Source organism: Rhyacophila brunnea, unplaced genomic scaffold (genome assembly GCF_057557595.1).
Source record: "Rhyacophila brunnea isolate RB1 unplaced genomic scaffold, BYU_Rbru_1.0 scaffold_19, whole genome shotgun sequence".
Taxonomy (NCBI): domain Eukaryota; kingdom Metazoa; phylum Arthropoda; class Insecta; order Trichoptera; family Rhyacophilidae; genus Rhyacophila; species Rhyacophila brunnea.
The window spans coordinates 35,034,776-35,157,865 of record NW_028232848.1 but is presented as its reverse complement, the minus strand read 5'-3'; the positions used below and the strand labels follow the sequence as shown (position 1 = coordinate 35,157,865).

The window sequence follows — 123,090 nt, the reverse complement described above, 5'->3', positions numbered from 1 at the left end:
AAAAAAGTAAGCCACCCCACCCCGGCAGGGAATCGAACCCTGCATCTCCAGGGTTTACGCCCCATCCGTGCATTACCTCTATGCTACGCGGTGACATACTAATTGCGACAAATTTTAACTATTGGCCACTTTTAATACCCACTCATCAGTGCTCTTCCAAATCAAGCTACTCTGGCAATCGATTTTTGTTTATTAAATCAAAGTAGATACCCATTACTTCAATTACTAACTGACGTCGTGGATTTCTCCAATACTTTTTATGATGTTAATTACTTGAACTTGCTAATAATTTATAATTAACTATTTCTTTTATTCAACGAATAATTCACAAGATTTAAGAATGCACCGTTCTAATTATTGAACATACATAATTTTGAAAAACACTTTCTGAGAAAATATATTATAACCAATAGAAAAAATCTTTTTTGAAAAAAGTAAGCCACCCCAACCCCGGCAGGGAATCGAACCCTGCATCTCCTGGGTTTACGACCCATCCGTTTTTCTATTGGTTATAATATGTTTTCTAAGAAAGTGTTTTTCAAAATTATGTATGTTCAATAATTAGAATGGTACATTCTTAAATCTTGTGAATTATTCGTTGAATAAAAGAAATAGTTAATATTGTTTTTCAATTTGTGTATGAGTCAGAGTATGGACCTAATAGGTTAAACAAGTGGCTGACATCCATGACCACCTTTGACACTTTTCGATCCTATCAAAATACGTTGATCGGTGGTTACTCAGTGGAAAACATTCGGCCATAGACTCATAACACTAATGAAAGGAATTGAGACAATTTGCCAGACGAGAATTGGACTGAACTCTGGAAACCACCATTGCCACCACAAAGGGGGGAGGGCTCTAGCCTGGGGGATCGACTAGATAAGTGAGATAAACGCACATCACAAATTTGCTCTAATCGAAAAAAAATCGCCTGCGGCACTAATTTCCATCAAGCGTATTAACATTTTAAAATATGTGGTTGTGTAATTGCATTTTTGACTAATGATTGTTAATACACTGAATACCCTTAATTTTACCTCGAACACCATTTGAAAAACACTACTATATAGCGTCACACTGCCTTTAACCTTGGTGATAGGTAGGGGAGGCGCCAAAGATCCTGGACTGGGGGACCGTTACCATGGCCATGGAAATCACTATATACTTTTATTCAAATAGGTATATGTTTTTACAATTTTATTTTTTTATAACTTTAGTATTTTATTTGTATTAATGTTTGTTTAATTTTTCGTGCCCTTCCTGGCATCATAGGAAAAGTTATTTTAAATGATATTTGAACATAATTTTCTTTAGTAGATAAGAAGTTTGGCAATAAGTGAGTTCCAGCACCTTTATTTTTCAAAAAAAAGCCCTGACGAGGCATATTAGCAATCAGGTGTTTTCTATATAAACTTGTCAAGAAATAGTTGAATTCCACCCTTTTTTCTTTGTGGAGAGAGGGGAGACTGCATGGAAAACACACAGTTTTTGTATTATCAACAAAAAATCGAAATTTTAAGAAACAGGTAAGTCAAGGGCCGCCTGTATTTTACCACGTTTTTCTTAGCTCATATTCATGTTTGTCCGGTGGTTGTTTATCCAGTACAAGTCTTGCAATGGATTTTTAACTAACTTCCCAACTAGCTAGACATTTGAAACTCTTAGAATATATCAGAACATGATGCCAATGCATTCTTTTAATACTTTCAGCCATCTTTAAGTAGAATTGAATTCATTTTCAGTTAATTCTATTTTGTATAAAAAGTTATTTCGGAAGAAATCCGTAACCCAATCTACTATTATTGGTTGCTAAGGGGGTGGTAAGTTAGCAACTAAATTATTAATATATACGTGCGTTACTATGGAAATCAAAATGACATTTCAGTATTCTATATTTGTTTGTTGCAAAATAGCAAAAAAATGATTTGTTGACAATTGCCTTATTTGTCCTAAATTATTAATAAATAGAATTGTCAAGTTTATATGATTCAACAGAAAATTTAAAAACGTGGTATATAAAAAAGTTCTTTTTATCTTGTAATTATTTACAATGTAGGTAAATTTGATAGTTATCACGTTTATTTCTTGAAATTTCAACGGAAACGTATGGCATTTTATTTCCAAGGTTTATAAAAGAACTTATCTTTACAAAAATATATCTATAAGTATATAAAAATACTCAAAATTCAAACAACCAATAATTATTACTTATCTATCTTTTGAAAAAATCATTTATTTTGTTTTATTAATAAGCTGTTTGTTATGAAAATACGTTTCATTGCATTTTTTTGTGTTTCTAGAAGAAAGAAGTAAGTCAATAAAGGTAAGAGTAAAAAACATATTCATGTTTTTCAATATCCCATCATTTCATCAAAGAAATCAAAGTTCATGTTTAAGTAGAACCGATAAATGTGTAAATCAATCGTCTGAATAGATTGATATTTTTAGATGTCTACCCACACGAAAATAATAAAATATTACATGTAGTGATGCCAAACATTTTATTAACTACCCATGTAAGCATTTAATTATCTATACAAATGTATCATACTGCTTTACCATAAACTTACATACTATAAACATATTAATATGTTGGTGAAAAACAATGGATCAATATTCATTGATGACAATGGGTGCATGTATCTATGATCTGTATGGTCTGCTTACAATACAAGTTTCGGTAAAACTGTGACTATGCAGACTAATTACGGAGAAAGACTTAAGAAGAGTAAGCGAGATGCGATGTTATCATTTTATGGTACTATTTGACAGGTAGTAAAAATCGGTTAACCTCAAAATGAGTATCCGCGGAGTAGTTCGTTTTTTTTGCCAGCAGGTTCGCCACTATCGTTCTACTGCGCAGGCGCAGATCAAAGAAATCCCAACTGTTGTATGAAAATTTAGAAACTTCTGAACTTTTTTGATACATTCTTGCAACTTGCATGACAATACGTGTTTACACATGCATTTTCTTGCTATGGCCGCGATATTACGTACTGTCAGCAGTAAATCCATACACGTGTAAACGGAGTATTTGTTAATGTTGTTATGGAATGGCGGGATCATTTTCATATAAACACCTTTTCTATTTAAACTAATTTTATTGGAAGTTAATAATTAATATAATATATAAGTACCTATAGCAGATTACATTTTAGATAATAACTTCGCACCGTGAGTGTAAAACCAAGGCATCTGCAAAAGACATATTTTGAATATATTAGGATTTGAAGTCTTTGTTTTGTTAGGAAAAATAGAATTTTGGTTTATATCTACATTATATTGCATGTTCTTTCAGTTACTTCACTTTTACATTATCAAGTTCACGACTTTTACAATTGTTTTGCATTTAATCTCGAAATTGAAAATTTTGCAGATGCCTTGGTTTTACACTCACAGTGCGACTTGTTACAGTATGGTTTGATACAGTGAATGCAGTCGATGCATTTTTCTCTAAGGTTGAATTTCAACTGAATTGTAAAAGTTTTTGATTAAGTATATTATAAAACAAATATTTATATGAATTCCCAGAGACAATTGAGCGATAAATCAAATCTTTATCAAATGCATTTCCAGGCATTCACTATACTGCTTACTAACACTTGATAAGAATAATAAAGATAAGTTCAAATTGCGGGGCTATAACAATGTAGTCAAGCCCTCCGCATGAGCCGATTTTAGTGAGTAATGTTTTACCAAGTGCATAGCCAACACGCCAGTGTTGCCATAATGTAATTTACAAAAACATCGCTTGTAAAATCGTAGTATTGGAATAAATATTCAATATCTGGCAACACTACGACACGCACACTGTCACACATATTTTCGAATAACCCAGGAAAGGGTCACGGAGGAAGCGTGAAGGGGGCGAGGCAAGTGCGTGAAAAAGTTCGTCATGTTTTGAAGGACAAACACTTGCAATAGCTCTATCTATATTTTTCTATAATCTAAGAATGTAGTACTTATGCCACTCTTGTCCGCCGCCAAAATCCCACTCGTAATTTGGTTGAGAACCACTGGATTAATAGGCGGTAAATTCAAACTGATCTACAATATTATTTTTAAACATCACGACCTCATTAAATAAGATAAGATCCATTTGAACTGATAAACTGTGGCTGAAGAGTAGCTACTACGGAAAAATATTATGATATAAAATGTATATTATTGATTGCATTAGTTATGCAAAAATATGTATGGTAAATAAATGAGATAATGTTAATTGTTTTCATATTCAGTGACCTTGTTCAAAGTTAACAAGATTTACTCAGTGAACACGGTTAGTTAGATAAGTGTCCATTCTGGATACTCATGTAGAACAGCTTAGTGCCCAATTTTGATTAAACTCACAAGTGATAATAATAAATTTATTCACAATGACGTAAGTGTGTGTGTTTTTTATTGTTATTTTGACATTATTTTTTACACATTTGGACAGCATGTATGTATTTTTTATTAAACAGTTTTATTTCACTAACCTTTATTATGATTTTGACATTTAACAATTCAATAATATTTAAACTCACTAACAGTATTTAGGCACCTAACTATACCATAGATCCTAGGTAATTATAGAATAAAACAATACCTAAATACTGCTTTTTGATAACATATTTTTTTCTCAATAAGACAACAAATAGGTAATGCAATTAGACATTTACCTAACCTAACATGTTTTACCTTCCCATGGATAATTATTTAGCTTTATATATTGCATGTTCGGTTGGTTTAGATTATGTTAGGTTACTATTATGATAGTGATACCACGTTTATACGTGCATGGATTTACTGCTGACAGTAAGTATTATCGCAGCCGTAACAAAAAAATGTACGTGTAAACATGTATAATACCCCGTTTACACGTGCATGGATTTACTGTGCACAGTAAGAAAATGTATGGGGAAACATGTATTATCCTGCAGTTGGCAAGATTGCATGCACGAATTAAACAAGTTTGGAAGCTTCTGAATTGTTCTGATGTTTTATGCATAAGTAAGATCTGCGCCTGCGCAGTAGAACGATAATGGCGAACCTGCCGGTAAAAAAACGAACTACTCATTTTGAGGTTAACCGATTTTCAATACGTCCTGTCAAAATAGTACTATAAAATGACAACATCGCGTCTCGCTTACTCTTGAAGAATGAGATTGGAGAGTGTCGACACTTTTACGTGTAAACAGTAAGTTATTGTCACAATAGTAATAAAATACACACTATTGCTGCCAGTAAATCCATGCACGTGTACAGGCGCTATTAGACATACCAAAATGTGATAAATTCATTGCTAAATATATACCTAGGTATGTACTAAAAATTAAATAATATATTATGTTTCTCTGATTAGATTTAGGTAGTAGGTACCTACCTACAGGGAATTTTTTTTTTTAAATATATTTATCTCGGTCAAGACAACCCACACCAGCATGCCAAGCTACGCAGGTTTGCCAACTGAACAGTCTTGTTTAAATATGCTGGTTAGATCCATCAATACGTAAGTGCTTCGCCTTTATTTGCTGTTAATGCACGGTCACTTGTATTTTGCCGCGTTAAATGCATACAAATAACACTATAATAGTAGTAAAACCCGCCGAAAACCAGCCACGCATGTTATTTATGTTTTTGTATATATTCGTGAAATTAGTAGGTTAAACAGTAAAAATAGTTTTACAATTTTCTCCTATGAACATTTTTTGACAATGTGCCAGATAATAAATTAACAAGTCTTTGGCTAAAAAAATCTCAAATGAAATTTTTAAATCGATTCTACAACATTACATTTATTGGAAACAAGAAACAGTGTGTTTTTTTTAATTCGCCAATCGTGAAGTTTTAATAGTAATCAATCTAAAAATTTTGATTTCTCTTTTTAATAAAATGTCAGTGTATTAGGAAGACTTACCATATATACTTCTCCTTACAGACTTGTTTATTGACAACGATACATTAAAAATAATAGTCCCTTTATTAAAATAAAGTGAATTTTGTTGAAAGTGCCAAATATTACAACGTAGAATAAGCTCGCCATATGTCCAGAATTTTGCCGGACTGTCCTGGATTTCAATATGTAATAATTTTCTGGAAATTTGTAATGACTTGGATTTGAAATTTTATCTGTCAACAAATGAGTTGTATAAAAGCAAAAACACCACTGTTCAGAAAAAATCGAAACATACAAATATTTTTCATATTCTTGTGTATGTGTACAACTTAACAGATGAAAAATGCAATATCCCCAGAAAACCATGTAACAAGGATTTATAAATTTGGGTGTACATTAGAGATGGGAAAACTGGTCGATTTTGAAGACTAAGTATACTTACTACCAGCATAAAAAAATACTTAGTATAGAAACTTGTTCCAAAATACTTACTAGTATTTGGAATACTATATAGAGCGTTTGGCGTGCGTATGCGACAAAAGTTTCATACTCAACTGAAACTAAAACCAACTCCATATTAGTATTTGAAATACGTATCGGCTCAGGGAACTCAGACTGTGTATCGGCTTCAATAGAATCGCTAAAAATACGCTTCAAGCACTTGTCGAAAAGTGCCATTAATTATAAAATTTTAAACACATTTTAAATTTATGAGTTATTTTTCTGTTAGGTTACAGATTTTTTTTTATTGTAAACTGCATCACCTCACCACATTTCCGAGGGAATAATATGCTGCTACAGAAAATTTATGACCTATTTGTTCATACATAAGATGATGTCATTTGCATACATAGACTAATAAATTAAAATATAATTGTATTCAAGTGCTACCTCGCTCGCGCGCATTTAATGTCAATGGTATTGAAAGTTTACCAACTAGACAGCGACTCGCGATGATATCATCACAAGTTTATTGGAATAAATTTATTGGGCTACACATACTGAGTATGGGTAGTTTCATCCGAAACTTGAGTACACAAACTGGTGACAGTATTTCCAACTCACCTCTAGTGTACATGCAGTCACCGCTGTCCACACGTAGTGACGTCATTCAAATCGACCATTGTTTAAACCAGCCGATTAGGAGACAGCATAAGAAATTAGCAAAATGGCCACCCTATATTACTTACGAACGTCGAGATGCAAACAACTGTTCGAAAGTAACAAGCAAATTGACCACTGTCCATTACCAAATTATTAAATTTAGCTTACTTGGATTATATTAATTTTAAAAATATTTGGTTCTGCACCATTTAATATCTATAATATAATTATTCACTTAAAACTCACATGTTCATATTATGAAGTATTAGAATTACCCCAGCATCGATTTTTGCTTTTATACGAGTCATATATTTCCAATATATGCCAGTGGCCAAGGGTGGAGAAGGTGTTAAGATCCGACATAAATAGTGGACACTAAACTTTGTCAGTCAAACGTATTTGTTTTCATTGAACTAAAACTATAATGTTTAGATAGTGTTTGTTAGTTTTTAAAATTCAATTAAACCCTGCCTTATCCAAGCCATAGTAAATAATATAGTCAAAAAATATTCATTTATCTATAAAATGCCATTATCATCATCAGGGGCGCGACAACCCGGTGTGGGTCCTGCCCTCCTCCAACAGCTCCCTCCACCTGTCCCTATCCAGTGTGGCCGCTTTCCAATTTGGTAACCCCAGAATACGGCAGTCACTGGCAGCTCCATCCAACCAGCGAATCTTTGGCCTGCCTCTTCTTCTACGCCCTATTGGATTGCTGGACATCACTCTCTTTGCCGGTTCATTGTCATTCATACGGTGCACATAACCTAACCATCGCAGTCTCCCAATCTTAAGTGATTGAACTGCGCTGCAATCTTCATACAGCCCGTAGAGCTCATCATTATATATTCTCCTCCAATTGGTGCCGTCCCTGATCGGTCCATATATACAGCGGAGAATTTTTCTTTCAAAGATGTTCAGGGCTCGTTCATTTCGCAGAGTTAATATCCAGGTTGCGTAGGTGAGCACTGGCTTTACAAGTGTCTTGTAAAGAGTGCTTTTAGTTCGGCGAAATAGTATGCGGGACTTAAAATGTCTTAACAGGCCAAAGTAGCATTTATTCGCAGACATGATTCTCTTGTTGATTTCTTCTGTAGTATCATTATGTCGAGTTACAAGAGATCCGAGGTATATGAAACTGTCGACCGTATCAAACCTGTATGCACCAATGCCATTGAACCATACATAATATTAGATATAAGAATATTTTTTTATCGATTATGGTTTGGTAAGGCAGGTTTTAATGAATTTAAAAAAATAAACCAACACGATCTATAATGTTATGTATTCTTATGTCAATGAAAACAAATAAGTATGACAAAAACTGTTTTTGTTGGATCGCCCATAGCATACCTAAGCTATTATGATTTGGTTTAGACAGGTTATAATTGAATTTTAAAAACTTACCAGCAATAATGCAGCAGCTGGTAATATATTAATAAACTAATAATGTTCTTCTGCAGGCAAGTGTACGATGTGATAGTGGTGGGATGCGGGGCGGCAGGAGTTGCCGCCATGAGCCGCCTGCTGGAACAGGACAGCAACAGACGAGTCCTGGGGCTGGAGGCTAACGATAGACTCGGCGGACGGATACACACCGTCGCGTTTGGAGACAATGTTGTGGATTTGGGAGGTCAATGGTTAGTTAAATACTCTTTTCAATGACTCCTCAATCCAAAAGTCTAGTCGCTAATATACAAGTTAACGCCGGTGCTTTCCAATTGCTAATATACAAACCGATGGCCTAATGTTAATATCCCGTAAGTGACTTTTTACAAATTGTGCACGAAGCAAAAAAAAACAAAATATTTAATATCCCGTATCTATCTGTTAATAAGTAGTTCACACATATTGTAACTACATAGCATGCCAATAACCCGTAACATAAAAAGTGATAAAGCAGTTGATGGGTAGTATTTTTGTTGTTTTTAATACGTAAAAAAGTCATTTTCGTCATATAGATCAGATACGGGGTATTGACATTAGATCATCGATACACGCTTATGTATTTTACTCAACTGAATTTTTGTTTATTGAATATTTGTTTCATCATCATCATCAGCCGGGATTGATCCTTAGCTCCCTCCAATCTTCTCGGTACCTAGTTGTTTTGCCTAGTTCTTGCCACCGAACTTTATGACTTCGTTTATCCAGCGGGTTTTAGGGCTCGAGTTCGGTTATTACGATCACGGATATAGCGAGATCTCGGATGTAACGAGGAAAAATTCGTTCACATTTTAGTTTATGATTTTCTCCATACATTTATTCACTTTTATAACGAGCTACTTATCGGATATACCGAGCTAAAATATTGTCAAAAATTTTCTTAAAAATGTTAATATGTCGATCGTTTAAAAATATTTCACCCTAAGCAATAAAATCCGACCGGACAGGATGCCGCCGGGATCGGATTACGTTTATGACACTAGTTAAGTGTCTAAGTACCTACCTAATTGGTGTTTTCGCCGACAATATTCAAAAAAGTTTCCACGCATATGGTTGAAATTGCATGTTAAAAATCCTAGGTTTGTTTATGTGTTATGTGTCCGCTCATTTAAAAATACATATTCTCTGATAAAACGAGTAACGCTTATAACAAGCAAATTCAGTCGGTCCCATCTTCCTCGTAATAACCAATTTCGACTGTAGATATATCAGAAAATATTTGAATGATTTGAATTATAAATTTCTTTCAGGTGTCACGGAGAAAAAAATAATGCTGTGTTTGCTTTGGCGAAAGATTTTAACATCATCGGTCAGCCTTCAAAGCAAACCATTGTCTTTACAAACGGAGAAGTACTGAATGGCGATGAGACTCATAAATATCACCACATATTGACCACCATTTTAAGAAACGCCAATGACATTGAAGAAAAGAGCGCAAGACCCATTGGCGAATTCATCACAACTAAGTATGTCATAAGATTTGGTTAATGGTTCTTTTAAAACAGGCATGTCCAATGCGTGAATCGCGTGATGGATTTTGGTTGACCTCACCATAAACCTGTAGGATTTGATTCATTAAAAATTACAAAGCGTGTACATTCAATTGTAATATAAGTTGAAGCGTCGACCTAAGTCCTAAGTGTCCTGGGTCCCAGGTTCGAATTCTGGGTCTGGGAAGTACACATATTGTTTTTCAATTTGTGTGTGAGTCAGAGTATGGACCTAGTAGGTTGAGCAAATGGCTGACATCCATTTCTCGTAAAAACAAAATTTGTTAACACAAACTCCCACTCTGTGAAGGCCCATATGATCTTATTAGGATCGGATATGGTCGGGATTTTTCTTTAACGATTTTCGATAACTTTCCAAGTATATTGCAAATAGCACATTTATTATATACAAAATATCAAATTAAAATAATGCGAAACTTTCAAATGTGACTTATTCCATAATTAATTACTTTCAAAGACGGCTTGTTTTACATTAGCCAATAGGAGCTCAACTTTTGGGTCATGTGACTAAAAGTTTAGTGGTATTATCACCGGCCTTCTGCGCGCTCTGAAGCGGAGATGGCAGGCCGTGATAACGTCAAGGTCAAAGCGGGGGTGGGGGACAGAAACGCACGGGGTATTTGGTCAAGGCTGGTTTATTTCATCGTATTGCAGGGTAGTCGTTACAGATACAGGTTATTGTCGTCGTTGGCGGTCGGTTGGTAATTGGCGGGCTGCAACGTGGTGTCGCGGGCTTGGCTGCTGGGGCTTCGCATCCGAGGCGATGCTCGCTGTCCGATGGGAGGTAGGGTCGGGGCTTGCGGCTTGGCGTGCTGCCGATGTCAGATGTGGTCTTTTTGGCGGGCTGTCCGGAATGCTGGCTTGGCTTCGCGTCCGAGGCGAGCGAAGGCGAGAAGAGATTTTGCGGTTGATGCTGTTGGTTCGGCGGTTGATGTAAGAGAGATGCTGGCTGGTCGACGTATCAGGCAAGAGAGAGCTTTCGCGCCCATCCAGATCCAACTGACAGATTCGCGGCGTCCTGTTTTATCCGTCGGTCGGGAAGCTCCCTGTTTTACCGACGGATTGACTAGTGGCGGCGCGAGCGGCCGTTTTTGATAGACCGCGTCTGTTTTGGCGGGAATTTGACGAATTTGAATTTCAAGGAGACGGGTTCCGCTCGGCCGAGGGTTGCGATCACCGCGAAGAGTGGACGTAGGCTGTGGTATTTTGGGAAATATGATGGTTCGGTCCGCCCTTTGAGGTAGTCTCCTGTGGGAGATTTCCATCTGGTATCAGTATGTGATTGGATGCATACTTGCATAGACGGATTAATTCAAATTGTTAAGTTACAGAAACGCTTCAATCCAACTTTTACTTTCAAACCTGGCATGATACAAACATTAAATTGAAATAGATTCTTTATTATTATTAAGTTTATGTTTCCCTTTGTTTTTTTGTTTTAAATATACTACACTACATACACATGAATAAAAAAATCATACAAATCGGTCTTTTTATTAGTCTGTAAAACAGTTATTGCATTTTGACGCAAAATATGCTTTTGGGAACGAGCCATGTTTGCATATAGTACCCATAGTTTCGCCTTTGATTTCCAATTGATTCGAAAACATACTACATCTGGCCAGGTTAGGTTACCACCAAACGATACACCAATGTGTTTCAAATTCATACTTTTCTGAGTATGACAATGCACAAACATACCTTTAAGATTATCAATTGGGCTGCATTTACAAATTTTAAGTTCAAATTATTTTTTTGTATAACAAAACCAACCTTGATCATTATTAAAATTACCAGCAAATATTACCAGGTGGTAGTACCATTTGTCAACATTCTCATGTCTTTTTCCTGTCTCCTTCTCTCTCATACGTTTACGTGTACGTTCTGTCTTTACTCTGGTGTTGTAGACTCAATGTCTATGAACTGCTGCATCAGTCTGGCAGAGTCTTTGTAGAGTCTCCTGAGTTTGCCGAGCAATCTCTGATATTGTTCATCTGACAACTGGCGACGTTTAGCTGATGGTTCTTCCTCATCCGTAATGTTTCTATATTTTGATTGATTGTGTATGTTGCCTAAGGTAACAGTAGGTTACAGCACTCTCTCCCTATTATAAATATTACTGTTAAATCTCTTGGATAATAACACATTAATTTATCGATACCCTAATCACTTGATATACTATTACCACACTGTAAGCATCTGTCAAACTATTATGAGAGTATCATTTATATTCTTTCACATCCTGATTAAAATAAATGATTCCTCCGATTTCTCAAATTTTTAAATTGCATTTCTACTGTCCAACAAAAAGATTTAGGCACAAGCCAAAGGCGCTGTCGTCAACTAAATGGGAGGAGCTTGTTAGTTTATAATAGAAGTGCGGTTAAAAATGGGAGGAGCTTGTTTGTTCACAGTTTTAACACATAGCCAAGAAGTTCTTGCTGGATAATACATGTAGATATGTTTAATACAATATCTTCTCCCTACCTCCCTCTCTCTTAAGGCTTAATTACATTGGCAGACGCGGAGATCCAACCAGATCTAACGATCTACGCCGACCATCGCGACCAACGGCTTTACACTATAAGCAATTACACGCAACGATTCAATCGCGTTGGTCCTTGCTTTTGATTGGTTTAAAATAAACAGTGTTGCTATTATTAAAAATATAGGTTGACCGAAAACTATTTCTTCGTTAGATTGGTGGCTGAACCATTTTCCCTCGCAATTTTACGTCAAAACTCAGCAGTCAAACCTAACCTCGCAAGCGGGTGGTAGCTTCGGATATTTTCGTATGTTCAAGGCAATCTTCGCTTGAATCTTCGTGAACCGTGGCAGACGGAAATAGGATTGGTTCAAATTTGCTCAGGATCGTTCACGATCCCAGAAAACCACAGATAATAGATTTTGGTTATCGTAGTAGACGATCGGGCCAGACGCAATCTGCCAATGTAATTTGAGCTTTACACATTTTCATATGTTTTCTCTCATATTATATTATAAGGTAATATGGAACAGTTTTAATTTTATTTTGATTAATATTGTATATTTTTATTTTTCAGATATAGAGAAGCGTTGAAATTAGCTGATTTCACCGTCAATTCTGATATAGCCGAGCTTATTTTGCAGTGGTTTTTGAAAAACATTCAAGCGAAACTAACCTCGAATGCCCTCCTGGAAAAGTCTCTGAACAGTGTCAAAGAATCTTGGGATAATGAAGGTGAAACATGGCTTAACTGGAAAGATAGAGGATACAAGACTATTATTGACATTCTCCTGGTTAGTAAAGTAGATACATTAAATATAGTTATACACAAAGCAGCCAAGCCACAATTTTGAAAAAAAATGAGTTATTGTGATTTCCATAATCTCACACGTTTGTTTTACGTTCTGCACAAATCAGCCAAGCTGCTGTCATACAAAAATCTCATATAAGTGCGTTTTAAAGATTTTGCAAATCGCAGAATATGACATTTTCGATTTGCATAAAGCAACCAAGCTGATGTCATACAAAAATGTCATATAAATGCGTTCTAAAAATATGCCATATTCCTTCTGCAAAAAGCAGCCACATGATAATATAATGTGCTTACCTAATTATTAAAATCCTAACTGTAAGGTGTGTTTTTCTACATTCAATTAATAAACATTATTTTCTCAATTACATTATATGTTTTTCATTTTATTATATATAATATAATAAACAGATTTTTCATATAAAAATTAGTGCCAGGCAGCTAAATATTAATGTATAATTTACAAGTTTTTCGAATTATTTTCAGAACTTTGAAATTCTCATAGTACTTGAATAACTTAATAACTTTAATAAAATAGATGCAAAAATAACGATTTTTCTTACAAAAATAAGAGTTGGTTGCATTCAAGAATGAACATTCTAAAAAACCCGTTTTGCACAAAACAGCCTGGACTGCTAAAACACCAAAATTTCATAGATTTTATGCTTTTATCTCTTTATAAGTTACACAAAATCATATCTATATATAATATCTATCATTCAAAAGGTATAAACAGTATAGAGAGGCTTTGTGGATTTAAAGAAACACACTTTACATAAAAGTGCTTCTATCTCTGTTTGAGGTTTGTGTGGCTTGGCTGCTTTGCGTATAACTAAATTTTAGTCCTGGCATATGAGAATTTTTGGCAATATACAATTTTCGGCTTCGGCAGATGATTACTCCTAATCAGTTTGTCTCACCTACCTGCATTATAATGTATTTTAATGATAGTTCTGATAAAATCGACAGCTGGTGGTCAAACACTCACCACTCAATCACCCGGATTCCGCAAATAATCATACTACCTATTGAATCAATTTTCATTTTTTTTAACCACGTTCAATCCTAAGAAGATAAGATAGGTTTCCACATAGTGGAGGTTGTGTTAATAGATTTTGGTTTTTACGAGAAATACACATTGAAAAAAATAACATGTAAACTTTTTTGCCTGACCCGGGATTCGACCTGGGACCCACAACATTATAGGCCGATACGTTACCGCTCAGCCATGATGGGCGTTGATTGGGGTTTAATCAACTACCAATATATTACTATAAACATACACATTACTGTGTGGTTCGATAGTTTTGGTACAAAACATGAAATTCGAAGCACGAGAAAAGATGCAATAGGCTTAAGGCGATACTTCAGTGAAACGGCAAATAATTTTCAACTATAGGCGCGACGAAATTTTGGACTCGCTGGCAGTCTGAGAGCGAACGTCGAGGTGTCAATACGTCATTTTGTTTCGTGATGACGACGGGGGTATTAATTCTTAAATCGTGTAAAGATGACTAAAAATGTTACCCATTTACTTGAAAAAGAAAGCATGTCAATGAATATATCGTCACTGTTCTGGCAGAAGACACTAATTCGAAAAAATGACATATTGAGTTAGTTATACCAAAATGTTCCTTATTTCAAACTTTACCGTCTGGTAACCTTCTTAATAAATAAACAGTCTTTATTTTAAAGTCATTCTTTTTACGATTACTTAATAAACTCACATGATAGACCATTTCAAACATTTTAACAACTTCAAAGTCATATTACTCAAAACTAGTATTCTCCAGTTAGTGTGTTCTGACAGAACAGAGACGATATTATTATTGTTACTAATAGAACAATAAACAGAACATTAAATGGACGCATGTTGGATTTACATGACAAATTATATTTCGGTCGGCATGCGTCATTTGCACCCGCGACCCGCAATCCGCGCATCGCCTAGCCACGATCTTTTTAGACCATGCCTCAACTGAGGTACAGCCTTAATGTAAGTACAGTCGACAATAACATTAATCACATTCTTCTTTTAATTGTACCAACCCCTACCGGAGATAGGCCTCCATCAGGGCGATCTGTACCTTGTCATCTGCTATCCAGAACACTTCGGACAGAGGTTCTTAAACCATGAATTGCGGCGTTGTCCTCTGCCACACTTACCTGCTCATTTCTTAGATAACAATCACATTAACCTTGCCTAAGTCCTATGAACATGAAGAAATTGTATTTGTGCATATTCATAGTTAAATGGTTTTTACTTTTGTGGCGCAACTGCCCGGAATTGACCTAGGTTGCCTCAAGCAGATTATACCATTCTGACAAGTCTTCCGATCTTCTTATGCAGTTGATAACTCCCAGCATTCACAAGTTTTTGTGTATGCGATCAAGCCACTGATTTCGTGGTCCGATTTAGTAAACGTAAGGTTTATATCACATGCCCGACTCATCGCAAGAGTTGGGTTTTGATAAATCTCACGACGTTATTCTCATCAAAAACCATACAGAGCTCATGATTTTAACTTAATGTCAATTAATAAAAATATTTTCAGAAAAAGTTCCCAGATCCAACAAAAACGCTGCCGGTTGAAGTAATTTTAAACAAAGAAGTAACAAACATGAAGTGGAACGCCACGCAAAAAGGATCCGCAAGTCCAAACTCTCTGGTACAGATTACTTGCAGAGACGGCAGCATGTTCACTTGCCGTCACGCCATTGTCACATTCCCACTTGGAGTTTTGAAAGAAAGGTTTGTCAACCAATGTATTATATTGCAGCTAACTTCACTTGAGATATTTTTGTTTTACTATATGTTAGCATATCAATACCAATGGCCTTCGATCCTTCACACGATCCAATAGAAAATATTTATCAGTAATAAGACTTATAGACGTTGGATCTGGTGTTTTAGGTTGTAGGATCCAACATCTATTATTTGTATGTAGAAGGTTGCTTCGTGTATGTGATAATATAATGTTCGGAGGCACAATTGAAATGATACACAGAATTGATATGGATTGTTTTATATTGTCATAAAAACATTTAAGATTTACACGGCACTAAAATAAGACTGTCACATTGTTTTTATACTTTGGTACTGAAGGTTAAATTATGATTTTGAATTTTATATTAAAAAGAGGAACGGAAATGCGGCGCCAGTAGACTACATTTGCAGAGCGCGCGATGACGACCGTCTTTCGTTTCATTATTATTGTCTATGGTCGATCAATGACCATAGACAACAACTTGACATTATTTGTAGAGTTAAAATATAAAACCTCTACAGACTCGTTAACCTCACCACTGCACCGCTGCTATTTGCCATCTTAACCTACTGATGATTAATTATTGCAAGTGCATTGTTTTCAAGAAGTTTTGTCTACAATACTGTAGTCTACAAACTGTGCAAGTTTTATGTATCATTATTGGCATGGCCCCCACAAGGGTGGCTTGACCAGTTAAGTGAGATAAAAATTCACCACAAATTTGCTCTAATAGCAAAAAAAGTCGCCTGCGTATTTCACGGGCAATATTTTATTCTATAATTATTTTTAATGTATTTCCTGACTAATAAAAATGACAATCCAATATGGCGAAGGGTTGTATGTAACTAGGATATCATAAAAGGGGGTTCAGTGCTGCATAATACGATGCCGAGTGCCAACAGCTCAATAATTCAAGTGGATTTATTTAGAAATACAAAAAATCACTAAAAATACAAGGAATACCCTTAAGTTTACGGAATACCATTTGGAGAACACTAATGTAGAATATTAGCGATAAGTTGGGGGGAGGCCCGCCAAACATCGTGGCCTGGGGGCTCGCTTTAGGATATGGGGGCCACGAATATTGGTGTAGTCGTTGTTGAGTTAACGGAACAAACACGCTGTTTTGTGCTTAGATATCATGAAAATAGTCCAAACGTTAATTAGAAGACAAATATTTTGAAATCAGCAAAAATATGCAAAGTTCGGAAATACTATGCATAAAAAAATTGAATATGTAAATCGTGCCAGCTAAACTTTCATACGTACCACCTCTGGTATGCGTGCCATTAGTTCGCCAACCCAGCGCATCTATTATATACACAAGGCTACTATCGGCGGCTATCGAGGGTAGTTTATCATATTTATTAATTGTTACAATAAGTTAACCGTCTGAATTGTCAAAAAGTGCTATGTTTTAATAGGTGCTGTTAAAACTCTTGGCTGTGTTAACTTTAAGAGCGAGATAGATAGTTTTGACAGTTTAAACGGCTAACTTATTGTAACAATTATAATACCTCAATACATAAATATGATAAACTACACTCGATAGACGCCGGTAGCAGTCTTGTATATAGAATAGACCTGCTGGTATAGATAATGCAGTCCAATTTTAATAATTATAATCTTATGATGATAATGTTGTTGTGGAACACACGCAATATTCCATATAATTTGGAGGATATTTCAATTTGCTGTCATAGCTTAATCGGGATAAGTAACGATGGTCCACATGGGGAAAATAAAGGGATAAGTCTAGTAATCTCTTCATTACATATTTTGTTTTTATGTCTACAGGTACGAGTCTCTATTCACACCGTCTTTACCAGACGCAAAAATACTTGCGATACGAGGCGTGGCGGTCTGCACCATGAACAAAATCTACATCCGTTTCCCTAAAAGCTGGTGGCCCGACAGAGGCATGCAGTTCAGACTCCTTTGGAATGCCATTCACAAAAAGAAGTTCTTGGATGAGGACAGTTGGCTGACGGAGATCTACGCCTTCACCACGGTGGAGATGCAACCCAATCTCCTGTGCGGGTGGATCACGGGAACTGCGGCTGAAGACATGGAGCTCTACTCCACCGCTGACCTTCTTTCTGGAGTGCATCGCATACTCAGATATTTTCTTGGTAGCACTTATGAAATCACTAACCCCACTGAAATATTGCGGTAAGCATCATGAATTATAACTTTTTTCAGTACAGGTCAAACAAACGAAAATCGTATATTTATCACTAGGGCCCGGATTTATAAATGCTAGTGCATGTTTTGTTAGGGTGTATGCACAGCTATGAGAGTTGCACAGAAATCTGTTTTGAAAGACGCAGAATCCAAAAATAAAATTTTATTCTGCATATAAATGCATAATTGAGACATTAGTGCATATTTCATAAATAAATGCATATTTTAGGGCTTTTGCATTTATAAATTTAGTTTTTTTAAATTATTTTATCAAAATATTACTAAATTAGGTAGGTAGATAGTTTAGATGCACTTGCATTTTTAATGGCATCCCCGAGCTGTGGATTTATCAGAAAAAGTGAAGTCAACCCGGGCACCTTTATTTACATTTTGCCCAATTGCCTCTGTCAACGTTGAGAGGTCGTTTTCCGCATATGAACAAAATACTGACAGATACGCGGAAAATTTTAATGCCAGAGCACAATATTGAAATTTTTTTTGGAGAAAAAAACAGTAAATTAATATGTAGTGTTTAGGAATAGTACCTAGTTAAGTGTGTCGTTTTTGTTTTTTAAAGTTGTGTATAGTTTACATTGCATTTCTTATTCAATTATTTGTACTTGTAAACAAACTATTTTTAAAATTGTAATTGATTAACTTTATATTGAATATTTATATTTTTGTTATTGTATTATATTGATTGAGATTATTAATTTGTTATTCGATTTTTTATCAGTAATATTGGGTGAAGTGGGTATTTACAATTTTTTTCCATAAAAATGTAAATTTTTAACTGCATATTTCTTTGGTTTTAGTGCATATTTTAATGATTTTAAGTGCATATGTGCTCTGCTATAATCTACTATAAATCTGCTCCTTCAGTCAGGCTCACCTACATCATAGCGATGTAAAATCTTATTGGCTTAAACACACTAATCAATTGAATACTCAGTGTCTGTATACTGTTTAACACCAATACACCGACCAATGAATGACCCCAAATGTTTTATGAACTGTCAGAAATTATGTATGCATCAAATTTATGTGATTTTTTCTAAAAGCCTATCCTATATGGTAAATCAATGGTGCAGGCCAAAGATGTTGCATGTAGGTGATGGGGCTTTCTGTGGTTTCCAATTTGCCATTATTGCCAATTTTCTATGTAGCAAACAATGAGTTTCTTTTGTATTTCAGAGTTTGTATGAAAATTAGTAAAGCAGCGTACAACGTTCCATTGTACGCACCGCAAGTGGAATATATCGTCATGGAATTATTCAGTTGATATTATCTCGGTTACGATAGGCTGCATAGAGTAACCAAGGTAATAACAACTCAATAATCCTGGTGAGTACAATGTAATAAAGGGTCTAGGACGATTTGGCACCGCGAACTGGCCTCCGCCGATTGGCCTCCGGTAATTGGCCGCCGGTACAATCGGACGCCGGCCCAATTGGACGCCGACCCAATTCGACGCCGACCCAATTGGCCTCCGGGAGATTGGACGCCGCACAGTTGAATTAAATGCGCAAAGGAATAGACGTACGTTACGATTTGTTGGAGTAAATAAGCAAGTCGGTTTAATATGCTTCTATCTTCTCAGTAGTTGTACCCTATACATTTCGCGCTTGACACATTGTTAATATAGATTGAGAATAATTATTATGCCTTATGATGTTTATTAAAAGAAAATAATTCTTCACTCGCTAAAACTTAAAGATGTGCATAATCAATTAATTTATAGTCTATACATGGGTACTTATTTATATTTACAAAAAATATTAAAAATAATGTTAGATGTTAGAATGAAAATAACATTATATTTCAGCGTTTTATCGACTTAATATTATAATAAAGCTTAAACATTTATATTATTATGCATAAATGCGTATTTTAAGATAGTATGATTGATAAACTACTTAGGTACTGGGTGCCGGACGAAATCCCGAAGGCCGAAATCCCGAATGCTGAAATCCCGAATGGCCGAAATCCCGAAAAATAAAAAAATACAAACATCAATAATTGCGCAATTTTTGCAAGAGAGACAAAAACCCATTTTTTGTGGAAATATAAAAAAATGTAAAATACAGACATCAATAATTGCGCAATCGTGCAATTATTGATGAGAGACACAAAAGACACGCAAGAGACACAAAAAATGGGTTTTTGTGTCTCTTGCAAAAATTGCGCAATTATTGATATTTGTATTTTTTTTATTTTTCGGGATTTTGGCCTTCGGGATTTCGTCCGGCACCCAGTACCTAAGTAGTTTATCAATCAAACTACTGAAACATTTATACTTAGCAGATAACTTACTTAATATTTTGTTTGTAATTTCATACTATCTTAAAATACGCATTTATGCATAATAATATACATGTTTAAGCTTTATTATAATATTAAGTCGATAAAACGCTGAAATATAATGTAATTTTCATTCTAACATCTAACATTATTTTTAATATTTGTTGTAAATATAAATAAGTACCCATGTATAGACAATAAATTAATTGATTATGCACATCTTTAAGTTTTATCGAGGGCAGAATTATTTTCTTTTAATAAACATCATAAGGCATAATAATTATTCTCAATCTATATTAAAAATGTGTCAAGCGCGAAATGTATAAGGTACAACTACTGAGAAGATAGAAGCATATTAAACTGACTTGCTTATTTACTCCAACAAATCGTAACGTACGTCTATTCCTTTGCGCATTTAATTCAACTGTGCGGCGTCCAATCTCCCGGAGGCCAATTGGGTCGGCGTCGAATCGGGTCGGCGTCCAATTGGGCCGGCGTCCGATTGTACCGGCGGCCAATTACCGGAGGCCAATCGGCGGAGGCCAGTTCGCGGTGCCAAATCGTCCCATTCCCGTAATAAAGGTGCAGGAGTGCTTATTTTGCCCCAAATTTATATGTTTCGGCTCTATCTCTATAGAAGAAGGTTTTCTTCAACATCTTTGATTTAAGAATATGAATGTTCTTGTATCAATAGTAAAACATGCAGTTCCAAAGTTTCCAAGATTTAGTTCCGGTTTCATTTCCAGCCGTGTTACCTAGTAATACAATGCTTAACAAAGTAAATGCATTCAGGGACTTTATTTTGTTAATAAAGCATTTATTATAAGAGGTTGAAAATCAATTCCAACAGGCCTTCGCCACTGTTCTACAGACATGATCAAGTAACAAAATTATTATATTTTTTATTACAGATCTACGTGGTTCACTAATTCGCTTGCGCGAGGTTCATTTTCGTATCGAAGTGTAGAAACAGAGGGTCTCGACGGGGGCGCAGAGCTCCTCAGTACACCGTTAGAGGGAAGCAGTGGAGCACCCATTATTTGTTTCGCTGGAGAGGCCACATCTCTACATCATCATTCCACCGTTCATGGGGCTGTGGAAAGTGGTTTCCGAGAGGCTGATAGACTGATCTCGTTCCTTAAATAAGAATTTATATTTTGATATGTTTCATATGACTTTATTTGATCAATACTAAAACTGAATAAATTAATGTAAATAATATACACACCATTATTGTTAGGCAAAGTTACCCAATGTTTTGCAATACTATCTACAATATCATATGATGTAAGTCAAAAGCATAATATATTAACCTCCTTTTGCCAATGTTATTGCGATAGGCAGAAAGCAACGAAGTTTGATGTCAATTTGAGGGGGTCGGTATACTAGAACAACAACAAAACACTTCTGCATGTTTAGCAACCCGAGATTGTGGAGAGGTTTGTACCATTAAAACAAAAACACATACGATTTGACACAATTAGATACGAGGGTGGGTCAATAAGTCCTTAGAAAAGCCGACAGGTGGCGCGACTAGTACTGTAAGCGGTTTGTTTTCATGCAGCGGCACTACCGATTCAGTATGCTGCGAAGTTTCAATCAGATTGGTCGGGTTGTTGTGTGTTTCTCGTACATTTTAAAAAAAAATTTGCTTGTGGAAAATGGAAAAATGGAAAATGGAGAAAATTGAGTTTTGAGCTGTTATTAAACATTTTAATATAAAAGGGTTAACAGCAAAGGAAATAAAAAATGAGTTGGATTTAGTTCACGGCATATCTGCTCCTTCACTTGCAACTATTTATAACTGGTTAAATGAATTTAAACGTGGTCGTACATCAACAAAGGATGAACCACGCTCAGGACGTCCTGTAGAGGTGACTACACCAGAAATGATCAATAAAATCCACGATATGGTGTTAAGTGACCGAAGATTAAAGTTGAGTGAGATAATTGAGGTTACAGGGATCTCAAAAGGTAGCGTCATTTCTATTTTACATGACAAATTGGGCATGAAAAATATTTCTGCAAGATGGGTGCCGCGTTTGCTCACAGTCGACAATAAACGCAATAGGGTGGTGGCCTCTAAAGCCCTGTTGTCGCTCATGCAACGCAATCCGGATGAATTTTTTCGTCGCTTTTTGACTGTAGATGAAACATGGATACACCACTATACTCCCGAGACGAAAGAACAGTCAAAGCAGTGGATTGCGAAGGCAAACCATGTCCAAAGAAGGCGAAAACCGTAAAATCAGCTGGTAAGGTTATGGCTACTGTATTTTGGGATGCACGTGAAATTATTTTCGTTGACTATTTGGAAAAAGGAAAAAAAATAACAGGGGATTATTATGCATCTTTATTGGACCAGCTAAAAAACAAAATTGAAGAAAAACGGCCTCATTTAAACAGGAAAAAAATCCTCTTTCATCAGGACAATGCCCGTGTTCACACATGTTTACGATCAATGGCTAAAATTGAAGAATTGAAGTTCGAATTGGTCGACCACCCACCGTATTCGCCAGATTTAGCCCCCAGTGACTTTTTCCTTTTCCCAAACTTAAAAAAATGGCTAAGTGGACAACGTTTTTTTTTCAAATGAAGAAGTCATCGATCGGACAAATGCTTATTTTGAGGACCTTCCGAAAACTTATTTTTCTGACGGTTTAAAAAATATTGAGAAACGTCTAACCAAGTGTATTGAGCTCCAAGGAGATTATGTTGAGAAATAAAAAAAAAATACAAAAATAAAAACTGTTTTAATGCTTTTTTCTAAGGAATTATTGACCCACCCTCGTACATTTATTTAAATATTGAATTTAAGCCAGTGACGTCTTGTGGGGGTAGGCAGATTGAGCGTCGCTTGGGGGCGGCAGTTACTCGAAGGGTGGCAAATCGAGAAGAATCTTAGGTATATAAAGAAATAGGTACCTAAACTTAGTAATCACGAAAATATCTCTCCATTAAAAAATTCAGCTCACTGGTTGGAAACAAAATGTACCTATTAATTAACATAGAATGCTTAACAGGATTGTATTTTTTTTGTCGGGTTTGTTTATTGTTTATTTCCATTGTCCTTGGACGTTACATCCTTGACGTGCAGATTTGAGAATCATATTTGAATTATAGGTAGGTACATAGTTAGCTAATTAATTTATCCAAATATTTTTGCCAGTCACTCGCGAGTTTTGAAAGTTGTCATGTGTAAATGTATCTGAAAACCGTGGACCCGCAATATTGTTTATTGAAGTAGAGATGGTATTTAATTTAGATTTAGTAGTATATATGTCATGGAAAGATGATAAAATTTGTATGAAAAATAGAATGGCATTTTGGCGCTGCCTAGGGGCGGCATTTTGTCTAGGGAGGTGACTGACTGAGGCTAACGCCTGTTTCATCTCATCACCAAAAACAATGGTGGGATGATTTCACGTGTCAAAAATATTTCTAATACAAATGATATAATACTCAGGGTATGTAGATGTCGAAAGAAAGGGATGGTGATCATTTTTTTATGTTTCAAGACTCATTTTACTTTTCCGACTATGTACGGAGTCTCTGATTCTTTTTAAGGTTTTACTACATTTTTTCTAATACAAAATCAAAAGAGATATGAATAAAAAAATCATGTTTTGTCAAATTAAAACTGTATAATATATTTTAAGAAAATCTTTTTGGATGGAAGGTTTTAATGGGTTCGAAGGACTGATGTGCTTGGAACTCCATAGTAAGCTTCAACACCATATGTGGACACACCTGATACACATATAACATGCATGGTTATTTGCATACATACAGCGCCTGTACACGTGCATGGATTTACTGCCAGCGTGTAAATTAAACTATAACAACAGTAAGCTTACACACAAAAGTGCTGACTGTCTTGCACAATCTCATTCTTCAACCGTAAGCGAAACACGTTTGTTGTCATTGTGCCATGCTATTTGAAAGGTTGTGAAAATCGGTAAACATCAAAATGCTCTGTGCTGTGTATTTCTTATTGTTTCCGGCAGGTTCGCCACTATCGCTATACTTGCGCATGAAAATTCAAAAGCCGCTAAACTTTTTTGACCCATGCATGCAGTGTTGTAACTTGCACGACAATAAGTGTTTACATTTGCATTTTATTGTTACGGTCGCGACAATACGTTACTGCCTGCAGTAAATCTAAGGGCTATTATTTCACCATATCACATATCACTTTCCAGCAATGGAGCATAGGACAAGAACAAGGTCTCACCGTTTCCCTCAGTCCATCGATTAACTGATAGCATACATAAGTGAGGATTAAATATATCTCCTTTATGTGCGTGTGCAAACCGAGGATGTCAATGAAAGTGCATCATATATGCCGTCCATGAGACCCTGTCTGATCCACAGAAAATCGCTGGCACAGATTGAGACTGTACCGATGCCTCTAGCTAGAATAATTTCTGACATGGGGATTTTGAGAGTACATAGTGGTTTTGTTTTCCCTACAATTTGTATGTTGTCATATTCAGCCTTCTGCCATAGAAAAGAATAAATAATGAGTGTGAAACAATGATGACCATAATGTCAGTCAAAATATGAAAACAATATTTGTTTTACAATTGATTAAATGTGGTAGATTGTTTATTTTAACACTGCAAAACATTATTCAAAGAATCTGGTTGAGTTTTTTAAGTGGACTGTAATTATTTTGTGGGAAGATGAGGAGGTCGGATATAGGGGTGGGGGCGATGGAACAGAATGCCAGACACTGACCTTTGTGATGATGTATGATGGTGTGGTCTGGTTTCAACTTTCGCTCGCGCGGTGTTGTTGTTTTGGGTCACCCGGTTCGTACACTCACGCACTTTGTGACATAGTTTTATGGATTATAAATGTGAGGGTGTATGAATGATGATGATAGATTCTGAATGAGTCTGTATCTATTGAGTCAATTACTTAAGCGACGGAAAGCTATTAGAAGCTCACTCACGCCCGCTATCGAGATGCAACTGAATGTTCTTTGTAACACCGTCTCTCATCACCCGTAATTGCTTATTGATTGTCTGGTGACAATAACACTGGGGATTAGGAGGTGGGTGAGGAGATAAAGAGTGGAATGGGAATATAAATGGCCCAACCATAGTCCTATTATTAGTTTACTAATTATTTAATATTATTATTATTATTATAATAATCTTTTTCTTCAATGAATACTCATATTTTTTGTTATTACTTACATAAAATTCATAGAAATAAATATTTTAAGATAAACAGTTATTGTTTCATCATTTTGTACTTTTAACAATTGAATTTGTGGCATAATTTTCCTGCTATGAGTGTACTCTTGAGATAAAAAAAAATGAGACAGCGAAATGGAATATTATAAGAATAAAAAATACATAATATAGGTCTTAATTAAATATTTTATTTTTATGAGATAAGACAGCTGTGGTATAAATATTAATTACATCATTTAGGTCATTTAAAACAATTAAGTGAAACCTCAATTATCTGGACCAATTGAGGATGACAATGGGTCATGTAATGATAAGTAATAGCGCCTGTACATAGATTTACTGGCACCAATAATGTGCATTTTAACCTATCGCGATAATAACTGTTTACACGTAAAAGTGCTGACTAATTTTTCAAGCGTAAGCGAAACGCGATGTTCTCATTATATGATGCTATTTGACAGGTTCGTAGATAATTGATAAACGTCGAAATGTTCTACGCAGTGTAGTCCATATTTCTTCCGGCAGGTTCGCCACTATCGTTCTACTGCGCATGCGTATCCGCCATGCAAGTACTAATTATTGTGTTAAAATTCAGAAGTTTCTGAACTTTTTTGATCCATGCATGCGCGATAATACGTGTTTACACATGCAATTTCTTGTTATGGCCGCGATAATACGTACTGTCAGCTGTAAATCCATGCACGTGTAAACGGGGTATAAGTAATAGAAAAACCAAACTTTCCAAAAATTAATTAAACCCTGCCTTTTGACACCCACGGTGGTCGCGCGGCTTGAGCGTTGGACTATCACGCCGTGGGTCTCAGGTTCGAATCCTGGGTCTGGCAAGTACACATATTGTTTTTCAATTTGTGTGTGAGTCAGGGTATGGACCTAATAGGTTGAGCAAGTGGCTGACATCCATTTCTCGTAAAAAACAAAATCTGTTAATACAAACCTCTACTCTGTGGAGGCCCATATGATCCTATTAGGATCGGACATGGTCGGAAAAAAAAAAAAAAAAAAACTAAACCATAATAGATAAAAGATAGAAAATATCCTTCTATCTATAAAATATTTTTTTATCCATCATGGTTTAGGTTAGGCAGGGTTTAATTGAATTTTAAAAACTAACCAACACCATCTGCAATTTGTATTCAGTTCAATGAAAACAAATAAGTATGACTGACAAAGTTTAGTATGCACTATTTATGTCAGATCTCCAAAGCCTACCTCCACCTTTCAACATTACTTTCTTTCTTCCATTGTAGGTATTACATTTTTAAATTAGAACAATATGCACAATTTAATTAATAAAACATTTTTGCAACCCAATGGTTCTTCGGTCTAGCTAAATCAATCACACATTGAAAAATCAGTATAATATTTTTGCCAGATGCGGTATTCGAACCTGCATCTGCGGCTTCAAAAACGAGTGGTCTGCCGCTACAACACCATCGTCTTGTTCACCATTAACTATAATAATAAATGATTTGTCATTGCTTACACTGTTTTGGTTTTTTTTTTACAAAAAGTATTCTTTGGTATGTCAATGAAGTTCAAGTATCAATGTCATTTTATTTTACATACATTTAATTAATATCAAAAACTAAATAGTAGGTAGGTGTCAACACTAATTTTTCAAGATATCACTAGATGGACCACTTAGACACCACAATTTGTGAGAATTCAAACTACATTAGTAAAAACAACTGGTTTGTAGTCTCCTTTGAAGAGAAATGAGCGCTGATACTGAGGCTAAGAACAGGACACACAATGGGTAAAAGATTTGATGTCCTCACGGGAAGAAGCGATTCGCAACTCTGCGATGAATGTGCTATTTTGGAGGACAATGTACATATAGCAGTACAATGCCCTAAATATGAACGACACAGAGTACAGCTGCGAATTGCGGATATCTTTGAGAATGTCGACGAATTGAAACGTGCCCTGGCGGTGGGTAAGACGGAAGAACTTGGCAAAATTGTAAAGTTCTTTAACAGAATTGAAGTGAGGCGATATGACAGCGAGTCACAGTCAAAGCCTCGGTAAAATCATAAAAAGAAAACATTATGTAGGTAATATAATATATTCATTAATATTATTTTGGAATAACTATCTCCGCTATAAGTAATAGAATAAATAAATTACAATATTAAAACATAAAAAATCAATGGAAGCCAAACGTTTTGAACCCATTAACATGCTATTAAGGCGTGAAATATTCGGGTTTTAGGATCACATAACTACAAAAATGCATGTTTTGAATGCCGTAATTATATTTATTGGTGACACAAAACTCTATGTCGTACATATATCTGTTTAGTTGAGTAAAGCGTGGTTTATTTAATGAAATTCTATGAAAATCTTTATTTGCGTTTTTCTCAAAACTTGTAGATAGGCCCATGTGATCCTAAACCTCCAATATGTAGCAGTGAAATACAATTTAAGAGTACATTTCGAAAGTATGTGTCCGGGTCTGGTTCCATTTCCAGCTCTGGTTAGAATATAGACATATCGTCGTTGAAACTAGAAAATTGTGTAACTCCAAAAACACTACTTTACAGGAGAGACAAAAAACATTATGGTTTCCTATACAAATGTATGGTTTTGGAGTGAAATCATCCATGATTTAACAATGATACAATTTTTCTGGAATTACAAAATTTGCAAGACGGATAGATATTATCAACGGCCACTAGATGGCATTCAAAGTCAATTTTCGATTAAAACGGAGTTACACAATTTTCTAGTTTCAACGACGAATATACTTTAGTCCTATCTTAGTTCTAAAATGTATTACATTAATGTTGTCAACTGGCAAAAATGTAAATAGTATTTAAAAAAAAAAAAAAACAATTATTTACAACTTCTAAGCAAATAGGTACCTACTTAAATATTATATAAATTTAATATTTTAATATAATAATTATTATATCGTATTATATTGATTATAAGACATATTTTTAGTTATTTTGGTGTCTCTGAGTTTTGGGTACGTCTTATAAATACTGTCAACAAAAATATTTTATGGAAACACACAGAGATGTACAACTTTGAGTCGAAATGTGATACATAAAAATTGGAAACTGAATCTGACGAAGTTTCAGACTCTGATAGTACGATTACAGACGAAATTACATAAATAATAACATCATCATCATCAGCCTGAATCTATCCACTGCTGGATGAAGGCCTCTCCAAGCTGAGTCCACTTCTCTCGGTCCTGTGCGTTGCGTTGCCACGTACTTCCGCAGAACTTTATCATTTCATTGATCCAGCGGCCTCTAGGTCTACCTTGCGGACGTTTTGTACCTCTTGGCTACCACTGGATAATATACTATACTACTTCTTATTGTCACATTACTATTCTACATATTTGTGTACGGTATCGGAAGGCAATTGATGCCTTCGAGATGTGGTGTTGGTGCCGAATGCTTTGTATTTCTCGGAAAGAGCACAGAACAAATCATCCAGAGACTACAGATAAAAGAACGACTCTCGACAATATACATTTTGCGATTTTTTTAACATATTGTTCGGCATGGACCAATAACCTGGAGAGACAAGTGATTTTGGGTAGCTTCCAAAAAAGGCGAGGCAGAAGAAGAACGTTAGCATACTGGAGCGACCGAGTGAAGGAGCTTATTGAGGGCACCCTTCACTCTGCCTTGAGAGAAGCAGATGACATGTCAGTCATGAGGGAACGATCAAGAAAATTGTCATAGTATGACTTTTATCTTCATAATAAGGTTTTTTTGACCTGTTTAAAAATAGGGATGTCTTATAATCAATGTGATACGGTATTAAACAATGATATAGCCATATCTAGTCTATATTATTATAACCTTATAAGTAGAATGAGTTCTATAATAATGCTGATATGATTTTCGATACATTTTATAAAATATTAATTATATTTCTAATATCAATAATTCTTAGTTAAACAGGTCCAGTATGCTCTGCATCTATAAGAGTAAAAATATCACATGATAATTTTAAATATTGTAATCATTAGAGAAATGATTTGCCACAAATTTATCTGAAGAATTGATGGGGGAACCACAGTCGAAAACTATCCAATCAAAACTGGACAGAATCTGACAGTGGAATGACGTATTCAATATGGTGTCATAGTAGTACATTTTTGTCCGTTCTACAGATAACTTTGTGGGACTAAAACTGGTATTTGGCACTCTTTTCATCGTAACACTAAAAAAAACTTATCCAAACAATAACTCTCATATTCAACTAATAACACAGTTAAAAAATTGGGTGCTTTTGTTCAAACTAAAATGTCGCATTCGAGCAATATGCAAAGGTACATTAGGTTACATGTATTTTGTGAATATCAGTAAAATTTGTTACTCTAAAGTCTAAATAGGTACAGTAGAACTTCCATTATCCGTATTATCGGAGTTAAGAAATTCCGAATAAGAATACGTCCTAATAATTGAAAAATTTATAATCCTCTTTTTTTTTTATTAACCTTAATCACTCACCTAAGTATTTATTGACAAGGAAAATGAGTACGAAGCCAGTTGTGGTGGCTAAGAACTGTTTGAGACCTGCCAACCCCGGCGTCCGGTGCCATTTTGCCCTTTCTCTCGGCAGCACCTCACTAACCGCTACGTACACCAAGGTGCCGGCTGCCAGGGACTGAAACCAAAAATTATCCATTGAGAATTAGACATTTTTTTGATTACTAATATTATTTTCATGCCGGCAACGGAGCCTAATATTTTATTATTGTTCACTAGTTCGCTTAGAGTGCAACATAATGTTCGTCTGTAGAAAAGTAAAATTGTTTCAATCCTTTGGATTCGGTTAATTTCACAAATAAATTATCTTTCGAATTTGGAAAACCAGCATTCAAAGATTCAGTTGGTAGAAAATCAGATATTCGGCAGCCAACACGCTAAAGCATGTTCCATGTTTAATAATTTTAGTCAGGGTTTAAGTATTTGTTTTTTTTCTAAAATAAAGTTTATTTTTCTTAGAATCTTGGAATGCATAATAATCTGAGAGAGCTAATACCAAACTGTAGTTTGGGTAATTTAGCTGCTAAAATCCACTTCTTCGGATGCAGCTTACACCGTCGTAGACTATGTGAAACAGTGCTTGAAGGGTATGTGGAAGAACCATCACGCCTAAAGCATCACACTGTCATTTTGTGAACATAACTTTATCCTATTAAGGTTGTCTGTGGCATGAACTACTCTAGAAACAAAAGTCTTTTGACTATAGACAGTTGCCATAACCTTACTATGTAAACAATATATCGTCACTGTTCTGGCAGAAGACACTAATTCGAAAAAATGACATATTGAGTTAGTTATACCAAAATGTTCCTTATTTCAAACTTTACCGTCTGGAAACCTTCCTAATAAATAAACAGTCTTTATTTTAAAGTCATCCTTTTTACGATTACTTAATAAACTCACATGATAGACCATTTCAAACATTTTAACAATTTCAAAGTCAAATTACTCAAAACTAGTATTCTCCAGTTAGTGTGTTCTGCCAGAACAGAGACGATATTTCATGGACGTAAAAAATAGGATAATAATATGTCATCTGAAATAACATATAGTATTTTATTATTTATACATACTCTCATTGTGAACAAGAGATAGAACATTCGTCTCAGCACGTGACATGCTATAAAAATTTGACTATAGCCGACTTTCACATACCTGTAAAACTCCTAATGTTGTTTCGGTCCAGATTTGGTGGGAAACTTCTAATCCCATTCCGGCCCCAATTCCAAATACAGAACCGAGACTGAATATCAAGATGTAGAGAATGTGAGCGCAGATGTTACTTTTGTTTGAGGCGGCTATTTCGACTCCAAGGCAGAAGCCCACCACAAGCTTGTGTGAGGCAACTGCTCCCACCAATAACAGGACCTGCAAAAATAATCAAGACATAATTGAATACGTGTATTAATTAAGGCGCTAAGTACCAAAAAAATAAAAACTGACATTTCTATAAAAAAATGTTCTACATACCAACGCCAATAACTTCAACTATAGTCTAAGTGCCTCAAGCAAGCCAAAAAAATACAGCAAAATAATTAAACCTGTCGATGTTGTAAGTCCGTTGGCGTGTTTTATTTATAATGGTGTAAGTAGCACTGCAGTGGTCAATGGCATTCAATATAAAATAGCTGACGATGGTGTGTTGACACATGCGAGTTCTTAATACCTAAAATTATAGAAGCTGCCGTGATTGCTTCATACTGTAAAACTACATTTTTCAAAAGGTCTGCTTCATGAAATTTTACTGCAATGACTCGGTATTTTGTAACTACAGGCAATACTACTTTTTGGTACTTAGAGCCTTATTTAATACACGTATTCATATTACCTACTAAACGTGGTGAATTTATTAATAATAATTAAAATATCACACTAAATCTGATATTTAATCCACATAGCCAATTAATTGAATGAAAAATGATTGTTACTTTTGAGATATATCAGTGTCGAAAGGTGGAGGTAGGCTGTTAAGATCTGACATAAATAGTGCACACTAAACTTTGTCGGTCATACGTATTTATTTTCATTGAACTATGACTACAAATTGCAGATAATATTAGTTAGTTTTATTAAATTCAATTAAACCCTTATATAGGTACTACGGTTTGATTTAGGCAGGGCCCAACACTATTCTTTGTATTCTTAATTCAACGAAAACAAATAAATATGACTGAGAAGTGTGCACTATTTTTGTCCGATCGCTCATAGCATACCTAAACAATTATGTTTTGGTTTAGGCAGGGTTTGATTGATTTTTAAAAACTAACCAGCACCACCTGCAATTTGTACCTATACTTAATTCAATGAAAACTAAACAAGTATGACTGATAAAGGTTAGTGTGCACTATTTATGTTGGATCTTAACAGCCTACCTCCACACTTCGCCACTGGCCTACCCCCACGGGATGTCACTGACAATATCAATAAATACAGATTTTAAAATGTGGTTGTTCTACAAACATTTTCCATCAAGATTAACATTAATTCGATTCGCATACCTTTGATGTGACATTCTGAAGCCCAATGGCGAGTCCTTCAAGAAGAGAATGGAGCAACAACGCCAGAAGTAAACCAGCTCGTCCTGCGGCACTGCTATTACATGGCTCCGTATGGTTCACGTGACATTCTTCCGAACCACGCGCATCATGATGATGGTCATGATCATTCATCGGATCCAACAAACCCGACGATTCTATTGCGCCATACGAATGACTGTGGTTATGATTATGCGCCACCTGTTGACTATAACTACTGGTGCTGTTCAGGGTATTGTTCTCGTGGTTACCGGGGTAACAAGAGTGTACCAGTTCATCTGTTAGGTAAACGAGGAAAAACCCTCCGCATAGGGCGAGCTCTGCGTAATCGGGAAGGGTTTCTCTGGCTTCTGGCAGCATGTGAAGGAAGGCAGTGGCAAGCAGGACTCCTCCGCCGAAACAGAGGAGTGTAGAGAGAAAGAGGGGCCACTGCTGTCGGCCTAACCGGCTGAACCAGGCGGGCAGCATGCCAGCGATGAAACTGCCGACGCCCAGGGACACCATGCCCAGTATCTTTGCTTCGTCTGGCGTCATTTTGACCTGTAACAAGAATTTACCAATTATAGAGTCATTTATTACTATAACGTAAAGTTTTTCATTCTACAGACAAATGGTAATTTTTGTGATGTTAAGAATCCAACCTGTCAAAAATGTAAACATACTGCTGAAAATATATATGTTGCGAATCAAAGTGTGGATGAAAATCCAGAACAATCAATCGTTCTCGAGAACATGGACTTCCTTATGGCACTATATGGAATATTCTTCATAATGATTTGGATTTGAAAGCGTATAAAATACAGTTAACACGAGAATTTAAACCGAATGACCATTTGGTGCGTTGAAATTTTGCTAATTGGGCTTTAGAGCAACCTGAAACAACCCATTATTTCATGAAAAAACATCTTTAGCTTCAACTCATTTTTGGTTGAATGGCTTTGTAAGCACACTTGTCACATTTGGTGTAGGTAACTAAAACCCATATGCTATTCCTGAAACACTTTGACATCCACAAAAATTAGCAGTTTGTTGCGGCGGGAATGGGACAACTGGACGCCAGGACAATTGGACGCCGCACTGTCGTAGACACAAATACAGAACGTAGACGAGGAATTGTAGTCAGTTTGTATCTACTACTTAGTAGTTTTAATTCATTTTACTATTAACGTAATGTTTTTTTTATTGCGGATTGAGAATTACCATGCCTAAGGCTTTATATGAAATAAAAAACTCTTTTTTCGTTGGAACTTAAACATATGCACGAATGCACGATTAAACCATTACTTACGTGTGCATATTTAAATTCTCACCAACTATTAAATCATAATATAATAATTTAAATATACATAATAATATTAAATTTTTTTTAAAGTACCTATAAGTACCTAACGTCTATTTAATTTCGAATTGCGTGGCGTCCAGTTGTTCCGGCGCTAAATCGTCCTAGACCCGTTGCGGCTTATGGTCTGGAGGAAAAATGCCAATGCAGCTACTGTCAAACAGTTACTACAGAAACATGATTACTGATTTTTTCTGGCATGAATTAGATGATTTTGATCTGGACGATATGTGGTTCCAACAAGATGGTGCAACATGCCATACAGCTCGTGACACAATCAACTTATTGAGAGTTAAATTAAAAATATATACCTATCTCTTATTTGATAAACCTTTATTTAGAGTTTTTTTACGAGAAATGAATTGTATCCACTTGCTCAACCTACTGGGTCTATAAAACATGTAGGTAATTTTGTCACACCGGATTCGAACCCGGTACACACTACATGCCCGTTCGGCCATTGTGGGTAATTTTATTAATTAGGTACTTACGACAAAATTAAATTATTTCCATTTGCATTTTTGCAATAGCGATAATACCTAATAATTAATGAATCATTAGTGAGTGTAAACAGAATTTCGTTGGCAAACTTTCCCAGCATTGCAATGTGATACCAACACGATAAACCATTCACAATCTAACACAGGGGAAGGCAAACTGCGGCCCGCGGGCCGCATGTGGCCCACCGTGTATTTTTTTGCGGCCCGCCATCATTAATTGTACTTGTGATTACGAATAATACTTTTTTATAATTTTTTAAAAAATATTGACAATAGATCAAAATTTGAAGAATTTGTTGTTTCGTAAATGTATTTTCTCAGTACGTCTTCCTTGCGTCTCGTCTCACACTATGTAACCACTATTTTCTACGTTGAACATCGATTTCAATAGATATTGATAGTGTGCCGACAGAGCTACAACTTGAGATTATTGATCTGCAGTGTGACACTGATTTAAGAGAATTGCATGGTCGTGAAGAAATCTCCAAATTTTACAATGCCCTTAATTCAGACAAATTCGACCAACTTAAAGAGTATGCAAGAAAAATGTTCGTTATTTTTGGATCAACCTATATATTATGTGAACAAACATTTTCGATCATGAACCTCAATAAAAATTCTTTACGATCAAATATCTCCGATGCCCATTTACAAGCAGTTTTGAGAATATCAACTACAAAATTATCACCTAAATTTAAAAAAATGTACAACAGTTTCATTCTTCTCATTAATTTTTTTGTAATGTTTACTTTTCGTGATAATAGATAGTGTATATCTAAAAATTATATTTTACTTGCGGCCCGCCGCTCATATTGAATTCTTGAATTTGGCCCTCCATCCAAAAAGTTTGCCCCCCCCCTGATCTAACATGATCATGTTTCTCTATAAGATTGTTAACAGAATTTGCGCAAGATATTGGCTCCACAATGTGTAGGACCTGTAGGTGAATCAGAAGACATTAATCCTAATAAGATCACATGGGCCACCACAGAGTGGAGGTTTGTATTAACAGATTTTGTTTTTGCGAGAAATGGATGTCAGCCACTTGCTTAACCTATTAGGACTATACTCTGACTCATACACACATTGAAAAACAATATATTATTATGTACCTACTTGCCAGACCCAGGATTCGAGCCTGGGACCCACGACGCTATAGGCCGACGCGCGGCCATCGTGGGTGCTTAATAACGGGAAAAGGAATCGGAGTATCTATATCACAAGACCTAGATCCAAGGTGTTTCCCAGATTTGGAATTAATATCACTTTACCCCGTTTACACGTGCATGGATTTACTGCTGACCATGGCCCCCACATCCTAAAACGGGCCCCCCGGCCAGGATCTTTGGCGCCCCCCCTACCTACCGCTAAGTTTAGTGGAATGTGTGACGCACAACAGAAGCGTTTTCAAAATTGTGTTAGAGGTAAAAGTAAGGGCCTTCGGTTTATTTTTTAGGGATTTTTATAGTTTTAATACATCTACTTGAATTATGTAGTTGTCAAGTATCAACACAAAACAATCAAAATGCATCTTACGACCTCATTTTTAAACATGTAAAATTCTTTCTCGTGAAATAGTGCCGCAATCGACTTTTTTTACCTACTATTAGAGCAAATTTGTGATGTGTGTTTATCTTAAATATCTGATTGACCTGTCATGCCGGGCCCCCCTGAGCCCGGGCCCCTAAGCTAGAGCCCTGTTAGCCCCCCCTTGTGGGGGCCATGCTGCTGACAGTACGTATTATCGTGGCCATAACAAGAAAATGCACGTGTAAACACGTATTATCTTGCAAGTTGCAAGATTGCATCCATGAATCAAAAAAGTTCGGAAACTTCTGAATTTTCATGCGACAGTTGGTATTTTTTCGATCTGCGCCTGCGCAGTAGAACGATAGTGGCGAACCTGCCGGCAAAATACGAATTACACCGCGGAGAGACTCATTTTAAGGTTAACCGATTTTTACGACCTGTCAAATAGTACCATTCAATGACAACATCGCGTCTCGTTTACCCTTGAAGAATGAGATTGGAAAGACGGTCAGCACTTTTACGTGTAAACAGTTATTGTCACGATAGTTTAAAATACACACTATTGCTGCCAGTAAATCCCACGGCTTACGCGTCGGTCTATAACGTCGTGGGTCCCAGGTTCGAATCCTGGGTCTGGCAAATACACATATTGTGTTTGAGTCAGAGTATGGACCTAATAGATTGGGCAAGTGGCTAACATCCACTTCTCGTAAAAACAAATCTGTTAATCCAAACCCCCACTCTTTGGAGGTTCATAATATGATCTTCTTAGATCGGACATGGTCAAATAAAATCCATCCACGTGTACAGGCGCTATAACTTTACATTTCATACTAATAATAGAACTTAACACACTGTGTATAATAAATTTCCAATTAGTTTAAATCGATTTACTTACTATAGATAATTCAACACTCATTATGGAACCATCAGACGAACAAATTACACTCGTAAATTTTTATTTTATACAATAAAATTATTTAAAGAATAATCAAACACTAAAGAAACATGTTTAATAATAAATTTATCAATTTGTTTACATTTAGTAAATACCTACCTAGTGATTAATCAATTGAATAAATAATTAAATCATTTGATTTATACAATATACATAATATTCCTTTGTTATTGAAAATTATTCTAGAATGGAAATGCAATAAAATGATTAGAAGTAGGTTATCTTATAAAATATTTATAAACCAAACACCCACCTGCGGCGATATGTATAAAATTACTAATTAAAATAACAAATCTTACAGTCGATAATATAGGTTAAAAATTAGGGTTTGTAATCCGGGAATTGCGGAATTAGTATTTTTTCAATCCCGGGATCCCGAGAATGGACGAAAACAAGTATAATATGAATTTAAATTAACAAGATAAGCAAAATGTAACATTAATTTATGAGTAGTATTCTCATGGTGATTGATTTCGATTAAGCGAAGTTTTATAATAATACATATTGTTATTATTTCCGATCCCTTATCTCATGATTGAAAACTGGAGAGGATTTATCTATATACAAATGTCTGTACTAAAACGCGTACCTAGTATTGGACAGTAAAACTGTTGAGATAATATTATATAATATACCTAGCCACACTTTATGGTGAAAATAAACTTAATGACGATCGGGCATATATATGCTGAAAAACCCGTTTCTTATGTTGGCGTCCTGTGTAAATACGATGTCATAGACTGTCATATATATATATCAAACGATCTATGACAGCCTTCAATGTCATAGTTTTTCGGCTAATTCACTCATCTGCCATACATTTATTTTATTATCTATGGTAAATTAAATAAAGTGTATTGTCACCATTCTCTTATGGCACACGAAGCTAACCACTACACATTGTTGTACTTATGACTTGATCATAACAAAAACCGTGGGTGTTAAGGTAAACAATTCCAAAACTAAAACCATGATCGAAGCAGTCGATAACGACACATTTCAAAAGCTATGAATTGTTGATGATTTTATTAATCCTGCCTCTTGCATTACAAACATCGGTTGCAAAAATGAGATGTATTACCTACATACTAAAAGGAGAGTCCTCGGAACCGGACTCTTGCCAAACCCTAAATCAGAAAGCATGACAGAAGCAATTTACACGCCTATATCGATGTAGCCTTTGGCGACCACATTTCGACATCTTCTTCTTATTGTGCCATCCCTTAGCGGAGGTCGGCCACCATAAAGGCGATCTTCGATTTGTCATCTGCTACTCGGAACAGTTCAGTGGAGCTGCACTCGTACCAATCACGGAGGTTCTCAAGCCACAAAATGCGGCGCCGTCTTCTGCTACGCTTGCCATTGATCTTTCCTTGAATGACAAGTTGGGGAATACTGTAATTTTGTCCTCTCATAATGTGGCCGAGATACTGTAGTTTCCTGGTTTTGATACTACGTAGAACTTCTCGGTCCTTCCCCAATCGATTGAGAACTTCAACATTTGTCACCCGGTCAGACCAAGAAAATTTGATGATGCGTCTATACAGCCACATCTCGAAAGCTTCAAGTCTCCGTGACATCTCTTGGTTTAGCGTCCATACTTCCATACCATAGAAAAGAATTGAGAGAACATAACAACGTACCTTACGCAGTCTCAGACCTAGTATGTTAAGGTCTCGATTGCTAAGGAGGCGTCTCATTTTGAGAAAGGTACTCCTTGCGATCTCAATTCTGGTTTTTATCATCGTCCATAGACAAATGAGAGGAAATTAACCAGTAGTAATACAACTGAAGCGCTTCTCAAATTACATTAATATTGTCAATCGGCATTTGTGGTTTAAATCAAGGTCCCAATGATATATACTTGCCGTGAATCCTAGCCAACGTCAGGACCATTCCAAATTTTAGTTGTAACGTACGCGCACTTGCCAATAATTTAATAAACGTATTATTATTGTTCAACGAACATTACTTTAGAATGTAAAGCCGGGTACTCATTAGCGAGCCGGAACTGTGGCCGTTGCAGATACAGTAACTACCTAATATGGACGCCAAGTAATAATTAGTTCGCAAACCTAACAAAATTATTATTTCGCATCTTGAGTTGGTTAGAGTATCTGGAACGGTTACATTTACGACTCTCTAATGAGTACCCGGCTTAACGTTGTCAATTCTTCTAATGTATTCGTTGAATACAATGTTTATTCAATCATATAATCCCGATATCCGGGAATATTAATAGCGTGAAACCGAACGGGATCCCGGCGTTTCAAACCCTAATCCGTCTCTGTGTTCTACTACATACATATGCTGATAATCTGTACAATAATATAAACATGTGCATATAGCAGTGGCGAAGACTTTATACTGGGCGATTATTTAAACTACCTACCTTCTTAAGAAAAATATTTTTTAATTGCATATTGACATATTTATATACTTAATCACTTTATTATATTTTTATGTTATATAAAAATAATTTATTTTGCCAACGAGAGATGTCGTATATGTAGGAATGTATTACAGTATAACACAGTTTACAAAACAACTGCAAAGGTATTAAAAAATATACCACAGCGCACCGTAAATAAATAATAAACGCCGCGACGTCTCGACTTAAATAAATCTCCGATTATATGTGAAATAATTCTGATTTTTTTTCGTATGGAGTAACTATAGATTGTTTTTATAAATAAAAATAAATTTTATGTAATGATTTTTGATGGGTATACATGTTTTGAAAAATACGTAATTTAAGCATATCGCTCATTTTTATGTCGTCAATGAGTTTTTGAAGTTTCATTGAATTAGTGTGTGGTTGTCATTTACTAGTGTGTACCTATTTATTAGTAGTAAATATCGTACTATTCTCGTAAGTATACCTGACAAGTGTGCTCTTTTTATCAGATCTCCACAGCCTACCTCTTTCCAAAAGTCACCCTTCGCCACTGGCATATATGTACCTAAATATTATAGGTACCTAGCAGTGGCGAAGGGTGAAGGTAGACTGCTAAGATCCGACATAAAATAGTGCATACTAAACTTTGTCAGTCATACGTATTTGTTTTCATTGAATTAATACTAGGTAAGTACAGTGTGTAGATAGTGTTTGCTAGTTTTTTTTAAATTAAATTAAACCCTGCCTAATCCAAGCCACAATAGTTTGGGTATGCTAGGTGTCGTGGGTCTTAGGTTCGAATCCTGGGTCTGGCAAATACTTACACATCATGTTTTTCAATTTGTGTTTGGACTCAGAATATGGACCTAATATGTTGAGCAAATGACTAACATCCATTTCTCGTTAAAAAATCTGTACAACATTCACCATGGCCCCCACAAAGGGGGGCTGACAGGGCCCTGCGTGGCCAGTCGACCAGATAAGTAACACACATCACAAATTTGCTTTAATAATTAAATAAATTCTCCTTCGATAGTGTTATTATTTAAAATTATCTGGTTGTACGATACAATTTTAATTGTAAATCGATGCTCGACAACTCCATAATTGAAATGGATGTAAGTATAAAATATACAAAAAACACTAAATAAATATAGGTACACATTAATTTTACCGTGTACACCATTAGGAAAACACTACTGTAGAGCGTCACTTTGCCTTTAGCCTTAGCGATAGGTAGGGGGGCGCAAAAGATACTAGCCTGGGGGCCTGCTTCAGGATGTGGGGCCCATGACCTTCACTCTGTGGAGGCCCATATGATCCTCTCAAGATCGAACATGGTGAAGTTAGTATGGGTGATCCGACAAAAATAGTGTACCTACCACAGAACAGATAATAAATAGAATACCGATAGGCAATATTCAATACGCCGCATGGTGAAGCAGGCTTTTGAATGTGTGAGTGTCCTACGAAAATGAAGCACGCATTATGCACGTGCAATAGTGTGTGTAATACACCAGCATTAAATGAGCGTAAATGCATAAACCGAAAGCAGTTTTTAGTATCCAACGTAAAACGTATTCTTAACATGTGTGAAAGTTTAACCCGGATTCTTCCTTACTCGAGTCGGTTACCTGCTATCGCCTTACCCGTTGTGTATTTCAGTTCCCATTATTTCTGAGTTCCCTGGTACCTACACTTTTTTCAGTTACACTTAGGTATTTGTTTCGTTGAATTAAGAATAGATATTATTAGAGATGGTGTTGGTTAGTTAGTAATAATAGTAATAGTAAAAAAAATATTCGTTTATCTATAAAATATCTAAAAAATGCATTACACCATACATAATTTTAGATATTTTAAGTAGATAGAAGAATATTTTTTATCGATTATGGTTTGATATAGGCAGGACTTAGAAAACTAACCAACACCATCTGTAATAATATTATGTATTCATAATTCAACGAAAACAAATAAGTATGACTAAAAAAGTGTGCACTATTTTTGTCGGATCGCCCATAGCACACCTAAACTATTAATTGTGGTTTGATTAGGCAGGGTTTAATTGAAATATAAAAACTAACCATTGCAAAATGAAAACAAGACAGGTATGACTGAGAGAATGTAGTGTTCACTATTTTGTCGAATCTCCAGTCTACCTCCACCCTCCGTCACTGATGTGCATATAGGTACCTACCTAAATATTATAGGTAGGTAATAATAATAATAATATTCAAGATGCAAGATGCACACCTGAAAATATCGTATTATTTGACCCAAATTTCAAACCAAAACAGTGGATTGATATGACATTATATTTGGATTAAAAATTTCATATCTAATCACTAAAAATGAAATATATTTGTACGTATCTACTTAATACCTACCGTTGTTATCAATACTAATAATATAACGTATTATATCTACAAAAAGAAACCAAGATCTTATTTTTTATCATACAAATAGATAATGTATCTAGTTCCTTTTTGGAATGTTTTAATGATATTAATTGTATGTATAGTAATTATTTCTGTGTTTACTTACGAGCAGAAAAATCCTTTGGCGACTGACACAGTTTGTAAACTTTTACGAATGATTTAAATTGTAAAGCATCCTCTTCAAACAAATATTTCGAAGTGATTCATTGGCACACATCATGTGAGTGTAAGTACGTACATATAATTCAGTTTTAAAAGTCTACATATCTATGCTATTGATCTTCATTATGATAACAAAACAGGGCCGAATTCTGGAATTATATCAGGAGGTATATTATACGAGCTATCTAGAGGTGGGAAAACTGGTCGATTTTGAAGACTAAGTATACTTACTACCAGTATAAAAAAATACTTGTATAGAAACTTGTTCCAAAATACTTACTAGTATTTGGAATACTATAAATATAGAGCGTTTGACGTGCGTATGCGACAAAAGTTTCATACTCAACTGAAACTAAAACCAACTCCATATTAGTATTTGAAATACGTATCGGCTCAGGGAACTCAGACTGTGTATCGGCTTCAATAGAATCGCTAAAAATACACTGAGCTCCGCTTTCGAAAAGTCCCATTTATTATAAAATTTTAAACACATTTTAAATTTATGAGTTGTTTTTCTGTTAGGTTACAATATTCTTCTTAACAAAAATGATTAACAGTGATTTTTTTTAAATTTAAACATGTTTTGAGCGGTCGTATAACAAGACTAAGCCTGTAAGTCATCTCACCACTGTACTGCGACACAAAATTTATGACCTATTATTCAAACATTCGAACGCAATAGACTAATAAATTAAAATATACCTATATTCAGGTGCTATCTCGTTCGCGCGCATTTAATGTCAATAGTGTTGAAAGTCTACCAACTAGCGAGTGCACAGAACAGCGACTCGCGATAACATCATCAAAAGTTTTTTGGAATAAGTTTATTGGGCCACACATACTGAGTATGGGTAGTTTCATCCGAAACTTGAGTATACAAACTGATGACAGTATTTCCAACTCACCTCTAAGCTATACACAAGGCTGCTTTCGGTAGCCACTACAGTGACGTCCCGTAGGGGTAGGCAGATTGAGCGTCGCTTGGGGGTGGCAGTTATTCGAAGGGCGGCAAATTGAGGAAAATCATTTGGAATATATAGAAATAGCTACTTTAACATAGTAATAACGAACATATTATCTTTCCATTAAAATATTCAGCTCACTGTTTTTGTCGGATTCGCGATATGTAGTTTACTTCCATTGCCCTTCGACGTCCTTGGTAACCAGAAATGACACGTGCAGATTTGCGAATAATTATTCTGATATTTTGTTAGTAATGTATCTACACAACACATTTCTTGTATATTGTACTCATGAAAGGATGATAAAAATAATGTATAAAAAAATAAGGCGGCATTTTGGACTGCCTAGGGGCGGCATTTTATCTAGGGACGTCACTGACGCTACAACAGGTAACTAGGGTAGGTTTTTATCGAAGTATTAGCACTTGTTGTAATAATTACAATAAGTTGGTTGTAATTGTTGAAATAAGTGCTATGTTTTAACAGCACCTCTTTTAGCTGTGGTAAATTTTAGAGCGACATAGACAGTTTAGACGGCTAACTTATTGTAACAATTATAATACCTCAATACATAATATGTAATAAATAGTATCACTTTAGCGGTCAATAGTCGCCTTCTGTATAGAATAGACCCGCAGGAGGTATTTGTCGAAATTGGTCAAATTTACTTTTTGGCAACATATTGTGAAAATGCGATATTGTCACCCTTCCTTCCTAAATGGTTTGTGTTTATAAGCAAAAACAATAAACACGTCGTCTCTTTGGCCAGATTCAAAATGCGGTGCTTTATGATTACAGGGGCCTAACTACAAAAATGTATGTTTTGAGTTAGCCCCGGTTTTGATAATGCAGTATTAATGGGAACTGACTTACAATACCAGGTTTGGTAGCACTTTTAAACTAGGGTTCGCTTTATTTTCTTAGGGACTCAAAGCGTGCCGACTGTCTCCAAACATTAAATGCGCGTTATATCTACGTGACAATACATATTATGAGATAGACGTAACCATTGAAAATAACGTATTCTTTAACACGCGTTTAAGTTTATCCCATATTTTTCCACACTCGAGATCTGAATATACCACACCCAGTAGGGTAGGCCATTTCCCATTAATTTTGTGTTCCCTGGCCGTAATCATATTTATTGGTGACACAAAGCTCTAGGTATGTCATACATATATGTATATCCATTTTCAAGATATATTTGAGTAAAGTGTGCTTTATTTAATGATTTCATAATAGCAAAATCTTTATTTGCGTTTATCTCAAAACTGTGCTATTGTAGATAGGCCCATAATGATCATAAGCCTCCGAATGTACCTATGGTATTTACCAAAATGACGTCTTCTTTTGCGATGACGTGATTGGCTAAAAAGAAATGGATTCGACGCTGTTTGAAAATAACCCTGCTGGATTATTCCCATATTTAGTAGACTTCTGAAATTCACATAATGTCAAGCACTCTTTAAATTGCATTACAATGTTCACTTGATTTCGATTAGGGGCCGTCCACATAATACGACGTCACACGATGTTGGCTATTTCTAATTTTTAATATTATTTATCCTTAAATCCCCAATCCCCAATATTGTGTTATCAGATCCTATTATATTTTATGTTTACTATGTGACGTCACATTTTCTCTGACCCCCCTGCGCCTTCGACACAAATCATCACATTATATCAGACCCCCTCCCTAGAGCGTGACGTCATTATATGACGGCCCCTAGGCGTAAGAAACAAATGAATTCTATTGTTGAGCATAAACATTGAATGGTTTTTACAATGTTACACGAATTTCAGCACTGTAAAAAAGCATTATATTGCTACCTATCAATTAATAATTGAATAAATAATAATATTCTAAAATGTGACCATTTATGAATGGGCACAGAAATAGCTTAATTCAACCCTGATGATAAGGATAACGATGAGTGCTAATTATTAATATTAGTACGAAAATTCACACACAAAGGCCATACCACAAGTGGCAACATGATTTTATTGGTCATCATTGTTGCATGAATGATGTAATATATTTTTAATCAAATGTAAAAATGACATTATTTTTAGTAATAATTATTGTTTGATAACAAAAATATGCAAGTAACACGCACGCGATCAAAATCATTTGTTTTACATTTTAAAATAGTTAAACCTTATTCAACTGTTTATGGGTACCTAACAGATTTGAGTACCTAACAGATTTGATGTCTTCGTGAAAAGAAGCGATTCGAAGCTCTGTTTTGGAGGACATTGTACATAATATATAGCTGTACAGCTGCGAATTGCGGATATCTTTGAGAATGTCGACGAATTATTGAAAGGTGCTCTGGCGGTAGCGACGTCCCTAGACAAAATGCACCCCTAGGCAGCGCCAAAATGCCACCCCATTTTTATACAGTATTTTTTTATCATTCTTTCATGATATCTAACAATATCTAAGAAATGTGTTGTATGGATAGATACATTCATAATGATATTACAGAAGAAATCAACAAAAAAATCATGTCTGCGAATAAATGCTACTTTGGCCTGTTAAGACATTTTAAGTCCCGCTTACTATCTCGCCGAACTAAAAGCACTCTTTACAAGACACTTGTAAAGCCAGTGCTCACCTACGCATCGGAAACCTGGACATTAACTTTGCGAAATGAATGAGCCCTGAACATATTTGAAAGAAAAATTCTAAGCCATATATATGGACCGATCAGGGACGGCACCAATTGGAGGAGAAGATATAATGCTGAGCTCTACGGGCTGTACGAAGATTGCAGCGCAGTTCAATCAATTAAGATTGGGAGACTGCGATGGCTAGGTCATGTGCACTGTATGAATGACAATGAACCGGCAAAGAGAGTGATGTTCAGCAATCCAGGAAGAGGCAGGCCAAAGATTCGCTGGTTGGATGGAGCTGCCAGTGACTGCCGTATTCTGAGGGTACTGAATTGGAAAGCGGCCACACTGGATAGGGACAAGTGGAGGAAGCTGTTGGAGGAGGCCAGGACCCACACCGGATTGTCGCACCCCTGATGATGATGATGTATGGATACATTATTAACAAAATATACCCATACCTCAAAATCTTATTTAAATGCCATCTCTACTTCAACAGACAATATTGCGAGTCCACGGTTTCAGATACATTTGACAACAACAACTTTCAAAACTCGCGAATCACTGGCAAAATATTTGGATAAATTAATTAGGTAAGTATGTACCTGCGTTGTATTAATACTTATAAAAGAATTTAAATTTTGTGAATTCGCAGTGATATAATATATACCTACCTATAACAGTTATAATTATAGTGGTATCAAACGTTATTAATTGATTCTGTTTCTGGTGAACATAATATACAACAAACTGATAGGTAACTGTTGAGATATCTTTGGAAATATGGGATGCATCTATAAATTTAATTTCACACCACAAGTGCTGACACATTTTAAGTTTGTTTATTGACTCTATTCATGTATTCAATAGATATATTGTATCAATTCTTCTTCTTCTTCTTTGGCCATATCCGCCCCTTAAGCCTCAATTACATTGAGCTTCTTTACGAGCTGTGTGTTGGCGAATTTATAATCTGCCTGTAAAGTCGCCCAGTGTAATCATCGAACAAGCTAACGTGTTCGATGATTACACTGGGCGACTTTACAGGCAGATTATAAATTCGCCAACAAACAGCTCGTAAAGAAGCTCAATGTAATTGAGGCTTTTAAGCGCGTTGACACGGTCCAAGTACACTTGGACCGCGTCCTACTCATCCAAGTTAGCTTGGAAAGGAATAATTAGTATGAAGCTGTCTCATACGAGTGCGCTTGGATGGCACTCGGTCCAAGTGTACTTGGATCGTACTTGGACCGTGTCAACGCGGCTTTAATTGAAGCATATGGACACCACGCGGCGTTTCCAAGAATCCCTGTCGCTCGCCAGTCTTCTTACTTCGTTCCAGGTCAAACCGGCTCCGCCGTATACATTCTGTATATAGTATTTAGCGACCTTCCAGGACGCTGGAATCCAGTCGGCTTGAAGAACAGGCGAGCCAGGTTGATGCCAGAAGAGAACCTCAACCTGGCTCAACCTGGATCAATACAAGGAAGCAAAAAATAAAACAAGACAAGTGGTAGGTCGTGTTTCCTACTACTGAAAAATAAATTTAATGGTAAACGGCTACATTCGTTTAAACTTAAATAGAATTTCGTTGGGTTTTAAAAAAAATGTTTGTTTATGGAAAAAAAATGTCAATGGTGTTCTATATTCAAATAAATTTGTCGTTTTGTTTTCCGCGTCAAAAGTCAATTATTATTAATTGACATTGCATTATTTTGTAAAAATATAAACATATTATAAAATGTTCTTGAACGGGATCAATGATTTTGTTTCACTTCCTCAAGGAATAGACGAACTTTTGACGGACATTACTAGAGAGGTACGATCCTATCTGAGTCTAGTTGGAATCCAATTAGAAATCTATGTGTAATAAATAATATCTACTTATGTATAAACAACACAACCTTAAAATTATTTTTTGTTATGTCCTAGGTCCTGAGAGAGCAGCCGACGGAATTATATCAATTTATTTCATCATATTTAGACAATTTATTGCACTCAAGGGAAAATATAAAAACTGCCTACAAACTCGTTCAAAAATTGAAAACTCAACTCAATGCCGGTGGGTACCTACTTATTTGAGATTACATGTAAATTTCACGATATCACAGCTTTCCGTGAGCAGTCGGGCCGGAGAAAGATGGCTGTATTGCTGTATAGCATTGAGATTTAAAAAAAATGAAGCGTTGTTCGTGGAACATTGCAGACAGTAATGTTCCAATCTTATTAGATTCAATAAGAACATTAATTTGATATTTGATAGGTAGGTACGACTTGATACTTCTGAGCACCTACTTTTAAATCACTTACCTACATATTTTCTTCTGTATTTCCTTTGTATTCCGGTGGTTTTTTATCACCTACGTATCTTTTAAAGTGTTTTATTTAGACATGAATTTAATCTCATTGCTATACGGCCATCGATTTCTGATACAACAGCTCACGGTGAACTGGGGTACGTACAATTTCTGGACACGGCTATTTGAAGGCACTTAACGGAAAAGTACGAGGCTTGCAATTTGACGCATTTTTTTGATAATTAAGGGCGGGCATGCTCAGCGTAGGTCAAAATGGAGCTTTTATTGCATTTTCAAAGCATGATCCTGGACATTCTTTAAACGTTGTAGATAATCTATTTATATAATTTTGAAGCCTTATTATCCTTTATATTTATTTTAGTCATCAAATGACTGCATAAAGTATTTTTATTACATACAATAGTATTCTTTTAAACCTCTCGCACTAATGTTTTAGAATATAGTCATATTTCAGAACATGCATGTGCACTGGTGTTAAGATTTTTTACATTTATCAATTTTTGAACGCATTTATAAAACCATTAGTATAATTTATGTCGACATTATTATAGTGAAATATTTACGATAAAAAAATATATTGATAATCTCTGTGATCCCAAATTTGACAAGAATTAGGCATTTTATTATTCAAAAAAATGGGCAAGATTAACACATTTGAAGATAATTCTAAAGATACTAATTATAAGCTATGTCTTTGACCATTGACCAGATAGATGTAGTTTTTCACCTGTTCGAGCTGAGTGCCATTGACGAGGATTTCTTTTTGGCCCGCAAAGCAGTTGAACATGACTTTCGTCTTTGTTACATTTATTTTCAAACCTACTTTGTTGCTTACTTCAGCGAGTTCCTGCATTCTGCTTTGGAGGTCTTCTGATTCTTGCGAGAAAATTACTAAGTCATCGGCAAAACGCAGATGACTCAGGTATTCTCCATTTGTCATTCCAGTCAAGTTGCCTGAATTAAGTCTTCAAGGGTAGCTGTCTATTTAGGGATTATGACAAAACAATCCAATAATTTACATAATATAAGAGAAAGGGTAATTTAAAACTTGGGTTCTCATTTCACTAAAACCAATAACACTGTCGTTTTACTTAGCAGGGCAGTATTGATATTGATACCAGATGAAGATCTCCCACAGGAGACCACCTCAAAGGGCGGACCGAACCATCAACTTTCCCAAAACACCACAGCCTACGTCCACTCTTCGCGGTTCTCGCAACCCTCGGCCGAGCAGAGTTTGCCCCTCTGAAAACACAGAGACGCGGTCTGTCGAAAACGGCCACGTTCAGACCACCATGCCACCATCAGACCAACATGAGCGCCATGACGCCGCGGATCCGACACTTGGTTGCGCGCGGAAAGCTCTCTCCTCTCTCTCTTGCCTCGGACGACGAAGAACAAGCATCTCCAACCAAAAAGACCGCGTCTACAACCCACCGCCAACGACAATACCCTGGATAACGATATAATAAACTCCTGCCAGCATCGACAACGTGCGTTTCTCTCAATTCCACCCCGCTTCTGGCCTGCTAGTGATACGGCCTTCACCATTCTCCTCGACACAGAAAGACCGGTATCAATATTAATGGTTGTAATTATCGCATTCATTTCATCATTTGCCGCCCCTAAGCAATGCATGGCCTGCCTATCCCCACGTGACGTCACTGACAACTTCGAATGGCTTTTGTCGTACCCATGGTGCCAGGGCAGAATGATTCCAATACCCACGCCAACTCTATATCAGCAACAGTCGTACAATAGTTTTAATTATAATATATTTCAATTTTCAGATGAAATGGATGCACTTATGATGCAAATTAAAGCAGATTTTGGAGAGAGGATCAGTGAGAATTTAAAGCTCATAATATCGTCAAATTCAGATCCTCAAATACTTTTCAAGATGGTAAATTTTGTAACATAATAATATCTATTATCCAATTCAATAGAACCACATCTGCATTTTTACAGTTTCGAGAAAATCGCATTTGAAGTTTTTTCAAGTACAGTCGAACTTGGTTATTACGAGGAAGATGGGACCGACTAAATTTGCTCGTTATAAGCATCACTCGTTATATCAGAGAATAGGTATTTTTAAATGAGCGGTCACATAACACAAAGTCGCATATCAAACAAAAATACACAATACAATTAAAATTTTTCCCCGAAACAAGCATGGCATTCATAAACTACAAAAGAAGTTGTTTATTGTAATGAATGCTGGTAAGTACCTACTGACTTCAGCTTGGATTTTTTACATGCAATTTCAACCATATGCGTGGATACTTTTTCAATGTTGTCGGTGAAAACACCAATTAGGTAGTTAGACACCTAGCTAGTGTCATATAAACGTAATCCGATCCCGGTCAGATTTTATTGCTTAAGCCTCAATTACATTGAGCTTCTTTACGAGCTGTTTATTGGCGAATTTAAAAGCGGGCGATTCAGCTACTGCGATTTGATGATTACACACAAAACTTTCCATTCGCTGAGAAGCCACAAGCCAGCGACTATATTGACGGACCGTAGTTCGTTTTTTTACCGGGAGGTTGGTACTGCGCTCTAATGCGCAGACGCAGTAGGCCCACACGCCGGCGTGTAGCGTGTAAAGTTGACCGGCTTTCAACTTTTCTCGGTAGAGTGTTTACAACCTGCTTATTAGCTTAATCGATGATTACACTGGGCAACTTTACAGGCAGATTGTAAATTCGCCAATAAACAGCTCGTAAAGAAGCTCAATGTAATTGAGGCTTTAGGGTGGAAAATGTTTGCTCAGTATACCCGAGAAGTAGCTCGTTATAAAAGTGAATAAATGTATGGAGAAAATCATAAACTAAAATGTTAACGAATGTTTCCTCGTTACATCCGAGATCTCGCTATTTCCGTGATTGTAATAACCAAGTTCGACTGTATCATATTTTTTTAGATACTGAAAAATATCCCGCATACGGGAAAGCTAGAGGGATTATCAGCCGCAATCCGTACCATGAAATTGTATGAAGAAAAAGTTAATACTACCCAGTGACGTCTTCATAATCCAATTGCAAAAAAAATAAAGAACCTGCTGTGGGTGTAACTTTTTAGCAGGTAATGCTTAACGAAAATTATATTAATTTCAAATTGTATAAACAATAAAAAAAAAATGTTAAACTGTTTTAAAAGTGTTTTTGTCTACTTACCCTATCCACACCACAGCCACAAAGCATACTACAAAGTATTGTCAACAAGAAGTCTTCTAGTGACGTACCTGTCATGGCGGCAATGCGTGCTAGAGGCGTGTTTAGCTCTTCTTTTAGATGCGACCCCTTTTCTTCTCCACAATAAACCAAAAGTTAACTATTAATAATTCTAGCATCACTCCTGATCATTATAAGCAGAGCGTTGCGAGCGGACCCTTTTTTGAGTTGCTCCGCTCCAGCTCCGCTTTGGGACCTAATACTCTAATACTAATCCGCTCCTCTCCGGGTAATAAGTATTATATGTATAGAAATGTTTAAAAAATAAAAAAATAAGTAGTTTTAAAATAATCATCATTTTCATTAATTCTATCAAACATAATTCCGGCAGCAAATCGTCTTTCATTATTTGCCTCTTCTGTCAAAAAAGTGAGGTTATTTATCACTCGGCAGTGTTGCCATATTTCAAATAATTCCAGTGTTGCAAAGTATCAAAATATACTATTTTCATTGGATTTTAGGACGAAAATTTAATAATAAAAAAAAAACACCCAGAGCAGTGGAGTACTACAAATTTTCGGTGCTCCGGGTAAAATCTCATTGCTCCAGTACTCTGTGCTCCTGCTACGAGCTCCGCAACAACGCTCTGGTTAAAAGACATATTTTTATTATAAAAAGCTTCAAATTATGTAAATTGACAGATCCGTATGGGGACAGTGGGTCGATTGTTTGGGCTCTGCATCAGTTGAAATATGACTTTATGGTGGAGAGAGTTCAAAAGAAACTTTCGAGACTCCTTTATTTGAGGTTATATGGATACTATCCGTGGTTTTATCCAACTGGCTTTCTCTTAGGTATGCTTACATACTGTAGTTTATATACTAGAAAATATCAATATTTAGCCACGTATTTTTTTCGATTTATACGTGTAAATGAGAATTCTGCCATTCTTGGCAGTATTGACTTGTGTTCCTGATAACTATCTTAGAAATCGGGAGCATCAGTTGTTAATTCTCCCGAGGAGCAGAACTAACCTGCCATTGGTGATGCCCATTGGGATCAACAAAATCGCTTTGGATGTTGATATATTCCACTTAAGAGGATAAGCATAGGTGGACGTTGTTTTATAAATTCTTAAAATAGGGTCCACTTAGCTCATTCGGTGTCCTTCCATACTTTATATTTTTTTAATTATTTTTGTACCTTTTACTTTACTTTTCATAATGTTTTTATGATACTGCATATATTTATTTTTTCTTTACTGTTTCTTTGTTTTGAAACGTCATGTTGTGAACGTCGAAATTTATAATTATTTGTAATGTTCACGGCGTGTAAAAATAAATAAATTTGAATTTGAATATGAAATGATATCTGCCATCATTCCTCATTTGAAAAGGGAAGTGCGATTAGCGGCACTGTAGGGGATTGTTAGTTCACAGTTTTAACACATGTGGGTCTATTCTATGCTTATCGACCGCTAAAGTGATAAAGTGATAAATATTATCAAACTTAGGGTAGGTTTGTATCAAAATATTAGCACTTATTGTAACAATTACACGAAGTTGATTTTTATTGTTGCAATAAGTGCTATATTTTAACAGCACCTATCTTGCTGCTGTTAAAATATTGCACTTATTGCAACAATAAAAACCAGCTTCGTGTAATTGTTACAATAAGTGCTAATATTTTGATACAAACCTACCCTAAGTTTGATACTATTTATCAATTTAGTGTTCGATAAGTATAGAATAGACCCACTGGACAAGAAGTCTTGTTCGACAATATAAATAGAATACTTACGAAATTGGAAATGTTTAGAAATAAAAAGATTTATTTTCTTTTATTTATTTATTAACTAAATATAATAAAATATAAGCATCAATGATCAAAAAGTTTCTCAGTTGAACAATCACAACTGACACTGTACAAATTATGTTATTAAATTTTTAATTACCTTTATTAGTGATTAATTATTACTCCAATGTACAGAACAAAAATTTGACAGTAAAAATTTTGCAACAATATTATTATTTTTGGCCTTAGGTATAAAGTTATTACACTGCCAATAAAATTACTCTTATTAAAGTACATTGTGAGACGATCGATCAATATTAGTAACAGGTTTAAACTTCCATAGCATCGACGGGAGCTAATCTTATGCAGTAAGCAACCTTTGAACCAATTTACCATTAATGTTTACATATATATATATCACAATTATCAATAGATTTTTTAAATTATAATAAACAAAATGAAAGGTTCTTTGAAATTATATGTAGATGCTTAAAACAATTGCAACACCACAGTAACTGTCAATGATAACATAATACAATTGTATTTAAAAGAATATACCATCAAACGACTGGATACTACCAAGAAGATTTGCCGGGTTGATGATATTATCAATGAGTAGGTTTTAGACGAGCCAAAAAGCCAACAGAACCTATTGAATGCAAAAAACCTGCATACTTTGAACATATTTTCAATGTTGAAAAGTATGATTGATTCTCTCAAGAACATAAACAGTAAATGTATGTGGAAGGAAAAGTGGTTCAATGTCCAAGGCATTGGTGATCTGCTACACATAGCAATTGGTGGGCAGTCTTTGTGTATTTTTTTATCATTCTCCGTTTTGGCTCGATTGTTTTCCTAGCATTAATGACTTACAAAACAAAAGTCGGGGTACACTGAATACAAAAATTTTAAATTATCTTTTAAACTACTATTAACATGCTTCTCCGCAATATCTTTTTCATGACAGTTCTCGTGGTGTTGAAATTTTTTTCAACTTGAATAAAACTTATCCCTTAAATTACAAAGAAAAGAAAAAGAACAGCATTAACTCATTATTATTAAATCCATTAAAATTAACTGATTTTTCATTGATTATTATCTCTTCTCTAATTGCCCTACATTAAGTATTACAGAATAATTTTTAATCCACAACAAAATTTTAATGGAACTATTCGTAATTCAACAAAACATAATGTTCTTGAGTATTTAAAAATATTTTTATGTACAAAATGTGCGTATATCTAGCATTAAACATTTTTTCATAAAATTTTCTTGGCATATATATTTTATAAAGTGGAGAAAATTTCTGCTGCGCTTTTTGATAATGATTGTTTATTATATATTACAAAAATCATAAACTTACCAAGTTAATATCATTCTAACTATGTTAAAAAATTAACTTCTTAAAATAATTGGCATTAAATATTATATAAACGCCGTTTAAAAAAAAAAGATTTATTATTGAATAACTACGCAGCTAATCGGAAATCTTGTTTCTGTTTAGCAAAATACAACAGTTAGTTATGTAGTAACAATTGATTTCGTTTTTTAATAAAAAAAAAACGGCTCATTCTTTTATCAACAGACAAAATAATTATATGATTTGTTTAAAAATAATACGCTAATAAAAGCATGCAACTTAACAATAATTATATATCATAATGATAATATAAAAAAAAAACAGTTATCTAAATATGCAAGCATATTAAAGGGCTTAAAAATTAAATAAATAATATCATTTATGTATAAAAAAATTAAAAATATGAAGGTAAATCCAGCCAAATACAGTATAAAATTTATTAGCCTTCATAAAAAATGTAATATGAAAAATCACCAAGCACCCTCAGTCAACAACGTTTGACGAATCAAGAATGACTTTTAAGTGATGTTTATATCGAACAAAAGGCAACATTTTATAAAATTGAAATAATATACCTTACAGGCAAAAAGAACAGAATTCATTAAAAAATGTGATTGAAGTCATTTGCATACATAAGAATCATTTGTATATTTTTGAAGGTTGATTTAATTGTTGAAAAAAATGATTGGTAAGGGGCATATGGGCCTCCACAGAGTGAAGGTATATGAACGCTTTACCTACAGCTTTCGCCAACGTAGCGTAATAGAGTAGCCATGCGTTATAAGCCGCACACGCCACATGCAACTTTTGCATCACCAAATGTTTGAATTTTTAAGTTGGGTCTTCTTTGAAGGTCAATCATAATGGAATCATAAAAATGACATTCTTTCAATGAATGAGCATTTGTTTTGAAACATCTGGGGTTTTTTTTAATGTCATTAATGAAGAATTCATCACAATAAACAATCTGTTGTAGATAAGTGGATAAAAACCTTTTGAAATAGGTATTTAAATTTAAATCACAAAATACATTTATTCAACTCCAGAGTGATAAACATTGTAATGCTGTTTTATTTGAAACATTGACGTATTTTAAATATTTCCTGAAAAATTTGGTAAATTCAATGTTTATATATTTTTTAATTTTTATTATGCGTTAGCGTACTTTACACAGTTTTTGCGTTAGGTATAGCAGCGGTGAAGGGTGGAGGTAGGCTGTGGACATCCGACATAAATAGTGCACACCAAACTTTATCAGTCATACCTATTTGTTTTCATTGAACTAATAATACAAATTGCAGGTGTTAGTAACCATAATAGATAGGAGAATATTTTTTAAATGAATCTTAAAAACTAACCAAAACCATTTACAATTTGTATTCTTAGTTCAATGAAAACGAATGAGTATGACTGACAAAGTTTTGTGTGCATTATCTATGTTGGATCACCACAGCCTATCTCCACCCTTCGTCTCTGAGGTATATTGTTAATTATTATTAAACCATCCATCTAAATATAGTTACAATGACAGCTGGTTCATTAGACGCATAATCTTAATTCACATTATTTTACGTAATCCGTTCCTCACATGTCACCGATACAATGAAAACTATGAAAACAATAGAATCTTATACATACTTAAACGGACAGTGCATTCCATATCAAAGTAGATTAACCCTAAAAAAAATAAGGATTCATTTAAGGTGTACGTCTTAGACAAGACAACACATCTTTGTCTATGACCCACTCACAATGGCACTTTGCAGATTCAATGCGAGGACACATTTGAACAAATGACACGATATCTCACATTATAATATATAGCGTAAAAAATAGTACAGTTGAAAAGTTTATGCAGTGGACTGAGAAAGGACACGGCGGAAACAATGATAACTTAGAACAAACACGTCTTAAAAATGTACAATGTGTAATAGCTTTGTCAACGTCAACAAAGCCTCCTTTGATTCAAAAACTCGTGTCCGGAAACTTGTACGTATGCAGTTCGCCGTAGCAAACTTCACCGTGAAATGTTGTATCGGAAATATAATATGGCTGTATCACTGCCAGCTACGAGATATCTCATCAAATGATCCAAGTTCGCTACGCCAGATACGAGATATCTCGGTAGTATCAATAATTTGGTCAAATCAAATAATTCCAAAATAGGACACATTCTGACATCTATCGGAATGTTCCTAAAACATTTTAACATATTAGTGAATAATTTTACCATCAATTTACCTTGAATTTTGTCAAGTGTTACAACTGAGATTTTTGAGATGTCGTAGTTTTATCATATTTTTTTCGCAAATCATATTTGGCCTGTTAGGTACTGCCAAGACCTTTTTTACAGCAGCCAAAAGGAGACCGTCCAACCTCTTTGGGTCGTATAGTACAGACATAAAATTCATGTCTAAATAAAACACGGTTTTTGTCGGTATACACTTTACAGGAAACCAGCAGCAAACCAATTTTGAAAATACCCGATATACTGGATTATTTGTTTGGTTTTCATTCTTGAATTCATGAATTTTGCCAAAATCAACTATGAAAATTGAATTAATGTTCATATTGAATCAAAGAAAATTGGAGACCGTATAGTATACGGTCATCTCTTTCCGATAAGAAAGCTCACGGCGAACTGTGCCACGGTGAATGTTTTACGTACAAGTTACATGCAACCTCAAAAACTAGATACAACGAAGCCACGCATTTTTTAAATATAATTGTCAGAAATTTATTGCTAGCACGAAAGTACATAAAAACATTGATGGTCATTGATGGGTCAGCCACGTGACATGTATGAATGTCCAACCACTGACAATGAACATATATGCCTCACCAGCTGGAGGAAAGCGGAGGAGTCTACCGCGGGCTATAGCGCTAGAAAAGAAGAAGCAAGCAAGTGGTGGAATTTTACAATGCAGTCTACTAGTTCTTTAGTAAAATTCGCAAACGGGACACATTCCTCACAATGAAAATATTAAATGATATTGGACATGTTTGTTGCAAACCGAGGCCGACTATATTCAGGTACTGCGAATTACGATGGCAGTGCTAGTTATTGATCATCTTAGAATGCAATGCGTTAACCTGTTGGCAATAAATGAAGAGAAATTTTCAATTGCATATATATCAATATGCGACAATGATCATTTTCTACAACATTTTACCATATTGCATTCGAAGTATGAGCAATAACTAGCACTAAGGCCCGACTACAGAGGGCCTTGTTATAAACACGAATCCCAAATAGATATTGACATGTTATAAAAATATATTGTAATATAAAACAGTACTTTTTTTTTATACACCTAGCTTTTTCGTAGTACAAGAATGTATCCCAATTCCTATTGTTACTTTTGCCTCTAACAACAAAGTAAAATTCTCAAACACATCCTACTTCATTAAGTGAAACATTACTGTACCCAAAATATTTGGATTATGAAATCCAATTCCAGTATTCACATATTGCAAGCGGTATAAGTCAAACTCATCTGTATTTGTGGCTTTTATGGTCTCAGTGTTTTAAATGTTAGGTTTATTTACCAAATAATCCATATCATAGATTTACACTTCAAAGCCAGAAATTAATGAAAAAAAATACAACATTAATTAACCTTCAAATAAATTATCATCACGTTATGTGCGGTCACAAAACGGGAAAAAAGTGTGTTATGTCGTTTTTCTTGGTGTTTAAAATGTTATCATACTGATGCTCCCATCCCGTAGCACATTTTAAACCTTTAAATTAACATTGTCAGTTCTGAACAACAATGAGGTCACCTCACGCATATCGCGCTAGTCAGTGAACGTTTTTTCTATTATCTGCAGGCCTACACACTTTCGACTCACATCATTCTTTGTTTTTAGTGGTTTTCTCTATGGTATTTTCTATTAAATTATTATGGATTTCTGCTGTTTACGTCTATTATCTATGGTTTGCAGGTCGGCTTCCGTTCAAAATATTATCTATGAATGCAATATTGCAAGTTATTTTAACGTACGCACACGTAGAAACTGTTAAGATTAATTGAAATTAGCATGGATAATAATTCAGAATACTAATACATTAGAGTTGGCACTCTACATCAATGAATTTATAGAGATAGTGATCATTCAAAATATTCTGCGGAATGATGAAACCATAAGACTAAATTTGTCGCAGTGACAACACATAACATGATGATAATATTATATTTGAAGCATTAAGGTCAGTATATACTGAGTTTTATTTGTTTGTTCTATAATCTATGGTATGAATGTAACGTAACCTTAATGATGCAAAATCACCTAAAGCCATTTTGTCTCTTGAAATATTTTTTTATTTTAGTTCAGCAATAAATTGAAGATTTAACTAAACAGTAACGGGTTGGTTATTGCCGTGAAATCAGGCAGGTCAGATATATTATAATATAGTATATAATTGAAATTCAAAATAAAACCATTACAATAGACAATTTTCAAACATTCAATTATTCACATCGCTAAAAAAATATCTATGACAAATTATGACCATCATGAGACGCGTAAGAAATACATTAAAAATTAAACTAATACACTTGTAAAGTAGTATACAATAGTATATCGTAGTATTTAAGTGGGGATCTCATATCTTATCTACACTGCGTATTTATAACTTGATTGCCCATGATTGCTTGCATTGAATATTAGTAATAATTACCGATATATACAAAAGATTTCAAAATTTATGATTACAAGCATAGAAATTGGTAGGTTTGATATGATTTAAAACTAAATGTAATCGTATCAGGTAAAACTCATTAAATACAGTAATAATCTATTGTACTAGAGTTTTATCTCCGATACGAAAACGTTTTGTGAGTGTAAAATATGTATAATAGATGTTTACAGTCAGATAATTTGCACAAATTGACTGAGTTAGCAGATTATCATTGCGTCTGAACAGAAATCTGCGGCCTACAGTTTGGCTTGTACGTAATCTGCGCTTGTTTGAAAATAAACAGAGGTCGGTGGTGATGACTGACGATAACTGAAGACATAAACGCTGGGCGTATGCGTATTTTCCGAAAGTAATTGGAACTTGACCACGACTTGTTCATCGTTATAATGCAAGGTGCAATTTTATTTAATTAAATATACATTTTTTTTTACGAAACCACAGAAATTAAAATTTCAATGTATTATTAAAACTCTAATGCCGAATGACTGATGCAGGCAGCGTGGTGAGGTGTGGAATTTACAGTAAGCTTACGTGACATTGCTCGACACACACGAAAAGATGACTCAAAGGAGTGTTTGCTTTTCATTATCTCGGAAAATAGATTGACAACATATTTTTTAACATTACTATTTGGGAACCGTCCACAAAAAATTGATTGGACAAAAATTAACAACAGTGACAGGCGAGAGGTGTGAGGGGGCGTCTGCCGTGCAACTCTTTTGACACGTCACACTTAGTGATTTCTACTGTATTAGATTACATTTCGATTGAGCAGTCAGGCCACTCGCAAAATTGATACCCGCACCGTTGACCTGATGCCTACTGTAGGTTTTACCCCGACAATCGTTTCCGTGACTTCGGAGGATAAAATGCAAAATCTCAAGCAGCGTTTTCAGTGCAGCAGCTGACAGTAATTCACATCAGTTTTCATTGAAAAAAAAACCATAACATAACACGGTTTCTTAAAAAATACCTCCAACCAAACTGAGCATATGAACAGAAGTCTGTGCAAATTATCTTCACTGTCTGATCTTCTCAATTATCTTCTCATGCAAACCCACCATTACTTACAAAACGATCGCAATTAACAAAGTATATCTACTGATCCATCCCAGACTTGTCCAGTTCTTCTTTATTCTTATGTACAAAGTCAGAAGAAAGATTTGTGTTTGGCAGATATGGGGGGCAAATGATATTTGCGCTAATACTAATCTAACCTAAAATACATACGTAATAATAAATGATTGCTATGAAGCTGTATGCGAATAAACTCAAAAGGCATGCGTTCGAAACATATTTCGTGAACAGCGATAGTAAATAAAATTATCGTCAGGGGTTATACAAACAATGAACATAATATACAGTAAAACCTTGATACCTCGATTATACAGATTAACTGGGCATGAAAGTACTTTGTATAATGATCAATTCAGATAATCAAAAAAATATGTTTTCTATAAATTTGACTATTCTACCGTCCTTAGGAAGAAAGTGGCATCTCAATTTTTATCAATAAAATGAGTTATCTGTGTTTTATGTATCCCATGTGCAGGATCTATCATCACACACAATTAAAAGGTGGTATTTCTTTGTATTTTTTTTAAATAACCTAAAAAATTCAATACATATCTCCATAGTTTTATTTAATACAATAAAAAGTGGCATATCCCTTGCAGTTGCCATCTTTTAGGCAATAAGTTTACAGCAGTTTTGCCAACATTTCATTTATGAAAGAATCGACTTCCTTATCGATGACGGCAGTATTCATCCATGCAGTTTACTGATGATCACACAAAACTGATAATCATTGTGAAATTCAGATAATCGAGGTTCTACTGTAAAACAACTATTTCTCGCCCGGCATATGAACAGAAAAATATATTCCAAATATTACAGAAAGTTTATAAAACTATTTACACGTGTGCAAATGAAAAGGGAGATAAGTCAGAAAAAATAGTTGCATATTAACCATAATAATGATAAAACCGATAAATTAATAAATGTCAAACATAAACATTGACTCTCCGGAGGAGTAGTTATTTTAGACATATCTCGCTTTTCCATTTGCAGACACATATCTATATGTTTTAATGCAAATATTTTCTCTGACCCTATTATATTAGAATTGGAATCTAAGCTTTAATAATAATTAGATACATATTATTCTAGCCTAGTTCAACTAATGACAGATGGAACACTGCATGACGACGATCAGAACAGCGGATAAAACAGTAATCTGCATTGAAACGATATTTACAATCTTCATAATACATTGATAATAATTTTTCTATACACAAAGAAAAACAAGACGCGTGAAAGATATTGCTTTAAATGTGTCACATGTACAACACCACAAAATTACGCTTAGAGAAATGGCATATTCGTAATACATTTGTCATTAAAGGATTCAGTAATATAGTCGACACTTCTGTGTGCGAAAGAAAAAGGAAAGAAGTCTTAAAATTTTTAAATTGCACTAAGTATGCTAAAGTAATCGAAATGCATTATTATACGCATAAATACAAAAGCGATGCCGTATTAAGTTGTCAAAAACTCTAAATAGTAATTTGTGACTTATCACCTTTTTCTTCTCGCACGCAGATGCGTCTGTTCATGCTAGAATACTTTACAGTAGAACCTCGATTATCCGGAAAACCATTTTTTCCACGACTTCTGATTGTCATACGAAACTGACATATCATAATCAAAACAGAATAATCAAGGTATTACAATTATTGAATTCACTATTCAACACAACACTTCAAACATACAGACTATGGACCCTCGTATTTGATTTACATTGACTCCCATCCACCACCGTTTAGCATGTGTCTTTGTGAAGAATTGACATACCCATGTTGCGATGGATAATCCAGACACTCGGATACTTTGATCTATTTAGTTCAAATGAAACCTGTATTGTAGAGATACATATAAAACGATTCGATATACTCCCGTATCCTCTTTAACGTAGCATAAAATAATTACTTTAAAGAAAATATATTCACAATTAGAACTTCAAGGCTTTCTCAAATCATTATCATACTCACTCAAGTTAACGGTTCAAAAAGCAGATGGCAGTCATGACTTTTTTCCTGGATATGTAACAATAACGCATAAGGCAGTTCAACTGATCGAGTCTATTCAATTGATATTTTTAAAGCATTAATATATTATTTAATCCATCAGTAATGACCTAGGGAAAAAGAGCTATTGTTTTTAATAGAATTGGCAAGCCAGTTGACAATAATTAATATGTTATGCAAGCTTTAGATACAAAAGCTAATCTATCTACAACTGGTTTCAACACGCATCGACCGTTCCAAATACGTACAAACAATGCATAAACCAATTTAGACAACATTATTAATTTTTAAATAATATAGACATCTATCATTTGAACTTTGAACTCGTCTGTAAGCCTAGTTTAGTATCACATAGATGGACTCACTTTACCAATCATGTGTTTTGTTCATTGGCATATTATACATTGCTCGTATTTGGCGCAGCCGTGATATTCGCGAGTCAAGTTTATTGCATTACTGTGCCGAAAATAATAATATAATTTTTAATGCTATCACGATTTTTATATAACCTTCACCAACCCAGCTGTAACATTTATTGCATACAATGGTGCTTTGTTTTTCTAAGATGAACGGGGTGCTGAGGATTAAACAAGTACAAGTGACTTAATGGAGCAATTTTCACATATGCTTGAAACAGTATTTAAACATTATAACTGCTTTGAAAATATATTGTAAACATCTTATTCCCAACATTGTAGTAAATCACATGGACATGATGTATAAAACGTGACTTATATTTTCATAGCACCCATAATACATAGGTAATTTAAACGTTTTCGCTTGACTTTCCGCTTTCAAACACTAAAAATATTAATACACATAGAATATGTTTATCAACATTTTTCAGTGCAATGGCAATAAAGGATCATTCGTGAACAAAACCTCATTTACAGAATGTTAAAAATAGTTACACAGAATTTACAATTGCATAATTAACTTTGAAGTCGATATACTCAAATCGGTCACCGGTGCACTTGTATCGGTTCAATCTTCAGCGGCTCAAATATAATAATTTCTGCATTGCAATATTTTTTCGAATCAATAAATGTCGTGACGAATACGACATTACCATCTCGTCGTCGAATATAGGTTTGTTCCCGCATGCACGGTAAATATGTTCGGTGTACGTGTAGTACACGATTCTGGCTTGAAAACCCTCACTAAACTGTGTTTTGTGGGGTAGACTAGAACGTTGTGAAACAATCGCCTCTCGGAGCTTTCGTGTTTGAACTAATATCAAATGACTTAAAATGCCTCCAACCAATGTCTCAAAAAATGACAGATTACATAACAAAAAGTAAACTTAACTGTATCAATGTGACAATGTTAAATTAACGTTATTTTTTTAGTAAAGTTAATAATTACATGTTCCGGCTAGTATTCATCAAACTGTTTAGTTTTGGGCGTGGGCACAAAAAAATGCCAAAGTTAGTTTGAAGTATAACTAGAGGAAATCATTAAAACAGATTTCATAACATTTTTACTGTGATTGAATTGGTAGTCATAGAAATATTTAAGTATATTTGACATACTTTGGTTTGCGATCTAAATAATATAAGTTTATATTGGCAACATTTAAAAACTTATGGAATTGATTAACTGAGTGTAGGTATATAAAATTATGTTGAAATACTTGCGGTTTAACAACGTGATGTTCAATACAAATCAATCTGCAATGCAGATAATTTAATCAATAGTATATATATTTGTTTAAAAATCAGTGCATGCGGGAACAAACCTTACGTCAGCTAGGTGTCCTTTATTCTGCAGTATCTTAGTGATGAAAAATCAATAGATAGGAGAAAAAATAATTTTCGCTTCCGAGAACGGATTCCATGTGAGTTGTTAAATGAACCTCGGGTGAATGTGAACCAACCGGCGGCGGTTGAAAGGAGAAAGACGCGTTTGACGCACGGCCACTTATAGGATGTGGCACTTGAAGCGGGAGTGTGATCCGATCTTGTTGAACTTGCGGATCTTCTTGCCGCCGCGGGAGTCTTTGTCTTTGCGGATCTCTCTGACCAGTGTGTAGAAGGCGTCGTCTACTCCCATTCTCGTCTTGGCGGACGTCTCCACGAAGGGGACAGCGTATTGCCTGGCGATCTGAAATAATTACCAAATATTATGTAAGTAGTCGATCATGAAAAACAAATATTATAATCTTTGTATTTTTGCTGCCCATGACACACTACTACAAAACGTCTAAGGTGAAATGCGCATTAAATTCGACATGACACCCACATGACCTTAAATCATAACTGCCCGTGATGTGACCGAGCGGAGCTGTTTGCCAGGGTCCGTCCACACACAGGCCCGATTGGCCATGCCGACTTGATATCAATCAAGGCCAACTTTGAGGCATTCGAAAAATTTGCTGCGTCATATGGAGGACGGAATAATTCCGATCCCTCCTTAGATTCATCACTTTCAACTCCTGACTCCTCTGTTTCGGCAGAGTTTCAGTACACGGGTACAGAGGACACTTCATGTCATTAAAGATAAATGACGGCAGAGCAAGTCAAGATTCTTTTTATTTTCTGAAACTCTTTCTTTAAGCACTAACGTGCATGATTGCTACATCAGTCCCATGCAGCATCGCTTCGCAAGGATGTGTGGAACTAAAATCTTTTCATTCTGACACGTTTATAATGTTATGGAAGGCGGCCGTGCACAAACCGCGGCTGCATATACATGACGGGTGGAGATGGGGAAACTCAAATCATTGCCCCTAATGTCTCTCCATCGACACAACGAAATGGGTAAACATCAATGTACATCCGACAAAAAAAATTTATATTGGTGTACACAAATGCACGGTATTCCAATTTATTGTTGGAAGGTTATTTCGCAACCTGAAATGTTATCACATTATGATCTCCACCGCCATGCTCTCTCGTGATCCGTCAGGGTGGCAGCGTAGCAATTGTGTGCACTATGTTTTAAAAGTGACTTGCGCACTGTAAAATACTATGGAATAAACAGTGACTTTTTAAACTGAACACAGGCGACATTCATGCTATGTGCTTTCAAATTTGTTGTAGATGTTTTTTTCAACCAAAAATGTTGCATGGACCCGTGTTGCAGTCGAAATGAGTTTGTATGTGCGACCCAACTAAGGATGAAATGCAAAGATGTCAACGTTACGGAAAACTACCTAATTATAAATCCTATGCATAGTTGACAGCTCGGCAAAACAAATGAATAACACGGTAATGTCGCTTTTGACATTCAAGAATGCTGCCATTTTTGAAATTCCGAAAAAATAAATTAATCGATATACAATGGTAAAAGTATTAAAACTGCACAATATTAATAGTTTTAATATCATAAGCCTTCAATAATTTGATGGTTGCTGTATCATTGGTTTAACTGTGGATTAAGTATTCCTGGAATTATTGAAATAATAATCTGTAATCATTAATATTATTCTTCCTTTTTTATTTATCCAAAAGTCAGCTGACTAATGCATCCACTGTCTCTGCTGCATGCTCATCTCATGAGCATTTATCGCCAAATCTCTCCGTAGTTACTGATGGGACTTCTGCATTTCTGCCGTATGGCAATTCTGCAAATCCACAGCTAATGTGTGTGGTAATCTACAGAAAGGGGAAAGAATTTATAGCTAAATTCTAATCCGCACCGCATTGTGACCCGACCAAAGGTGTAAAAGAAACATGTCTTCTCGCAGATGGAACGTTCTGTGGATTCTTCATCAAAGTCGGTGAAGCAAGTTCCAATTTGACATAAGAGCAATTGAGCGTAGTTATACACAAAGCAGCCAAGCCACAATTTTGAAAAAAATGAGTTATTGTGATTTCCATAATCTCAGACGTTTGTTTTACGTTCTGCACAAATCAGCCAAGATGCTGTCATACAAAAATGTCATATAAATGAGTTTTAAAGATTTTGCAAATCACAGAATATGACATTTTCGATTTGCATAAAGCAACCAAGCTGCTGTCATACAAAAATGTCATAAATGCGTTCTAAAAATATGCCATATTCGTTCTGCAAAAAGCAGCCACAGGATAATATTATGTACTTTCCGACCATGTCCGATCCTGATAGGATCATATGGGCCTCCATAGAGTGGAGGTTTGTATTGACAGATTTTGTTTTTACGAGAAATGGATGTCAGCCACTTGCTCAACCTATTAGGTCCATACCCTGACACATACAAATTGAAAAACAATATGTGTACTTGCCAGACCCAGGATTCGAACCTGGGACCCACGGCTTTATAGTCCAACGCTTAAGCCGCGCGGCCACCGTAGGTGTTATGTACTTACCTAATTATTAAAATCCTGACTATAAGGTGTGTTTTTCTACATTCAATTAATAAACATTATTTTCTCAATTACATTATATGTTTTTCATTTTATTATATATTATATATATATAATATACAGATTTTTCATATAAAAATTAGTGCCAGGCAGCTAAATATTAATGTATAATTTACAAGTGTTTCGAATTATTTTCAGAACTTTGAAATTCCCATAATACTTGAATAACTTAGAAGGTTTTTTTAAGAAAATAGATGCAAAAATAACGATTTTTCTTACAAAAATAAGAGTTGGCTGCATTCAAGAATGAACATTCTAAAAAACCCGTTTTGCACAAAACAGCCTCGAGTGCTAAAACACCAAAATTTCATAGATTTTATGCTTTTATCTCTTTATAAGTTACACAAAATCATATCTATATATAATATCTATCATTCAAAAGGTATAAACAGTATACAGAGGCTTTGTGGATTTAAAGTAACACACTTTACATAAAAGTGCTTCTATCTCTGTTTGAGGTTTGTGTGGCTTGGCTGCTTTGCGTATAACTACGCTCAATTATTATGCAACATCAATCATAAACCTTTCAAGATTTCTATAAAATTTAGTACTTAGTGAGTGAGAGAACCTCTTTCTGTAAATTGAGAACTTATTGTGAACTTACTGAAAGCAATGATCATGTCACATAGAACATAGGTCATTGCCGTGACCGCCCAAATTCCTCCTTAGGAAACTGTATGATAAAGCATCTAAATTCCATTCGTCAATTCAATGCGAAGAGCACCTTACAGAGGCCCAGACAAACCGTATGCTGAACTTCAAGAACAGATGTGTGCGACAGATACTGGGTGTGCGGTGATATGACTTGAGGAGTAACGAGGAGATAAGAAAGCGAACCAAGCCGCCTCTCATAACGCCAACAGTGAAAAGGCGACGTTGCCACATTGCTGCAGACACTTAAGAGAACTTCAACCCGGCTTGCCTGTTCTTCAATCAACTGATTCTCCAGCATCCTGAAAGACCACTAAATTCTACAGAGCATATACAGCGTAACTACGGGATGCCGGTATGACCTGGAATGATGCAAGAAGACTGACGAGCAACTTCTTGGAGGGGCCGTGTGGTGTCCACATGCTCCAGCTAAGGGGCGGAACATCGCCGAATAAGAAAAAATTCCACTACACATCGCAGGGCAGTGGCGAAGGGAGAAGGTAGGCTGTTAAGATCTGACATAAATAATGCATACTTAACTTTGTCAGCCATACATATTTGTTTCCATTGAACTAAGACTACAATTTGCAGATAGTTTTTAAAAATGCAATAAAACCCTGCGTAAACCAAGCCATAATAGATGATAGTCAGAAAATATTCGTGTATCCATAAAATATCTGGAATTATGCCAGATAACATAATTTTTTTATCTATAATGATTTGAACATACATAATTTACATAAAACTGAGAAAATATATTATAACCAATAGAAAAAATCTTTTTGAAAAAAGTAAGACACCCCACCCGCAGGAATCGAACTTGCATCTCTCGGGTATTGTGCCCACGCACATAATGCACATGCACATGTGAATTATTTGTTGAATGGAAAAAATTATTAGCAAGTTCAAGCTACAACAAAAAATCTTGAGTGAAAGTAATACGTACTTTGATTTAAAATACAAAAGCCGATCGCCAATAGTAGCTCAATTTGGAAAACGCTTCAGAGAGTATTAAAAGCCATTAGTTAAAATTTCTCACAATTAAGTATGACGCCTATAGCATAGTGGTCCATGTGCATGGGCGCGAAACCCGAGAGATGCAGGTTCGATTCCTGCCAATTCTTGCGTCTTACTTTTTTCAAAAAGATTTGTTCTATTGGTTTATAATATATTTTCTCAGAAGTGTTTTCAAAATTATGTATGTTCAATAATTGGAATGTTACATTCTTAAATCTTGTGAATTATTCGTTGAATAAAAAAAAATAGTTAATTATAATGTTGGGCGTATAAGGGTTGTAAATAACACGAATTTTAAAAATTTAACCATTACCATCTGCAATTTGTACTCTTAATTCAATGAAAACAAATACATATGACTGACAAAGTTTAGTGTGCAATATTTATGTCGGATCTACGTCCACCTTTCGCCACTGGCGCAGGGTGACCAAACCCAAGCACAAACATTTTGTACGATAACACTTATGATGATACATCAGTGAAACGGCAAATAATTTTCAACTATAGGTGTGACGAAATTTTGGACTCGCTGGCATTCGGAGAGAGAACGTCGACCTGGGAACACGTCAGTTTGTTTCGTGATGGCGATGGGGGTATTAATTCTTAAATCGTGGAAAGATGACTAAAAACATTACCCATTTACTTGAAAAAGAAAACATGTCAATGAATATATCGTCACCGTTCAGGCAAAAGTCACCAACCCTAAAAACACAGTTTTGAGATATCGCAATTTGAAAGTTTGAAAATGCAGGAAAAATCAGATTTTAATGTTTAGGTAATTTTACTTTTTGATGCTAATTAAAACATCTGGAAGGTTTTGAAGGAGGCAAGGTAGCTCAATTATGGTTTGGTGACTTTTGCTTGTTAATAATCTGAACAATGTTAGCCAAAAGAAGGATCAGTAAAACTCACCATCCATAGTATAGTGACTTTTGCTTGTATATTTATAACGAAGGATTTATTTTTTTTATATAGTCAATAATGTCTATTCACCTATAATGACTTTTGCTTGTTAAGATTTTATCGAAAGTCATTTAGTGAAAAACAAATAATTCGGATTTAAGCAAAATTTTACTAACTAATGTACCGTGGTGAGTTTTGCATCTTAAAGAACATAACTTTACGCTTCGGGTGACATACTCAACTCAAAATTGCCATTTTCAGGGTTGGTGACTTTTGCCTGAACGGTGACGATATTATTATTGTTACTAATAGAACAATAAACAAAACATTAAATGGACGCATGTTGGATTTATATGACAAATTATATTTCGTTTGGCATGCGTCATTTGCAACCGCGACCCGCAATCCGCGCATCGCCTAGCCACGATCTTTTTAGACCGTGCCTCAACTGAAGTATAGCCTTAATAGATAATCCAGAACTTTTTCAGAGCACGTTTCGGTATAGACGTACATACTCCATATCGTCAAAAAAATACTTGAAAAATGGCCCGTAATTTAAATCTTTCAACGTAAAAAAGGTGTGACAATTAAAAATTATTATAGGTACAATTGTATTTCATGAAAACTAAACTCAGTCAATATTTGACGTTCTTGTAAAGTTTTTAAATAAATAATTATCAATAACTACTAAAGTAACAACTTAGAGGTTTATATTATTCATTGTTTCACATTTGCTCAAGTAGGACAGGATCCAAATCCTTCTTTTATTTTTGATTTATATATGTAATTATTTAGGACGATATATCGTCTCTGTTCTGGCAGAACACACTAACTGGAGAATACTAGTTTTGAGTAATTTGACTTTGAAGTTGTTAAAATGTTTGAAATGGTCTATCATGTGAGTTTATTAAGTAATAGTAAAAAGGATGACTTTAAATTATTTATTAAGAAGGTTTCCAGACGGTAAAGTTATAAATAAGGAACATTTTGGTATTATAACTAACTCAATATGTCATTTTTTCGAATTAGTGTCTTCTGTCAGAACAGTAGCGATATTATGCTGCAGAAACTTCGTTGGCGGCCATTGTTGCTTTATAGCGCCGGTACAAGTGCATGGATTTACTTGCAGCGTTAGTGAGTATTTTAAACTATCGCGATTTTAACTGTCTACACGTAAAAGTGCTGACTGTCTCGCCAGTCTCATTCTTCAAGAGTAAGCGAGACGCGATGTTGTCATTTCATGGTACCTATTTGAGTCGTAAAAATCGGTTAATCTCATAATGAGTCTGCGCGGTATAGTTCATTTTTTTACCGGCGGGTTCACCACTATAATAGATATCGAACAAACCAACTGTTGCATGCATGCAATCTTGCAAATTGCATGATAATACATGTTTACACGTGCATTTTCTTGTTATGGCCGCGATACTATGTACTGTCAACAGTAAATTCATGCACGTGTAAACGGAGTATTACGAGGATAGTCCCAGAAGTACCTGACCTGACGTATTATAGATGGCAGTTGTTGTTTGAAAATAATGACTATGCTACCTTATAAATCTTATGTTTGAAGTTTGAAGACGCTACATTGTTCAGTATTTGTTTGATAACAGTCATCAATAATGAACGCTCTCAGTGAATCTGTAAACATGAAAAAATTGGTCATCGTTATGTGATACAATACTTTCATTTGAAAGGCTTCAGTCCAACTAATATCAAAGCGGAGCTGGATTCTACTCTGGGGGTGTCTGCTGGGGGTGCGGCATAGTTTAAACGAGGCCGTACAAGCTGCCAAGACGAACATCGTAGTGGGTCGACCAAATGAGGTGACCACACCAGAAATGGTGAAGAAAATCCATAAAATGGTATTGGATGACCGTCGAGTGAAAGTGCGCGAGCTAGCAGACATGGTAGGCATTTCAAAAAGTGCTGTACATCGCATATTGACTGAAAATTTGGACATGAGAAAGCTGTGCGCAAGATGGGTGCCGCGATTACTCACAATGGAACAAAAACAGTGTCGATGTATCAATCGAGTGTTTTGCGAAGTTTCACAGCGACAAAGCAGAGTTTTTGAGTCAATTCATAACCATGGATGAAACATGGGTCCATCACTTCACACCTGAGACGAAGGAACAGTCAAAACAATGGACTGAAAGGGGAGAATCGGCTCCAAAGAAGGTGAAGACAGTTCTATTTGCAGGCAAGGTCATGGCGTCAGTTTATTGGGATGTATGTGGGGTAATTTTCATTGATTATCTTCAGAAAGGAATAACAATCAACGGTATGTATTATGCGAACTTATTGCAGCGTTTGAGTGATGAAATCAAGAAAAAACGGCCATATTTAGGGTAAAAGAAAGTTTTGTTTCATCAAGACAATGCACCAGTTCACACATCGTGATGGCCAAAATCAATGAGTTAAACTTCGAATTGCTTCCTCACGCACCCTATTCGCCAGATTTAGCTCCCTCGGACTATTTTCTGTTTCCAAACTAGAAAAAATGGCTCGGTGGTAAAAGATTTGCCAACAATGGAGAGGTGAAGTCTGCGGTTGATGGCTATTTTGAGGAGCTCGATGATTCTCACTATAAACAGGTATCGAAGCTATTGAACATCGCTGGGAAAAGTGTATCGAACTAAAAGGAGACTATGTAGATAAATAAAGATATTTTTTCCCAAATTTTTTGTGTTTTCTTTGTTAGGTCGGATACTTCTGAGACTACCCTCGTATCTCAAGTCACGTGTACGCACAAAATACATCGGCCTCACTTACCCGGCACTGATGTCGGGTCATATATTGCCCAGTAACCGGGCAACATTTTTTTGGCAATAGCGCCGGCAATCTCCAATGTCTGATGTTCGTTTACGGGCCCCTTAACACAACCTACCGAAGAACCCCAGAAACAAATGAAAACCTAGGCACAAAGCCCACTGCAACGTCTGTTTCTGGGTTACGATAAATTGTGTTAAGTTTTAGATCTCAAATAGAAAATGGTAACAAATAAATTTTGATGACAGCGATTGTCTCATATGGTTCCGTCATCGATGACTCGAATTGAATCGCGTTTATTGTTGCTAATGAAACATTTGTTGGTTCTATACGTTTATCCTGGATACAGCGGCAAACACATTTTGAAAATAGCCGATATACTGGATTATTTGTTAGTTTGGGTTAGGTTATGTTAGGTTAGGTTATCCTAACAAATAATCCAGTATATCGGCTATTTTCAAAATATGTTTGCCGCTGTATGCAGGATAACCGACTAGTACTTTATTTGTTTATTGTTTTATATCGCATGTATGCAATGACATATTAAATGGACGACTCACTTCATACCCGGCGCGCACGAGAAATTGAGCATGAAAGTCATTCACAGATGTATAGGTAGATGTCACGTGACCATTGATGTATCCGTTTCCATTATGCGATACAAGCTTCGAGAATTTATAGTAATATAACCTTTATTGTAATGGCGTATTAGTGTCATGACTCATTGCGTTAGAAACAGATTCTCGGTTACTTACGACTTCTCGGAGATTAGACGCAAGTGAGCTCAGCGAATCACAGGCGGCTGACTGTCCAATGGTTTCTGTCATTCAATTGCATTGAATAAACATTCATCAATATCTTAAAATGGCATTTTATAAATAATAAATAATACTAATACATTCTTGGAGTGTCTAGTAGATTTTTTTACAATTTTTAACTAGGCACATTGGCATTTTGTAACACAATAATAACGGTGGAGTCGAAACCTGACAGTCAGAAATTTTGTATGGGCAGACCCAGCGGTGTCGCCAGACCGCTTGCAAGCAGAATGTTCATTTGAGCGTAGGATACCGATATTAAAATATGAATTTCGCCATCCGGCAGACCCGACACAAAGTGAGTGTCATTTTATTTTCTAGATGCTTCGTCCATATTAATGTCATTGCATGTATGCGTTATATATTAATTATGTTCATTGTTATTTCTACATTAAAAAATGCGAATTACAGGTAGGTAGTTTTTCAAGTATTTCTTTGACGACATGGAGTACTGTATCTTTACCTGTGTTTCTTCTTCTTCTTTAAGTAGCTATATGATTGTGTAAAGGAAAGAAAAGATTTTTAAATACCTCTCGAGCCTGAGTCATATCAACAGCCCACGCCTGCAGATCGCACTTGTTGCCCACCAAAACCATGGGCACTTCTTCGGCGTCCTTCACCCTTTTGATTTGCTCCCGATACGAAGATATATCTTCGAAACTTTTGGCACTATTCACGGCAAACACTAACAGAAACCCTTCCCCCGTACGCATGTACTGGTCCCGCATAGCCGAGTATTCCTCTTGGCCGGCTGTATCGAGGATGTCTAGCAAACACGTCTCACCGTCTATCACCACTTGTTTCCTATATGAATCTTCTATCGTGGGGTCGTACTCGTCGACAAAATGGTTCTGTATAAGCTGAATTGTCAGCGCAGATTTCCCTACACCACCAGCACCGACGACTACCAATTTGTATTCAGTCATTTTTACACAAATAATAAACACGTAAACAAGCGTCAAACCTATACGATGCTAAACAAAAATCGTCGGTACACTGTATGTGCAGTTTTTACGCAGGCATGGTTGAGTGAATTGAAAATTAATCAACAAAAGAACAATCGCCAAATATTATGAATTATCTCCGATGGGAGGATACGAGTACTTGTCATACCATACGCAAATCTATCTATGTATGAGCAATCAGTTTACATTATCTATGGTGCTTGAAAAACTCACTGAATCAAGGATACTTGAACATGACAAGACAAAAGCTATGCTCTTACCTACGCTGATTCGTCGACAAGCAAACATCATCGGTATTTTTTTTCCAGTGGATCACCTTAATTATGCGCAATAAAATATCAACGACTTAATTCAATTTTACAGATTTCAAACATGTATAATTTTACTTGCCGAGCCTTTTAATAAACCACTATTGTATGCTCGGGCTACCAATAATGTAAGTAACACTTTTAATTTATTGTTTCTTAATAATTACATATTAATTACATCGCAAACCCTTGTCTGCTTAGAGTTTATTAAAAGCCTTAAATGGAGATGGGCTGGAGTCACATCACAGCAAGAGACAATTGTTGGACAAATCTAGTCATCCAGTGGTATCCAAGAAGTATAAAACGTCCGCAAGATAGACCTAGAGGCCGCTGGATCGATGAAATGGTAAAGTTCTGCCGGAGTACGTTGCAACGCAATGCACAGGACCGAGAGAAGTGGAAGCAGCTTGAAGAGGCCTTCATCCAGCAGTAGATAGATTCAGGCTGATGATGATGATGACATATTAATAATTTTGATTATTTTACAAATAAAATAACTACAATGAAAGTTTTAAGAATAGGTATTTAAAAAAAAAATAAGTGGTAATAGAACCTAAAAATTGTTTCCAATTTTTATCCAATATTCGCGTACCTACCTAATTTAACTCGTTTGTTGATCGTCCGTTCGTTCGAAACAGAACCCCTGTTTCACACATGGCAATGGTGTACGTGACCTAAGGCACGCTTTCACTTATATCGGTAACGGCGGCCCTCAACTTTCGAACGTTCGACTTTCGCTATTTTTCGTACATTTCTTAAAATATAGATTTTAGTTTAATGCAAAAACTGTGCGCTTCCATGCAGTAGTTCCTCTCTCCTCCGCTCCCCACCACCTTCACAAATCCGTAAAAGGAAGGTATCAACTACCTATCTCTTGACAAATGTATAAAGAAAACACCTGATTGCTAATATGCCTCGTTAACTTTATTATACCTCAATTTATCAATATAAATAAATATTTTAAAGTGGGTACACTTTTTGATGTTTTTTTACATCCCTCTACTTTCGAACATTCAACATTCGAATACGTTTTCAGGAATCAATTAATTCCTATCCAAGCTTCTTGGACCGCGTCCTACTCATCCAAGTTAACTTGTATAGGAATAAATAGTATGGAGCTTTCACTTGGATGAGACATCTTCATACTAATTATTCCTATCCAAGTCTACTTGGATCGTACTTGGACCGTGTCAACGCGGCTTTACGTGCGAAAGTCTAGAGCCGCCTTCTTATCGTATAGTACCTTCCTAGTACATATTGATTTATTTGTGGTTATTCCTCTCTTGCTTTTTTATTTATTGTACCCAGATAAGTACATACCTACCGTGATTGTTACCTTGCCGAACAATCGAAACAAATATCTCGACGTAGTAAGATTGATCACTTACCTACTTAGTGTTAACATTACAATCAATCCATGAGGAAATAGATATTAAAATAATTAAAATAAAATGCCATGTGGTATAGTTTAATGAACATCAGTGCCGGTTTCGTCGGCTCAGACGAAGATTATAGGTAGACTGATTACAATAATTAATACTGCAATACCCATCTTGGTATCGTTGATTATCACCACCTACCTATATTATACTATTATCAGTTGACAATGACCCCATAGCTAAGAAACGAGTCCTGATTGTTATTAAATTACTGCAATAATTATGTCGTGTTTATGTGTAATAATAAAACCTTTTCGTTCGTACTGATTCATGATTTTGACTGCGAAAATAATGTCCATAGACAAGAGGCTATTACCTTGCTTCTTGCTATCTATCATAAAATGTTTTTATTCTATGAAATCATGGCCGATCTAAATAACATTGTAATTTATTGCAAAGCATTACAATAATATTGAAGTAATTAGTGAAAACCTAGATAAATCTTACCATCCATTGACTAATTAGTAAGTCATTTCATTTGAAATCATTAGATGTTGAAGTTATCTTTTATCGTCTATTTATATCGTGCATCTACTTTCATCGATGTGGTTTTTATGGTCAATTTAGATATAAACATACTTGTAAATATTTGCATACCATCTAAATCGTTTGTCAATTCGTACTGAACACAAGATAACACTGACTCTGACTGCTGTACGCAGATACTTTTGCGAAGGTTTCAAATTCCTTGTCACATTTTCCCACCAAAATAAGCGAATGTTGTACTGGTGAATCTGTCGATATTTTCGCTGTCACATCGATAATATCGCCGTGTTGTTTGTTACTTTTCCAGATATCAGGTTGCGAAGAATACTGACGCAGCCGGCCGCTAAAAATGTCAGTCAAAGTGAATTTTGAGATTGGACACGAAGCATCCATCAGAACCAAAAGAACTCTCGAAGGATTTACACACGACTGGGAAGTGTTTGTGAGAGGAATTGACTCGGCTGAGATAAGCCACTTCGTCGACAGAGTTGTGTTCCAGCTTCACGACACATTCCCTAGGCCAAAACGAGGTTTGTTATTATTTTACTAACGGTGTATAATAATATACATGGTGGATGTTTGTGACAGTTGCCGCATACACACTAGGTGGGGTTCTCAGCTCCAGACTCCCAAAGAACAAATCACAAATCATTTAAGTACAGTGATAAGTACGATGACCGCGTGGATTAAGCGCCGGTCTATAGTGTCGAGGGTCCCAGGTTCGAATCCTGGGTCTGGCAAGTTCACATATTGTTTTTCAATTTGTGCATGAGTCAGAGTATGGTCCTAATAGGTTGAGCAAGTGGCTGACATCCATTTCTCGTAAAAATAAAATCTGTTAATACAAACCTCCACTCTGCGGAGGCCCATATGATCCTAATAGGATCGGACATGGTCAAAAGAAAAGATGTACCCATACAACTGTTTATTTGGTTATAACATCTGTTCTGTCCATGCAAAAGATCCGCCTAGACTCTTACCAACCACGCCTTGATGGCCGCGTCGTCAGCTTTAAACAAGCAGGCATAGCATTACGTGTTCCACAGTTTCTATACCGCCACATTCGCCGTTTGAAGGATCATCGAAAAATCTCCACTTCAAATTATTTTTAGTTCTAGTTACTCCGGTAACTCGCAAACTTCTAGACCAATACAATATTGATGAAACTTAGATGGTTTATAGGAAAAATTGTTGGTACAGTACTCTCTCAGTAATCCACCGTTCGATTATCCAACAACTACTATAATCCGCCGTTATTTTTACCAGTTAAAATCACAAAATCAAGCTCTATAATTCGCCAGTTCGTATGTAAAATTCAGTAGTCCGCTGCATGCCTATATCAACTGTCCGCTGTCGTATTTAACATAGACTTAGTTCCATTAGGAGAATTGATTTAGAGGGCGACTGAAAACTCAGAGCCAACGTATACGCTACTTCCAACTGAAGACGAGCTTATAAATATATCAAAAGGCTTGGATTCTGAGGATGAAGGCAATAATTATTGTCAACCGACCCCAGCTCGTACAGTCAAATCAGAAGATGCCCTGGCTGGAACTGACACGTTACCATTCATTATTGGGCAAAGGAAAATAATGCAACTGGCAACACATTCATCATGTTGCATAAATTACATGATGACACAATTTTCCAGCATTCAGACATATAATTTAATACTTAATTGATTTTGATCATAAAAAAACCATGAGTTGCTAGTACAAAATTTCTCAATAATACCAGTCTTAATTTTTACAATATTTTGTATGTAGGTATGCACTATAATCCGCCGTTTTCACTAATTGGACACTTGTCTGATTTTTGGGATGACGGATTACTGAGAGAGTACTGTACAAACTTAGCGGAGTTTCACCTTCTTCTGGTGCTTCGAACATGGGAGCATTGATCCAACCTTGTCTATCTTGTCGGTGTGATAAATATCTAATAGAATTACTTAACGTAATTACTAACGGGATATCGCTAGTTTTAAAATATAAATCTATGGATAGTTGATGACGCAACAAAGATCAATGATAAATTACAGTACATTGTATTTCTTGTTATTATTTTTTTAGACTATTAGTTGCGAATCAATTGCCGCCGATCTTATCTAGGTCACAGGGTCAATCCACAAGTCAGGGTCCACCTTATCAATTCATTGTGATTAAAATGCTGCATCTCTGCTACAAACAACTAATCTATGTGAAGTCTTGCAACAATTTCGTATTGGGGTATTTATTTTCCCACTACATACTCTTACCATTGTGTCCATTATATAAATAGATGTAAATGGTATGTTCCCGTTTTTATAGAATATTTTACGTCAACGAAGAGAATGGCTAATGATGTTTTCTTGCAGTTTTAAAGGAACCTCCGTACTCGGTGAAAGAGACTGGCTATGCGGGCTTCAATCTACCCATAGAAATCCACCTGAAAAACCGAGACGAGCCCAAATTCATCCGCTTCAACTACGACCTTCACTTGCAGCCCTCCGGCCCCGCTATCATCAAAGTTCAGAAGGAGAAGTATGTGTTTCCGAATCCCGCCGATGACTTCAAGCGCAAGCTGCTCAAGGGGGGTGGCATGATCACCGGAAATCCTTTTCCCGCTCACCCTGCACCCGAGCGCGATAGGAACGGTCGGGATTCGCCAGCCGACGACAAGGCCCCGCCCGCGCAGCTGATTGGCAAGCCTAAGCTGGGCGGGGACCGCGGGAAGAAGCGTAAGTCCAAGGAACGCCGTCCCGACGATCTCCCGCGACCGTCCTCCAACTTCACTGATCTCTTCGGCACGCCCATCCAAAAGACCACCCGCGTGCCCTCCCCGGAGCCAGAGAGACCGCCGCCCGCTCTGAAGCCTGATAAAAAGGACAAAGAGAAGGCCCACGCGGAGCGAGAGCGTTCCAAGGCGGCCAGGGACCCCAAGGAGAAGGAGGGGAGGGAGGATAAGGCCAAACCGCTCAAGGAGGAAAAGGACAAGGGCAAGGAGGAGAAGCGTCCCCGCCCACCAAAGGAACGCGACCCAGACAGGGAGAAGGGCGCTAAAAGACCTGCCGAGCGCCCTCCCTCTCCCGCTCCCGGCCCCAAGCGCCACGCCGCTGAACCCCCGCCTCCCGTCAGACCCAAGGAAGAAATCAAACCCGTCAAGCCGCCGGAACTGGCCGAAGTCAAGACCAAGCCCTCTTCCCGTCCGCCTGCGCCGCAGCCTTCCCCCGTCAAGAGTGATAAGAAAGTCAAAAAGGAGAAGAAGGCCCACGACCGGGATCGCGACGCCAAGAGGGAGCACAAAAAAGAACGGGAAGCTAAGCCTCCCGCCCCCGAAGTCAAAGAGACCAAACCGATCAAGGAACCCCCCAAGGAGCCCGCAAAGGAGCGTGATAAGCCTGTCAAGCCAGAAAAGCCCCTCAACAAGTTCTCCATTGAGAACATGCTCAAGGATCCTGCCGACGCTGTCAAACCCGGTGGCAAGAGCAAAGAGCGTGGTGATAAAGAACGTCGACATAAGCACAAGAAGAAGGACAAAAGACGAGACGACTCCAGGGACAAGAGCAAGGATCCGACCCCGAAGGATAAGAAGCATAGACACGACAGGCACTCGGGCAGAGAAAGACCGCCGCCCCAGCCTGCTGATGCTCATGACTCTTCCGACCACCCTGAGCCCGACGCCGCCCCAATTCGTCCCGACCCTTCGCCATCTACTGTCAAACCCGCCAAGGAGAAAGAGAGGGGTCGGCCAATTGCTTCCCCCGTCCCGGCAGATCCTCCCATCCGCCCCACCAGACCTGTTAGAGTCACCGAGGAGGTTTCGGCAACCGAAGCTCTTACCAGCTCGGGTGCCGAATCGGAAGCATCCGCCGCATCGGAGGATGAGAGTGTCTCGCTGCACTCCGAGTCCAACTCGAGGAGTTCCAAACCTTCCAAGAGACCTGCCCCACCACCCCTCGAGACGTCTAAGAGTCGTCCACCCAAAATTCCAGCTGCAGAACCTTCAAAAATCGTCAAACAGCAACCGGAAAAAGAAGAAAAACCCCCCCAACCGTCCTCCGCTCCCAAGCCTCAGAAGAATAAAGAGAAGAGCTCCAAGCATGAGAGTAAAGAGGAGAAGAAGCAAAGAAAACGGAACAGCGGCAGCCTCAAATCAGACGATTCTGAGAAAGTCGCCAAACCGGACGATGATGTTGAACACATCCCAAAGAAAAGGTCTGAATCGGCAGACGCGGGGCGCTCCCGGCCTGCCCCATCCCCCTCTCCGCGCTCCAAGACCGACACCAAGGTGCAAGATGACGGCGTGTCGAGTAGCCTGAGCGACCACCCCTCCCTCAAGTGTGAGTCACCCCTCGGAGAAGAAGTGTCGCAGACAGTCCACCTGAAGCAGATGCAGATCTCCCCCGAGTACATCGTCCAGCTGAAGGAGCTTCAGCAGCGGATCATGACCATCCAGAGCAGCGACGAGCTCGAGAGGGTGGTCAACCTCATCGCTGAAACAGGCAAGTATGAGATCAATAAGAAGACCTTCGACTTTGACCTCTGCCTGCTGGACCGAACCACCGTGCAGCAGCTGCAGGAGCTCATCGGGTGTGCCTCCAGAGCCTAATCTCATCCATCAGCCGTTATCTGACATGCTAACTGCTGTCTCTCCGCAGTCGACTGAAAGTGTTTGAACAATATTCATATCTAGTGATAAATTCAATCCGGTGATCACGGATGGTGAAATCTTTGTACTGCTATTATAGTGATAAGTGACTGTAGGATATAGATCTTTAATCGTGTCAACCGTAGCGTTATTGAATAATTAAATTTCTATATACCAAATTAGCCAATGCGGTAAAGGCGCGAGGCCTGTTTCCCTGCGGTTTTGTGTACCCTGAGAACAGTGGTGTAGTAACGTCAATGCTCCGGAACTTTTTTTTTATCAAACATTCTAGATACACTATCGAATGCTTAAAATTATTAATGTCATTAGTGCAAAATATTTTTTCTTTTAGCTATAATTGGCATTTTCAATTACGAAGGAAACGATTAGTGAGTTGTTTCCATAAAGGTGCATTTAGACCAAACGAACAAGAACGTAGAGCCAGAGCATTCTGTTCATGCTCGGCTGGTGTAAACGCCTAGTGATCAATATCCACAAAACAAGTTTAAACTAATAGAGCTAGAACATAGAACATAATCTATTTAGTAATTGTATATGTATGTTCGGCAGCGAGCAAAAGAAACCGCTCCTCCAACGAGCGCGACCGAACACGAAAGAATGCTCAACGCAACTGTGCTCTCACTCTAGCATGCGTTTAGATCAAACGAACAAGCATTCTAGCTAAATGCAGCGAATCTCAGTAGAATCCAAAAGAATGCTCGCTCGCTTGACAAAAAGCGTTTAGAGAATTTCGCTGGAGTGGGGGAAAAACGAACATTCGCTCGCTTGGTCTAAATACTCTAAATGCTGCTTAAAGCCGTGTCCATATTGGCAACCTCATTAAATTTCGATTACAATAATTTTTAGTCAAACAAATTTTGATAATCATCGTAAAATTTATTATTATCACATCGCGAGTGGAGAACTACAAGGTTCTAAGTGTTTGTCCTTGGAGAAACAAAAGTAACAATGAGGCAGCTTAGAATACTACTTCATTGTTGGGTTTGTTTTTTCAAGGACGAACACTTAGAACCTTGTAGTATTCGGCTCGCGACATGTCTTTTAATTACCAGAATATTATTTTCAATCGATTTGGCATTTCTTTTCGTTCAATCCTCGGTAGCAATTGATATAAGTTGAACTGTGTATTTAAGTGGGTGGGTACTGAAAACATTAAATTTAATTAGCGCTCCGTGACTTTTTTTATTTAGCGCGCTACACCACTGTCCGAACATCACAGAAAATTTGTAATGTACATATTTCACTGAATCTAAAGAATATGATTATCTTATTTATATTGTTTGCGCGTTGTCTTATTCTCTCGTTACAGCTTTTTACAATACAATACTGTAAAAATCAAACGTATATTATATTGGTTACATGTAAATTGTACATAAAACATTTCACTGTGGCACAGTTCGCCGTGAGCTTTCAATCGAAAAGAGATGACCGTATCCTATACGGACGGATTTTATTAGATTCAATATTATGAACATTATTTATTCAATGTTCATAGTTGATTTTGGCAAAATTCATGAATTCAAGAATGAAAACCTAACCTGTTGATCATCCAATATATCGGCTATTTTAAAAATTTGTTTACTGCTGACTTCCTGTAAACTGTAAACCGACAAGAACCGTGTTTTATTTAGACATGAATTTTATGTCTGTGCTATACGACCCAAAGAGGTTGGACAGTCTTTAATATACGACCATATATTTCCGATACAACATTTCACGGTGAAGTGTGATACGGTGAACTGCATACGTACAAGTTTCCAGACACGTATTATATTACGTAACATTACATTTATTTTAACAAAACAAAATTTCGACGCACATACACATACTACATTTTACTACAAGTTTATTTATTCAAAAAGAATATAAAATTTTGGACTGGCTTTATTATCGTTCACACGAAAGCAAAAACTATTTTGATGTTGCATGTTTTGGTTATACATCAAGCAGTGGCGAAGGGTGGAGGTAGGCTGTTAAGATCCGCCATAAACAGTGCACATTAAACTTTGTCAGTCATACGTATTTGTCTTCATTGAATTAAGATTACAATTATTTACAGATGGTGTTGGTTAGTTTTTAAAATTCAATTAAACCCTGCGAAAACAAAACCATAATAGATAATTGTAAGAAAATACCCGTCTATCTATTAAAAATCTTTAATTACTCCATTAAATCATACATAATTTTGGATAATATATAGATAGAATAATATTTTTTTATCTATTATAGTTAGGTTTCGGCGGAGCTTAATGAATTTAAAAAAATTAACCAACAACGTGTGTAATATGTATTTCTAATTCAACGAAGAAAGTGTGCACAATTTTGTCGGATCGTCCAAAATATACTAAAACTACTATGGTTTGGTTTAGGCAGGTTTTAATTGATTTACCTGATTTATGCCGGAAGGTTTTGTATGGCGGCCGCCTTATAGAGACCACGAATTTTTTAGCAAAAATAAACCTTATTATTTTTAAATATATTGAAAGTTTATCATAAACACTTACCAATCATAATATGCTAAATGTCTCATTATTGGACCAGTATTCTTCTGAATTTTAAATTATTCAAAACAAACACCTGAGACTGGCATTTTGTCTTCAAAGACGCGAATAAGTTCGTGTTTTTTGTATGGCCGGACGTACAGTGCCGTTCTAGTTCACTTTGGCACAGAACCGGTATTAAAAGCTAACCAACACCATCTCTAAATTGTGGTTTTAGTTCAATAAAAACAAATACGTGTGACTAACAAAGTTTAATGTGCACTATTTATGTTGGATCTTAACAGTCTGCCTCCACCCTTCGCCACTGATATCGGGTAGTGGGGCTCACAAAAAGTCCATGCCTAGGGGTTTCAGTGTCGTAATCTCACTGGATGAAGCCAATCATTTGTTTTATTGAAAACGATAATATTTTACACATTGATTTCCAAATCAGTTTTACAGATTAAGGAATTACAGTATTTCAACAACAAAAAAATCAAAGCAAAACTGTCTTTGTTTATTTTCCTGAAAATATTTTTAATAAAATGAAATCTTTCAGCGAATTTGATAAAAATTCCATTTGTATAGTTTCACTGTAATTTAGTTACGGACTTAAGCCACATGCATAAGTATAATATGGACATAAAGAAAATAAAACAAGATGAAAAAATAGACCTAAAAAAATGAGACATAAAATTCCCACCGATTGAAACCATAAATTAACTATTACTTCAGAGATTATTGTGAAGTATTTTCTAAACATTTTTTTTATTTTAAATTAAATTTGGCAACAGCCCTGGATCAAAATTAATTGGAATCAAATTGTACAGGGTTTATTTTGTAAGTTTAAATAGAAAATTACACAATTATATTGAGGACATCAACGAACAAATTTTACACATTGTAATTTCAATTGATTTTCTCTTTTTGTTACAATGTTGCACGTCTGCAATAAAGGCATATAATTTTATGAAATCTGTATATTCAAGATCAAAGGAGTGTATTATTAAAATGAATACAATGTATTAGTTTATTTATTGAATTGGAGTGTACGGTTTTGTTTCTTTCTTCTACAGAAAATAATACACACAGAGATGTGTATCTGATGTATTCTCTATTAATATTGTAAATACAATAAAATCTCGAATATCTGGACTTATTTATATTGATATAACTACCTGGCATTGTAGGACCCAATTTACAAATAATAATATACTCAAAGCTAGTATATTCTAGCATAATTTGTACAGCGCACAAAAAAAACAAGATAATTTTTATGTAGATAGCCAATATGAACCATGTAAATTTAGTTAGTTAATTGAGCTCTGACTTTCTAATTTATTTATTTTTTTGGCAACTCATACCAATTTGATATTTGTATTTGTGTGCAGTGATTGTTCTTAACTGGTTCTATGACTTCGGCGAGTTTTCTCGCTCTATGAGGCCGCATATCGATGATCTAATGTTAATACCCCGTATCTGACCTATTAGACGATTTTTGATGCACTAAAAACAGCAAAAATACTGCCCATCGACTGCGAAATTCCTGTATCTATAGTTATTTTAACAAAAATGATACAGCCATTTTAGTAATTTCTTGTATATGAACATTGCAGGAATAAACTTGTAATTGCCCGTATCTTGCCTCTAAGCTGTCAAGCGTGTTACATGTCTTGAATTCAGTTTCAAAGTGTCACTTTCGAATTATTTAATAGATAAAACAGTAAGTAATATAACAAATTTGAATGTTTATCTTTATATTAGGCGTTATGTGCTTTGCTTTACCACTTTTTACGTTACGGGTTATTGGCATGCTATGTAGTTACAATATGTGTGAACTACTTATTAACAGATAGATACGGGATATTAAATATATTGTTTTTTTTGCTTTGTGGACAATTTGTAAAAAGTCACTTACGGGATATTAACATTAGGCCATCGATATACAAATTTTGCAAGTTATCTCGTCCGACTTTAAACTCAAATTGCTAGCCACTGTCTATTGATTTGTATTATCTAAAAAATTAAACACACAATTTAAATAATTATGAAATATTAAACCACAAATTATCGGTATTACACCGATTTTAGTAAGAGCTTTGCTTTACTTTTAACGTGTGTTGTTAAAAATCTGCGGCCTGTCCGATACTGCCATAGTAATATCATGAGCCATAGAAAAGGTTAAACTCGTTTGGTTCAGCAAACAAACGCCATTGCGTGACACAAATCAATCATAAAAATGTAACCGACGCCTACCCCAAAATGGGAATTTTTCATTGAGAATACTGTGAATTTATAACAGGCGAATTTATTTTTCTTGGAAGCTAACGATGTTATATAGAAACACCTTATTGTATCATTTGTGTACAATGGCAGTAATCTTATTTTGTTATGCTCCAAGGGAAAAAAATCCTTTAAGTATATTTTTTTATAATAATGAGTAACTATCAACTATCCCCATGTCAGATATTGCCAGTGTGGTAACTTATTCTCTAATAACAGTCTGTCCAAAGTTAGTGACATTTCTAAAATTAGAATAAATGTCTTGAAACAAAAAATTGCAGCATTTCGGCAGCATCAACACTTTTAAATTAAAATGTTTCATGTGAAGATAGATGTCGTAGCCTTCCCATACGATTTAATGCGTTTACGAACTAATGTTTCATTTATTTTACTATCACCTGATTTAGCAAAGTATGCACATTCTTCATGAAAACCAATTCATTTGGCAGATAAACAGTTGCCGCATATTCTTTTCGGTCTCATTTTTATTTTTCCTATGCGGGCCTTTTTCTAGCCTCCATCCGGGTCTGTCCTAAGTCGCTTCCCTTCAGTTTTGGACGCCCAAAGTATTTAAATCCAACTTGATCAACTATCCCTCCGTCTTCTATAAGTTTGCCTTCTAACTTCCCAAATGTTATATGTTGTTTACATACACTTACAAAAAATGCATGTTTAACACATATTATCGAGCAAGTTAGAAGATTGCATGCATGAATCAAAAAATTTCAGAAACTATTGAATTTTCACGTGACAATTGGACTGTGCGATATCTGCGCCTGCGCATTAGAACGATAATAGCGAACCTGCCGGTAAAAAAACCAACTACGCCGACTCATTTTGAGGTTAACCGGTTTTCATGACATCTCAAATAGTACCATAAAATAACAACATCGCGTCTCGCTTACTCTTTAAAGAATGAGATTGGCGAGACAGTCAGCACTTTTACGTGTAAACAGTTATGATCGCGTTAGTTTAAAATACACACTAATGGTGCAAGTAAATACATGTGCAGGCGCTATTTGTTTCTTTGTCATGTGTTCATTACCTAGCCACCTAGGCAGTTCAATTTGATCCGCCGTACAATGTGCAGACACATGTACAAAGCATATTTCGACACCTCTTACGTATAAGGTCCGAACTGCAAAATGGTAATTTTTTAGTTATGCCTCCTATATTACGTAGAAGGTGTCCATTTCCTATATCTATCTTCACCCTGACTGCGCCATTGATGGGTCTGACGATACTGTGTATCAAATCCCAGTTTTTGACCATTCACCGAGTTTCCGAGTCATATGTGACAACTGGTCTTATTAGCATTTTATGCAAGATGCATTTGAAGTGTCGATTCAATGTTTTGAAACATAGCACCTTTGTTGGACGGAAATGACATTTATCACCTAGCACGTCGATAATGATAATCTTAAAAATTACAAAACTGACGAAGAAAGCGACTTCATCAAAAAACCGCATTGATCGAAGCCAGAGCCTGTGCGAGGCACTACTGTATTACATTTGGAAGATACTAATAGAGAAGGACAGATGAAATTATTATGGAATCGCCTCCATAATCCACTCGAGGAAGATTATGTAAAATATAGACATAGTTATTAATGTAATTTATTATAGATATAATCATTAATATACTTGTATTACCTTGTTAGAATTTATACTAATTCACTAGCCAATGTAAGAATGATTCAGGTGCTGAGGATTGAACGAATGCAAGTGACATATTAAAAAATAAGATGAATATTTTTTATATTATCACATTCTTACACACTGGATTATAATATTCTATGAACATGCGTGGAGTGGGGGAAGAACAAACATTCGCTCGCTTGGTCTAAATGCGGCTTTAGAATAATAATTTAGGATCATTTGTTAATGAGATCTCATTTTTTTCTTTATGGTCATTACTGTAAAATCTTGGTGGAAATACAATGTATTAATAAAATTAAAATAAAACACAATAAATTGTAGTAATTGAGGACCGGTTTCGTCCAGTTTGACAATGTCCCTTTGAAGCGGACGAAACCGATTTTGACTAATATTAAAATAATTCAAACTAGTACTACGTATTGTGTTTTATTTTAATTAAAACGATATCTCATTTACAGAATATCGAAACTACAATAATTGCATAGTTAACTTTGTAGTCGATTTATTCCAATTAATCAAAAGTGCACATGTATTCGTTCAATTCTCAGCATCTCAATTGTTAATGTAATATAATTTCTTTTAGCTTGGAGATATTATATATTGTATTTTCTATTTTTATTTTTTTTCTTTGTATTGTAGGTAACTATCTCGGACAGAGTTTGCACTATAAAACTTAATGGCGATTCCTCAATATTGTTAGTATGGCCGTATTGGTATCCATTGAAAAAAAATTATTCCATTTATTACAAACAAACGGTTACAACTGCCATCTTTAGTTACAAGCTTAAGTGAATGATTTAATGTAACTTCATTGTAATATTGTATTTTCATATTAAGTCGTTATGTTTTTAAACTTTTGCTTGTATCGTCACCTCAATACTACAACTAGATAACTTGATTTTCACTGTTTTTGAGATCAGTAGCGCACCCAGGGGGAGGGCCAAGGGGCCCTGGCACCCCCCAAATATGAAAATTATCAGAATGATTTTAAACATTGAAATTGAAAGCCAATGAACTATACCTTTGGGCTTAGACTAATAAAAACATGCCAAAAAAATGATTTGTAATTCTCCAACACCCCTTTTAGAAAAATTTCTTAGATTTTAATTTCTAACACAAAAATTTCGAAACACTAAAATGTCAGGTTTTATAATTTAGGTTAATTTGAACTAAAACACAATTTGAAAAACGTTAATGTTTATATCCTAGCCTGAGGTCCCGTTTCAGGATGTGGGGACCATGGTGTAGGTACACTGAGTGCAATAGACAAAAGACCGATAAATGAGAAATTAGGCTGTGAAGAAGAAAAAGAGCTTATTGGACTAATTTACATTCTCCTCCTTGGGCCCCCCCCCAATATTAAATCCTGGGTGCGCCACTGTTTGAGATAGCTATAGGGTATGATTCTACATTTCCTTCTCTACAAAATTATAATACTAGGTAAGTCAGTAGTTAATGGGAATTGTATTAATTTTGTATTTGAAAATATTAGATAGCTTTAAAACCATAAATGCATTAAATAAATAAAATAATATATCTACTATATTTTTTCATACAATTGAACATTATTTAATAGTTCCCAATTAGACGAGCACAATTTTCCATTTTTATTTTAAATAATAATTATAGCCTAGATTTATGTTTCATCAAGTAAAGTTTAAATTTCATTTTCCCAACAACAACGACCAAATCAGAGTTATCTAGTATTGAGGTGACGATATGCTTTTGACTGTATTGTTAAATATTGTGTGAAATTACATTTAAAATGTCTTTTGCAAGACAGCGCGGACGACACAAACGGACACTACCGATCCTAGTAATTATGACCATTAAACCGCGCGTATTCGATAACCACAGCTCGCAATAACTTATAGGAGAACACCCTTAGTTATACCAGCAGCGCATCTATTCTATACACAAGGCTATAATCGGCGGTTACCGAGGGTATTGAGGTATTATAATTGTTACAATATGTTAGCCGTCTGAACAGTCAAAACTGTCTATCTCACTCTTAAAGTTAGCACAGTCAAGAAAGATGCTGTCTAACTTATTGTAACAATTATAATACTTCAATACAAAGATAGCAGTCTTGTGTATAGAATAGATCTGCAGGTCAGGTATTTATCGCTAAACTCAAAGTGCAGTGTCTGGGTAATGTTTAAAAAGAAGCGCGGTATTCCGCAGATGAACACCCACGGTGGTCGCGCGGCTTGAGCGTTGGACTATCACGCCGTGGGTCTCGGGTTCGAATCCTGGGTCTGGCAAGTACACATATTGTTTTTCAATTTGTGTGTGAGTCAGGGTATGGACCTAATAGGTTGAGCAAGTGGCTGACATCCATTTCTCGTAAAAAACAAAACTTGTCAATACAAACCTCTACTCTGTGGAGGCCCATATGATCCTATTAGGATCGGACATGGTCGGAAATGAAAAATTCCGCAGATGGGGTAAATGTGGAAGTCAGCAACACCTGCTAGATTTTGTTAACCCTCCGAATGGACCATAAACAATTTTTCAAAATCAATAGTTCGACCATACTGAAAGCATTCTGGATTCACTATTTAATAAAAAAAAATTAATAAACACTCTGTCTCCATTAGTCCAAATTTTTTTTATCATTAATATTACTGACTGCGATATGTTACATTTATAAGATGAATTTAATCCATAATAATATGTCTCATTATTTGTAATATTATTTTATCCATGTTTATATATTCAAGCGTGAAGCATAAACGTTAATTGAAATTTTTTGCTTACACCTTTTTGCTACAAAATTATGTTAGTTTTGTAAATACTAGAGTTTATTTTATAAAACGTATTATTATCAACGTAGCATAATAATTATAATTTAGAGTATTTATTGAAGGAAGGAATTATTTGATAAGATAAGGGTACCGTATATTACTATGTGAGTGGATTTAAAATAATTTGCAATACTAGTTTTAGTTATGTTTTTTGATCCGCTTGAAAAAAATCAATAATTTTTTTGAATACCTACCTTATTACCTCAATAATTATTATATCATTTATTTATAATTGATGGGGGGGGGAGAACAACAGGTGCGAGTACACTGATGACTGTTTTGAATTAATTGATTTAAAAGTTAAAATGGATTTAAAATATTCATAGAGTAGAAATTATCTTGCGTCCATTAATCGAATTGAAACTGACCTCATACTGAATTCGCCATGTTTCGTAATACGCATGTCTTTCATGTTTTATTTATCGTCGCTGTATTTTAAATACCTCCTATGTGATGATTTTGACAAAAACGAATTATTGATACCACGTGATGCGCATTTTTTTTCTCTACCATATCGTCACCTCAATACTACAACTAGATAGATTTTTATTGTTTTTGAGATAGCTATTGAATATGATAGTACATTTTCTTTCTCTACAAAATGTTAAAACTAGTTAAGTCAGAAGTTAGTGAGAACTGTATTAATTTTGTCTTTGAAAATATTAGATAGGTTTATGTATTGTGCATATATTTAATAAATAAAATAATATATCTACAATATTTTTTCATAACAATTGAACATTATTTAATCGTTCCCAATTAGACGAGCACAATTTTCCATTTTTATTTTAAATAATAATTATAGCCTAGATTTATGTCAATCGAGTAAAGTTTAAATTTCATTTTCCCAACAATGACCAAATCATATTTAGTTGTGGTATTGAGGTGACGATGTATTATGCCCCGGGTCCACACTGGCAACATGTCGCGCGACAACCTCGTTAAATTTTACGATAATTATCATACTTATCGTAAAATTTAACGAGGTTGTCGCGCGACATGTTGCCAGTGTGGACCCGGCATTATATCACTTGTGGAAATAGAAGAAATTAAATAACCAAATAAAATCGATATTAAATCAATACTATGCGAGAGCATCCAAAATCATGCACCGTAATTAATCCTATGTGAGCGTCCGCCGCAATATTAAAATAATCTTATGTGAACAAACGTATTCAACACGGTGCATATAGAATTAATCCTATGTGATAAAAACGTGGAAAAACTATGATTTTTCCATTAAATATTAAATATATTATAAAAAAAATATGATTATCCAATTTTAATTTATGATTACGATCAACAAAAAATGTTAAAACATTTATGTCATTTAGGATTATTTTTTAAAACATTTTTTTCGATTATCTCAGAATATGACTCAAACCACATAGGAGATATTTAAAATACAGCGATGATACGTCATTATGTCCATAAAAAGTATTTTAAATGATGGACAATCTGCAGGGCTATTCTAACATATCACTTAACTCCAAAATCAATAAAAAAGTGATAAATATGTTGTATCGGCATTCAGACAGTTAAATATTATCCAGGATCTGAACTATCAGTTGTGATGTTTTTTAACACGGCCATTCATGACTGTCTTTTAGAGAGAAATAGAGTACGACAAATACAAATTGAGACGCAGCGATTTTTTAAAATAAAACTAACATTGCAACACTAGCGTCTCCTCAACTTATATTTACCGCAGGCTGTCAAGTGTCATTCGCAACATCTTTTTAAATATGTCATACTTGATTCCAATCACATCCGATTAGAATTTACAATTGGATAAAAAATCCACAAATGCATTCGGAATCAAGTATGACACAATGCCGTGTGTTACCAATTATTGTAGATAACCGCCTTGCATACGGAATTGCCCCAAGTAATATCCGTGTTATTTTGGATCAAGAAAAATAATGGAAACGTGTTGACTAATTAGAATAGCCCTGCTTATTAAGCAATTATAGTTTAAAAAATATATTTATATAATATTATAAATAGTAAATTTTCGCCATTTCCTGCAACTTATCATTGCGAAAACAGCCTAACTGGGTTGCGGTTGTTTATACGTGTGCATAGTGTGAATTACAATCAAAATGAAGATTGCAATGCGGCAATTTTAGCAGTTATAACCAACACACTGATGCGCACATTTTTTTAACAACACTAAGCAATATTTTTTCAACAAGACAATGTTTTGGTGACTGAGGTAGTTGATTAAGTTCACGAGTATTTTGTGGACGTTAACTTAATTACAAAATAAAATCAGATGTTCCTGTTGGGTCCGTGACCCTCAATTTATTTATTTATTCGATCGGTTCCCCTCGAATTTCAGCAAATACCCCACCATCTTCACAATGCAGTATAATACATACTATGTTTTGACGGACGCATTTTCATTATCTACTTGTAAATTAAGCGACTAACTTATACCAGTAACCAATGGATCTAATTATTTAAGATATATCTTATTATTAATCATTTTCATCATCGGAGTAATTAATATTTGCGCAAAATAATTTTAAGTTTTTGCTTATTAGTGGCATTATTAAATCTAATTTAATATACATTATAATTATATTTTTGAAAAGATAACATGTGTGATTGATTATTAGTTGTATGAGTACTTAACTGATTATTTTTTGTATTATATTATATTGGTAATCCATTGTCAAAAATTTTGTATTTTTTTTATATATTTGGATTATCGAATCATCGTACTATTAATTATTTATTAAAATTCATTTATTATTTAATTTCCTATAATTTTATATTAATATTTATTTGTGATGTGTTTTCTTATTTTTAAGAATATTTAATACTGCAATGCCATGTTTAGACCAAGAAACATATGCCCGTAAATAACTAATACCCCGTTTACACGTGCATGGATTTACTGCTGACAATACGCATTATCGCGGCCATAACAAGAAAATGCACGTGTAAACATGTATTATCGTGCAAGTTGCAAGATTGGATGCTTGATTTAAAAAAGTTTGGAAGCTTCTGAATTTTTACGCGACAGTTAGATTTGTTCGATAACTGTGCTTGCGCAGTAGAACGATAGTGGCGAACCTGCCAGTAAAAAAATTAACTACACCACGCAGGGACTTATTTTGTCTCAGTTACTCTTGACGAATGAGATTGGCGAGACATTCAGCACTTTTACGTGTAAACAGTTTTTAAAATACACAATATTGTTTCAAGTAAATCCGTACACGTGTACAGGCGCTGTAACTTTTACTTTGTTTGCGCCCACTACTTATTTAAATACTATGGACACTGCGGTGCCACCGACAATTCTTGCAATTCTTCACCGTATCCTTCCTGTGGATCGTATTTAGGAGCCTTCTGGTAATTCGGAAATTGATTAGTTTAAAGAAAGGACAGGCCAGGTTGAGACATCCGTAGCACGTTGTTGAACCAGGTCCAATATCACATCTTCACCTTAGATCAGACGGGAGGCTGCAAGATCCGTTTTATTATTTTCTCGGTATTTTTAGTACAGTTACTTTGAGCCTTCGTAAGGTGCCATGACTCTATACCTTAATTTGCTTTAAATTTAGATGGCAAGCCCTCTTTGTAAAGTGCCCCTCCATATATTTGAAGCTGTCAACATTCAGTCTTTTGCCCATCACTACGGAGAAATTTGAATCTCGACACTTGCACAAATAAACATATTCAAAACAGTTTTTAAATTGCTTAAAAATTATTTAGAAATATTAAATAAATGACTGACAAACCACCAGATGTGGCATCGGAAGTTTGCGACGTGTGGTTTTGTGAAATATCGCTTTGATTAACGCACGCTATTTTATATGATGTGGACTGTCCAAATTATATTTAATTTAATTCTAATGTCGGCATGCGTGTAAGTACGTTGAATTTCAAACAAACTAATCTGCATGTGCATATTATGTATATTGGTCTCGACTATGCTCCTCTAAATTATATTTTATATTTCTTTTTGACTTATGTATGTGATGTCAAAAGTACAGATATACGATACTTCAAAAGCTTAGTAGCACCCCTCAATTAAAATTCAATAAACACGGCATACCAGTGGTAAAGAATGCCTGTAGGAGACACATTTAAAAAAAGACAACTTTTATTTGGTATCGATCCCGTGACCCACAGCTTCATAGACAACCGTTCAACCAATTCAACCACTGGGTGCTGTAAAAAGAATAAACTTATTCAAATGAAACTAAACACGAATGCCACAGTAAAATAGCAGAAAGATAAAACCGCCGTCGATAAATTTCTTTTCAAACACACAGTATTTTTGGTCATAGTAGGCTGGTTGCAATCTGCTTACCTGTGTATTTCTAACTTGTCAAATAGACTGCAATACTTCATTAGTTCAGTGGAAATAGATGTACCTATGTCACTGTGCGTAACTTCAAATTGATAATAAATTAATATTGTCATCTTTGAGTTATATTATCGCGTATTTGAGTGAACGTATGTTGAATAATCATATGCTATAGTCTTCGCCACTAGTATCTTTTAAGGAAAGCACTAAATAATCGCCTAGTAAAGAGTCTTTGCCACTGATGCATATTAGAATAGTGTATGTATACATACACAACTAGACAAAACTTTGTCAAGACTGTTTGAATCCCACTAGTTCTTAAAATTTTTGCTTGCAATTTTCCAATATGTATGTTTCTGAGATCTTCCCAGTTATGTATATTCAATGAAGAATTTTGCATTCTTAAAACTTTTATATTATTCGGTATTGAAAAATAATAATAGGATAGTATATTTTTAACACAATGATCTGACATGGCTTACTGTCAATAACGAATAGTAAAAAAGACATACTAGTGTGTTTTAAATATTGACTTGTAATTGCTGGGTGTTACTAAACTGTACTGACAGTCAAGCAGTTGTGCTAACTGTTAACACGAAATTTAACACCTGCACACGCACAATATCGCCATTAACCCATTAAATCCGGGATGTATTAGCGTACAAGCGGCGAATTTCTATGAAAAAATAAAACCTAATCAACACATCTTTTTCAGAAATATATTAATTAAAAATGAATCATGAAGACTTACACAAATAAATACAATGTCATTTACACCGCCATTTATCAAAAAAAACAAAAAAAAAATGTTTCACAAAACGTCAAGGTTGTCACTTATATAACTTGGTTGAAAATACGCAAACTTGATTATATTATGCGAAAAGTATTTTTGTATCTAAGTTTAATATTAAAAGTATATAACAATAAAACGAAATTTAAAAAATCAAGTCTTCTACCGTGTCGTATATCTCAAAACAAGGTTCTATGTAGCACTGATAAGCGCAACATGCATGGTACAACCCTGCATAGCGACATGCTTTGCCTGAGGAAGCTATTTTTAAAATCATGTACGATTATATTTTATCATAATATGTCACGTCTAAGTACTTCACCTTGATTCCAAGAGATGTCAGTGTGTACAATAATATATTAAATTAATTAAAACAATCGACCGGGGCTAGTATAATGAGTGTAAATTACAGCGTGTATACATGCTCATTTTCTATGTGCCGACCCTGCACACACGGTATCGTATGCTTGTAGCATACATCCGTTGAATAATAAATAATGATTATGCACTTTTAACCGCATATGTGGGTGATAAATTTCGTGTTATTAAAAATCCCCTAGAATAGGACTACTTGTAGTGGTAAAATAATATTAAAATTACCTCTCTATACTTATATAAACCAAACTCTTTATTACTCATTGGGCATATTATAGTTGTGTTTAACTTTCACTGTATAGTTCCTGTCACTTTCGTAAAGTAATTTATATTTCTCAGGGTTGACATCCCATCTGTGCCAAAAAGATATATCCATATTACCTTTTTTTTCTTTCTTGTATAGTAACGTTCGGTGCACAGGTGGTCCACTGGTTGGATTTACAACTATAACTATACAAAAATCGAAAAAGTAAGTGGACGAGGGGTGTAAATGTTACATTATAGTTTTGAGAAAAATATGTTCAGTTTAAAGCTATTTTTTTGGATTGTGTTATACATTAAATTGTCAAATGATGGTAGTACAGTGGATTCTTGTTCTATCTCTCCTTTAATCATTTTTCCGCAACTATCAATCGCTGTCGTTGTTTTTAATATGCTACTTAATTCGTACTGCAAACTTAACGGAAACATTTAAACCCCGAAAAAAACAACCCTCTTTTGTTCCTCTCAAAAATAATAGGTCAAGAAGCCACTTGGTATTTCTTTTGGATTATCATCAATTATCATGAAATGTATCTAATATAACACATTATTTTTATGATTACATTTAATATTATATTTGTAAATTCTGCAAAAATAAACTACGGTTATTTCGTTGTTTCAAAGGTAAAACTCGTTAAGTGACATTGTATAAGAAACTGTACATTTCAACTATTAAGCTGTTAATACAACCGCGTATTATATTATTTAAGTTCATTTAATAATAAATTCTAGATGTATCTACCGATGAGAACTGTATGCTTAGGGTACCGGATTTTAAAATGGACTATCTTGGATAAGGACAGATGGTGAGAGTTGTCGAAGATAGCTAGAACCCACCATCGGCCTATCATGCTCCAAATGATAACAGACAAAGACTATTTGTATGTTAATACGGATTCATAATTCGATATCAAAATAACATAATAAAGGTGTTTAGCTAGTTATTCACAACATTTGATACCTTCTGTGACAGAGTCACAAACTGAACAGTCCTTACAGTTAACCGGTTTGTGGATTATGAGAGGGCTCTCAAAAGTCTACTCCGCCCTTCCCTCTGAAGGTTACTGAGAGAATAGCAAATGCAGAATTGGTGAAACTGTCACGGAACGGTTTGGTGCCACGACTGCAGTCCTACCTAGGAGGATCCATAGGGATTCTTGTAGACGCTGAATGGTGTCCGTGTTCTATTTAAGAAACAGACATCCGCCAAGAAGAGAGTTATACCTTTGAAACGACGATATATTACAAATAATTTTTGATATTAGCTCTATGTCTGTTCACTTAGTTACCCATTGATATTTGCAAATAAACTATAATAATATAACACGGAGCTGGCATACTCTAAAACTTACTCTTGCCGGTTTCGATTTTGTTTGACGCATCGTCAAATCGGTCTCATAGTTACGAATAATTTATATTTTGTCAATATCTCAGAAATATTTTTCTTCTTTTAATAATACATTATCAAGATATGTTAGTTTTAAAACGCCTTTGTGAGGTGTAATATTATTTATTGTGGTTTATAGGTACATAATATTATTGATAATTATTTATTACGATTTTTTGTAAGAATATTGTAATTTTTCAACATTGTCCGCTTTTGCAGAAGGCATCCTGTGTAATTTATTAGATTTCTGAATTACTTAAAAAAAAATTGCCGTCTCGTTGAGACGGTGCGAATTTTTCATTCAGCAATAATAGTAAATTGCAGCTGATCTCATAGCTATTATAAATCGATCTGAATTTAAGAGAGACTTAATTATTACGAATGACAATTTATCAAAAGCGTTCGTAAATTTTAAAAATTACAGCTACAAATGTCGATGTTATAAACGAAATTGTAGGTATTCGTTGGATAAGTATTTAAAAAATATAACGCGATTTTATGACGTTGATTAGAAGATTTTTGATGTTTGGCATTTAAATGGACCAAGTAATAGTTATTATAATAATTAATTACATCCATCATCCGTCATCAGCTGTTTTCGTAACAAATCTAAATATCAAATTATTACGTACATACGTTAATAGACTTTCACTTTATGTAATTTTTCGTTTGTCTAAAGCCGTACTGTGTTTTTCAAACTTCTTAAAAGTTGGTAACATCGATACCTATGATAATGGCAGCTGTTATATTTAAAAATATATTTATTGTAACACATGTAATGTCATATGTGTTACCTGAGACTATGTTAAATATTGAGCATTTTATTCCGTTACATACTTTGAAATGAAAATCATCCGCGTTGCTTTGGCAACCGTTCGTAATTTTGTACCACTGGAACAAAAATGTAGAGTGGAACTTCGATTATCTGTACTAATTAGAAGTGGCACAAAATTACGACTGTTTGGTAACAATAAATGTAGGTAGTAAAAATATTCTTATTTAGCTTTGAATTGAAATTTAATTAGGTACATTTAGGGGTGAATGAAATGGTTACATGTAAATTGTACGTAAAACATTTCACCGTAGCATAGTTCGCCGTGAGCTTCCTTATCGGAAAGAGATGACCATATACTGTCTCCAATTTTATTAGATTCAATATGAACATTAATTCAATTTTCATAGCTGATTTTGGCAAATATTCATGAATTCAACAATGAAAAATCTATCCTAACCTAACAAATAATCCAGTATATCAGCTATTTTCAAAATTAGTTTGCTGCTGGCTTCCTTCCTGTAAAGTGTAAACTGATAAGAACCTTGTATTATTGAGACATGAATTTAATTTCAGTACTATACGATCCAAAGAGGTTGGACGGTCTATACGGCCATATATTTCCGATACAACATTTCACGGTGAAGTGTGATATGGCGAACTGCATACGTACAAGTTTCCGGACACGGAATGAAATCCAGTTCTAAAAGTGTGGCAAACTTAGGCCCGCTCGTGGAAATTGAACTTGAAAAAATGGTTGCTAACCCGTTGCTGTAGGATTACCTATTATATGCGTAGCTGTAAAATAAATCCTTGTCTATTTTCAAAATGTGAATAAAAACGTAGTACATCATTGCTTCATCTACGATACTTACAATAAATACATTTATACCTATATGTTGTTTTAATTATAATGTCTAAGACTTAAAAGTACAAACGTATTAGCTATTATATTATTGTAGTTTATATAAATATTTCTTAGTGTGAGAAATATAACTTCTAAGTATTGTTTGTTTATAATACCTATAATGTAAAAGTTTTCGTGTCAAACTGAAGAAATAAACTAAGTGCACAAGTAATTATATTGACTCTTATTTCCCTACCCCTCCTACAATTAAACTTACATTGAATTTAGTGTAATAACCCGTTTACACATGTATGGATCTACTGCTGACAGCAGTGGCGAAGGGTGGAGGTAGGCTGTTAAGATCCGACATAAATAGTGCACATTAAACTTTTTCAGACATACATATTTGTTTTCATTGAAATAAGACTACAATTCACAGAAAGTGTTGGTTAGTTTTTAAAATTCAATTAAACCCTGAGAAACCAAGCCATAATAGATAATAGTCAAAAAATACATGTCTATCTATAAAATATCTAAAATTATGCAATTAAGTCATACATAACTTTGAGTATTTTAGAGATAGAATAATATTTTTTATTTATTATAGTCTGGTTTACGCAGGACTTAATGAATTTAAAAAATGAACCAACAATATGTGTAATATGTATTTTTAATCCAACGAAAACAAATAACTATGAATGAAAAAGTGTGCACAATTTTGTCGTATCAAATTAGACCAAATCTATTATGGTTTCGTTTAGGCAGGGTTTAATTGATTTTTAAAAACTAATTAACACCATCTGTAAATTGTAGTCTTAGTTCAATAAAACCAAATACATATGACTAACAAAGTTTAGTGTGCACTATTTATAGCGAATCTTAACAGCCTACCTCCACCCTTCGCCACTGGCTGACAGTACCTATTATCGTGCACATGTTAACACGTATTGCCGTGCAGTTTACATGTATAAATTGACACCTCCTACAAGCCGTAACTGCAAAATGGTAATTTTCAGTAGTACGATTTTAATGACAGCATTTTTTAGTTGATTGATATATCATTATAATATTGATTGAATTTTTGTTTTTTTTTCGATTACCTTTATCGTATTATCTTTAAAATTATTTAATAAAAGTCAATATAGCCAGAAACGCCGTTACGGACTTTTACGTAGCAAGTGTCAAGATATTGGAACTTGTGCGATATCTGCGCCTGCGAAGTTGGACAATAGTGGCGAACCTGCTGAAGAAAGTACGAACTACACCGCACCGTGCAGAGCATTTTGACCTTTACCAATTTTCACAACCTATCAATTAGCTAGCACCACACGACAACAAACGTGTCTCGCTTACGCTTGAAGAATGAGATTGGCGAAACAGTCAGCACCTACATGTCAACAGTAAGTTATTATTATGATAGTTTAATTGCTTAAACGCCCACGATAGTCAAGCGTCGTGGGTCCCAGGTTCGAATCCTGGGTCTGGCAAATACACATTATTCTTTTTCAAACACGCGCGTTAACATAATTTTACTCCCTACTTTAATTATAGTTTGTCAACTTATGGCTACGGCCGTATGTTGTAGCTTAACCACTGGGGAATGACAAAAGAAATGGCGTATTTCAAAAAAACACTACCTTATTCTTAGGTCAATAATTATTATAAAGCAATCATTATTCATAAGATGTTTATCACACTTGAATGGTCAAAGACATAGCTTATAATAAGTATCTTTAGAATCATCTTCAAATGTGTTAATCTTGCCGATTTTTTGAATAATAAAATGCCTAATTCTTGTCAAATTTGGGATCACAGAGATTATCAATATAATTTTTTATCGTGAATATTTTACAAAAATTATCTCGTAATAAATTATACTAATGGTTTTATAAATGCGTTTAAAAATTAATATATGTAAAAAATCTTAACACCACTGCACAGTTATGTACCGAAATATGACTATATTCTAAAACATTAGAGCGAGAGGTTTAAAAGAATACTATTTTATGTAACAAAAATACTTTATGCAGTCATCAAATGTTTAAAATAACTATAAAGGATAATAAGGCTTCAAAATTATATAAATAGATTATCTACAACGTTTAAGGAGTGTCCAGGATCATGGTTTGAAAACACAATAAAAAACCAATTTTGACCTTCGACGAGCATGTCCCCCCTTAAGAGCAATATGAATTAAAACTATCAAGTAGTAGATAGAAATTGATTAAAATTCCTCGTCTACTCTCTGTATAAAATCGTAATGAACATCTATTTATATCATTCCACATTGCGGCGCCCAATTGTCCCATTCCCTTTCAGAACGTTTTTACTTTAACAATTATTTTCATCGTTGTCTCGATCATATGAAACGAGCCTTTAATTTCTTTTTGTCGGTACCAACCAATGACATTAATATGGACGAAGCATCTAGAAAATAAAATGACACTCACTTTGTGTCGGGTCTGCCGGATGGCGAAATTCATATTTTAATACCGGAATCCTACGCTCAAATGAACATTCTGCTTGCAAGCGGTCTGGCGACACCGCTGGGTCTGCCCATACAACATTTCTGACTGTCAGGTTTCGACTCCACCGTTATTATTGTGTTACAAAATGCCAATGTGCCTAGTTAAAAATTGTAAAAAAAATCTACTTAACACTCCAAGAAAGATGGGATATCACTTTTCATGTGTTAGTATTATTTATTATTTATAAAATGCCATTTTAAGATAATGTTTATTCAATGCAATTGAATGACAGAAACCATTGGACAGTCGCCTGTGATGCGCTGGGCTCACTTGCGTCTAATCTCCGAGAAGTCGTAAGTAACCAAGAATCTGTTTCTAACGCAATGAGTCATGACACTAATACGCCATTACAATAAAGGTTATATTACTATAAATTCTCGAAGCTTGTATCGCATAATGGAATGGATACGTCATATGGTCACGTGACATCTACCTATACATCTGTGAATGACTTTCATGCACAATTTCTCGTGCATTTATGCATCACATTAATGCATTAAATTGTCCATTTAATAATGTCATTGGTACCAACACTGCAGTTTCTCCGTTTCTCACTCATGTTTTAGGGAGCGACTGCATGGAAACGTACAGTTTCACAAAGTCGAGGACCGCCTATACATTACAATCAAAATGAAACACGACACAATTTTATCAACATTCATTTTTATTAAGTAGACAATTAATAGAATAACAAAATTGTTTAGAAGATTATAATTTGAAGGATTAGACAGAAAGATGAAACAAAATTCATAATAATAAAGTCGACCCTAACTCGTATCCGCAAAGCTTTTTGCGTTTGCCAAAAATTATTTTCCTATCGAATTTGCCAATCGACACTCGGTCTGTCGAGTTCTCTCGCCGACGTTCACATAGGAGAGAAATAAACCATTATGTAGTTTCATTACATACCGAAATCAATACGAGATATATTCATAATTCAGTGTTCAATACCGGCCTCGGCATTTCGAACCGTACGATCATCTCTTTCTGCCGCCTTTCCCGAAGGAATTCTTCCACTTTGTGCAGAACTCTTGGATATTTTCGATGGTCACACCGGCTGTCTGCGCAACACCCGTGAAACTAAAATCTTTCTGCTCGACGTTGATTAATTCATTTGAGCCCGTCAACAAAACGACGATATTGTTGCTTTTATTTTTAGTTTTTATATTAGCATTGGCATTATCGTCAGCTTTGCCGGTTTCTTTGCTACCATCGCCGTTCCACTTGTTACCGCCTTCTGCGGCGTCTTCGGCTTCCTTGGATAGAAAATAGTGACAGAATTCGATTATCTGGATGAAGTTCTGGACGTCACGGTGCATCTTCTTGGGGTATTTGACGCAGGGCAGAGGGGCACTTTCCGAGGGTCTCTGGGCTCGGAGAAAGCGTGATCCGTTCCGGAGCTGGATTTCCAGCCAGCGGATTGCGCTCCTTGCGCCTCCTGACTCTTTCTTTAGCTCGTCCATCGATTGCAGCACTGAAATAGGTAAACGGGGTTATAAATTTATTTATTGATAATGGAATATTTTATCGCAGTTATACTGGATTCGAAACATTGATATAGTATTAAAGGTACACACAACGTCACATACATGACAAAAATCTGCAAAATAACTAAACTAAAATTTAATGTAGGTTGAATTCATTTCAACTAAATACAAAATGTTATTTTACAAAAACATTTAGCGGTCAGGTGGCATTAATAACATAGGATAATAATGATAAGCAATGTCTATATTTGATGTAATGTACACACACAATGGCCGCGCGGCTTAAAGACCGGTTCAGATTAGTCGAGTGGTGAATGATTTAGTAACTGAAAAGTGTCCGAACACAGTACATTAGTGAGTGACGTGTCAAAATGAATAGAGCACTGTTCAGACTTGTCTTGTGACTTATTTGGTATTTAGTGAGAGGTCGTGGGGGTGTACTCAACTGAAAAATTAGAACAAAATAGATTGACTTGACTAAATGATTTAACTAAATTTGTCTGTTCATACATGTTTAGACTACATTACTCGACTAATCCGAACCGGCCCTAAGCGTCGGCCTATAGCTTCGTGTGTCCCAGGTAACCTGGGTCTGACAAGTACACATATTGTTTTTCAATTTGTGTCCGAGTCAGAGTATGGACCTAATAGGTTGAGCAAGTGGCTGACATCAATTTCTCGTAAAAAAAAAATGTTAAGACAAACCGCCACTCTGTGGAGGCCCATATTATGATCTTATTAGGATCGGACATGGTCGGAAAAATATTTGTTCATTTCATCTTCCACTTCTCCACAATTTTTTAAGTCTGGTTTCAACGCTGGTTAGTTTTGCACATTGAATGTGTGGAACGTACCCGTCAACCGTCTACACTCGTGTGTCGATAGTTTTAAATTTTTCGCGGAAAGTAGTTGTGCCATCTTTTTATATGCTAATTATAATACAAAGAGGTAAAATTAATTATAGTATTTTGAAAAAACTACAGTACACAGAACGTTTTTCAAAATTATAGTGTTTTCGGTTTATTTGGGTAAAATTATAGTATAATTTACTATTATTATACATTTTTCGCTTAATCATTTAGTTGGCAACACTGATGTGATATTGAACAGAAATCGAATGTCTGTGGAAATAGCACTTTCATCACGAAAAACAGCCATGTTCAAACTGGCTTAGGCAGTCAATGCACACACTACGCAAGCACTGCGATGCGTTCCTCTAGCGAACGATAAAATGCACTAGAGAAGACATAGCTTTAAAAAATTTGATACATGAATGAAAATTTGGAATATTGATCACTTGTTTTTGAAACGACCATTGCTGACCAAATTGTGTAGAAAGGGGATATTAATATCCAAACAATAATCTCACCTATGGTGGGAATCAACACGATGACTTTCTTGGTGTACACGAGCTGCTTGACGAGGTGTGTGTGGTGGCAGAGGGCGTCGGCATCCACAACAGCGTATGGCGGCAGGTGTCGCTGCTTCCGACCGCTTCGCACGGCACTCTCCAGCTCTCGGACCTGCTCCGACAGCCACATCCTCCCCAGGTTCTTCATCAGATTATTATTGTTGTTACTGGCACCTTTCTCCGAGTCCTGGACCGCCTGAGATGATGTATTTTGATTTTTTACCGACGGTTTCTGCAATAGAATAGAATCATTTTCAATACATACATTTTCTACCCTTTAAATAAACAACAGCTGATATTGTATATTAGACGTTAGAGGCAAAAACTCCTTACTGGGATTAGGGATTGTAATCCCAGACAGATAGACGATTTTGTTTTTTTTTCCGATGGTACAGATGTAATACATATTTATAACCAAAAAAACATACATGAAATTTTACATTTTTTTGCATAATGGAACTTTCCTAGTTGATTTGACTGCTCCGAAATATTACAACATTATACAGTTTCATGTCCCTACCACTAGACATACAAAAAATTGTGACCCATTTCACGTGAATCATACTTCCCAATGAATCCTTCAATACCAAGGATTCATTCTCTTTGATTCGTCTATTGATGTGTTCAATACTTCCATTCAGGCAGTCAGCACTGCAGTACTCGTCTTAATATAACTTGTATTTTGTTTATATATTATATTGTGGCGCGTTGAATAACAGTAGTATTATATAAATAATACCAACTCATATGCCAGAAAATAAGCCATTTCTAAAAATCGAAAATGGTGAACGAATGGTACAACCCATGATTAAAATTTTTCCAAAAGTGGCCAAACAGTGTCATAACCGGCCGATTGCATGCCGTAAAGGTTTTCAATCTATCGATACTCTTGACTGAATTAAGTAATAATACTAAATCCTCAAATTAAATACCTGATATTTGGAATATGGTCCTCGTGATTCCTTTTTGTGATTGGCATGGACTTTCTTGCCGGAGTCCTTCTTCAAAATGTAGAGCTTCAAACGTTTATTGTAAACGATTCCTATTTTCAGTTTGGCAATAAAGACTCCGAAATCGATAAACCTCATGAGGCGAACGGTGTTGGCTTCCCTAGTCGAGAAATACTCATTGCTGTCCCAGTTCATCCCTCGAAGCCCTCTCTCCATCACGCGGAGACTCTTCACCTCGACATCCTCCGGCAGCGGTTTCGTCTTGTAACTGTACTTGAGAGCGAAAAACGACTCGTGAAAACCGCTGAGCGACTCGTGAAATTGGTTTTCGGATTTGTAATGGTTGGAGACCATTTTGGGAAAGATTTGTCGATGAATTATGTTCAGGACATCGACGAGGGTCTGAAACAACGCCCGTCCGCTGGCTTTGCACGATATAACTAAGTCGGCTTCTCCATACAGCCAATTCAAAAGCAACTTCAATCCAATTAAAATATTATCGCTTTCGAAGAATTCTTTCAGCAAATCTTCATTGAATTCCTTCTTTTCAGGAATATCGTTTTCTTTTACATCACCGTTCAAATGCTGTTCTTTCATTTCTGAATCGTCTTTTTCGGTCAATACCTCTTCTTTTTCTTTCTTCTCCGAATTACCATCAAGATTGCTGGTATCATTTTTAGTCGTATTATTGTCTATGTATAACTTAGACTGATCTTTAGCATCCACTGCATCGTCATTTTCATCTTCAGAAGACGAATTGGACGAATAAGATTCTTCACTGACGTTATCTTCGGAACACGACTGATCTGATCCCTTGTTGTCTTCCAAGTCACTGAAATCGGTTGAATTATCTGAGTCTGACTTATCAGTGCTTTCAAAGGAATCCAAACGGCGTCGTCGACGCCTCAGTTTAGCATGGCTATTATTCTTTTTCGGTTTAGTCTTTTGAGCTTTATCACCGTTTTTGAGCGGGCCAATTCCGTTGGACAACTTGACTTGGATATCTACATTTTTAACAGTTTCCCCTTCCCCTTCCCCTGTCTCTTCTGACACTTTCGAGTCATTTTTTTTATTCTCTGTCGAGTCGTCATCATCGTCTTTAGTCGGAGTTTCAGGTACAATAACATTCGAACACATATTGGAATCTTCAATAATTTTATCACAATTTGATTGCGTAGTCTTAACTAATCCGTTTTTAACATCTTTTTGGCTAACATATTGCTGCTTCAAGTGTTTCATTTCATTCTTGTAAGTTTCAAAAGCGTCTTCTGGGTTTTCAATTTGAAATCCGATCTCAGTGAAATCCGTCAAAAGCCTTTGTAATAATTGGGAAAGAGCAGCTAGAGCAAAAGCCTTAAGAGAATACAGATTAGAAGAGTTCTGACTCTGAAGCGAATCCATGCACAGCAAACTTACAACGACGAACTTATAAATAATTTTGGAGTTCAGGTATTCCGGATTTATCTCGTTCTGGTCTAGATACTTGAGATAGTCTTCATGGCACGTTTTGAGGTCCGGCGTGACTAGAGGACGGTACTGCAGGCATTCTTTCAAATCGTAAAGCGTCGAGGCGCACAAATCATTAAAGTTATCGAAATTCTTCTGAAAAAACCAGACATCCGTCAGCGACAAGAACTTACAAATAAAACTCTTCACTGACTCCTGCTGGTCAATTATATCGGGATGCGGTGGATTACAATTCTCAAGATATTTAGCATTCTTATCGAAAATTCTCATTAGATTACTTTCGGCGCCTTCGAAAGAATTAATACACATCAAGCACATGATGTAGTAACGCACAGAGTCAAGATGGTGATTTTTCCCGGTGTACAGAGTCCCTAGTTGATTGTAAGGCATCCCGGCTAACGGGTTAACCCCGGCCGCTTGTAAATAGTATCTGGCGGCCATGGAAGGATTCCAATGGTCCTCGTAGTCAGTCTTGTATCTGCTGAGGTCCCCCAGATAAACGAGGAAGGTCTGTATGCATGACTTCCCCCAGTCTTTCAGTTCCGATTCTTTGTCTGCATTATTGCACTTGAATTCGGTATCGAGCTGCGGATAATCGACCAGGCCTCTCAGTTGTATCCCGGCTTCTATTTGAACTTTGGATATTAGGTAATGGTAATGGCCTATGCCCGCGTCGATGTGGGCCAAGATAAGCTCATCGTGAGTGGTCTGATTGGCTCTTAAACGTTTAGCAGTTGAGACGGCTTCGTAGTATCCTTTCCGCCACAGTAATTCCTGCGCCTTTCGCCCAAATAAAAGGGGGTCGGCAAAAATTAGTTTCTCACAGTTCTCTCGGAGTTTTTGGCGGTAGATTTCTAAGGTGGCCGCGAAAAGGTCCACAACCGACTTGGAGCGAGCTGTTCCTTCATCCACTCTGCGTGCGGCTTCACTAATGTAACTGAAATCATACAAAAAAAAAATATAAGTCCGAATTAATGCTCATATATGCCTAGTCCTGACCAAAAACTTATGTATCTGAACAATGTTTTCCGTCCGCGGTGAAATACAACAAAACATACGACACTTGTATCAAATTTTTTTAGTTTTCATGCAAGTTTTTATACAATGTTCATTTGTTTATGCACAGCTGTATCTTGGTCTGGACTGTATCAGTGGTCAGTCCAATGGGTGCAAATAGACTGTTAAGATCCGACATAAACAGTACACACTAAACTATGTCAGTCATACTTATTTCTTTTCATTGAACTAAGAATACAATTTGCAAATGGTGCTGGTTAGTTTTTAAAATAATTCTATCCACACATTGAAATATGCTTCATTTTCTTATGTTTAGGTTTCATCATAGATAGAAGAAAGTTTTCTTAGAAATGTTTGTTTCAAACCTACTTTATTTGATTTAGCGAAGGATTTTAAAATTACTGTCTCCAACAAAGTTGTGATCGCTTTCGATTTAGATAAACTGTTATTTTTTAGGCATTAATATAAATAGTAAATTCTTTAGCGGTAAGAACAGGTTTAATTTACATAAAGAAACTGTGAAAACAAGGCAAGTGTTTGCAGTGATTCGCAATTTATTCTGCAATACACAACTAAATAAACAAAACCATATGCAATGTAAACAATATTTGTAAATATGTTTAGTTATAAAAAAAAGATAATGTTAAAGGAAAGAATCGATTAGCAATTTGAAAGAATGAGAATATACAGTCATATTATTTATGACTTCGTGGTTCATTGATATATCAGTATTTGGTCTTGAAACCCGTGGGCTATGCCTTTTCCATCATACCTCGATGATAATAGCACCTGTACACGTGCGTGGATTTATTTGCACCAATAGTGTATAATATTTTAAACTATCGCGATAATAACTGCTGTTTACACATAAAAGTGCTGACTGTCTCGCCAATCTTATTCCTCAAGAGTAAGCGAGACATGATGTTGTCATATTATGGTACTATTTGACAGATCGTGAAAATCGGTTAACCTCAAAATGAGCCTCTGCGCAGTGTAGATTGTTTTTTTAATGCCAGGTTCGCCACTTCCAGAAAATTCAGAAGCTACCAAACTTTTCTGATTCATGCATGCAATCTTGTAACTTGCATGATACATGTTTACACGTCCATTTTCTTATTATGGCCGCAATAATATGTGCTATCAGCAGTAAATCCATGCACGTACAAACGGGGTATTATGCTCGTACAGGAGAAAGCCTTGCGTCCAAGTGAGTGTTGATACTCACACATTCACTGCAAGCCACGGATGGTTTCAAAAATTTAAAGGCCGTAATATAACTACACAATTTAGTAATAATTCAGTAACAGGTGAGGCTGCCAGCGCAGATACAGAGGGAGCTACGAATTTTAACAAGAGCTAAGCAGAAATCATAAGCAATGAGGATTAGAAGAGGATTCTTTTCCTAAATGTATTTAAGGGGGGACATGCTCGTCGAAGGTCAAAATTGAGTTTTTATTGTATATTCAAACCATGATCCTGGACACTCCTTAAACGTTGTAGATGATCTATTTATATAATTTTGAAGCCTTATTATCTTTTATAGTTATTTTAAACATTTGATGACTGCATGAAGTATTTTTGTTACATAAAATAGTATTCTTTTAAACCTCTCGCTCTAATGTTTTAGAATATAGTCATATTTCGGTACATAACTGTGCAGTGGTGTTAAGATTTTTTACATTTATTAATTTTTAAATGCATTTATAAAACCATTAGCATAATTTATCACGAGATAATTTTTGTAAAATATTCACGATAAAAAATTATATTGATAATCTCTGTGATCCCAAATTTGACAAGAATTAGGCATTTTATTATTCAAAAAATCGGCAAGATTAACACATTTCAAGATGATTCTAAAGATATGTATTATAAGCTATGTCTTTGACCATTCAAGTGTGATAAACATCTTATGAATAATGATTGCTTTATAATAATTATTGACCTAAGAATAAGGTAGTGTTTTTTTGAAATACGCCATTTCTTTTGTCATTCCCCAGTGGTTAAGCTACAACATACGGCCGTAGCCATAAATTGACAAACTATAATTGAAGTAGGGAGTAAAATGATATTGACGCGCGTGTTTAAACATGTACCGTTTAAAAAAAAATAAAAAATAAATCGGTTAAGTACATGTTCAAACACGCGCGTTAACATAATTTTACTCCCTACTTTAATTATAGTTTGTCATTTTATGGCTACGGCCGTATGTTGTAGCTTAACCACTAGGGAATGACAAAAGAAATGGCGTATTTCAAAAAAACACTACCTTATTCATAGGTCAATAATTATTATAAAGCAATCATTATTCATAAGATTTTTATCACACTTGAATGGTCAAAGACATAGCTTATAATAAGTATCTTTAGATTCATCTTCAAATGTGTTAATCTTGCCGATTTTTTGAATAATAAAATGCCTAATTCTTGTCAAATTTGGGATCACAGAGATTATCAAAATAATTTTTTATCGTGAATATTTTACAAAAATTATCTCGTAATAAATTATACTAATGGTTTTATAAATGCGTTTAAAAATTAATAAATGTAAAAAATCTTAACACCACTGCACAGTTCTGTACCGAAATATGACTATATTCTAAAACATTAGAGCGAGAGGTTTAAAAGAATACTATTTTATGTAACAAAAATACTTCATGCAGTCATCAAATGTTTAAAATAACTATAAAGGATAATAAGGCTTCAAAATTATATAAATAGATTATCTATAACGTTTAAGGAGTGTCCAGGATCATGGTTTGAAAATACAATAAAAACTCAATTTTGACCTTCGACGAGCATGTCCCCCCTTAATACTTATACTTATGAAGGTTTATTATATTTTCACCCATCCTTTGAAACGAACACATATTATTTTAAAAAAATGCATGATTTCACGAAAACTTTCGGAATGAATTAATCACTTAATTAACTCAAGGACTTACTGCATAAGGTAATAACTAGGGAGCGGATTTGTATGCAACCAAAAACATGATTATATGCATGCACGTATGCACTTAAAATCAATAAAATATGCACTAAAACAGAAGAAATATGCAGCTAAAAATTGACTTGTTTTGTTGGAAAAAATTGTAAAAACCCATTTTACCCATTATTACTGACAAAAAATCGAATAACTAGTTAATAATTTTTCAACATAATATGATATCAGGACAAAAAATACAAACAATGAATATAAAGTTAATCAATTAGAACTATTTTCAAAATAGTTTTTTCACAAGTACCTACAAATAATTAAATAATAAATGCAATGTAAACCAAACATAACTTAAAAAACAAAAACGACACACTTCCTAAATATTATTTTCTGTTTTTTGCCCGAAAAAAAAATTACAATAAGTATTTTTTTCAACATTAAGGGATCTGTCAGTATTTTGTTCATATGCGGAAAACGACCTCTCAACGTCCACAGAGGTGATTGGGCAAACTTTAAATGAAAGTGCCCGAGTTGACTTCACTTTTTCTGATAATTCCACAGCTCGGAGATGGCATTAAAAATGCAAGTGCAACTAAACTATCTACCTTCCTAACTTAGTTATATTTCTAAAAAATAATTTAACAAAACTAAAATTATAAAGTCAAAAGCTCTAAAATATGCATTTATTTATGAAATATGCACTAATGTCTCAAATATGCTCTAACATCTTAAATATGCATTTATATGCACAATAAAATTATATTTTTGAATTCTGTGTCTTTCAAAACAGATTTATGTGCAACTTTCATAGCTGTGCATACACCCTAACAAAACATGCACTAGCATATAAATCCGGGCCCTAGTAATAACATCAGTGTAATGATATATAGAGAGGGCCTATTTTTCGCAAAATGAAGCCGTGTTTCTAGCGTATAACGCACAGTAGAACAACGATTTTATTATTATCAACTTAACTATGAAAGGTTATACCATCGTGTTGCTTCTCAGTACGACTACCAAATTTAAACACAACATAGTTAACCATATTATGTTCTATTAAAATAACTAAAAATAATAACCACTAACTTTATATTCAACACAAAAACAATAAATTTCAGCAACACGTGCTCGTAGTTTTTAAATGCATGTAATCAGCCAAATCAATTTTTTCCGGCGACGTTTTCAAATTATTAAAATTCAGCCGTAGAAATTTAATCTTACTCTTAAGGCGATACTTCAGTGAAACGGCAAATAATTTTCAACTATAGGCGCGATGAAATTTTGGACTCGCTGGCAGTCTGAGACCGAACGTCGGGGTGTGAGTACGTCAATTCGTTTCGTGATGGCGACGGGGGTATTAATTCTTAAATCGTGTAAAGATGACTAAAAACGTTACCCATTTACTTTAAAAAGAAAACATGTCAATGAATATATTATTATTGTTACTAATATAACAATAAACAGAACATTAAATGGACGCATGTTGGAATTATATGACAAATTATATTTCGGTCGGCATGCGTCATTTGCACCCGCGACCCGCGCATCGCCTAGCTCCGATCTTTTTAGACGATGCCTCAACTGATAGCCTTAACGCATAGAGCGGAGATATGAGCGTGCCGAATGCTTACTCACTCGCACTTATGGTTCGTTTTTGTGGAAGCCTTGATAATATCAGTTTTTCTGATAATCTTTTGAGATACATGGGAATAAACCAAACAAGAGTAAAAAATATGAAGAAACCTGCAATTATTATGGAAATAATAAATAACAAAAACTAGTTACATTTTGATTCCCAGCATTTTACAGAGCAACAAAGTATTTTACATCAATTACTGACAATAAAACACATTTAACATCATTTTTTTTACTACCTACATCTACAAGGCTTCAATAACAAAATAATCACGTAATTATCATTAAAACTGTTAATGACTTAACAGATAAAATTTATTATCTATAAGTGCATAGGTACTCTGTTGTCTCAATCCTTTTCTATGGTTTGGAACAGTGATTTTCAACCTTTTTTGGTTGGTGGAACACTTTCTCAAATCTCAGGGATTCCCAACCTGGTGACGCGTGACGGTCCAGAGGGATAAATTACAAAAGAAACGTCTACTCCGTAAGCAGTGATACACCTAAGAAAAGAACAGCCTGTATGCAAACTTAAATGTATAAATTTAGTGTAAATATTCGAATATGTACACATCCTGAAATATTCTTAGAATGTTAGCGCCTTTGTAAATTTTATCTTAGCGGAATCTATTGTACTATTCTCATTCCTTCTTTGATTCGCCGTGCCTTTATAATGTGCTACTTCCAAATAATACACAATCTACATCCTTGCACTGGATTCAATGGCGAGGAGTGGACAAAAGCTAAGTTTTGGGTGCACTATTTATGTCAGATCTTAACAGCCTACCTCCACCTTTCACCACTAACTGGACGTCACAGGTAGTGAATTATGTTTATTTCCTCCACTTTGGATACATAAAAATTCAACATGCGTCCATTTAGTGTTATGTTTATTGTTATATTAGTACTTAATAATAATATCTGTATACCCGAGGTAAACTACGGTAAATCCAAAATGAAAACTTCACAGGAGAGACGAATTTGTGATTTTTGGAACTTTCAACTTGTGGCATTCGTGAATGGAAAAAGATAAAATTTATCTATTTATCGAAACCTTTTTGTTTGTTTACCGCTGTAGTTCGATTATAAGCTTCATCAAAAGAATTGTATGTTTTCTTCCTGTTGTTTACCTCTAATAGTTATGGAGTTACAATGACATTTTTAATTTTTATAATAAGAGTAATATGAGTTACAGCTGTTTACCACGTATGCAGGATAAGTAATGAAGTAACAATATAACAATAACTCCATTTCACGATTTTTGGAGTTACAATAGTTTACCTCTGGTATACCAGTGGCGAAGACTCCATACTAGGCGATTATTTGAAGCCTACCTTCTTAAGAAAATATTTTTAATTGCATATTAACTTATTTATATAATCACTTGATTTTATATTCTATAAAATAATTTATTTTGCCAACGAGAGATGCTGTATGTGTAGAAATGTATTACACAGATAATAATTACAAATAATCTGCAAAGGTTTTAAAAAATATACCACAGCGCGATCTTTCTTGACGTAAATAAAGGTCGGATTATGTTTCAAATAATTCTCAATTTTTTCATATGGACTTTACGTCACGTAGCTCCGCCCAGTCTATCGAATTGTATGAACTAAGGTAAGCTCCGATTGCAGAGCCTAAAACTAAATAATTAATAATAAGATAGTTTAAAAAAATATTTCTATGGTGTTTAATCGACTATTAATAAACATAGACTGTTTTTAAAAATAAAAAGAACTTTTTTGTAATGATTTTTGATGTGTAAGGTAAAGGCACTAATGGTTGACACATTAAGAAAAAAATCATGTTTTTTTTAATATAGAATACACATTTCTTCATTGATTTAAAAACCAGATATCTTAATCACTGCACAAAACCCTTACCGATTATATTATAATGAGAGAAAATAAGCAATAATCAAACACACTTTTTAATAAAACATTTTTGTATCCTATCTTTTATCACTAATGCTTGACATGGCAAAAAAGATGAATCACTAATAATTGACACCTTAGTTGACATGGAATATTTTGGTATAATTTACATGTACCTACCTAAATATTTGCTCCTTACCTTTTCTGGTACCTACATACAAATTAACCATCAACCGGTGACTCGTTTTTGCATTGTCAAAACAAATCATTACCATGATATCATTTTTATTAAATGCCTTTTGGACAACGCAGACATATTTATGATATCTCTTTTTCCCTTCTAAAATACATTTTTTTGTATTTGCAGTTGCAGTTGCTCGTAAAGATTGGTCAATGTTACCAGCACTGCTTCTATTTTCTTCCATCTTCAGATATGTATGAACTTGTTCTCATTCAATGCTACACATGAGATTTAGCTTTATATAACAGTGTAATTCTAGTCACATTTTGTAGCTGTTGTAGTTGGAAGGCTTTGCCTCATCATGTATAACTGCCTCCATAGCTGCTTAAAGCCTCAATTACATTGAGCTTCTTTACGAGCTGTTTGTTGGCGAATTTATAATCTGCCTGTAAAGTCGCCCAGTGTAATCATCGAACATGTTAACTTGTTCGATAATTACACTGGGCGACTTTACAGGCAGATTATAAATTCGCCAACAAACAGCTCGTAAAGAAGCTCAATGTAATTGATACTTCAGTGAAACGGCAAATAATTTTCAACTATAGGCGCGACGAAATTTTGGACTCGCTGGCAGTCTGAGAGAGAACGTCGAGGTATCAATACGTAATTTTGTTTCGTGATGGCGACGGGGGTATTAATTCTTAAATCGTGTAAAGATAACTTAAAACGTTACCCATTTTAAAAAGAAAACATGTCAATGAATATATTATTATTGTTACTGATAGAACAATAAACAGAACATTAAATGGACGCATGTTGGATTTATATGACAAATTATATTTCGGTCAGCATGCGTCATTTGCACCCGCGACCCGCAATCTGCGCATCGCCTAGCCACGATCTTTTTAGACCATGCCTCAACTGAGGTATAGCCTTAAGAGTATTGAAACATTTTGTCGTTTTATAGGTGGCATTTTTCTTGAGGCAGTCGCTTCGTGTTTTGCGGAACCAAAAGTTGACATTTAATTCACCTAGTAGTTGACATGTGTCTACTATTGGAGAGGATGGACGAAAAATATACTTTCTTATATGGAATCAAATCTGAATGTATGTGTATGCCGAAATTGTTGAAAAATCACTCTTATTGCAACTTTGATGTGATCACTACTAATTAACATACCCTGTCAACTATTAGGTTTTCTTTATTTTGTGGTCCAATAATTGACACCGATCAATTTCAGACATAAATTTAAATATATTATCACGAAACCTGTTCAAATCTACACTCTAACATATATTATTACATGTAAGATACCAAAAATCTGAAATAAAAACATATTATGTAATAATTTCTTACCTGGAAGAGTACAGCATTCTTAACGGATTTGGTAAGAAAATTTGAAATACGTACTCACTCTGTCACACTCTCTAAAAAATATTCGCCATTTTAATGGTTTGGCTCGCAAAGAAATGAGTTTTGACTGGTTCATCACAAAATTTACACGGCACATGTTTTTAAGCTATTTTCGAATGGATACACGCACAGGTTTTCTTATTTTAATTAATATATTTCAAAAGTGTCAACCATTAGTGCACTGTCAACCATTAGTGCCTTTACCTTACCTACTTATAAATGTTTTGATAAAATCCGTAATTTAAACTGATCGCTTAATTTTATGTCGTCAGTGAGTTTTTGAAGTTTCATTAAATTAGTGTGTACCTATTCATTAGTAGTAATGTTGTATTATCTTCTTATTTCTCGTAAGTATACCTTACAAGTGTGTTCTTTTTATCAGATCTCCACAGCCTACCTCTTTCCAAAAGTCACCCTTCGCCACTTTGGTATACAGATATATTCATTAACATGTTTTCTTTTTCGAGTACAGATAACGTTTTTTAGTCATCTTCCCCTCGGCGATTGGAGCTGGATTGGTGTGATATGAATTGCGATTATTTGCCGTTTCACTTATGTATGCTCTTAAGATTGGAAGACTATGCTGATTATGTCATTGACAACAGTGAAACGTTAGACAGATTAATGTCAAGCAAAGTAGAAGAGGCAGGCCAAAAATTTGTTGACTAGATCAGCCACTGATGACTGTTGTATGCTTGGTGTACAAAATTGGAAATCAGCCACTTTGGATAGACAAGTGGAGAGTTGTCAGAGGAAGCCAGGACCCACCTCTGGTTGTTATCCTAATGATGATAATGGGAGGTTTGTAATATTAAAAAAATCATCTATTTCTTCGCCAACACGAAAGAAATCTAGGTAGTTATATGCAGGTAATTATCGTAGAACGAATATTCGTGCAATTATATTTAAAAATAATAATATGTATCTATAATAAATAGCACACAGTAATATTAAATCAATTCTTAATAATTACGATTCAGCATTAATTACATTGCAACAACATTATTAAATAATAAACGTGAACATTCATTTCAGGGTCAAAGATTCAACAAAATAATGTGATGATTTTTTAACTACGTAGAAAGATCGAGCGGCCTGATAAAATGGCCTATGTTATGTTTTGATAATTTGTAATACAGTTTATTAAATATTGGGACAGCGGTAAGGCTTACCGGTATAACTTTCTCGTGAGGGCATTGCGCTCGGCAATATCACCCTCCGTCGTCTGGTTTATACTTTTCTTCATTTTTCAAGTCATCTTCGTCGAAACACATGTCAAGATTTCAACAATAATCGGCCAACATTTTGGAGGTCGGCGGGTGTCATGCGACGCTGACTCATCTCTGTATCATCAGTTGGATTTGTGAGCCGAAATCCTTGCACCATAACAATTTTTTGACGAAAAAGGAAAAGTCATAGAGGTTTGCGATTTTCTCTCAGGCCTCCCGACACTTCCAGACAGTTCGGATTAATTTGCTGTTTTGCCGATAAGGCGATAAAACGGATAAAAGTGACAGATAAATAAATTCTCCAAAAGATGGCACCACCGTTCCAAATCTTCAATAAATATGGCTGTCAAATTTCAACGAAGAAAACTGTTTTATCAACAGAATTGCCCGAGCTAGTAAATATTGACCATAGATAGCAATAAATGCATAATTCTCGATATTATTATCTCCAATTATTGTTAAAAAAAAAAAAAATAGCTGAATGCTCCGCCTGCCAGAGGCATCTATTGGAAAAATATGAAACCTGTATGAGACAGTTTATTCAATTAAATTTAGATTAATCAAATAATTTAAAAGTGTTTTCATTCAACACGTAAGTAGGTATAAATATAAAAATATATTAAATTAAAACTAAGCTTGGTTTTGTTTTTAGCTTTCAAAATGATCGCAAGAAATAACGGTTTGCACCAAAGAGATTGAAGAGGAGTCCAATCTCTTTAGTTTGCACCATGTAATCGCACCTGCCTATTTGTCAAGTACCAAATATTAAATAATATGGAGTTGACCATGTTTAGGCTATTTCGTATAGTATACTATACTAGTCTATCTTTCTATATTCTATAATCTATGCCATGCACTCTAAAAGACGGCATATTGTTTAGTATAATTAAAGTACTTATAATATGTATGTTACTGCCTACTCCCTACCACTACGTAGGTAGGTACATTTTGTAATTTTCCTATAATATTGACGTTAATATGTGTCAATCAGGTAGGGGTTCCTCGAGATTCTAGAAAGGGTTTCATTCAAACAAAAACTTTGGGAATCACTGAATTCAATGAATAAATGAAAACTAGGCAATATTATTGTACTTACCAACTTTTGTCTGACCGTTTTCACCGATATTGGTTCACTGTATTGAGTCTCGACATATCTAATGATTTTCTCAGATAATACGTATAATATGGGAATTCATAAAAATATCTAAAATGAAATATCAGATTGGACCTAACTAAGCAAAAAGATATTATTTCTTATTAAGCAGGTACATAAGAATGATAATAATAGGTAGGTAAGTATCTAAAATGAAGCATCCGTTGCTATAGTTACACCATCTTGCTGAAAAGTTAATTTTTTTAATAATATAACATCATTTCAATATGATATACGTATTGATATCGAAGGGTTAACAATATTAGCATTCACAGAGGGTACAAATCTTTCTTTCGCACACATGTGTCGGTAATCGGTGTGTGCAGAGCCAAATTCAGGAAAAATTACAAGGGTAGTGATCAGTGGCGAAGACTCCATACTAGGCGATTATGGAAGGATTACCTTCTTAAAAAAAAATTTTTAACCGCATATTGACGTATTTATATAATCACTTGATTATTTTATACTTATTCCATAAAAATATTTTTTTATTATTATTAATATTTGCCAACAACATCTGTCGTGTATGTAGGAATGTATTATAAACAATACAGAACAATCTGAAAAGGTTTAATAACTATATACCATAGCGCGCCATCTGCCTTAACGTAAATAAATGTAGGATTATTTGTCAAGAAATGGTGACGTTTTTTTGTATGGACTTTACGTCACATGATTTCAGTCAGTCTATCGCATCGTATGAAATATGGTAGGCTCCTATCGCAGAGACTAAAACCTTCTGCGACTGCACTTTATCCAAAATAATTAATAATTGGATAATTTAAAAAAAAATACTATTGCATTTAATCATATTACATTTGAGTCATATTTTGCGACTCGGGTTTCGCCTTTCGGCATTTGCAAGCACTATGCGCACTCACCAATGGAAAATACATACTGACAACGAATACAGTTAAATCTTGTTAATCGTATTACAATTTGCCATTGGTGAGTGCGCATAGTGACTGAAGATAGCAAAAGGCGAAACCCGGGTCGTAAAAATGACTCAAATGGAATAGTACAAAACTCAAATCAATTAGAATTTGTGTGTTGTTTAAAAAAATACATAATTCGATTAGGTTAAGTTGGTAATACTTTTAATGCATATCGTCACCTTACTATTAAAACCTCGTAAGTCTGATTAAGAAGAATGTTGAGGGAGATAAAAAAACGAAGGTAATAAAAAAGATATTTTTAACACCTCTCTAGTCGATGAATCTACTGTTTGTGAAATACGGGGTTTTAATTCCATGTTTGATACCACAAAACTTGCGAGTGTTTAAAATTTGTCGATAGATGGACAGCATACAGAGAACCGAGATTTTGATATCATTTAAAATGTTTTTTTTGTTTAAATTTTGTCGATCAAACTTCATTTTTTCATAATATCGGACTTACGAGGTATTAATAGTAAGGTGACGATATTCTCCAAAAAAATATAATGGGGGGGAAAGTGACAGGTGGCCCCACCCTCGGGGCGCCAATGGGTTACGCGTATGCATAAGCACAGTGCGCCCCTGGAGCTTGTAGGTCGTGAATAATACAAGATAGCGCTAGCCACTCGACGTCCTATCACTTTTTCATACTTCATACCGCCAGGCGGGTGAGAGAGCGTTGGTACATACTGTGCGGTTGTACACAGTAGTATGTATACAGCCTCGCATACCTACATATTGATGATCCGGGTCCATATTACAACACCTGACTGAATATTTTATTATATTTATTTAATTATTAAGACGGTACCTCAGTGAAACGGAAAATAATGTTCAACTATCTGTGCGACGAAATTTTGGACTCGCTGGCAATCGGGCTCGTCGGGCTGTGAACACGTTAATTTGTTTCGTGATGGCGACGGGGTAAAGATGACTAAAAAACGTTACCCATTTAATTGAAAAAGAAAACATTATTATTGTTACTAATAGAACAATAAAGACGGACGCATGTTGGATTTATATGACAAATTATGTTTCGTTCGTCACGCGTCATTTGCACAATCTGCGCATCGCCTAGCCACGATTCTTTTAGATTTAGACCATGCCTCAACTGAGGTATAGCCTTAATAAATTTTATTGTTAACATTTGAGTAGTTTAGAAGCGAAATTGCGTCTCTGTATTTTTAAATTTCACAGCAGCTACTTTTTGTAATATTACAATGAAAACTTTCTTTATTTATTTCAAATATAAATAATGGCTGAAGTTTCTCAATCATCATCATTTATGACACTGGCCTCCTTCAAAAACTTCCTCTACCCTGGACGATCCAGCGCTGACACCCTCTAGTTGCCTTGACCGATCATTCTTAAATCTCCTGTGGCGCAGTCCAGCCATCTCAATTTAGGCCGTCCAGGTTTTCTCTTGCCCTCGGGGGTTGCATACATAACCCGCCTTGCTGGTACATCCTCCGGCAAACGTGATCTTTTCGCCTCTATAAAACGTGTACAGCACTTCATTATACCTTGATATCCAGATTCCACTTTCTGTAACAGCCCCAAAGATTCCTCTCAAAACTTTCTTCGCAAAGATATCCATATTTCTCTCATACTGCTTGCTATGTGACCAGAATATATTAATATATTACAATAAAACTTTTGGTAGGTAGATGAACCCCCACAAATCTATGTATTTAGTTATTTTTATCCGCATATTCATGGCGATGGAGAGAAGCCTTTTAACTTTTGACCTACTCATTTATAGAAATGCCACATTATCGCTTTTTCAAGTTTGATAGTTTTGACGTAAAATAAATCATAGTTGTAACGCCGCCGAGCGAGAGAAAGCAATGAAATAGGTTTCATGTAAGTAAAGTCAGGGATAGTAACCGTAACAATAATCAAATTTTCCCTGTGTAATCCGTGCGCACTAGAGAAATCGCATATATGTGCATGTTCAAAGTTAAATTGTTACACAATAGTAACTATATTATACACTAGGGAAAACAAAACATGCGGTACATGCATAATTAGGGTTCCCAGACGTCCTCCTTTACCAGTAAAATACCAATTTTTTGAGGTCAATATCCATGCCCATACTTTCTTTTATAATTTTTATCGAATAATGCGTAATATTCGCAGTTTTCCCGCTATAGTTACATATTGTATGCATCAGTTTTGTAAAATCGATTGACAAAATATTTATTTCATTTATTTGAAAGAATTGTGTAAGGTACTTACTGTATTTCTTGATTGCAATATTTACTCTATACTAAGTCTTGTTTTATTTAGTAATAATATGTTTATAAAAATATATGATTTTACGATATGTCATCTATATCACGGGGTCGAGCAATCATCGGCTTACCACGGATTCAACTACAGTGGTAAAATCATGGCCCCCATAAGGGGGGGGGGCTGACAGGGTTCTAGCCTAGGGGCCCGGGCTCAGGGGGGGGCCATGCGTGGCGGGTTAATAAGATATTTAAGATAAACACACATCACAAATTTGCCCTAATAGTAAATAAAAAAAGTTATTTCACGACAGAGAATTTTACATTTAAAAAATGAGGTCGTAAGATGCATTTTGATTGTTTTGTGTTGATACTTGACAACTACATAATTTAAGTAGATGTATTAAAACTACAAAAATCCCTAAAAATAAACCGAACACAATTTTGAAAACGCTTCTGTTGTGCGTCACACATGCCATTAAACTTAGCGATAGGTAGAGGGGCCCCCTAAATATCCTGGCCGGGGGACCCATTTTTGGATGTGGCAGCCATGGGTAAAATACATCACAGAAACACTCAGAATTAAGAAAATCACAAGTATGTATTGTGAAATCACCGGGATCGAACCCGGTAGGTACGGTATCGGACTATGGGGCGGCTGTTGATTATAAAATATGTCCTCTTTTATCATTGTCAAATATGGAAACCCTAAGCATAATAATAATAAAATATTTGAATCGGTCCAACAACTGTGTTTTGTATGTTACTATATCTAAGGGATTTCTTTATATTATTATTACAAAAAATATATATAATCTTTTGGGAAGATTGACGCGTGTAAAACGATCTTTACACACTTCCCCACTGGCATGTAACCTCCGTCCTTTAAAATACCACAGCAGGCGACAGCGGCGGCATGGCTATTAAATTAACAAAAAATAAAATAAAAGCCAACGTAAATTTTAATAACTTGAAAAACAAATATTTACGACACTTTCTTGGTAATATAAATTAGATATTTTACTAAGAATACAAGACATTAATTTTATCAGCGTTGTAAAATTCCAAAATGATCCTATACAATGTTGATACTATATAATTACATATTTGTAAAACATGAAATGTACGTTTTTCAATAACTATTTTTATACTATGTATCTAATCTAAACAGCCGCTTTCGATGAATGACAGAATGTCCGCTTCTGAAACTGTGGATGTGTCGGTTTGAACCCTGCTTCTGGTAAATTCATATTTTTTTCATTGAATGTTTGTATCCAGAACACGGACCTAATCACAAAACAGATTAATAAATAGAAATGTAAAAGAATTTGCCATGGACCAAAGTTCTGGAGCAGGGTAGTTTACCGCCTGACTGCGTCGGCTGTTACCAAATACTGTAAGCACGTTACATTAACGTAACAACTAAAATACATATTATAAAGTATTGAAAAAGCATATTCTAAAACACGTGTTTTAGTTTATCTCATATTTTTCCACACTCGAGATATTTAGCCTGTTAAGTATATTATATCACATTAATGTTGTATTCCATGGACCTAATAGGTACATAGATTCATAGATATATCAAATAACTAAGACATATTTTTCGGAAAAAAACTACACCTATTAGGAAACCTCTTCGGGAAGAGGCAAAAATCCACAGTGAATTTTATTGTAGATCCAACAAAGACAGGGACTAACAATACACATACTTAAATCTATGAATCCAATAATAATAAATTATACAACGACGTTTTAAACCAATAACATGATAAAATATAGAACATCATCTACCCATAGATTAATGTGACACAATTTATTTTGTAATTACTTACTTAATGTGTTTACATTTATTTTTGTGAACTGGCTAAATTCTGTAGTTTCATAATCTGAAATCTCAATTATCAACCTTGTTCATAATAAATACCTGCCTAAGTATATATATTTGGTTTTATTCTAACACTACAACATGCCACGAGACCCAATTACAGTGATGCGGTAGTATTAAACCAATAGTACCTAATATGGTCACAGATAGAGTTGGCTTTGGGGAATTTTCCGACGGGAATTCTCGAGAAATTTTCGAGATTTTCCATCCTGAATCTCGAGAATTAAAATTTTTAACATTTCGGGAATCCGGATCTTTTCTCGGGATTCGGGATTTCTTTATTATCAAATATTAATTGAAAATACGATTT

At 35.3% G+C, this 123,090-nt stretch overlaps 5 protein-coding genes across 11 annotated transcripts; 2 read left to right on the top strand and 3 right to left on the bottom strand.

Moving 5' to 3' along the window:
- The first annotated feature begins 3,818 nt into the window (after window positions 1–3,818).
- LOC147072946 (peroxisomal N(1)-acetyl-spermine/spermidine oxidase-like) lies at window positions 3,819–23,211 on the top strand. 6 transcript variants are annotated; one of them, XM_085945972.1, is made up of 7 exons: window positions 3,819–3,879; window positions 8,449–8,625; window positions 9,682–9,897; window positions 13,005–13,221; window positions 15,794–15,990; window positions 17,804–18,178; window positions 21,403–22,149. In XM_085945972.1, exons 2-7 carry the CDS (start codon window positions 8,501–8,503, stop codon window positions 21,635–21,637), a joined length of 1,365 nt encoding a protein of 454 aa, XP_085802098.1. In that variant the 5' UTR covers window positions 3,819–3,879; window positions 8,449–8,500; the 3' UTR covers window positions 21,638–22,149. The 6 variants fall into 6 exon arrangements, with proteins under 6 accessions (XP_085802098.1, XP_085802094.1, XP_085802095.1 ...); XM_085945968.1 differs by lacking the exon at window positions 3,819–3,879 and adding an exon at window positions 4,286–4,384; XM_085945969.1 differs by lacking the exon at window positions 3,819–3,879 and adding an exon at window positions 4,286–4,444.
- Window positions 23,212–28,574: 5,363 nt separating this feature from the next.
- Window positions 28,575–42,123, bottom strand: Zip88E (Zinc/iron regulated transporter-related protein 88E). 2 transcript variants are annotated; one of them, XM_085945966.1, is made up of 5 exons: window positions 42,037–42,123; window positions 32,732–33,307; window positions 31,389–31,601; window positions 30,195–30,351; window positions 28,575–29,660 (listed from the first exon to the last, which is right to left on the bottom strand). In XM_085945966.1, exons 2-5 carry the CDS (start codon window positions 33,299–33,301, stop codon window positions 29,635–29,637), a joined length of 966 nt encoding a protein of 321 aa, XP_085802092.1. In that variant the 5' UTR covers window positions 33,302–33,307; window positions 42,037–42,123; the 3' UTR covers window positions 28,575–29,634. The 2 variants fall into 2 exon arrangements, with proteins under 2 accessions (XP_085802092.1, XP_085802090.1); XM_085945964.1 differs by lacking the exon at window positions 42,037–42,123 and adding an exon at window positions 37,035–37,078.
- An 18,499-nt stretch (window positions 42,124–60,622) lies between these two features.
- Window positions 60,623–73,749, bottom strand: Ras85D (GTPase ras-like protein 1). The gene is made up of 2 exons (XM_085945963.1): window positions 73,144–73,749; window positions 60,623–64,209 (listed from the first exon to the last, which is right to left on the bottom strand). Exons 1-2 carry the CDS (start codon window positions 73,537–73,539, stop codon window positions 64,027–64,029), a joined length of 579 nt encoding a protein of 192 aa, XP_085802089.1. The 5' UTR covers window positions 73,540–73,749; the 3' UTR covers window positions 60,623–64,026.
- Window positions 73,750–75,674: 1,925 nt separating this feature from the next.
- On the top strand, window positions 75,675–82,308 carry ear (ENL/AF9-related super elongation complex transcription factor). The gene is made up of 3 exons (XM_085945962.1): window positions 75,675–75,789; window positions 76,119–76,341; window positions 78,165–82,308. Exons 2-3 carry the CDS (start codon window positions 76,161–76,163, stop codon window positions 80,396–80,398), a joined length of 2,415 nt encoding a protein of 804 aa, XP_085802088.1. The 5' UTR covers window positions 75,675–75,789; window positions 76,119–76,160; the 3' UTR covers window positions 80,399–82,308.
- A 19,305-nt stretch (window positions 82,309–101,613) lies between these two features.
- On the bottom strand, window positions 101,614–116,856 carry Smg5 (Smg5 nonsense mediated mRNA decay factor). The gene is made up of 4 exons (XM_085946210.1): window positions 116,517–116,856; window positions 104,799–107,220; window positions 103,825–104,098; window positions 101,614–102,442 (listed from the first exon to the last, which is right to left on the bottom strand). Exons 1-4 carry the CDS (start codon window positions 116,588–116,590, stop codon window positions 101,946–101,948), a joined length of 3,267 nt encoding a protein of 1,088 aa, XP_085802336.1. The 5' UTR covers window positions 116,591–116,856; the 3' UTR covers window positions 101,614–101,945.
- Window positions 116,857–123,090: the final 6,234 nt, after the last annotated feature.

Excerpts from the sequence above, each read along its gene's own strand:
- LOC147072946 (XM_085945967.1), top strand. The coding sequence starts at position 5,472 with ATGCTGGTTAGATCCATCAATAC. Across the intron at positions 8,626-9,681 it reads GTGGATTTGGGAGGTCAATG|GTGTCACGGAGAAAAAAATA; the intron begins GTTAGTTAAATA and ends AATTTCTTTCAG. Across the intron at positions 18,179-21,402 it reads AACCCCACTGAAATATTGCG|ATCTACGTGGTTCACTAATT; the intron begins GTAAGCATCATG and ends TTTTTATTACAG.
- Zip88E (XM_085945964.1), bottom strand. The coding sequence starts at position 37,055 with ATGAGTGTTGAATTATCTATA. Across the intron at positions 30,352-31,388 it reads CAACATTAGGAGTTTTACAG|TCCCTGGCAGCCGGCACCTT; the intron begins GTATGTGAAAGT and ends TTTTGGTTTCAG. Across the intron at positions 29,661-30,194 it reads CCTTGTCAATAAATACTTAG|ATGCAGAGCATACTGGACCT; the intron begins GTGAGTGATTAA and ends TTACTCTTATAG.
- Ras85D (XM_085945963.1), bottom strand. The coding sequence starts at position 73,539 with ATGACTGAATACAAATTGGTAGTCGTCGGTGCTGGTGGTGTAGGGAAA. Across the intron at positions 64,210-73,143 it reads ATATGACTCAGGCTCGAGAG|ATCGCCAGGCAATACGCTGT; the intron begins GTATTTAAAAAT and ends TAATTATTTCAG.
- ear (XM_085945962.1), top strand. The coding sequence starts at position 76,161 with ATGTCAGTCAAAGTGAATTTTGAGATTGGACACGAAGCATCCATCAGA. Across the intron at positions 76,342-78,164 it reads ATTCCCTAGGCCAAAACGAG|TTTTAAAGGAACCTCCGTAC; the intron begins GTTTGTTATTAT and ends GTTTTCTTGCAG.
- Smg5 (XM_085946210.1), bottom strand. The coding sequence starts at position 116,590 with ATGAAGAAAAGTATAAACCAGACGACGGAGGGTGATATTGCCGAGCGC. Across the intron at positions 107,221-116,516 it reads CTCACGAGAAAGTTATACCG|TTACATTAGTGAAGCCGCAC; the intron begins GTAAGCCTTACC and ends GTATGATTTCAG. Across the intron at positions 104,099-104,798 it reads GACCATATTCCAAATATCAG|AAACCGTCGGTAAAAAATCA; the intron begins GTATTTAATTTG and ends ATTCTATTGCAG.